This window comes from Malurus melanocephalus, unplaced genomic scaffold (genome assembly GCF_030028575.1).
Source record: "Malurus melanocephalus ecotype Western Australia unplaced genomic scaffold, MMel_1.1 scaffold_277, whole genome shotgun sequence".
In the NCBI taxonomy this organism is placed as follows: Eukaryota; Metazoa; Chordata; class Aves; order Passeriformes; family Maluridae; genus Malurus; species Malurus melanocephalus.
The window spans coordinates 391,923-536,101 of record NW_026623509.1 but is presented as its reverse complement, the minus strand read 5'-3'; the positions used below and the strand labels follow the sequence as shown (position 1 = coordinate 536,101).

The 144,179-nt window shown below is 40.4% G+C and overlaps 3 protein-coding genes and 1 long non-coding RNA gene across 7 annotated transcripts in view; 2 read left to right on the top strand and 2 right to left on the bottom strand.

The window, feature by feature from the left end:
* Nucleotides 1–14,034, top strand: part of ZNF827 (zinc finger protein 827) — a 78,543-nt gene extending 64,509 nt beyond the window's left edge. Inside the window, exons 9-14 of the mRNA XM_057376288.1 lie at nucleotides 366–503; nucleotides 2,006–2,177; nucleotides 3,642–3,808; nucleotides 6,711–6,902; nucleotides 6,996–7,173; nucleotides 9,937–14,034. Of these exons, the coding sequence (XP_057232271.1) occupies nucleotides 366–503; nucleotides 2,006–2,177; nucleotides 3,642–3,808; nucleotides 6,711–6,902; nucleotides 6,996–7,173; nucleotides 9,937–10,744 (1,655 nt within the window). The 3' untranslated portion in view covers nucleotides 10,745–14,034. The remainder of the gene's footprint in view (nucleotides 1–365; nucleotides 504–2,005; nucleotides 2,178–3,641; nucleotides 3,809–6,710; nucleotides 6,903–6,995; nucleotides 7,174–9,936) is intronic.
* A 19,168-nt stretch (nucleotides 14,035–33,202) lies between these two features.
* On the bottom strand, nucleotides 33,203–39,216 carry MMAA (metabolism of cobalamin associated A). Of its 2 annotated transcripts, XM_057376323.1 has the most exons (7): nucleotides 39,189–39,216; nucleotides 38,089–38,563; nucleotides 36,942–37,064; nucleotides 35,684–35,854; nucleotides 35,302–35,387; nucleotides 34,794–34,943; nucleotides 33,203–33,558 (listed from the first exon to the last, which is right to left on the bottom strand). In XM_057376323.1, exons 2-7 carry the CDS (start codon nucleotides 38,507–38,509, stop codon nucleotides 33,271–33,273), a joined length of 1,239 nt encoding a protein of 412 aa, XP_057232306.1. In that variant the 5' UTR covers nucleotides 38,510–38,563; nucleotides 39,189–39,216; the 3' UTR covers nucleotides 33,203–33,270. The 2 variants fall into 2 exon arrangements, with proteins under 2 accessions (XP_057232306.1, XP_057232305.1); XM_057376322.1 differs by lacking the exon at nucleotides 39,189–39,216 and having other exon boundaries at nucleotides 38,089–38,659.
* A 17,720-nt stretch (nucleotides 39,217–56,936) lies between these two features.
* SMAD1 (SMAD family member 1) lies at nucleotides 56,937–100,429 on the bottom strand. 3 transcript variants are annotated; one of them, XM_057376293.1, is made up of 7 exons: nucleotides 100,252–100,429; nucleotides 79,361–79,984; nucleotides 67,592–67,849; nucleotides 64,882–64,998; nucleotides 60,889–61,110; nucleotides 58,625–58,881; nucleotides 56,937–57,273 (listed from the first exon to the last, which is right to left on the bottom strand). In XM_057376293.1, the coding sequence occupies exons 2-7, from the start codon at nucleotides 79,758–79,760 to the stop codon at nucleotides 57,130–57,132; spliced, it is 1,398 nt and encodes a 465-aa protein (XP_057232276.1). In that variant the 5' UTR covers nucleotides 79,761–79,984; nucleotides 100,252–100,429; the 3' UTR covers nucleotides 56,937–57,129. The 3 variants fall into 3 exon arrangements, with proteins under 3 accessions (XP_057232276.1, XP_057232277.1, XP_057232278.1); XM_057376294.1 differs by lacking the exon at nucleotides 100,252–100,429 and adding an exon at nucleotides 99,999–100,100; XM_057376295.1 differs by lacking the exon at nucleotides 100,252–100,429 and adding an exon at nucleotides 100,003–100,100.
* A 78-nt stretch (nucleotides 100,430–100,507) lies between these two features.
* On the top strand, nucleotides 100,508–113,232 carry LOC130579479 (uncharacterized). Its single transcript, XR_008966011.1, has 3 exons — nucleotides 100,508–101,113; nucleotides 103,791–103,911; nucleotides 112,458–113,232. It is a non-coding gene; the product is annotated as an uncharacterized LOC130579479 (long non-coding RNA).
* The last annotated feature ends 30,947 nt before the right edge of the window (nucleotides 113,233–144,179 follow it).

The window sequence follows — 144,179 nt, the reverse complement described above, 5'->3', positions numbered from 1 at the left end:
AAGGTGGTTGATTGAAAAAGCCACAGAAGTGGTTGTTCCACAAAACCATAATTAGAGGTTAATGCTTGCCCTGCTCACTCTCGACTTTCTCTCTGTGCATAACCTGGTTTAACCCTTTGGCTGTGCCTGTGTCCAGAACACTTTGGCTCAGTGTTCTGCTTCAGAGAGTGCATGAAAGATGCTGTATGAAAGATTCATTTCCTTTCCAGCACTGGGAGTTTCCTTTTTAAATGAACTCATGTGCCAGATCACACAGCATGCAGCCMAAGTGCTGCATTTTATATGACGCCTACAGGGCTCTACTGAATGAAATCTGCAAGTCTTCAGAGTTCTTAAGATGTGACTTTATGTGTTTTTTGGCATAGAAACAGAAAAGCTGGGGCTGGAGGTGGGAAATGGATTGCCATCTTGGAAATTTAATGACCAGCTGTTTCCCTGCGATGTGTGTGGAAAAGTGTTTGGTCGCCAGCAGACTCTGTCCCGGCATCTCTCGCTGCACACAGGTAAGGCAGGGCTTGGTGGGTGGTGTTACAGCATTCAGGAATTCCTGGTGTAGTTTGTTTCAGGAAGGAGGAAAAGAGGTCAGGAGAGGAGTGTGTGTGAGCCATCCTGGGCTCACTTGGGGCAGAGTCAAGCGCAGCAACAGGACACAGAGTGACTTTAGGGAGRTAACATTTTATTTCTCTGCAGCCTATGTGTAATTTCTCCTTATAAAACCTGTTTGTCCAGGTCCCAGCACACCAGACTGTAGACACCAACTGGTAACCAAGCTTGGTAATGGAGTTTTGAAGAAAAGGCACAGACTTTTTTTGGATGAATTTGGGGKTTTTTTGGACAAAAACATCATTCACCTGATTAACTTTTAAAATGTCACTGAACAACAAAAGATTTGGCCTTGGTGTTTTAGATCTGTGAAACTGAAAGGATTGAATAACTCATTCATCTTTGCTCTCTGAGAGGAACAGGGGTTTTTCTACAACATACCAACTTTCTTAAAGGAATCAGCTTCAAATCAGCTGAGGCAAAATGAGTTTTTATATGGAAGATGCACTCTGTCAGCCTGCTGAGGTGCACTGCACAAAGTAACACTTGGAAGCAAGAATTTCCCATGTAGTGCTGAGAAATCAAGTTGGTACAATGCCAGTGTGTGTGGAGCCATCCTGAAAAGGTTCAGATGCTCCATGGTCTAGTGGGGTTYCCTTAGTCCTAAACTGCTTTATGGAATGCCTTTCCCCTAACACTTGTAGCATTATATTTCAAATTTAGAGCAGCAGGTCCTCAAAGGAAAAGGTTGTAAAAGCTGATGTAATGTTTGGTTATTTTAATCAACCCTTTGCAAAATGCAGCCTGGCGTGCGCACAAAAGCTGTGCTGCCAGGATCTAGGAATGTTTTAATTYAAAATAAAAAAGAGGAATACTTAAAATTGTAAGGCATCAGAAACTCATGATGAATTTGTTTAATTTTTTTCAACTGTTCTTTGACTGAGCTTTTTCATTAGTTTATGTTTGGAACTGGACTAATGATATACAGTGTACCCTTTCCTCATATCCTGAGATTTTAATACAAAATCATCAAGTATCAKCTCTTGGCCAGTGATCACACTGGCAACCTCAACAATAACTAAGCCCAAAAATCAACAGAAGATGCTGGGTAAAGGAAGTAGTTGCAGACTATTGACSTCTCTCTCCACTGGTTTTGCTGCAGCTCCCAGAACAGCAGTTGCCCCAGTTTTTCAGTTTATAAAGTTTTATATTACCTGACTATAAATGGTAGAGTAAATTAAAAAAAGGTTACCCTAAACTACCTTCAAATTAGTTGGATTTTTTGTTCTGAGTAATTGCTGTGAACTCCCATAAACTTCTAAAATGTCGAGTTTCCAAAGTGCCTTATCCTGCAAGCTGCTTGGAGAAACCCAAAGGAACGCACACTTGGTTACTGGCAGCTTTCAAGGCAGCTGGCTTCAGACTGAGGGAYACACTCCCATCTTTCTGCTCCTTTTTTCAGAAGAGAGAAAATACAAATGCCACTTGTGCCCCTATGCTGCTAAGTGCCGTGCTAACCTGAACCAGCACCTGACTGTGCACTCAGTGAAGCTGGTGAGCACCGACACCGAGGACATCGTCAGCGCCGTCACGGCCGAGGGCAGCGATGGAAAGAAACACCCTTATTATTACAGGTGAGCACCCAGACCAGGGCTGTGCACCACACACCACCTCGTGTGCCTGCTGAGGACATGTGACAGGGCCACCCTTCTGGTGCTGTGGGATTGGAACCATGATTAAAGTGTTTGTCTTGTCCGTATCTGGCTTAGGCTGAGCAGCAAACCCCACTTGGCTGCCTTTTTGACTTGGCTGCCCATTGGAAGGACTCTGGGGTTTGCTGTGGGGCTGGTTTTTTAAAATTACTTTGTGAGGCAGCTGTGCTGTTAGAAGTCTCTCTAACATTTTAAGCAGTGTTCCTTTAAGTTTTGTGTTTGGAAACATCCCATCTTGTACACAAATTCATGGCGAATCTAAAGCCCTGTGCTTCCAGTTGCCTCTGACAGCTCCCTTGTCTTCAGCCAAATAATCAATGAAATCAAATAGCTTAAACGTGTATCAAGAATTGCTATATCAATCTACACATTTCTTCTGTTTGCTAGAGGTATATACTGTCTGTAACCAACATGGTCAAAGAAAGAAAACTTTCAGGAGAATTTGCCTGAAAAATTGAAAGGAATTGCTGAGATAAGATGCAAATTTAGACATTCTTCTTGCTGTGTGCACGGTTGTGCACTCTGCACACTGTGATGTGCACTCTAGTGGCCAAGCAGATTACCAAATCACTCTTACTTTCAGTCAAAGTGCCAAGAGCAGATTTAATTACAAAATCATAGAAGTAAGAAATAAATGAGACCTGCTGGATTAGATTATCTAGTCCTTCCCTTGGGAAAACAAAATAGTGCCCTGGAGTATATGCCTCTTCCAATCCTTCTGGCTTGTTTTAAATGTTAATAGCCTAATCAAAGCAAGAGGAAGACTCTGCAAAGAAAGTTAAATTAAAGGGTCCTTTCCACTGCCTCTCAGTATCACTCTGTTTTATGTGCTGGCTGCGAAATCTGTATTCCTGCTAATTATTTGCATAGCTGAAGACTGCTGTTTTCCAGTCAAGCATAAGAAATGTTTGAACCCATTTTTACTTGCTTACACTGAATCTGCCAGGCAGTTTTGCAAAAGATCCCAGTTTGGCATGGGAACCATTCCAGGGCTCGAAAATCACTCCTGGAGTGTGCAGCAAGCTCTCTGTTTGTCAGTGTATCAGCTGTACTAAACATCTTGGCAAAGCTGCAGKGCCTCTTATTGCCCAAAGGAATCGGTTAGGTGATGCACAGCATCTGGAATCTGTAGTTTTTAATTAACTTTATGATTATTTAGCATCATTATAGCATGTACAGGATTGTTGCATTGTGCCTGCCCTTAATCACATTGGCATGGCCATCAGTTCAAAGGCAGTTCAGCAGACAAAAGAATGTTGCAGTGAACACTGAGCAGGGAGGAARAGCAGAAATCTGTGCTGTGAGTTTTCTCTTGCAAATGTGGGGAAAGGTAATAGGCTCTGTTTGTGGTTTGTTTTTAAATGTTTCTTACTCTTGAATTCTCAGCTGCCACGTGTGTGGGTTTGAGACAGAGATGAATGTCCAGTTTGTCAGTCATATGTCCCTCCACGTGGATAAGGAGCAGTGGATGTTCTCCATTTGCTGCACAGCCTGCGATTTTGTCACTATGGAAGAGGCAGATATGAAGGCTCATGTCAACAACAAGCACACAGGTGATGATCCCTGTCTCCCAGCTGCAGTGATCTTTCTTTTCCTTGCTTTTCAGGTGCAATCTTCACACTTCCCATTAGCACTCTGCTTTCACTGAAATGCTTGCTAATTAAGGCCTGATCTCTCAAAGTTGAAGTGAATTTGGACTCTAGCCAGGCAAATAATCTGGTAGTACAGATCAATTTTCAAGCGTAGTGAAATAAATGAAGGACTACTTAGCCCTTCTTCTTCCTATTCCACTCATCCCCCAAGTCCCCTCCCCTGTTGCAGTCAGCATATTTCATTTGTTTTTCTGACTGGTTTACAATTTCATCRAAATCCGGCTTTGACTTCAGTGACGATAAGGTGACTTTGAGGGCTAATTGTGCATACCTGGCTGCAAGTCTGAAATAAACATTATGTTGAGCTTTGCTCTTGGCCGTGTTTGCCCCCACAGTGCATCAGTTTGGAATTTCACGCTGATGTTTAGTTGACACTGTGATTCGGCAATACCATAAACGTAACTTTATATTAAATAACAGAACGAGTAGTGCTCGCTCCGTGAACCTGCTCACTTAACAGCCAAGGATAAGAGCAATAGCAGTTTCCAAACAAGCTCCATATGCTTAGTCCAGCTAATGAAGTCTGGCATTATTTAAGGAGAAGAAAATTGGAATCCTTTTAATTAATTTCTCTTATAAGACCAGGCAGAAKCGTTTTGCTGCCACAAACTATTCACAGTTGAGTTTACAATAAGGAACCTGAATTGCATCCGGCACAATTTTKCCATTGCTAAATTGCTTTTCCTGTCCTACCAGGAATAAAATGGGGGAAACAAGAAGGATGAGGAAGAAGGGAGAGAAGAATACAATTGGTTGTGTTCACAAATACATACATTAAATGTAACTACAGAAATATCAACTACTGGAAAGCTCTGAAGGGATTTTATACCAGCATAGCTCTCAGCACTACTTCATATAGAGGAGTTCGAGGCAAATGAGAAACACCACCCATAGTTATGTGAAAAGCCTCAGAGCTCAAAACTGAGCTGTGCTCTGCTGTATTTTCCTATTGTGGCTAAAAGATTGAAACTGCCACTTGTCTTTCAGAGATAGGCAAAACTCCCTTTGTTCTTCCTTCACCCTGCCCAACTGAGCCATTCAGCTGGTGATTCAGCCAAATGCTCACACATAYGGCAAATACAGAGTAAAAAATAGAATGGGTTTTCTGGGTCACTTGACTCCACTTCCTTATCCTGTGATGTTACCAGGTCATAAAGGGACTRTTTGTGAGGACATGGCATATGCCTTCAAAGAAGTATCATCGTTTTAAACAAACTATTTCTAGAGACAGGCAGCTGAAAACTTTCTTGCATTAAGATTAGGGACCTTTTTAAAATTTCCAGTGTGTGTCTTAGTGATAATCAGAATACACATACATTGTTCTTGTGCCAGAACTGCCCTTTATCTGAAATAGCAGTCCACTTTTTTCCTCCTTCCACCTCCTTCCAGAGTATTTATTCCCTTAGATTTCTGGAGAACAACACTCTCCCCTCTAAATGTGCACTGATCCTTTTCCTATTTGGAACATAGTTTTCCTGCTGTACCAATGCCTCACTGCATATGTTCTTGTTGGAACCYCTGCTCTGGACATGCAATCACAGCTGTACATGGGGAAACGAAATAAGCAGTGGTGGCAGTGCAAACCAGCAGCAGCTACTGGGAACAGCTCACACAATAACATTCTGTGATCACATTTACCTTCCTTGAAGGCTCCCCAACACTGATTGCTGATATTCATCCCATGTTCTGCTCAAATTCTACTTTTGTTTTCCTTGATTGTTTCCAACTTAAGCACTTCTCGTTTGTAGCAAAAATTCTTGTTACTGGCCCTTGAGGTCATAACCTTGTACTCGGTGCTATTAAATTTCATTCCATTTCTATTACTCTGRTCCCCAAGGTCAGTGAATCTTTCTGTATGATATCCAGTCATCCTCCCAACTGGCAGCTCGGGTCATCAGATTTCATTAGTGCATTCCTACATTTTTATCTTAAAGTGCCACTCATCAGTTTAAAGTACACAGGTGCTGGTGTACACAGGTGCTGGTGTTTGCAGAGGCCTTGATCAGGGGTCTGTATCACAGAGAAGTTGAAGTTTTRGTGAAATCTCTTTTTAACACAGCTCTGATTGAGCCACGACATAGGTGGGAGGGAATAATTTGCCCATACTTGCCTCTTTGGCTGATGGCAGTTCCCATTTGGGAACTCTCACTCTTGTTCACTTCTAGTGTGTAATGGGGTTTGGGATTTCAACTTCATACATTATTGCACACGTAAGGGAGCTCTGATGGGCTTTATCTCTAGGTCAAGTTAAATAACATGCTTTTCAATTATCTTTAGAAGGAGATTCTAATAAAAACCTACAAATCTTGAGACCATGCTGTTATCTCTGCAAACTGAGCATGCTCTTCAGTACAACGACTGAGATTATTCTCCTTTACCCTTCATCCCAGATTTACCCACTGGACCCACATAAATGGAAAGTTGGAGGCAATTTAGCTTGGTTACTTTGGGTTTCTGCGCCCCAAACTTACAGAAATTCTGTTTTCTTTCAAAGTGACATGTTTTCATTGTTTTTGAACTCGTAGAAGTCAAAGTGCTCTCTTGGGATTTTTTTCAGCCCAGTAATGAGGCAGAATTGCACGATCTTTTTCCACTACTATTACATACACTCAATGRCAGGATAAACTGGGAGATATACTGTAGTTAAACACTAATAAAAAGGAGGTCYAACAACATTTTTTTAATCAGCTCACTTAATTTCAGACTTGTTTTGAATTAACTTTAAATAGAAGTACTTTCCAAAATTTAGAACATGGAGACTCCATCTAATCTTCTGAATTAGTTATTGCTCTTTGTTTTTCAGCTGAAGAGAGRAAGACACCCAGTGAATCAAACAGTCCGTCTTCATCTTCACTGTCAGCACTGAGTGACTCTGCCAACAGCAAGGAAGATGCAGATATAACCCCAAAAARCAAGGGGTCAAACAACCTGCTGGTCATTTCTGTAGTGCCTGGTAGTCAGACCTCAGTGAACACTGAAGARAAGTCAGAGAAAGGTAAAGCACTGTTTAACAAATACAAAGGATCCCCATCTATGCGGTCAATATGGCCACAATGTAAGGACTAAGTTTTCCTGTTCTGTTTTTCAGGCTTTGAATGTGTTTTCTGTAACTTTGTCTGCAAAACAAAAAATATGTTTGAGCGTCACCTGCAAATCCACCTGATCACACGGATGTTTGAGTGTGATGTGTGCCACAAGTTCATGAAGACACCCGAGCAATTACTGGAGCACAAGAAATGCCACACTGTCCCCACCGGTGGGCTCAAGTAAGGAAAGCAAGTACCCAAACTTTTACTGTGTTAAGCACCTTAATACTGTGGGGATAGGACAAAGGGAAGTSAGTCAGAAGGGTTGGTTAACTAATAATCTGGATTTGGGGCTTCCCTGTATTTAGAGGGCCCAAAGCCTGTCCTTTAAGCTTGCACCATTACAGCAAATTGGTAGCCTCTCAGCAGAGGAGGTGTGACAAACTATGGTCCTWTCCCTTTTCAAGTCAAAGAGGAGATAGTATGTGATGGGTCCTACAGAGAATGAGGCAAAGAACTTTTGGCAGAATAAGTGGGTTTTTTTCCAAGGCATCAGAGCAAAGACAAGCAGCCAGCACAAGCTCTGTTTTGCACCTGGCTCAAAGAAACTATATCCTGTGCAGTCTCTGCAACTAGATATGAAGTTACAACCTTAAAGGTTATATATAGCCTTTGTACACTCAAATGCAAAGTCACTTCTCTCCAAGAATGAATAACTTGGGTGCTTTCTGCTTTGTTTGCATGCCTCACAATTATCACTATTATATAAATTAACATGTAATGAGTAATAGTCTTTCAAGATCAAAAAGCCCTTTGGTTTTGGCTGCAGCGGTGTCCTTTAAAGTCTTTTGGTGCAGAGCAGTGTTTCTAGAGAATGAGTGTGCCCTCATGTCAAAGTCAGACCCCTGARGGAAGGAGGGACTGCTGGGGCCATATGCTTGCTCTCTGGGCAGGCAGTGTGATGTTATGAAAGAGGCACGTCCCTGGTCTCTTTTTGTTCCAGCTGCTGCAGGAAAAAAGGCTGGAACCACTCAGAGCCCTACTAGGTTTCAGCACAAGGCTCCCAGCTCCTGTTGCTCTTGCTGAACAGACTGATGTTCTCAGTGCACTGTGGCTGCGACATGAGGAGCACGCCACGTTCAATGTCACCGCGTGCAACTCCCTCAGTTGGTGCTGCAGCTTTTGAGAACTGGTCCTGTGTGCCAGGCAGCCTCTGGTCTCCAGCTCAGTAGYTCCACAGACTGGGAACTGTGGTCACTTGAGATGAAATGACTGAATCTGGGAAGAAGACCAGATTGAGAAACAAGTAGTGTGCCAGAAGGACGGGATGTCTGTCTTGGACATACAAACCAGTTATCTAACGCACATTTGGTTTAAGCTGTGTAAAATCTGTTCTATTTACCAAGGAAAAACCATGACCTATGACTCAAGTCTTCCTGACAGAATGGGTTTCTCAGTCTATATTCCTGCCCAACTCAAGTAATAATTAGGTACCTTGAAAGCCGCATCTAAGAAAAAGCTCTTATTTTTTTTTAAGGCATCCAGAAGAGCCTGAAGAGATCTAAGTAAATTGTATTTTTCTGTCTCCTGTTTGCTGTGGGGGAAGAGAAAAAAAACATGATTCTTCCAGCTCCAGGTCAAAATCTGAGATTCTGATCCAGAGAGCACCCAGCCCAGGAGAGGTATGTGTGCGTTGACAGCCAAGTCTTCTGTTGCAAGAAATAATCACATTAGAAGCCTCAGTGACAGGCTCCCTCTCTGGATCAGAGTACTTGATGKGCATCAGGAACAGTGTCCAGGTGTTTTAGTATGTCTTTTTCTTCCTATTACTCACTTTGCTCAAAAATCTCTTGATTAGCTTGCAGATTACTATTTATGTGTAAGCAGTTGTAGCAAGGAAAGCACACATGGAGATGGAGAATCTCAGTTTAGAAATTATCCAAAAYGCCAGAACACAATTAGCAGACCTGCTAGATGGTGAATGCAGATGTGTGACAGTAACCAGGTGCCTTAGTTGTGTGTTTCTATCCAGCCCTGCTCTCTGAGCTCACCAGTTCCATGTGGAAGGCTGCGTGCTTGGGTCAGTACAGCAGAGATCCCTGGCAGGGAGCTGTCCCCATCAAATCCCTCTCAGCTGCACCAAGCAAAAGCAGGCATGTTTTGGGTTTGGTGGTGTCCAGGCTTGTTCAGCATGCAGCTCAGGCTTCTTTCCAAGCTTCCATGACTCCCTCCTCTAACCTTCTCGGCCCTTCCTGSCTCAGGAATTGGGATGAGGCCCTTTGCCATGTCCACCCCAGGCCAGATGCTTGCTGTTGTGAGTAAGCAGAACCCACATCCTGTTCCTTCACAGGAGCAATTCCTGCCATGGCAGAGGAGGCTGTGGGCAAACGCTGCCAAACACACGCCCCTTTGAGCATGGCTAGTTTATCTCCCATAGATGGGAATCCCTACAAATCATCCCAACAGCCTGGCTTTCAGCTGCTCCTAGCAGGATACCCAGCAAGCTTATTGTTCGAGGTCACATAAAAGGGATTTCCTAAGCTTTTGCTGTACATGTGGTATTACAAGTTTATTCCATCTTTACTTAAACAGCTGCTTTCATACTCATCTGTAAACACTCACTTTAAACTACTTCTTAATGGAAAAAATGGCCAAAGTGACTCCGTGCAAACACTAGGAATCGTTACAGTCACCCATTCTGCACTACCCGGCCTGCTCTGGGGGAAGACCCCATCAAGGTAAGCCAGAAGGTTAAAGGGATGCTCCTTCAGAGTGAATCAATGTTTTCTTAGGAATGCCATTAAATGGGCTAACCTACTCTAAGCAGAGATGTGTCAAGGTGAACMAAATATTGGAAAGAGGCTTCACAAGGAGAACTAAGTGCCTTTTTCTCTTTAGTAGGTCAGAAAGGGGCTGAGTGACAGGGTTAAAGCAGGAACACAGGTCTGCAAGCTGAGTGACTCCCGTTTTCTTTGTCCCTGCCCTTCCTTGCTGTGTTGCCAGGTGCCCATTCTGCATCTACTCCACGAACCGCCCCGCAGCCATGGAGTGCCACCTGAAGACTCACTACAAGATGGAGTACAAGTGTCGGATCTGCCAGACAGTGAAAGCCAACCAGCTGGAGCTGGAGATGCACATCCGAGAGCACCGCCTTGGCAACCATTACAAGTGTGACCAGTGTGGCTACCTGTCCAAGACGGCCAACAAGCTGATCGAGCACGTGCGTGTCCACACCGGCGAGCGCCCTTTTCACTGTGACCAGTGCAGCTACAGCTGCAAACGCAAAGACAATCTCAACTTGCACAAGAAACTGAAGCACGCTCCACGCCAGACCTTCAGCTGCGACGAGTGCCTGTTCAAGACTACACACCCTTTTGTCTTCAGCCGCCACGTGAAGAAGCACCAGAATGGGGACTGCTCYGAAGAGGAGAAGAAGGGCCAGTACTCGACCTCCAAGGAAGCCAGTCCACTCCTACCAGTGAACAGCTCCAGGAACCTTCTGTCACCCCTCTCAGTTATGTCTGCCTCCCAGGCTCTGCAAACAGTAGCTCTGTCAGCTGCACACGGCAGCGGGGCAGAGCCAAACTTGGCAGTGAAAGCCTTGGCCATCAACGGCACTTCCCTGTGCTTTGATAAATACTGGAACTCAGAGTTTGCCCACCTTATTCCTTTAACAATGTTTTTCCCCAAAAACCACTATGATCTCACATTCCATCCACCCAGACCTCAGACTGCACCRGGAGGTGCCTCTTCACCTAAACACTCCTTCCTTGCCTACCTTGGACTAACAGAAAGGGCAGAAACTGTCTGAGGGCAGTTGCATTCTGTACCAAAAATCCCCCAACAAACAAACCCAGCAGGTTATACATTGCTGCAAAACGTAGCCCCAAGAGGTAACGAACACTTGTACTATATCATTAGTAAGGTTTAGCAAATGGCTCTGTGTGTATACTTATTGCATTGACATGAAAGCTGCTTTATTAAATCTCCAAGAGGTGACCTACTGCATACTTCTACCTTCAGAGGCATGTTCCCAGTACTCTTATCTAAGAAACTATTTTGTCTTGCTAAGCTGAAAAAAAAAGAGTGTCCTTATTGGCAATCAGCACTTGTAAGATGACATATTGATGCATTTTATTTTTTTGGCTTTGTGTGTGTGTGGGTGCGTGAAAGAGAGTCTGCCTGCAGCGTGCCATGACATTGCTTTTGCACATCCCTTGGATTGACTTATTTAATTATTTTTCTTTTTCCCTTTTCACACACTCGTTCCCTGCCTTCCCCCTGTCTCTCCCTGAGCTTTGGACTTGTGGAAGGAGTATTGTTTGGGGCGGGGCAGGGGGAGAACTGGTGTATTATTTCAGTGCTGTTTGCAGCTTCCTTTAGTTGTTTGATGCCTTGTACTCACTTGTCAAGGTTTGATGATTTGGGGTAGAACTAACAAGGAAAAAAAGTTGCTTTCAGYACTGCAGGATGAGAGCACGACAATGAAAAGTATGTGTATGTCCACACACGTGCAGTGTGTGCTGCCTACACACCCACACAGCAGGCCCAATTCTTGGCTGTTACACAGGTGTGACAAACACCTGCCTCTGGGCCATAGCATACATCTTTTGTTTTAAAAGGGCATATAAATATTATATATATACTGTATTATGCAGTGGTTACCTTTTAGTTTGCAGGAACAACTTGTATAACTAGAATTCTATGGTGGAAAAAAAATCCAACAAGGGGATTTAAAAAAGGGTATGGATAAATTCTGGGTATAAATACTCAGACTAAAAAAAAAAGGCAGTTTTGCACAGTGCTTTAGTCTTGCACTAGTTCGTTTCTCATTTGCAAAAAAAGAAAAAAAAAGAAAAAAACCAATTGTGGGCTGAAGTTAATAAGACTGTTTATTTGAAAAGGTACCAGTAACTTCTTTGAAATATAAAGCTATAAAAAGATGCTTTTGGAACCATACAGTYCTCTTTTATACCCTCAGTATTTCAATTGTACTTGCAAATTTGACAGTCCTCTCACTCCCCTCCATGTCACCCGTAATAATTTTGTTCCTTTTTGTTGATGGCAGATAGAGTGTGTCCTGCTAGGAAGCTAACTTTGTACTTATTTAATGCTCCTACTCGTGGTCATTAAAATGACACATTATATGTAGCACTTTATTGCAGGAAGAAGCAAATGCAGATTGGTTGTGTAACCTTTGGTAATCTCAATATGCCAAGAATGRTCTTAATTTAAGAGAAGCTAACCGACTGTTAATTGATTTCTGTTCCTTAGACAACTTAATATGCCAGAAGAAAGATCCAGATTAAAAACACTCTGTTACAATTGGAAGTATAAAATGTGAAGCATTTCAAAATGATCTTGTGATGTGCAGGAATGCCTTCATACTGAATTACTGTTTTCCATGATGTCTCTTGGATTTGGCTCTGGCTGTCTTTTACCAGGTATTAGAAGTGTCTGACCTAGCTTTTGCCACAGACCCCTCACTGTCCCTTGGCCAAGCCACCATAGGAAGTGCCCTGAGTCACATCTATCATGCCATCTACCCACCCTCGTGCTGTCCTGAAGGAACTTCCTCTGCAGGTTGTTGTGGGATGGGGGAAAACAACCCMTTGTTCGTGACAGCAAGAAAGCAAAGACCCACTTCAGGAAGGCATTTCTTGTCCACAAGGGCTCTGAGCCATATGGACAACCAGAAATGTAACTCAGTCTTCATTAGTTCTTAAATGAAGCTTGCGCAGAAAGACTTTTTGGATGCAAAACTTGCATCACTTTAACCTACTTRCAAGATTCCTACATTTGTTTTGTACTGAGATGGCCAAATATTCTCCACTGTCATGACCAAATTCTTCCTGTTTAGGGAGGACATCCTAATCTGTGCACTCCTATTAACATACTGGAAGCTAGTTACAAGGGGGAAATATCCAAAATCATMGCAGGTTATCATTTGGAATTATTAATTACAGGACAGAGAAGTCTCACCCTTTGTTTACATTCCAGCAGTTTTGGTTCTAATGAGCATGTGGTGGCTCTGTCTATGCAGTAAAAACAACCCACCTGCTCCAAACTATGTGTAAACCTTTATAAACAACTTACCTAACTCAGGGCCCTGTTCACCACRCTTTACTCCATCAGAACTCCTCGTAACACCTCCCTGGGAGTACAGACAAAATAGAAAATACTGCGTTGGTAAGTACTSAGAGCATAAAATAGTAACTATCTCGACAGCATGAAATCTGCAATCTGTATCCAGCAGCTCTACCAGTTCTGTAAAACACACTCCACACATGCATCTTYGATCACACCACACAAAACCAAACACTCCCAAATCAAAAAGCTTAGTTTTCACACTGACTAGAGGTGAAGTACAGCYGTCCAGGAGGAAGAAGAAGTAGGAATATTAGTTAGGCAACCTTATCTAAACCAAATGGCAGTTTAAATAGGGCTGGAACTTCCAAGAATGAACTGTCAGCATGCGACCACCATGTGTTTGACCATGTTCCACTGCACCAGTATCTGACCTGGCAATGTTTAGTGTACCTGGGAAATTTGTTTAGCACTTTGGAAAGAAAAAATTCATTCTTTCTGGCAAGTTATAGAAGTTTTCTCTGTAAGGAAAAGTGTGTTAGGAGGTTTTTATTTTTTTAAGAAAAAAAATACACTATTTATCAGAGCTCTTGCATATTAAAATAATTWGCTTGCAGTTCAAGACTAAAGAAAGGAATGTTCTCCAGAGGTTCCCCCTASTGATTAATGACCAACAGTTCTGATAAATTCCCCCCACCATAAAGGTAATTTCATACTGGTTTTCACTATGCATTCTYTAATGAGAGCTAGCGTGTTTTTCCATTGAGTAATTCAGTTAAAGTTCTCAGCACTTTTTTCTTTCTTCTTTTTTTTTTACTTGTTGTATTATGTTCAAATATCATTCTGTCAAGGTTTGTGTACATTAATAAAAATTTGTATTGTATAAAGCTTTTTGCATTATAAGGCTGTACAGGGTCATTTTGACAGTAACTGGTATATTTCTTTGCATCTTATGTTGCATTGCCAATTTCTAGTGTATCCAGTTTGGAAGTACAATATACTCTAATTAAAAAGGTTGGCTATATTCTGGTTTCATTTTGGTTTTCCTTCCTCTTGTTTTTTTYACTTTAAGTATATTTAGAATTGATTTGGAGGGAGGGCAAAGGATTCTCYTACAAGACAAGAAGATAAGAAGGAAACAGGGAAAATGTTTTCAGTAATTGAAATTGAAAAGGAAAGCTCTGGCTCTCACTACTGATGAAGAAATACAGCAAATAGTTCTAGGACAGCTCCAAGACTTCACTCTGTGGGCTCTGTGCTTAAGATAAACTGGGAGGGGCCTGAATTATCTTACTGAATGACCCTGACTGGCTAAGTGTTCAGCTAGCAGTTATGTGCAARTCTTGCAGTAGCTGCAGCCCTTGAGTCATATAAGCTATTGTTTAAAAGGCCCAATCTCAAACAAATCATAGACTGTGTGCCTCCAATCAGCCTCTGTAGCTTTAGTCTGACTAGGTGCCCCCGTGTGTACCCAAACAGGGGTGTCAGTGTCACATGTTGAGATGTGATAAGGAACTCGTCCTTTGCAGCAGGTGACTATAACATTCTTGTGGATCTGCATGGTTTTAGTCAATTAACTTTAGTCAATTAACTCAGCCTTCCCTAGTCTGTATTTTCTGATAATATTCCAATATCCACCTTGTGATTATAGAAAACAACTCCAGCTGTATACTGACCCTTTCAGGAAAACAAGAAGTGCCCTGTTTTCATTCTGAATCCACGTCCATTTTTAACATATGTTTAAAAATATAATTAACTTAAAATTGGCATTTTTTCAAGTACTTATTTCTTACAATCGGAYACATGCCACAGTCATCATGAGCCCAGCAAAACAAGGCTTTAAGGGAGAATTTTGTGGGGGGAAAAAGCCAAATGAAACCAAAACAACAAACATACAATTTTCTGTAACTCCACTGTAGAGTGGACTTCTCTACAGTGGAGGGGATGGCATCATTTATGCAGAACTGTGTTTTAAGATCCATGTTGTGTTAAAAAAAAACATCAGTAATGCTTCTAACAGACAGACATCTGCATTATATCATCCACCATCTTATCTGCTGCTAATTGGCCTCCTTGTTGACAAGGCTCAGCAGCAAGGTTAAGTGCTGGCTGTAAAAGCAGCGTAGCCTCTTGCCCGATGGGTCAGAGCTCAGGCAGACCGTGCTGGAGCCTGCACGGCCTCTTTCCCTGCGATATATTTTCTGGGAGCTCATAAAACACCGGGGCAATCACTCCTGCCCGGCAGTCTGCCAGCCACCACGGTGTCTGTGGAGCTGCAGCAAACGGTACCTCAATCTTCCCTGCACAGAGCACTCAAGGAATCTGCAAAAGAAAAAGGCATCTGCTCTTGCACCAAAGTTTCAGGCACTACCAGAGAAGCAATTGCAAAATCCGTGACAGCTAACCTTGAACATTGGGCAGCCAGTGCCTGAGCATCCAGTCCTTGGAAAAGAGATGGGGGCACACCTTGTCTGAGTTCACAGCTTCCATCTGAACCAAAGACCAGGCTTTGACTTGGCTGCTGGGCTCCTTGCAGAGCTCTTGGGAACATATCCTAGGAAGCCTGTGGTTGCTGGATACCAGGCAATCCATTGGAAATGCAGCTTGTTGGGCTTCCACATGTGCACAACACCCATCTTTGACCAACCTGGCAGTGGCTTGATTTACATATCGGACTGATAAAGAAAAGAAAAAGAAAAAAGGAGAAAAGGAGAAAATAAAAACAGAAAAAGTAACTTAGAGCTGAAGCTGAGCACTAGCAGGAAACACACTGATTGGAGATGTTTCAATAAGTTAAAAAAGAAAATAAAGCAACCCCCCAAAAAACCCAGCAACTGTACAGGAGCAGAGCAGAGCACCAAGTGATAGAATGGCACTTTTTTTGGAGCCTGTGGCAGCCTATTTCCCTATTTAAAATGAGGAAGGGCTTTCCATGCTCAGAGGTGGTTTTGCTTCATTTTGTTCTGTTTTTTTTTTTTAATTGTTTCATTTCCCTCCCCCTTAATCATGATTAAAATGCAACATATGGCACAACTCTGAAAAGAAATAGTCTAAACCCCTCATTTTTTTTCCAATTTAAGCTATAGTTAATTAAAAAAGACTTCAAGTTCCTGTAGTAGAAGTTCCTCTTCTGTTTGCATTTAGTTCTGCTCTACTTTACTTTTCAGACCKCTACTTTCTATCACATACCTTTCTTTTTCCAGCACTTCTCAGACAGCATTTCACTGGAAKTGTAAACGTTGGATTGTTACTCTTCTGGGAATGTGCCTGTTTAAATAAAGAAGAGAAAAATGTTCTCTCGCTGAGCCCCTAGACCTTCATGCCAATGTTTGCAGCACAGCCTGAAGTGACCAAAATCAAAAATAGGCCTTGCTTTCTGGCTGGTCAACAAAGCATCAAATACTTGCTTGATTCTTTCCCTGCTATTTAAGTCTGGAATGTTCATTCACACGCCAGGCCGAAGAATTTGTTTTTTAAGAGATTTACCAGGAAGCCAGATGGGAGGGTCAAAGCTGTAACTAAGGTGCTCACACATGGGCGAGTAGGATGTTGGAGCCACAGATGCAAGACTGCATCAATGAGTAGGAGTTTGTTTCTCCCAGTTTGCTCTCACTGCCCCCTTAAGTTGCCACAAATTACCACATGAGCCYGGGCTAGGCCCTCATGGGCTAGAACCAGTGAAATAAATTAAGACAAACTATACATGTCTGGTATTCTTCGACTGCAAGGATTAACAGTTCCCTGGTATCTAGACTTCCAGTACATAGTGTACAATTGCATTCCATTTTAGCAATAATAATCACAGGATCTTCCTTTCCTGAAACTGAGAGAAAAATATAAAATACAATGGGACTGTTAAGTAAAGATAAATAATTGCAGGAAAGCTCCTTCCAGCAGTAGAATTTTGAAATAATATGAATACATTGGTGGCTGCCACTCACACCAGTGACAGTTTTAAAACATACCAGAATAGCTCTATGCACAGGTGTTACCAGAGAAATGCCCACTTGCACTCTGAATATTTAGCAAGCACGCATTAAGACTTCATGTTTTTATACTTAGCTACCTATTTTTAATGGGACAGCATACCCAGAACTTAATGAAAATATYTAAATATAATGCTGATGTGATTTAAAAATATGCACTGCATCTTTTAAGTTGACATTTCAATTAAAAATAAATAAGATCCATTTATATGGTGATACTGTGATAAGATTGCATCAGTYAAGCTTTATTCCTACTCAGAGTGACAGATTTGTCTAAGATAGAGCCAGGAAGTTCAGTCCTCCAGCCACTCAAACCAGAAAAATATAACTATGGGTGAACCTAAGTGCTTCACAAAAATTGGGGTATCATGTTTCAAGGATGTATTTCACAGAATCATAGAATCCTTAAGGCTGGAAAAGAYTTCCAAGGGCTTCCTTCTGTTATTAATGAATTTATAAAGACACTTTTTATTGCCTTTCACAGAGGTGGCCAGATGGAGCYGTWGCTGAGCTTTCACCTTTCTAATGTTCTCTCTACATGACCTAATGSCATCCTTGTACTTCTCCTGAGTTGCYRGCCCCTTCTTCCAAAGACCAGACATTCTTTTTCTTCCCTGAGTTCAGCAAAAACTTACTATTCAGCCAGTCAAGTCTTCTTCCCCATCTTCACTTGGTTACTTTCCTGTGGCTAGTCTATTAATAACTGCACATTAAATATTCATTTAATTTTAACAGGAAAATAATGCCACTGCAAAAGGTTCTTGTGCACATCTACATGATGTGCTCCCATCTAAAGCTCTCACAGGCACCRGCTCTAAGCAGCTGAGCAGCTCTGCTTTACAACAGCAAACCCACCACTTCATACTTGTGAGTATCAATGTTACCCTCCTCTAAGCCCTCTCCACTTCCATCAAAAGCTCATTCTGCCCACAATTCACTTCCATGRGTGGTGAAAGGGTTGACCCTGCTAGACCAGTCCTTCCATTTCTTAATTCCAGCCACTATCCCACTCTCAGGGTAAATGCTACCGACTAAACTTCAGAAGAAAGCAGAATTAAAAAATAAAAGTCCATAAACTGGCATTGCTCAGAGGTTTCTTCCAGCAGAAAGTTTTGCTGTCAGACAAGTTTTAAAAGATATAAGAATTTACTCTGAAGCAGATTTTGTGKTTCCTAACAAACTGACTACTGGCCATAATCTAACCAACTGTCTTTAGATCTGATTCCCAATATCCAGAGTTTTTTCCTGAAAATTCTTCAGAAACTGGGCATTTTCCATCAAGATTTTTGATCCTGTCATTGTAATAGCCAGTTCCTCAACTTTTGTATTTGTCACTGGCAATTCAAGTCACATGAGTGTGGTCATTAGTTTTTTTCTGTCATCTTATCAGCTTGCCAAACTCCAGGCTCTTATTTGGTGGTAGACTTCAAGAATCCTCCACATTGTGAGAGCCAAAAGAAAATGGATGGGGCATGCCTTTGTAGTATTCAGAAAATCTGTTTCCCATTAAACTTTTTTTAGTTTCCTGGGCTAGTCTAAGAGAGGAACCAAGRCAACTAAATAGTAGTGACCAGATATAAATAAAAAAGATCACCCAAAACTGTCACTGGCAGCCAAGAAGCCAGGACTCTGAAATGTCTAGTGGGAATGTTTCCTAACCTGCCAGAAGCTTGCATGGTTCAAAGCTTGCTCTTGGCACTACCAAATGACCAGGGACTACCTCCTCCCAAGTCATCTGCCAAAACATGACAGGCCAAAATCTCAGAAGAAATCCCTTAGCTCTGCAGCTCTTTCTAGAAACCTCAAAAAGTAAGGCTATTTAACTCTGACTCCTCTGAGACCTGCTGTCTGTACGTATGTTGACATTGAATTTACTGTGCAAATGCTGAAAGCCAGAGAACTTCCACCCCAACAGAAGTGCACATACCCAGCCTCCTCTTGCTCTACTCTTGCAGAGGGTGCACCTCTTGTCGTAACAAGTTCCAATGTCATAACAAATTCAGATCAATTATCTTCTTCCAGTGTGAGACTGCCACCCCTCACATCATCTCATCTCAAGCTTTCTGAAAGGAACCTTCTGAAGACTCCTTTCCTGTAAAGAAAAAAGGAAAAAGCACTTTTACACCACCCAAGAACACAATATTGTCAGTCAAACCAAGTAAAATCTGACATCGTACACTATCCCAAGGATGCATTCAACTTGAAATCTAATGGCATCCTTGTTTACCCTTTCCTTCCTGGCTACAAATAGGACAGCCAATGAAGGAAGCTACCATCAAAGATTCCCTCCCACCTCTTTCAAAGGTGGATCTGGGAAATTAGGACAGTTTCTCTTGCTAATGCACAATGAAGCAYGTGCCAAAGCCAATCCAGTCTTCAGCTCATTACAGGGAGGACCGGACATTAGCAATAAAACTCTCCAGGAATGGAGAGGCAGGAGTTTGAGACTCTAATCAAAGACCTGTAGCAGAATTCTGAAACCAACACTTTCTCACCAGCAAGCTCAATATGGCTGTGCCCTGACAGAGCCTGCAGGTTATTTTGGACATGAGAGRTGTCAGAAAATAGATTAATGCAGCTTAACTGGGAAATGGGTAATGCAACCTCCACATCTCATAGGCTGGCCCTGAAGAATAGAAACTGTTTTTTTCTTAATTTATAAGRCATGGAAGTTAACCTCAAGGTACTTCTGTTTCAAACGTAGTTCTTCTTTCCTGATACCGATCAAACAACACTGTAATTGAAACCCACATCCTGAAAAGGTGAACAGCAGCCAGCCATACCAACTGCTCAGGGCATCTGCAGCCAATGATCTATCCTTTCCCTTGCACAAATAATATCAGAAGATGAACAGCTYCTTTAAAGTTATTATCCTTCCTCATCCCCTGCCTGCACATCTTGGTTTGTCTGTGCTCATATCATACACCCCCTCAACTACACARGATCTCTTTAACTCAAAATATGAATTAACATAATTACACTAAATATCACAGTGCAGCAATTTTTTAACACATCAAAAACATTATTTTCATTTTTTGCTGCAGGAAGAAACTGCAGACAACTCATGTCAGCAACCAGATTAAAACAAACCAGTCTTTCTGAACAAAAGCTGCTCTTTTGAGAGACTTGGGCTCATTCATTACCGCCAGATTTAATGGACTGCAGATTCCTCAGCTTTTGGGAAATACAATTTGACAGTTTGTAGAGGAAGATTGATTTCTATTTATACATATCCATAAATAAAAACTCCTTACTGGGGCATCAGCCAGTCAGATGCATGCTGTAAGTTCAGCATCTTTTGAAGAGAAACAGCCAGGATTTTGGAGAAGGGACTATAGTGTGGATCATTTCAAAGACCTTTGAAAGAGGTGGGAGAGAATCTTTATCAGCCTTTGCCAAGTCAGAAGACAGAGATGCAAACTTACAGTGTAAAGAAATGAAAGAGAAGTGCTTTGCAAAAGTAGGACTTCACCCTTAGTAATTAAAAGCATGGATTTCACCCCAGCTCTAGCAGCTCTCCATCTATAGAGAGAAATAAGGGAAAGGAGAACAATACACAACACAATTCACTCTGTAAATTATACAATACACCTTCATAAGAATCTGAAATATGAGCAGAAGGAAGCCTTGAGGGATGGATAGTTTCAGCAAAGACATATCACATAAACAAAGGATACCAAGGCAAAAAAAAAAAAAAAAAAAAAAAAAAGGAAAAAAAGAAAAAAAAAAAAAAAAAAAAGGTGTGTGTGGGATGATCCAAATGGATTTTAATCTGTATGGGCTACAGAAAACAGGTTTCCTGGCTAAAAGCAGTGCTTTGAACCACTTAACCACAAACAGGCCTCTTCAAAAAAGTTATGCCCTTAAAGCTATTTACACAACAGCTGGGACTCCTTATTTTGCCAGCCCTGCTTCTTCTCCAGCTACAAAACATTTTATATCCTCAGTAGTTCTTGCCCATTGCAAAGCAGTGGAAGAATCCTTGCCAAAAGAGTCAGAAATGCAGAACAACCCTGAAAGAAATGAGACCTGAGACAATTGATTTAGGACTCTGCTCACCATTCTGTTTAGCACGTTTTCTCTGGTTCTGAGGAGCCTGATATGCTTCTGAAGGACCACGGAGCAGTTTGACACATTGAGAAGGGGGAAAAAAGATGGTAACAAGTGGTTGTTCTTTTTACCTCAGCTGTAAATCTGAGCACAACACCCAGGGCACAGCATCAATTCCAAACAAGTGCAGGCAGATATACAATGTGCTGCTTGCCCTGATCAAGCCACAGAGCAGCACAAAAAAAATAAGGCTCTCTAGAAGACATAAAAATACTCAAATCAGTTGTAAGCAGGAGTTCAGTTTTAAGGAGGTCTAAACTCTCCTAACTCCAGAGAAACAACCCCGAGTAAGCCTACCCACAGATACCAAACAGAACCCATAGAGAAGATGCAGATTTCAGCTGGTAACRTGAGCATTTTTAAGGAGCATTTTGGTGCAGGAAGGCTAAAGATGAGGAAAAAAAACATATTCAAACCAGATAAAACTGATCCTTTGATAGGGGCAACATGATACTTATATCCTAGTGAGATTTTAGGAAGAAATAAAGAGGTTCTGAAGAAGCAAGACTATCCCCATGTGAACCATCCAGGAATTTTATAGTATGCAGTCTAATCACCAGTGCCACGATTGCTTTGCTCTAAGTCCAGCAGATCCAGTGATARACCACAAAATCCATGGGGTGTTTCATGCCATGCTTGGTATTTTAATCCTGTATGTTTTGACAGKTTTGTATGAGGGAAGTTGAGAACTGACAGCAACCCCCCAAGGTCCTGGAAAGGATTCATACCACAAAGAAGCACAAAGCCATCTGATGCCAGGAAACACAAACCACATAGACCTTGAAACCTCCCATTCTGCCACAAGAACTCAAGCTTCWCACTGTTCAAATGACAAGACCAGGAGCATGAACTGAGACACTCTTTAGAGAGATCATTTGTCTTTTTTTTATAGGATGTTTCACTCAGGTCTCTCTTGAGTTCCCTAGTAGGGAAGGCAGATGTAGTCAATGCTACTAATGTATCCATTAGTATTTACCTTGAATCATTTGGCATCAATCACAAGAAGGGTTTTTTTCGTCTCTCCTTGAAAGTGTACTCTTTTTCCTATGTGGGGCTGTTTTACTGTATCTGGCTGACTTGGTTATCAGGAAGAATRAAAGCAGGATGCCCAATCAAATACCAAACATCACTCAAAACCACYAACATTTACAATTCAATCTGATCAACCAGTTTCAGTTATGAAAACTAAACTGTGCTTGAAAAAAACCAAACCAAAACACACACAMAGGGGRAAARAAAGGCAACCAAACTTTAAAAAGTCCGCATCCACTGCAGGATAGTTAAAGAGATGAATYAGTAAAACAAAAACAAACTACTAGAAAAAAAATACCACAATTCACTATGGACAACAAGCTAGATAAAAGCAGGGAAYATTTACATTGCTTTTTCAAAGCAGTAGCTATTCTGACTGCTACCTCTGAGAATGAAACAGAGCAAGCTCTCCAGTGTTTTGACCTCCAGAAGGTCATGTTCACAAGTCAGTGACCGTAAGAGCCAAGCTGGCATTCCCAGTGCCCACAACAATAGATCCAATTACTTCAGCCAACAAGCATTAAAAAGCAAATGCAGCATATAAAGCTTACATTGCTTTGTTAATTGAAATACATATATCCACAGAAATGAAGATGAAAGGACAGCACCCATGCCATCTCTGTATACTGTACATGCTATGATTCTTAACTTTCCTCACACGTTTTGGCTTCCACATTTCTTCCACTTGTGTTCCCTGTTTGGAGATTCTTCACTCAAAGTCAAAACAAAATGAGACTGAATAAATTGATTCAATACCTATTTGCTTTATGAATGTGATTCTTCCCACTGTTATTCACTGCAATTCTTCAGAATTTGCTAAGACAAAATACCATTTTGTTCTTCTTTCAATTGCACATGCATAGATCTRGGTGCTTGGTGAAAAAATGAACTTGTTTCATACTTACTACTTTTGAATTTGCTGAATAACCCAGCAGGTCAAGTAATTCATTTTGCGAAGAAACTAAATCCTTCAGTAAGTACACTSCTGAAGTAAAAAAGTTCAAAGGGGATCAGCAGCATTTTATAAAAGGCAGATTAAAATAAAAATCTACGAGACCAAACAATAGCTACCAAATACCCCATCCCCAAGGTCACTTGAGAAACAGCTGGGACCAAATCTCAATGAAAACCCCTTCACAAGTATCAGCATCCTCTACCCTGTCCCACTGGGTGGGGATGGGKTTTGCCTTCTTCCCTGGGAGGCRTAGGGTCCTYACCAAACCTGACAGCACTGTGGGCTTCCATCCTTGCAGCTCAGCTCCAGCACTGCCAGGTATGATTGCCACCAAAATTCTGTCACCTCTACATTTTCCTCAGGCGGACAGAGCTCTGCTCAGTGGCATCCAAGCGGCAGAGGAGCTGTGCTGACCTGAAAGGTAAACTGGATATTGCAGTTTAATGTGGCTGCTAGTGAGGAGGCTTTTCATACCTACTTAGTAAATGTCCCTATTTACTTCAAATAAAGCTGAGTTAGAGAAGCCACAACAAAAATACCTATCCAGAGTATAGAAGACAAAACCAAGTGTGAAAGTGATACTGCTGCAGAAAAATATTATGTAGCCCATTTTGCAAGGTTGCTAAATTATGTATTGCTAAGGGCAGTACGCAGTGACCTATTAATACATCTAGAGCCCTTTGTTGCCCTATTATCAATAACAAACCTTCTGCTCTATTTTGGGAAATGACCTTTCTCCACAGTGTGGTGTAGCACAAGCCAGGAACCTCCTGAGCTGTAATTCCAGCTCCACCATTGACTTGCTGCATAGTGAGGGAAAGTTGCTTTAACCTCCCCGGTGCTGTTTCTTTTTCTGTGAAGTCATAGTGACACTCGCCTCCCTCTCAGCTCAGTGGAGTGCCTTACTAAATCCAAATATTTGAGCAGAGCTTTGAGGATGCAAAATGCCAGATCAGTGTGACACACTGCTGCAGCTGCTTAAGGATTTTAACAAAGCAAAAATTCAYCTGCAGCTGGAAGAACATATTGTCCAGAACTACAAGACTCTTTTCACAGGTGAGAATTTATAGCCACCAGCTTTAGGCTACAAATCACCACCCAGTAATATTTAACTTGTCAGTATTCTCAAGCTAGAGTTTCTTTCTCWGCTCGCAAGAAAGAAAATCTCAGAACCTGGTCCCACCTACATGGCAGCAGAATTCAGGGTAATGTTAACAACCCACAYAATGGTAAAGGATACACCTAAAATAACAGYGTGCAGGGAGCACAGGRTGAGAATTACTGGGACGAGAGGAAYGCACRGTGGATACTGAGTTTATGCAACCTGGGACATTTCAAATGTCAAAAAAAAAAAGTTGGGTTATAGGAAGTTTCAGAGATTAAAAAAATAGAGCAGAGAGAGCAGAGACTGTAACAACATGAGCTCTCTCTCTCTCTAAATAAATAAAAGTCAYGACTAAATGAAGTCATTCTGAAAACATGAACTATTTCATTTGCTTTGGCAGAATATTCCCAGGCTTAACCCCCTCAAGTTGCAGGAACAGGTGGAAAACACAAATTACAGGAACATACKAAGCACACAGTAAAACTACAGGAAGGCTACATTCCCAACTTAGAAAAAAAACAATCACATAACTCTTTTCCAAAGGGCAGAGATCAATTTGCTTTCAACTGCTCACTTCTCTCCTGTGTTGTTACAAAAGAAAAGATACCATCAATATTTGAGRGTTCTCTAATAACTCTTTTTAATAATTTACCCAACAGTTTCCAAATAAAATTTACTTTGTGGCTTGAAACCCATCCTCCTAGAGGAAATTCCATTTCAATTAAATTGTAATTGACAGCACAACTCAAATTCCTACATCTGCATCCCTAATTCTTCAGAAATGAGGTGTGTTTCACAGCACAGAAGATTTAACCTGAAAGCCACACCACCACACCTATATTTATGTGAGAAAGTACTCAGGGTGAGCACTATTCTTCCATCAGGATGATCCTCAAATGCCCTCAAAAACTCCTTAACTATTATTTAAAAGCACTTTGTTTTACAGACAGAGAGCAATACATTTGGCATGGATATTTAAGCTTGACATGATTCAAGTTTATAAGAATTAAATTACAGCAGCTATTGAAATCCATGTTTGAATTTAATATTTAATATGCCTCTACTGACAGATTTCATTTACTCATCCTGATTAACAGTGCCCAGAGACTGCTTTTTCACATTTTTTAGACYGAACTATGGCCAAATTTTAGCCCTGAGGTGGGGCACAGGCATCCTTAAGGCAGCAGAGCTGCCGAAGGGCCGAGWGCTGCCATACAGCACCATCTAAGGGCTCTCCATAAGTACTGCTGAAGGGATGTATGGAATGAGACCTATGGACTGGATTGTGGATGCTCCCAGCCAGCTGACAGCTCACAGGCACACTCACTGCCCTTACACCAGGTCACCACAGCAAAACTCTCTGAGCAACTTTTTCCTCTGTGAGTCTCTGTTACTGATTCATCAGGAATCATCTGGAAAACGAAGTTACCAAGGAGCTGCYGGAGGAATAATTTTCAGAATAATAAGATTTACCTCTGTCATCGGCAGCAATTTGTTTCTCTCTRTGGCAATCCCTTAGCATGCAGACAAGGTGGTTTATCACTGTAGATTAAGCACAGGAGGAGAAAATGTTATGGCTTCTAGATTTAGAAACTGAAAAACAAGAGGAGCTTTAATTCTATACATCTTGTGCAATATTTAAATCTCTATTTCAGCTTTTCCAGACAAAATTTTTTTCACACAAGTCTTGCTCATGGAAATATCTTCTTCTGGAGTGGTTTTGTGATGCAACCTACATGAGGAAATACCATACTAACCTGAGGATCCACTTAGCCCAGTCTTAATCTCAAGGAACAAGCAATAAAGAAAAAAAAATATTTTAAACCAAAAGTATTCAAACTGTTCCACAGAAATGTACTTGCATGTTAGATGTTCACTAAGGTTCAATGTTCAAAAATTTAGATGAGAGAAATTCAGACTAGACTAATTTACACGCTCTGTGTCTGTCTCCACAGCAATGTTTTCTGAGATGAAAGAATTGGCAAAGAGCCAAATAAGATTATTTTAATTATCCCAGTTTCCTTCTGAAATCTCCTGTCTCATTGCATATGAAGTCTACCACCCCAAAAATGGAAAACTGTCCCATCTAGCAGGAAAAACCTCAGGCAGCCTATATTCTAGGACTTTATTCCATCATGTGTAGGCATATGCTCCAGTGCTGACCTCTCCTGACCTCAGGGTTTGGAGAATCAGCAACATTTCTAATATGGAGGAACTGTGTGTGGTGAGAATGAGTGTCTGGAGCAGCATCTCCAGCTAAACTGAAAGCCACATGCACCATGCAAGACATGAAACTGGGACTTCCAACACATCATTGTTCAAAATTAACTGTTTAATATCAGTACAGAAATAAAGGAGTTAGTGGCTTTTAGTGGCACTGGTGCTGACAGTGGCTGTGGTCTRCTCCACTGTTGCAGGTGTGGAAATGACAGTACTAAAGAATCCCACATAAAAGACTTTCTTGTTTATAAGAATGCCACATTCTAATGCAGAGTGAAAAGTGAAGGATAACAATATTTGAAGTCTAAAACATTAATTTTCAAATCTAATCAGTTTTTATTGCCACTGCACACAAAGAACCAGTCTGGTTATAAGYGCTGCCTTGTAGCACTCATAAACAACAAAATATTTTTTTACTTTTACTGAAACTGTATTTAAAAGCTTATTGATCTTGACCAGAGTTCCCTACTTCTCCTGTAAATCAGAAGTTAAGAACATGGCTTCAGCCACTTGCTTTGAGTCATGCAGATATCAAATACTAGCAGCTGTTGTGCAGTGAAGACAGACAAATCATACACACAGCTCAAAATAAAGAAATYCTGTTTGGGTGAACACAATTTACTCTGTTTAGCAAGCAAGAGCATGAGAAGTCATTCCCCTCAGTCTCAGACAGCCGTCAATTTCCAGGTATATCATTTTGTTAAGATTCATGCAATATAAAAAAAMCAACAATATTTGCAACATGATTCACATTCCCATTTGCTGATTATTTTATTTGGTTGAGCTGTGCCAGATACCACACACTTGTCATACTTTTGACATGGCACGTAGGGCAGAAGTGAATGCCTGCAGAAGTTTCTTGTGCAGCTGCTTGTTCTGGAATGAATATCTGATTTATCTGATCTTGATTATGCAATTACAGCAATATTAGTCCTCTCCATGCATTTTACAAGATTGGGATAGCTGAACAACAGAGTTGCTCCTTAAACTTCAAAAGAGGAGGGAYACCAGAGCACGACAGGCTTGTGAAACACATGCTGACCTTTTAATACATTGACCTGTAATGCTCTGAAAAGCTACCAATTAACAGAGGGGAGAAGTCAGTAGAGGAGGTGAGAGGGGAGAAAGGAGAAAAGCAGCACACTGACAAGGCATCATTTACCACCTAATGTTCACAAATGTACAGGTGGCTCAGGATAACTTTCTGGCAGAAAAAGTATACAAATACTCAGCTGTTTTTTCACTCAGATATAGGAGTAAAAGACCAGCATCTGAGCAACAGTGAAAGCTCCATCTAAGCTTCCGATGTTGTAAGGCACATTAATTSTTGCAGCTTCTGGTGTCACTAAAGAGCCTTTGTCCAGTCAACTAACAATTTACAGTTTAAAGTTAAGGTGAAATGAACAACTTATTCCTTGCACTTATTTTACAGGCTTTGCCAGATTTGATCAGATAAAGGCACATATTCAGTGCAGATCCTTAAACATATTCAAACACATTCAATGTCTCTTCTAATTTAGTTTGTGAAATCCCTTGTAAAAGATGTAAACCAAGAAATTCTTAGCACCCTAATTTCCCTTTCCTCTATGGATTAATTTGCCTACTTCAACATACTAGGAAGGCTTGTTTAAACAAGACCTTATTGTGATGGCTGAAGTTTGTTTCTCCTTCCCTGAGAAGAGGGTCTGACATCACAGTCTGGGAACCAGCTCAGCTCTTTTTCCTGAAAAGAGGCAGGATACCTCTTAGCATAGTTGACTTCTCTGTATTTCCCATCCTCCACGTCTTCCTTTTTCTAAGATTTGAYGAGAGAGACAAAGAGGAGTAAAGGGCAAAGGTAACCAAGAGGTCAAGAAGAGACGTTTTCCCTCAGACACTGCTAACAAGGCACAGCACAGGAGTTTCACACGACTTCAGAAACCCTTGTTCTCCRCTGGTGAGCTCCGTCCAAGCCCGGGTTCACCGAGGTTACAGGAAAAGAAAAGGTTGTACTTTTGTTGATCAACGCTGCTAAGCAACAAGTCATAAAAACCAACATCACTCTTGTCTTCTGCTGGTTGCAATTAGAGAACTACAAACAGGATCACAGATCCAGGGCTGGGAGAAAACCTTTAGCAGTGTGTGTGTGTGTGCACTGCTCCGAGCCACACAAGCCTGTGCAGTATCTTCTCATTAGACATACATTCCGCATCCCCAGCCATTGCAGCCTGCACAGGGCAGGTCAGCCCAGGCCTCTGAAGTCGTAATAGCCTTTGGGTTCTCACAGGTTGTAATCTTTAGGTTGTAGYAGTCACTTTCAATTGAAGAAACAAAGCAAAAGTCTTGTCAGTCCCTGATTAACTTCATGAATATTTGAGTCATGTTAAAAGGCGGATAACTAAAGCTTTTACAGGCTGCTCTACCAGTGGAAAAGATGTAAGAGGAAATGAAGACATAAGCAACASAAATACTACTTTGCCTTAGTATTTYAAGGAAAAATACAGGAATCTTATCATGCATTCTGAAAGGTGAAGCTTTTAACTTGTTACAAGTAAACAATCATTTACTCAAACTACAACAGCTTCTAACTATTCCCTATTTAGAGCATAATTTCAAGCAAACACACCTGGTTATGAAGGACAAGAGTCAGATCAATCCTACACGACATACAAATCCAAAAGTCAGGAAAGGGAGCTGAATTTGTCATTTTTGTAAGCTTCACACAGCAAACACTGTGGGACACATGAGTTTCTGTGGCTTCGCAGTGAATTATCCAAGAAAATTCTTATGCTCCCTTGGGAGGAAAGAATAGAGAAAAAAAGGCATTCTTCTTGCTGCTTTATAATGTACCTTCTCTATAAACGGTCATGAATGTCAGCTCCTCTTTTCCTTCCTTGCTCATCAGCTGAACCACACCTTATGGTATATGACAGGAGGGAACAGAGTCYGTCTGTCCTTCCTGTATATCCTTCCATTCTAAGTATGTACTCTAMTTGCTTAGAAGTTTTTAATTTTGAAATTTTTATCTCAGTTTACAAATGTTGATAATGTTCCATTATGGGGTAGGTGGGTTACTTTTAAATAACKTTTAAATAAACCATAAGGAAAATGACTGGTTTTCAGAAGAGGAATACTACTGCTAGTCAGTTTGTGCACTGATGATTGTCCAAATTTTAAGTTTCAGGGAACRTGCTAACTTTTCCTTAAATACGTTCTTTATCAACTTTTGTTCAATCAATCATCAAATTATAAATGTTTTAGAATAATCCAGCAGGAATAGTCACAGAAGCATTAAGTTYKGTGAAAATGTTTTTCTYATTTTAACTCATGGATAATGTTATYTATTCACTGTGYATCTATGCAGGAGGAACAGAGMACTCTGAATAARAAAAGGGAAAATAAGTATGTTTGCACCAGTACAGAGCAGGTCAGTAATTGAATCTTACCACATTAAGAAAACTTTAGGAAGGGGACWTCATACCATTAAGAAAATTTTTCTTTGTATTCATTAGCTTTACTCAATTCCCATTTCCCAAAATCTCAAATGGCCAACACAYTGCAGATTTCAAAAATAAGACATATTTGTGAAGATAAAGGATGAAGAAGAATGCACAACAGGAAGTAATGCATTCACAGAAGGCGAGGGCAGATTAGATATCACAGGAAAGTTTTTTATTACTTAAAGCACGACATTACAACAGAACAGTAGTCAAGAAGGGGTCACTGGGTCCTGTCACTGAAAACAGAGAGATTAGATATGAAAGGAATAAGTCACACCAAGAGCATGAACTTGTTAAGAGCATTTTTTCAACCTTAAGTAACATGGCTGTAAATATACGTGGGGCTCAGAGTAAAGACTATTGAACTGTAACCCTTACACTYACTGACCTGTTTCAGAGTCCTGGGTAAATCACTTGATCTCATCACACTTGTTTTTTCCAGCTGTGAAACACCAGCAACATCTATTACACAGGGACTTGGGGAGAAGTTTCACACTTACAGACGACTGCAAAACTTCACAGGAAACAAGTTTGTGTATTTGAAGAGTTTATTCCTTACCTCCCACACTCATTTGTCTAACAGTTTATCATACCTCCAGCTACAAATTTCATCTTGCTGTTGKCTTCTCGTGAAGTAACATTATTTTCCTATAGTATTCTGCAATAGCTGTGGGTTTAAGTGTTAAACATGAGAGCAGCTTGACAACTCTAGAAACTAAGAATATGTCAACATCCTACTCAACAGATTTGTTTACTATCTTTTTTTCAGAAGCTGTTTACTTGAATAACAATATTTTAATGCATTTTAGCCAACTTAATCCCACAGAGCTAGAAATGATGAGCTGGAAATGTTCTTCCCTATCTTGGGACATACTGGATTGTTTACTGAGATGTAGCCTACCAGCTGAAGCTCTGCAGTCCTTCTGAAGACAATGCATTTATCCAGCCCATGAGAACACAAACAAAACTGCACAACTGATTGAACAGCAGTTGGCTCCAAAACACATCACAGCAACATTTTACAGGCTATAAAACAAACTATTCAATCCTCACATGGAAGGCTCAGTTCACAGTTTGCACACTATAGCTTTTCAGTTTGGTAGGGGTATCACTGAAAAAAAAAGCAGGGACCCTCATTTACCATTTCATTTTCAAAGACCCTTTTCAACAAGGGTATTTCTGCTTAAGCATGAGGCACAACTGAACACATGAAGAAGACAAACCTGGTTTTCATTTATGGCTCTGCTTTAAGATGAAAATGCAGTTCGAAGAACTAGCTTAGGCCATTGCACTTCTGCTAGGAGTTCATTAGCAAATTAACAATACTTTAAAAGAAGCAACAAAATGAGAAAATAATGATAGCCCATGGCTTGAATAGATCAGCAGATTTGCATCCAGAAAACAAATACTGAACAAGTTGTAAAACATATTCTGCTTGCAAAGTTTAAACAAAGCTGCAGGTTCTATTTTATTTGCTTGGCAGCTCATGTCTAACAGACAAGGAAAACAGCAGTCCCTGACAGAAGAAGTAACAGCCATAATAAGGGCTTGATCTAACAGATAAACACAAATGAGGTCACCTCAAAAACTGCCACCTGAAACAAATGGACTAACAAAAAGTTGAGAACTCACCAGTYAAAATGCTGCTGCTCTCATTAATTCACTTTCCACCTGACTGTCATTTCTTCTACACAGTACCATAAGATAGTCAATATTTAAAGCTGAAAGGACACAAAGGACACAAGACATTGCTTTTGGTTTGGGGCAGTCTCTGTCATCTTCAATAGAGGCTGTTTAAATAAAAAAGAAACTGTAAGCACTAGATTTCTCTCACAATTCAGCACGGTTATAACAAAGTCACTGCGCTTCTGCCTCAACATACATTGCTTCTGCTGCTTCTTTGTAACTGATTGAAGCAATCCCAAAGCACTGATTAAGAAACAGGAATAAGCAGTCAGACCTTGGAAGTTCTGACAATTTGTTGTGGTGAAAACCACTAATACCAGCTACACCATCACAAAATTTCTTATCAAATAAATGCCTCCACTGTATGACCCCTAAAACACAATGCCCTTTCTTATTTCTCTGCAAACAGTGCTTAGCAGGAAAAAGTTGAGAACATGATAAAAAACATACTGGGGGGGGGATGGCAAATGAAGAAAAACAAACACTATGAAGATAAAAAAGGATTTAAGTAACCCAATTCACTACTATACTGGAATTGGGTTGCCAGAAGCCACACAGGTGAAACTGAGGTAAAGTCACCATACCTTTTATACACATGTCCAGAGAATCAAAACTGTGAAGATAATAATTTCCAATATATTTATTAAAAATTAATTAATCTAATCACAAATTCTCCTATTTTACTGGTTTTATGATGAGGTCTCAAAAAATCAGCACTTTTCCACTTTATCCTTCACATTTAGAGGTACCAGATGAGCTCGGCTTTCTAGATCACGGCTCAGGAAAATGTTTCCTCCAGATTTTGTTGAAGGGAAAATAAAAAATAAAAGTGCTTTTGGTTGGAAGCAGTCATGTCTTCTGCAAGAGAAAGAGACAAAATACCAAACACAACTGGCTGTTCTGTTTGAATCCAAAAAACATAAGTCACACAGAAAACCACAAAACCCTTTTAGAGATAAATTACTGTATTATAAAGGCATTTTCTATTAAAACAKCATGGGTAACATTTGTTCCATCTGATGTCTGCATTTAAAAAAATATTAAATAAATTTTGCCTTTTATTAAAACATCTATTTTGAAACTGGGATAGTTAAAATTCCCTTCTCCYACTGCACAGTGTATAATAACTAACTACAGCTTCCAAAGAGGGACCAAACACCACTATGTTCTATTTATATATATACAATTTATTTAAAACTAAGACTGTGGTCAGATGCTGTCAGGCAGTCCAATGTTCTTGCTGTCACTCAAGGTGAGGAAAGAAAATGCAATCTGTTCTGGCAACAGCTGATGCTATATTAGAATGGAAAGCTGCAGTGTCAACTGCTCTGAGATGACCCCATAGCCAAACCCTGCACCACCACAAACTTTACTCTCTGCCCTCCCAAAACCAGTCACATTTTCACACGGCCATACAGTTTATATCAACGGATCTATGACATGGACAAATACAAGATCTGGAAATGTACCTTCTTCCAGTATAGTGTGTAGTGATCTCTGAATGAGTGTTTGGATTTGAGATAATCACTGCATATACAGAATTCTTTTGCAGAGTACTGGATAGGTATTCTAGTAATGTCTGCTGTAGTAAAACATTTGAATCCACACATAGAAAAAGTGTATTTAATGTTCATTTTAACATAAAGCACTTATCAAGAACAGAGTAGAAAACAATGCTTAGAGACCATCTTTGAATGCTTTCAGTAGCAGGTCGGCTGCCAGTCCAGGAGACAGGACTCCACTAAGAACTTTTTCTTCCARAAGTGGGATCTTATCCTTGACAGCCAAGTGACTCCGGAAATGCTCCAACATGTTTTCTTGGATGAGGTTCCACATCCACACTTTCTGCTGTTTCCTCCGTTTGGCAATCAGCTCGCCACTTGTGAGCATGAGGTCACGGAACTCGGTCATTTTATCCCACATATCTGAGATCCCTTCTCCAGTTTTGGCAGAGATGCGCATTACCTGTTGGATTCAGAGGAATTTTTAAAAGCCAATTTAGCTACTGGCCTTGAGGCCTCAATTACTGGATCAGGTAGATTGCATAGAAATTAAGAAATGTGTGAGGGAAGGCTCCTTCATGAGGCTCTAAGCATTTCTGTGCCTCTTCTTCCCACCCCCGTCTCCCCTCAAAAAAATTTGGATTCTACAGACCTTGAGATCCACAGTACTTGGCCTAAATAAGCCTTGTCCAGCTGTTTTTATAATAATTTTTAACAAGTCCTTTAGCTAAAAGGACTGTTCTTTTATTTAAATGTAGAGTTAAGTGCATACTGCAGTAGCTATTCTTTTGCACTTAAAATAWGCCAGAAATTAGGTATTTTGACTATTTTTTCGCCTTTGCTTTCCAGATTAGGAATTMATTTTGCTAACAATACTTCAGACATCCAGCACAGTCCTTCAAACTGAACAGTCTGTCTGTAAAATGCTTCTCTCTCTTCCAACACCTACAGAAGAAAGGTTAAGCCTCAGGCAACCCAGCTGATTTAAACTCAACTTAATGGGTCAATTTCAATACCAGGATAGAGCAAACCTCCATCACAGACAGATTTGTATAAATAAAGGAAGTGAGTGTGCATGCATGTGCTTATTCTACATACACGTATTAAAAATTAGTACTGAATCTTTTCCTTAAAAATCCACATAACCCTTCAGTAGATAAAATACAKCTGAAGACCCACAGGATGAGAATTCCAATTATTTAGACATCTTCATTATGTGATAAATGAAAAAAAATTAAACCAATAAAGAAAACACATKAACTAGTGAAACAACAAAAATAATCACAGGCTTCTGAGTCATAAGAGGGAGAGAAGTAGGTTAAGGGACATTTTAAGTTAGGCAAAAGCAAGTGAAGTTTTTACCATTCCTGTGGACAGTAAAAGGTCTACCAGTGGTGAGACTGTAGCTCAGGGCAGAAGTCCTGGGGAGSAGGACAGTGTTTCATGGGGCACACCTTAAGATCAGAGGTGAAGCATAAACAGCAGCAATCACATCTCAAGCACAGAGTGAGACTAAAGAACCAAATGCAATTTTTATAAAAGGGCCCAGGGAGACTAGGACAGCTAGATCAGATGGTATCAATCCTAACTCATCCAGCACTTTTTCTGAGGGTAAAAAATACAAAAAAACCCCAAACACACCACCAAAACCTAGGCCAGACCCAAAGAGCCCCACAAAACWCATTGAAGTGCACAAACCTTTGGCCTCCAAACCTTCGAGCGCTTGCGAAGCAGCTTCATAGCACTGATGTACTCAGCCTGGATTCTCCTGGCAGGCACAACTAAATCACCATCAGCCTTATTGATGGCAACRAGATCTGCCATCTCAATGATGCCCCGTTTGATGCCCTAAATGCAACAGGAAGAGAAATCAGGAGCACCCAGAAGAGCTGTGACATGCTGATTCATCACAGAAAGCAGATCAAAATGCTTCCTTAGTTTCTMGTTTTCTCCACAAAAATATCTATAACTAGTAAACATGTCAAAGTTAAGCCACAGAGTATTAAAAGTTTACATCCTAGTAATCTTCTGAATCAGGGCAGTTTACTCTGCAATAATAAATTAATTACATTGAACGGACTTAGTTAACAGCAGTATAACAGACAAAACATTTTGATATGGACTTTCTGCTCAGATCCTATATACTGAATTTAAGTTCCTCTTTCTAGTCCCCAGATAGTAATCAGCAAGAGAAACAGAAAAATACCTGTAATTCATCTCCACCTGCAGGTGGTAGCAGTAATATAAACATATCAACCATATCAGCCACAGCAAATTCTGACTGTCCAACACCTAAAAAATTAAATTCAGAGTTTACCATTTACTACAAAGTTTCAGTCACATTAATGACAGTAATTATGACCGATCCCAATAGTGTCCCATGAACAAATCCCACTAATAAAACAAAGACAACAGAAGTGCAATAGTTTTGTAAAAGACATACAGGACTAGCAAAAACAAGCATTCATATTCAACCAGTGACCATGTACAAAAACATAGGCAAAATAAAGGAAGAAAGTGTGCAATTATTAGCACACCTTACTTTCATACCACACCAGGACAATTARAAGAAAACCCTAAGCACATACCTACTGTTTCCACAAGAACAACATCGTAGCCTCCTCCTTCACACAGCAGAATGGCCTCATTTGTGGTCCTTGTGACACCTCCCAGTGTCCCACTGGTTGGAGATGGCCTGATGTATGCATTCATGTCTCTTGACAACTCAGTCATCCGTGTTTTATCACCCAGAAGAGAACCTTAAATGTTYAATGTTAAATTATTTCAAAAGTGCAACACAGCCAAACTTCCCCTTCTCCCCATCCCTCACTAATAAATGAGTGATCAAAAACAGATGTCTTGGGCACAATCAGTCAAATCAGAATATCCCAGTCATAGTTGATCCAGACTTTGCTGCAGAGTAGGACGCTACTGCCTGGTTATTCCACCTGTCAGAAGCTGGAAAGGCTTGATAAGCAGACCTTAGTGCTACCAAACATGACAAATTTGTGCTAGGTCAGAATGAATTCAGCAACTCCTGAACAGGTTTTTGAGGTCTGTACACATTAGGCCACACAGCTAAATCCTGTCTGCTCCTGTCCAAAGGGAAAAATCTCTGCATTATCATTCTGATACGCCTTGATGGTGTATTTTTCGATTTAAGAGAGTTGATATGTGTCTCTGCTTTCCTTCTATTCAAACAAACCGTAAATCAGATTCAGCGAGATCTACACACACAATGCAYTCCAAAAGATGAGAGATGCTCAATTCTTCCAACTGGTGCAGTCTTGTCACATTTTGCTATTCTGTTGTTGCATCCTGAAGGCATGCATTCAACACAGTCTGTCTTAGCTCCACATCATTGCAATGGTGTAGTTATTTTCTTCATAAATAGTTACATATTTCTAACAGCACAGAAACTGGAAAAATTAATGATGCTGCCTGGCAGCTGCGCATTATGAAAAGATCAAAATCATGATTGTGTTAATTGTATCAGACACACCACAAATCAGGCATGGTCAGCCTATAATTTCCCCACAGTTTTTTATTGGAGAGTTACAGATTACTGTAATCAGTAATCCTGCACAACTCTGAAGAAATTCAAATTTAGGAAAAAAAAAATGTAAGGCAACATTTGCACACTGGAAAAGAGGAAATCTGAAAGAATTACAACATTTATACCTCTTTCCCTATTTTAATCACACAGGAAATAAATGAAAACTTGATTTGGTTTTTTTTTATATTTCATTGTTATAGGCCCCAGATTTTGTTCCRCTTGGCCCAACGAGATACTTCTGTAGTTGACAAGGTATTAGAAACCTRACTCAAACTTTAATTCACACTCACCACCACTTGTACTAGAGGAAGGGTCTACAGCCAACACAGASACTTTGTGTTTTCTTTCTGTAAGCATCTTCCCAAAGCATTCTATGAAGGTYGATTTTCCAGCACCAGGAGGACCAGACAACCCTAGATAATCATATTAGGAAGAAAAAAACATTTTGTTAGTCGAATAAATAATATACCTCACAAAGACCATCAACAATAAGTTGGTAACAATTCATACTTTAATGTATCACAACGAAGGCAAACAAAAGCTACACCAAAACTACAAAGCAGTACTTTGGCTCAGCCAACACAGCAGCACTCACTTCACCACTCTCATTCTACCCACACCAACATAATATTGGGTTTATCCACATCTATTTCCTCCTCTCCAAAAAAAATTACTTACAGTGTATGAATTACACTTCAGAACTTTCAAAATGTTATATACTAGAATTGGTTTTTTCAGATTCACTGTAAAAAACACTCCAAAAGCAAAAACAAGGCCTTACCTTGAAGAGCTGTTCTTTCCAAGAAATGAGGCCATTTATTTGCAAGTCAAACAAACTCAGATTAGCATCATTCCCATGCCCCAGCTGTTTTTTTAACTACCTTTATACAGACATGAGAGATGACAGCTGGGCATGACACAYTAGTAGTCCATCTCTTTGTAAAGAAAAAGTATTTTAGAGCTTACAAGAGAAGCAGGTTCAAGTCCCCTTCAGCTGAAAAGTGGGCTGCTTTAAAGAAAGGCCAGAAACCGGGAAAAAACCAGGTGATTTTCCTTCAACAGACTAAAAAGCAGATTCAGGAAGTATTCAAGAAAACACCTTCGGGAAAAGACCACGTCTGCTTGACTACATCTTTCCCTGTCTAAGTGTAGATAACATCTGCATCAATCTGCAAACTACCTAATGTTTCAGCTTATAACRTTTACAAAAAGCACCCCAAATAACACAACCCCAAAATGCAACAATAGTTCTAAAGTATTTTCAAAAGCGTTTTTCATCTTGAGCCATAATTCCACTGGACAACAGTGGTAATCTAGATTGGTTATAACCACAAAAAAAACAGCAATCCAAGACAGATCACAAACAACAGCGATAATAAAAGGTGAAGACTGCAATTATATGTAAGCAACTACTAAACAAGACATAAAAGGACTAACCCACTCTAAAGGCAAGTGGCTTTCCTTGATTTAACTTTTCTTGTTCCCTGTGGTAGGATAATACCTTCTGAAGGAGCACCTGGGCTACTTTCTTCTTCCGACTCTGAGTTGATTCTATAAGGGTAATGGCTTCAGCTAAGCAGGCTCTATGACCCTGGATTAGTCCATTGTAAAGTCTGTCTATGAGTCTGTGCTCTCTGTCAGAAAGTTCCTCTGCTTGCTGGTCAGGGGCTGTTTGCTGGCACAGCTCTCTCCTCAAACCATTTGATGAACAAATCCATTTTGTATGACAGCGGTGCGCTGGCCCAAGAGATTCAACGCCCAGGAAATCTGCTCTGGAAGCAAAGTGAAAGTTYGTGAAGTAAGTTCTTCTGGAAAAATAACAACGAGGGAACCTCAGCAGCAAAGAGGGSATCTTCATCTTGTTTGGAATTAAGAAGTACCAGAGTTGTCAGTTCACTTGYTTGCAGACACCCTAAAAAGAAGGAAAAACATTTTTACTTTCTGCAAAGCACTTGTGAGGCCTCAAGTGAAATTTATGCACACTGGTGATCATCAGCTTTCATCTACACCTGCTGCCTTGAATAAAAAAAAATGGTAGTTCCCTTTCCCTGTTAAACAGACACACTAAAAACAAGCTATAGAATCGATAGCAGAGCATTTCTTTATTATTATACTACATAAATAAAAATGTCATTTTGACAAATAAGCAGATGAAAGTACTTTTAAGTAAGCTTCTGCGAGCACACGCAGCACACTGCAAATCTAGGCACAATCAATCCCTATGCTTACGGAAATGACAGTATATTCTAGTTTGACGGCTGCGGGGCTATTCTGAACACTTATTCGGGATTAAGAGGTTTTTACACTTATTTACAGAAAAAAAATTTGTTTAAGAAGGGGAGGWGGAGCAGAGTTCAGACTCAACACTYAGCAATAAACTGAAGGAGCCGCAGCCTCCCCGAGGCGCCCGGGCGGCCCCAGCCCCGCTCCCGCTCCGCCGCCTCAGAGCGGGGCGGCCGCCGAGAGGGGATGAGGGCACGGGAAAAGCCACCTCTCCCCGCCATTCCCRGCCGCTCCCCGCCATTCCCGGCACCTACCGGAGCCGCCCCGCTCCGCCCCGGGAAGTGACGCCCTCAGGCTGAGCCGGAACGCGGTGCCCGGCAGGGAAAGGGGCGCAGGGGAGGTGTGGGGTGTCTCGGGCGAGGCGCTCTCCTGCCATCCTGCAGCCCTCTGAGCGGGGTCTCACGGCTCAGGTCTGCCCCTTCCATGAGCACGGAGATTTCCATGGCCACAGGGTCAGGCTCCCTGCCGCGGCCGTRCAAGGAAAGATGTTACAGATCACCATTTCTTCCCTGAAGTCTTGGCAGCGTCCACTCTGAATTCGTGCATGGCCATTCACTAGTCCCACCACTTCGTTTTATAGACCAAGAAGGAAAAAGAAATGTTTAAATCCCCACCTGCGTTTATTAAATCACGTTTATTTTCAGCCTTTATTTTGCCAAGTTAAACCATATTGAAAGTTCCCTGTCATGAAATGTTGGTTTATTGTGGGGTGGGGRTTGTTTCACTTCCTTTCTTATTTTTAAAATTATTTCTCCATCTTGCCCTCCCCTTTGTACACCTCTTCTTGCTAAAGTACTTATTCTTGTTAAAGTGCTTATAAATTTACATTACATAAATGTAAATGTACAGAATCCACCGGCTGAGCTGTTCCCAGTGCCTGGCACTGTCCTACAAAGATTTTTACAATGCCATCACACGGGCAGTGAAAATGATGGACTGTGCAAAATAGTGAAGGTTTTGTTCTGAACTGCTGGATGCATGATTTAACCTCACTGCTGTCCAGAAGGTTATTATACAGAGAGACCTGAACACTCTTCAGAACTAAGAGAACATGCAATTTTGTGTCCCTGGGATACAGCAGAAAGAGAGAAGTACCTTTCAAAATAGCATTGTGAGGTCTTTCTGTTTAACCAGATCTTCTATTCACCAGAGTTAGCRTGAATCACCAAAATCTCTTCATTAACGAGCTTTCTAAAGCTCTCTGTTTCACTTGCACCTATGTAGTACATCCCCACTATTATTTTAATAACAGCAGAAACAAACAAACAAACAAAAACAAACAAACAAAAAAAAAGCCTTTCTACTACTGCTTAGTTGATCCTTCAGTTTATGCCACTTTGTGTTCTCCCAGCTTGAATACTTTTGTTGGTGACCTCGATGAACAGGCGTGCAAAATTGCACATTTCATCAATGGTGAAGAGGAGAGGGGATTGTTCAGTCCTCTGTCTATGATAACTTTGTGGACTGGAATAATAGGAATGAGATTAAAGCGTGCACTCAGCAGYTCAGAACAAAACTGCTGCTCTTTTATACAGCCCATCAGTTGTAGTGCCAATCTGATATGGCCACAAACAGGCATGTATGTGCTTTAAAGTAGTCTTTCTGCAAGAACTGTTTTCAAGACTTTGCACACTGGTGAGGTCTGGAAATCCACATTGCTCAAGTCACCTCTTTTTAGTTCTCCTTTCCCCCAAGCTCTGTTACTCAACAAKTTTGCTTTTCTTCAGTCAGAGACTATAGTCTCCAAATGCCAGATATGAGAGGAAGACTCCCTATTGTTTTGTCAATCAGATAAAACCCTTCTTTCAACATTCTGGAAAAGAGATTACACAGGTCTTCTAGAACTATGTGCTCTTCTACCACCTCTGATTTTCTGTTACTCTAACCTCATCCATAATATACAAAAACTGGAAACTCAGAAACTGGACCATATCTAGAGTCTCCTTAATCTGCATCCTGCCATACTATGCAGTATTCTTGTGTTTCTCCTATTTTAGCATGTGCAATTACAGACGGTTTTTTTTGGTCGTTACTACACACAGCCCAATGAATTTTGGTCAGAAACACTGCTTTCTGATCTCCACCATTCTCTTGGGTCCTGTATTCTTTACCCATTCATCATTAATTTACTTAACATTATTGATGAGCTATTCAGGAGGATAATTCCGTAGCTTTCTGTATCAAGCTCTGTTTCTCCTTTTTTTRAAAAAAATTATCTTTTAAATTTGTGGTGTGGGGAGTGTGCTTCTGGAACTGGTGGGTCTTTATTTCAAATTTAATTCATCTTTTTTTTGTGTTCTCTTTGCTTCTTTTCTCCAAGAGTGTCAGAAGAATAAAAATGTGCACCCCRCGGGTGTTCCATCACAGTCTGTAAAGTTGTCTAAGATTTAAAAAAATTATCTGTTTTAACCTCCTTGCTGCAAATTTACCCCAGTGTTAAAGAAAAGGGTACTGCAGCTAACTCATTAAATGGCAGAATGGCAGTCTTCCTTCTGAGCCAATACTAAATAAACATCCTGTAAAGAGTTATCAATATTGTGCCATGAGCTAGAGGTGTAGGGAGGCATAGATATTCAGGCAAAATGTGCAACTGAATTCAAATTATTACAAAATAATAGAAAAAGACCCTTCTGTAACTTCTCACAGCAGGAACAGTATTAACATTAGAATTTTTGCCAAATTCAACCATGTAAATTCACATTCTGTCTAACTGGCTTCCCCCCTTGCAGTTTTAGTTGAATTAGTTCCTTTTTTTTTTTTTTTCGTCTGGCAGCACTGATTTTCTTGCTCTGTTCTCCTCCTCTTTATGAAACCCCAAAGTAATCTCTGTGCACATAATCAATACAATGATATTTAATACAGACATTTCTTTACACCTATGTGCTGTAAAAGCAAATACAAAACYTTAGTCCCTGCCACAGTACAAACTGAAACTGCAGTGGAGACCAAAGAACCACTTGCCTTTATTTCAGAAGGCACCTCAATTAATTTCAGTTTTCACAGAAGTTTGATCCAACCTTCTCTTTGCAGCAAAACACCAAGCAAGGTAACTGATGATTACAGTCTTCCTTTCAAGAAGAATGGCTAAGCCTYTCAAAGACAGTCTTAGCACTCCAAACAAAATATACCTTCTGCCTCACCTTAAAAGATAATTGAACACCTGAAAAAAGTCACTAGGAACCATATTTGCAGCTGAAAGTTTGCCTGTTGAGATCCCTGAAAGTTTGCCTGTTGAGATCCAATCTGAGCTTAGGCGTCAGATCTGCATTGTGACTCAGGTAAGGAAACAGCACAAAAGAAGTCCCATCTCCCAAAGGCTCAGCAACAGCTGCACAAACAGGTGTTTGCTGACTGTGAGCATCCCAAGGTTCTACTACAAGGGCCAGAACAGAGCAGCAAGTCAGGAGAAAACAGCCTTACCACAGCTTCCCARGTTCAGCCACCTACACAGAGGGGACAACTCCAACATCTGAGCCAATTCTCTGTACTTGTGCTGTTGAGGAGCCATCAGGTTGTCAGAACTGGTAGAGCTGCTTCAGAGCCTGGAAAAAAAAAGAATCTGCTCTTTGAGCTTTGGCTGAGACCTACAAGAGAATACCTGAAAAAAGAAGAGGAAAAAAATGTTAAGTAACTATGGTTTATATTCGTGTAATCTTTTTATAACTAGGGAGCTGAAGTTTCTTTACAAAACCTTAGAGCAGTGACTTCAACGTTTTCTTATTGGTATGAACTGAGCTGTGATTGCACATTAGTGAGAAATTACATCAACCATTACAGGGAAGTTTTCTACTGCTTATGCACAAGCTTTTTAATTGTAAATKATGAACTGCATGATGTAAAATGACTTTCAAAGGGGACAGATAAAACCATCTTTTCTTATAAAAGCAACTATCCTTTCTATAAAAAAAGGAAAAGGAAAAAAAAGAAATTTATCATATAGACATAACCCTCAAACATTATTCATACACTACTACTGGTTATAAAAGCAAGTTAAATTATGTTYTCCAAGACTGATTCATTGTTAAAATTATAAACCTGGAAGAGCAAGTGACTTGCCAGTAAAATATTTTGTTTTCTTTCAATTAAAAAAGTATTTAAAAGCTTGGCTTAAAGAGTATGTTTTTCTCCATGGCCACCAATGACTCACGATATCAAAATATTTCTCATGTAGTTCATTACTGCACAGCTGAAAAGGAAATCATTAATTGCCTCCTCCTGTTCTTTTTCAATACAGCAATGAAACCATAGCAAGCATATTAGTAAACATAAAAAGTATAATACAATCTGTCACTTGACTTTGCCAAGACACCCTCAATTCCCAGCTACTTTTTGCTTAAGGAAAGACTTGACTGGCTACAATTTTTAAGTTCTGCAGCTGCCAAAGACCCAGTGCTGAGCAGAGGACTGAGACTTTCAAGWGACTAAATGCAATCCTCCTTCTCTCCAGCCCAGGGTGCTAAAAGCTTATTAGGTCAGTTTGAAATTAGCATGATTTTATATACCAAAAAGTGAATACTGTAGTTCACAAGGTGAATCATACACTGGGGCAGGAATCAATGATGAATGCATTGCTGAGTTTACCTTTGAAGACAATCTGAACATTGAGAGTAAAAGCAGGGATCTTTCATACATTCAGATATTTTTCCATGCATCCCCAACAGCACTGGTTCTCAGAGTTCTTTGTCCCACACTGGGTATCTCACTAGCATGTGAAAACCACAATTGGTGGAAGTGAGGTAGTGGGTAGAATTATCCATAGGAACATAACATTGCAGCAAAACATATCAAGACATTTTCTGTTCCAAGATGACACAGCCAAGATGAAGACCAAGCCCATGGYAAATCTGATAGTCAGGATTCAAGACTGAGATGCAGGAAAACCTAAGTGTTTCCAGCTGGGACTAAAGCCATGGTGTGAACAGGGAAGCCTGTTTCTGGCAGGCCACCCCAGCGCCTTAAACATGASRCTACTGTTTATCATGYTGGAAGTCTCTGTTTCYATKCTGTGCATCTGTGTGCATATATGTTGTGTTTGCTTGCTTACTCTCCAACATGCCCACAAAAGCAAGGMTTTGGTCTTATAATCCAAAATTTTGTGCAAGCTAAATGTCTCATTTTTTTCAAGTAGCTGAAGCAGATGGGTGTGAAAATGACAAAAAGGGAAGATTCTGCTAAGATTCAATATTGCATGATCAACCCATCTGGAAATACAGCAAAACAGTATTTTTAAAAGGTTGACTAACTCAGAAAGGATTTGTCAAAAAGCCTGTTGGATCATATTGTGTGTCATTGCTTTCTACCACAAAGCAAACAAACACCTTTATGTAAGTACACCCTATATTTACAAAGCTTAGCCTAATGATACAAAATACTGTACCACAGAATTAAGATGAAAGAAGAWTCCTTAAATAAGACAAAAAGGGAAGCAAAAAAACCCAAAGTCCAAATAACAACAAACCACATTACAATMATAAGTAATGCAGTTGCATGGAGAAAATTAGCATAGAGCACAAAGAAAGAAGTAGAGTATTTGTTTCTAGGACCAGCTAATAGAGGTCCAGAAGGGGAATTTGGAGTATTTTTGTTCAGAATTGGTATTTTCATCTAATTGCTTTCCAGATTAGGTCCATGTTTAGAAATGAATTCTACATTGAAAGAGCAGCCCTATCTCAATTATACATATTATGTTGGAAGAATCAGAGATATTCCACCTGCACTTCCCCTCCAAAGGCAGTTAGCCATTGATTTGTTATCTGTAAACTTGTGTTCTTCTTTAGTACACAGAAATAAAATTGAGAAATAATTCCTGTGACTCTCGCCTTGAGGCTCCCTTACTTCTTCTGGCCAGAAGGGGAAGCTAGAGCTATGTGGTTGAATCACGCAGCCTGGATGGATTCCGAACACACGGGAATTCAGTTCACCATCACCATCATAAATCTACCCTGTCTGGCCACGGCAGAATTTAACTACCTGAGAAACTTAAACACACTGAACATTTACTGAGAGTGCATTCAGCAGGCTTTAGAATGTAAAATAYAAAAGCGCCTCTGCAAGCATGGGCTCCATCTCAGTTTTGTTTGGAGAATTACTCACAGAAGACCAAGAGCAAGTGGCTGTAACCCTGTTTAGGAGTCCCTTACAGCTAGTTTCTGACTTCCCAAAAGAATTTTGGTTTTTCCTTCTCTCTGCTCACTGCAGAAAGTCAGGGATCTCTGTGTAATATGAGGCTTACATAGGAATGTCATCTTATTCCCACCTAAACCAGAAATAAAATACAAAGCATAAATTTTAAACAGTAATTCTGCTGCTGTAAGACACCTACTCAGAGTATCAGTGTGGGAAAAATTCCTATTCATTTCCTATGAAAATTTCATAGGAAAAATAAAAAGAGTTGCCTTCTTGCATTAATCGATATTAAAGAATTTGGTTTTATTGTTGAGAACGAAGACAAGAAATCTGCAGTAGTCGCAGCTCAGATGGCTTGTGGTCACAGCATCCTTCATCCTTTTTAGACCAGTTTCAACTGCATTTATTTGACGTTTTAAAATTACAGAAGAGAAAGAGATGAACTGAATGACTGAGGGGGTGTTCTTCTGATCAGCTATTCGATTTCAGTTTCTCAGCCTTAAAAAAATCAGCCGTTTGTTTGACTTTAGCTAATCTATCAGACATTCTAGATGGCCGTTCCCACAGTGATGTGGAAAGAAACAGCAGCAGTGAGATGCCAAAAGCTGTATCYAGGCCTGTCCAAAATTTCTAGTGTTGTATCTATCCATGTATCTCTAGTCTGGCCTAGCTCAAACCCTCTGCCATTTCTGGAAGGAAACTCCCAGGAATGCTTCCCTTCCAGGAACTTCCAGGAACGCTCTCTCGGCTCAGCCAAAGGCTGACTATTCAAATTGTCAGTGGATTAAATATTAAAAAATGAACATAAGAACTCCTGAATCCAAGACTGTATTACACACACACAGACACACACACACCATCCCTTATCCCTGTTTGCTCCTTGTGGTATGAGAATATATCCCTGATGCTATTTTTCCTCATGAAACAAGGTGTACTGGAACACAGTGAACAGATGATGAGTATGACAAGGGTGCAGACACCAATAGTGGACATGTGATGGAAGGCCTTATATACCTATTAGTTCGTAAAAATAACTCAAAAGGATAGAATAATTAAAAGATTGGTAGTGTTGCATTAAAAGGATTCTAGGAAGTGTCCTGTGTTAGTGTCTCTTCCCCATCTCCATCCTTTTCTGCAGCTGACTTCTTGCATCAACTTACTTTAAGAAAGAAAGAGTGGAGACTTAAAGGGTTAAAGCAGCAGGTACTTGCAGAATTAGATGTTTCTTGAAGGGGAGGGACACTGATTTGTTTTTATAAAAGCTTCTAATATTTTATACCAAACACTGAGCTACATTTTTTTTGCTAATACCAAATCAAAAAACCCCAAGGAAATTAGAGTTCAAGTCAAAGCTCTCAGCTCTGATGCTACATTTCAGAATCACATCAATGACATTTCACCTCTCGATTGCTCCTGTTCCACTGAAGGAAAAGTTAGCAGTCATTCAAATCCACACTCCSTTTAGCTGGCATTCTGGAAAAAACAACATTTCATGTGTTGCAACCTCATGATCTGTCCATCTAATTGTGGAAAGCATAAAAATTCTGATGTCATCTCCTTAGAGTGAATCCATTCTTGTAACTAAGCCTATGAAAAGAGTAAAGGTGGCATCAACAATCTGTTTTAATGACACTGTTTGTATCATTTCCAATTACACAAGTAACATTTCTCCAAAGTCATTAGTGCCCTTCCATTATAGCTGTCACTGCTTCCTCAGTCTTGCTGCTCCCAGAGCAAAGAATCTGTTAGGAATATTGATAAGCTTCAGGAAAAGCTCTTTTCCAGATGGTCTTGTATGAGGCATTCATGCTCCAGCATTCCCAATGATGGTTAAATGCTCATAGCAGAACACACTCAGCAGAAAGTGAGGTTTGTTACCAGGATAGGTGTGAAAATCAATATATTTTTTAGCTGCAACTCATCTTTAACTACACATATGGAATGAGGAGAAGAGGGGGAAAATAGCCTGCTTTGCCTGCTTTATATTAAATCACTGCATCTCAGTAGGTATGAAAATATATTCRGGTGACAAAAGGATCCTCAATATCTCAGAATTCAGCTCTTTGAAGTTCAGACTAAGTCCTAAACAACTCACAGCAGGAAAGCATCCAAGAAAGCATCAAGAACACYTTTGCTATTCCCAATAGGCATTTTTCTAATCTGTTATTGACAGTCTTCAATKACCAATTCTCCAAAATCTATCCAGGTAACTTGTTAGTATTTTACTATCTTTACTGACATAGATTTCTTCCCCTGCCCCCAGAATTTGACTCAATTTTATTCTCTGTAGTTTAAGCCTGCTATTTTTTGTCCTATTCCTCAGAGAGCAGAGAAAAGTGACTGAACTCCTCTTTCTCAGAGTAGCTTTCTATGTCTCTAAACCTTCAGGTTTGATCTTTTCAGTCAATTTTAAATCATATTTATTTACCATCATATTGTAGAACAAAGCTTAGTGAGCAGGCAGTTTCCTCACTTGATCCTGCCACGAACACTCCTGCATTACTTACTGGTGACTGCAGAGTCTCAGAGGCTCTGACAACCAGGGCAGCATGTAATTCAGCAAAGGTTACTTCGGAAAACCCTTTGGTCAGCTTTTTTGGAGGAAGACTACAAATACAGACCGAATGCTAGCTATCTAACCACATACTTTCTTAATTAATGCATTCTAAATAACAAAGACCACATTTTAAAGTCTGACCTGTAAAAGACAGATCTTTTTGTTCCTTGTGAGCCAAGAAAAAGATGACAGCACATGCATTTTTTGCCATTGAAATAAGACAAATGGAAAAAAAACCCTCACCCAGCTTTTGCCTCCTCACTTTAATGCAATTTTTAAAAACAGTAACTCTCAGATGCTTCTTGGATAAATATTTCAACTCTTATTTTAAAAAGAACAGTGAATACTTAACAAACAAACAGCATTTTTATGAGTTTTAGTGTTAAAAGGTATCAGAGAATCAGTCAAAAAAAAAGGCAAAAAAAAAACCACCCAGTTTAATTCAAGGGGAGAATCTTTTTCAATCTTAACTAATCTTTCCTGAAGACTAATCTGGACATTCCACATGGTCAGTTTCCAGGGGATAYAACATATAAGATTTTTAACTATGTAAGAGTCCTGTGATTAGGCCAACTTTTTCGTAGAATCATCATTCATTCTCACAAAAGCCTAATGAAAGCATCATGAAATGATGAATGCCTCAGGATTCCCAGGAAAATATGATCAAAATCCACGATCTTTCTAGAGGAGTGACAATCACTGAAGGCAAGTGCAAAAGGCAATATAAAATACATAGACGTATTTAACTTCAAAGTAAACCCATTTTGTAGAAAGGCAAATTTAAAATAAAAAATAGAAGAAACATTCTCACTACAAGAGTGGTTAATAACAGGGTAATAATAGGGAAACTGCAAGGTACTTTCTAAATTTTACTTACTGCCTACACAAAGCCCTTCTGACCATCCCATACACCACTGAAAGGATGCATGATGCAGCCAGCCCATCACCTGACTGGGATTTACTGCACTTCTGCATATGCGTTACATGTACAAGGCTCAAATGTGCTTCAGATGCAGCAYTCCTAAAAGAATTTCTCTCAAATCTTTATGCATCCAAAGTACTGGTTTAGTTTTTCAAAGTTATTCTCCATTCCCTCATAGCCCTACGGCTTTTAGACTGATCTTTTCAGAAGCTGAAATTCATAATTCATCTGAAGAACACAGCATCTGTTCCATTGTGAGATCTCCCCCTGTTGCTGGGTCAGCTTTAGCCAGAGGGAAACCACATGGAGCAAGTCCCTTCAGAGTTTTCCTTTTCCTCCCATAAAACTACAGAAGAATAATTCATTTGGGGGGAGGTGGTAAGGAAGAAAGTGAAGCAGATSCCTGTACTCCCCCTCTCCAGGTATGAGAACTTAAACATCTCATCTGTTTTCCATCCAGCTTTCCAGGAAAAACAAAACACAAAAAACCAACCAAGAGTATTCCTTAAAAGTAGCAATAGTATTACAGAAATTGCCTTCTCCTAAGAAAGGAAATTTAAAATTATTTCCAGTCRTATAATTTGTACCTTAGTAACAAACCAGCACTACCAGGTTAATCATATCACTCTTGGAGTCAGGAAGCTACACTTCCAACAACCCAGAAAAAATAAACAGGATAATGAAAAAATGCCCAACAAAAAAACCAGAAATTAAAAGTATCACACACACAACTGTTTGTTTTTCCAGGTATATGCTAAGTATYTTCTCATAGTATCACATGAACTCGWACTCTACTTTTTTCAGTAACCAGCCCTRTWACYRTGCTCTCAAGATTTGTGTAAGCACYGAGGAAGAARGGTTGGGGAAAGAGGGASCAGGCTGCAAGTACTGAGAGGTAGGAACTTCACAAGGAGTATTCTGRTTCTGCATTTGAAAAACTAAAACCAGATACAGGATATAATCCTTAGACCATATATTTGAAAGTTTGGAAATTAAGAGTGCCTCATTATTATATATACCTAAAGAGGATATCATCAGGCTGTTGTTACATCCCATGGTGTACTTTTTGAGGAAATGAGGTAGCTTTTACATACTAGCCAGCCCTTAAAAGTACACTGCATTTCACCTCTGACAATTACATATTCAATTTGCTACCTCTCTGGTTTTTACTGCTTACTGTCATCAGGAACTTCATAGGACCAGAGAAACATCGACCCTGCTTCCAGTGGTGCAGGTCCAGCCCTGTTCCTGTGYAAACACTAAAATCTTCACACGTGCAGGCTTTTCACCCACAACTGCTGCACATAGGTTTGTRTCTTGGATTGAATTTAGAGAAAAAGAGTTAACTGTGTAATGCAACATCTGGTATCCACCATCCATCCAGCATGTGGAAGCCAGTCACAACCACGTTTTCCAAACTTGCGTGGCACTGAAAGGTTCCCATATGGAGATGACTAACAGTGTTATTTGGATTAGGTTTTCAGCTACACTTGGTCCCCTACAAGGGCTGTTTCCTGTTTATGTGACAGGCCATGTCACATTTTTCAGGCATGTCAGATACAGATACAAAGAGAATGAATTTTGACTGGGTTTCTCATATACCCCAGCTGTGTAAGGCCACGGTAATTCCCAACACAAGGAGACACAGTAATGTTTTACAAAACACAAGGGATTACCAGAGCATGGAGAAAAACAGAGGAAAGGCCATATACACCACATCCTTTCATCTACTTTATTACTGAAGGAACAACAATGGAATGGCACCCARACAACTCTGAAACAACAGTGAAAATAAACTCCAAACACAACAAGTTTACTCATAGTGTGGTCAAGTGATTGTTTCCACCCCATTTTATCCAACACAATGCTCACATGAAACACAGCTTCCATCCATGCTCATGTGTGAAGTTCCAGGTCTGACCACGCTTGGGATTGTTCCATGTAATRGCACTGCCTTACTCCAGTCACCCACCCACTGCTGCTGGCATAAAAAGGGGCATTCCCTGTAYTTTCTCAGGTGATGGCAAGGAAACCTGGCTGTGAACCTTCCCTTGCCACTGTATGTGCATGGATCTTTTTGCTTTGCTCCTGCTGATTACTTACAATATGGATTAACCTTGTATGGTACCAACAGATCCTGTGAGACAGAATGGATGGTCCCTTACTCAAAAATATGTGCTGCTGAATCAGGGTACCCAAACTCGAGGTTCCCACCTTGAGATGACAGCTCTAATGCCACACGTACCCATGGCAACATTTAGACACCCCAGTGCTTTTCCGGGAACCATTTTGAAGATCAGTTTCTAGAGTTTGCTGGTTTACTATTTTGATTTTAAGAATGCAAATAGCTGCTTTCTATCAATGCAAGCTCATCAAACTTAACTGCGGATTTACTGCTGTATCTGCTCAAACTTCCTCCTGTGACTTGGGGAAATCACAGGGRCTCTTGAGGCAGTGACATGATTCCTGAAAGACCAAGTGCAACACTGGATCAGAAAACTGACTGGCCATGGAACCTGTATGTATTCTGAACTAGAGCCCTATCAATCATTAGTTGYAGGGGTACTAAGAAACCCCACACCCCAATTCAAAGCTACCCTATGAAAGACTATTTACAGAACTGCTATCTTGGCACAAGATARAAGCCCAGCTCCTGGACTCTTAAGTCTCCAGAGCATGCAGATCAAGGTAGCTTCTTTCTATGCTGCTTGAGAAAACAGCATGGCCCAAATCCAGCAGACAGAAGGATCAAGCTGCGTTTGAGAGATTTGAAAAGCGTTTGTAGTCAAACCATCAGCTGAATCACGTTCAAAATGAAGCCATGCTTGGATCCRGTTTCTAAATAGTAGTGTTGCCAGCACTATGGCCTATGGTGATTWTGACTTGAGGAGACTGGTCCACAAGCTTGAAGAAATATCTGATGGGACAGCAGCCATCTTTCAGTCTCCACATGTATTTCTGAAAACACTCAGGATTACCAATCACCGAAGTATCAACAGAAGGCAGAAGTGAAGGGCTCAGAGATGAGACAGACCCTGCTCCCTGCCAAGAACCAAATGCTCCAAGAAAATAGTGAAGTGTTACTGCAGCACTACGCACATCAAGTCTCATTCCCCTGCTTGTTCTAAGCTCAGCTCAGTAATCTCAAGGAACAGCAAGAAGTTCAAAGYTATAATAGGAGAAAGGGAAAGTGAAAGTTAGGCATACCATTTTTCTTTGTATAGAAGAATGTTTTTACACATTACAGGAACACCGGGGAAAGCTGCAATAGGGAAAGCAGAAAATATTTTACAAAGGCAAACTGTGCTCTTCCCACCATGTCTAAGCAAGTGTCCACTCCACCTAAACAAAACTCTTTGAGCAAAGAAAGCCTGTAATATAATCATAGCTCATTTCCTATTTACTATAGTACAGAGCTGTAAGTGGCAGGTTTTTATCACTGCTATGAGATATCTTAATTCCTGTATGCAATCTGGAGCAAGTGAAGGTGCTTATTTCTTCAACATTAAACTACAGTAGCCTCCTCTGAGCTTTACAGWTTCAGAGCCTCAGATGAGCTGGCAGGATCACGAAGATACAGATTTTTCAATTCATGCAGCAGGATGAAAAAGGGAAATCACAAACCAATTCCTAAAAAACCCTAGAAATCTGCATCCATTAGAATAAAAAAAAAAATCTTAGTATTCCTGAAAGATGACTCAATTAAATTCCAGACTTTTTGACTGTTTGGAAAATTTAGGGGTTTATTTGACATTACTTTTGATTACAAAAATGAATTAGCAGCATACACTGCAGATCCACATTTTTAACCGCAAAGGATTTATTTATACGCATTTATGCATCAGACCTGCACAAAAAACTATACCCATTTTGTCCATTCCCTGCCATAGATCAGCTCACCTCTGTAATCACATCAAGCCCAGAGGATGCTTACACTGGAAATCTTGCTGGAGTCACTTCTGTGTTGCTAAAGTTTGCGAAAGGCTTTGATCAGGAGGCTGCCTCTCCATCTGCTTCATAAGAAGAGTTCACCTCACACCCCATGGGACACAGCCCTTGCAGCTGAAGGGACCATCGTCTCCTACAGGTGTGGTGAATGAAACGAGAGCCACCTGTAATGACCTCAATTAAACTGAACAAAGTGGGAAACCACTCCTCTGCCTCGGCAATTCACAGCACATGAAAGCACACAGACACATTACCCACAGTGGCACAGGGACAGCACCTCCCGAGGATGACAAAAAGCTTCAAATTCAAGAAAACATGAGAAATCATCCAGAATACAGAAATCAGCAAGGGGAGAATAGAAAACAGAGAAGAGAGAAGATCCCCGAAGGACAACAAGGCAAGGGTGTCTCTCTTCAYTGAGTTAAATCAAGGACAGAAAGGGGCAAAGGAAAATAAGAGCCACTTTCCCTTCCCTCCTGCACAGAATCACAATTATATTTAAGAAAATGAACTGTGAGATGATGKGTGTAAAAAATATACAGCTCCACCATGGCTGGTGATGGGAGAGTTATGCTGTATATTTAGGCAAGCATCCAGAAAAAGGTGACTGCCTGCTCATGGCTATGAATCATGAATCTCAAGAGCAGAGTTAAGAGGCKACACTGTGCTTCACAGAACAAACCATCAGCAATCAATAAAGACAGCACCAAAACATGGGTTACTTCCAAGGTGTTGATCAAAGGTTTAGAGTATGGCAAGACAAAGGAAAAACCAAGCAAGGTCCATATCGATTTCAGACACCTCTACATTGATTTATTGTCTTCAAACAATGATACTCACACATGTGTATTGTTTAGAGGCTAGAACAAACAACTATAGTTSTCTTAAGACAAAAAAGGCAATAGCTACAGTAGCAAGAGGAGTGATTTAGTGAGGAAATGGCTTTAACAAAGGAGATAGCAAAAACAGGTTAGCAAGCATTAAAAGAACAAGCCCATRACTCTGATAGAGGATATGATAAAACATGTATTATTTCTCTCCAAACTATCCTAAACCCATACACATAAGCATGACTACCTCTCATAGCTTTCAACAAATATTTTAAATGCTCACCAGAGGCTTTTAAATGGTTAAAAAGCCATCTCCAGTGAGGGGAAAAAACTTGATTGCCAGCATTTAAAAGCCAAAGCAAAGATTTCAAAACACATTCAGCTCCATGGAATTGTCTCCACATATACAGTTTACTGCTTTTCCTCAATACAGGTCTTTTCAGTTTCTCCTGAACAGGGACTTGCCTTGGCTTTTGAAGTACTGTCTTCTGTGTTTAACTCTTTCATTCAGCTGACTAAATGGATGAAACAGTGGGGAAATAAAACCAAATAAGCAGCAGGAACTCACCTGGTTACAGAGCTGACACCGCAGGCTCTGTCCATGTTTCTAGTTCTCATCATTCTGTTTTGTGAGAAGTCTGCAAGAAACTCTTTTCCTTTCTTTCTTGTCCTTTGCCTTTTCCARCTATCCAAAGGAGGGCAAATCAATAAGAAAAGTTCTTCAAAATGCTCCAAAAAGTTTCACAACAGCCTCAAGCCAGCAATTGTTTCCTCCCAGGTAACTTCTGTCCTACCTCGTGCGTTTCTGGCTGTTAAGTCTGTTGAGGTTTAACCCCAGCTGGTAACTAAACACCACGCAGAGACTATTCACYCCAGGTGAGGTGRAKGAGAGAATTGGAAGGGTAAAAGTAAAAACACTTGTGGGTTGAGATAAAGACAATTTAATAAGTAAAGAAAAACACCACAAGCAAAGCAAAACAAGGAATTCATTCACCACTTCCCATGGRCAGGCAGGTGCTCAGCCATCTCCAGTAAATCTGGGCTCCACCACACTTAACTGTAACTTGGGAAGAMAAACTCYATCACTCCAAATGCCCCCTCCTTCCYTTCCTCKTCCCCAGTTTTACATGCTGAGCATGACTCCATATGTTATAGGATGTATGTTGGGTCAGTTGGGGTTGGCTGTCCCAGCTGTGTCCCCYCCCAGCTCCTTGTGCATCCCCAGCCCTCTCACTGCTGGGATGGGGTAAGAGGCAGGAAAGGCCTTGGATCTATGCAAGCCCTGCTCMGCAACAACAAAAACATCCCTGTGTTATCAACAGTGYCTCCAGCACAAATCCAAAACAGCCCTTACCAGTACTGTGAAAAAAAAATAACCCAGAGAAAACCACCAGAGAGTCTCAGGTGCTACTCCAATCCATTGATCTTATTTAATAAGGTACAGCTGAGATACTCTGTGCCATTATATGAAGGTCCACTTTCTCCTTGCACCTAAGGTCTCTGCAYCACAAAGAGCTGGATAATAGACAAGGAAATATTATGTACCCAGCACTTCAATAGTATTATAGAAAAATTAACAAAAGGAACTTAGAAAAACTGGGATTCTGCAGGTCCTASTTAATTCAGATTACCACTGAAAGTTTTTGAGGCACTGCAGAGCTGTATTTTCTAATTTTAATCCCTGTTTAGGAAAAACAGAGAGGTATTAAAAGCCAGCAACATAAGCATAAAAGACAGCAACATTCAAAGTAGTCGCAACGTGAAACTGTCTTTTCTTACTCCAACGCTTTTTGAAAGTTTATCAAAACTTGTATAGGATCATCCAAATACGAAAACATCCAAGTAGAAACACTCCTTAAAACTTGCATGATGGATGGTTACAGCATTAATTAAAAAGAAGTCACTCACAGCTGCATTCCAACAAAAGGAATGAAACTGTTGGGAACAGCTGGGAGTTTATGCAGCAGGGGCTGAAGATATCAAAAACAAAGACACTGAGCAGCAAACAGCATTCTTTCTCTTTTTGGTCTTCTTTAAATTTTATTTATTTTAATGACATTTGTGCTATGACTGCTTCTTAATGAAAAGGGTATGTCAAACTGCATCTGAAAAAACCCTGAAAACCCATTATTGGAATTTAAAAGTACCAGGTTCTTCTCAACAGGAATTTGAACATTATGGATTTTTTTCCCCCTATGCAGGGGAACAATTGTTAATTTTAAAAATGTATACTGAGCCAAGCAGTGGAATCAACTTCAAAAAAAAAAAAAAAAAAAAAACCAAAAAAGGAGGGGAAAAGACAAAAAAGACTGACTTATCCTCCAAAAAGAGCTATTATTCATTACAGTGAGACAGATGCATTCTGTGTCTGGCTGAGCACAACATTCATCTCTGCTGCTCAGCTTCCTTTCACGCTTCTGAGTTTAACAGGGCTACTAACCTGTACTAATCATTATGTCTAAGCTCAGCATATCTTCATTTCTACTTGGTCCTCCTCCAAGACCACATCTTTATSTGGTTTCTTAAGAGTCTGCTAAGAAGTCAACAAGACAAGGTTTTAATCAAATGTAAGCAATAACAATAGGTTTTATTCAAAATTTCCAGTAAAGAGGACTCACTAGTTTTGGAATAAAAGTACTTAAAAGTACTACAGCTTACATGAATATAAAAGAGCAAAGAGAAGAAAATAAACCAAGCAGTAAAAAAAAGAAATTAAAAATATATAATTTTTTTAAGTTTGAAATAAACCCAAACAGGGATATTGAAGTCRTCCAAACAATTAACAGTTACTAGGTTTGGCAAAATAAGATTCTCTCACAAAATTAAAAGCCTACTTTTGTTACATAAACTGTATAAAACTGCTCAATAGTTAAAGAGCACTCTGTACAAATTTGTCTTGAAATACATAAGAGCTGCAGCCTTCAAACTGCAGTAATTAATCMTTTTGTCCTCTTCGTGGGTAAAATAAGCTGCAAAATTGCTTTGAGCGAAAAGGAAGAGGCAAAAATAGTCAGAACTAACAAGATGAAGCCACTATGAAAACAAAATGCACAACAAAATTCAGACCTCAGTTTAAACTAATACACTATGTTTACAATATATTCTACATTTCAGTTGTCATTTTCCCTTCCCACTCCCACCTCCCCCCATTCAAATATTCCTAATTCCTTTATGGYCTAAATCTAATTACTTTCTAAACTTTCAAATACACCATACATACATTTAGCAAAAAAACATACCTAACATTCTTACAGCAGTATGGTCAGGACACAATTTCAGAGATAGTACAGTTACTGAGATCAAACCTTATGATTTCTTGTATTTTTAATGAGAATAGCAATCATCAATTTAATGTTTTTGAGAAGTACTGAAGAGAGCCTGCAAAAAGCAGACTTGGCCATCATCCACTCTTAGCTCCAGAGGACACGGGGGGAAACCAGTGAGTGCTGAATGTAAGGAAGGAGAACCTTAAGAGCACCCGGCTACAGGAAGATCCTTTGGGAACTCAGTCCAGCATACTGAGCTTGCCTTTGGCTCCGTCATCCCTCTTGTACTAAGCCCTGCAAAYCAACTCCACAACAGTACATTACAATGTAAACTAGGATTCTTTACAGCAACAGTATGTCAAAGGGGTTTATTTATCTTTGTTTTCTGAATCCAACAGTTGGTCACAGAAGTCAAGTGTTTTCATGGCTTTTTTTTCAGCTGTTGCCAGTTGAGGGGGAAAAAAATAAAAATGTGTGTCTGACTCATACATCTTTCAAGTACATGCAAGGCTCAACTGTTTCCAAAATGCAGGAGCTTGGGACCTTTTAAGACACTGAAGAAATAGGATTATGAGGAGAGCCCATCTGAGTAAGTACTTTATCCAGCCACTGAAGGGGACCATGGAGATGTATCTCTATCCAGCATGGAGTGCTCGTTACATCCTGGCGATGATACTCAGCTCCCCAACCCTGGAAACAGAATCATAAATGGGGAAAGAAAAAACAAATCACCTTATTTTATAATAATAAATACACRAGAAGCATATTTCTTTCTTACCGAAACGACTTCCAACAATCATTATCAGCAGGGTAGCTAGCATAGCACCCTTGATCCACCAACTATTATCACATTTCAACAAACAAATCAGAAGCTAAAAAAATCATAAATGTGGAAAAAGTATTGTTTGAAATCTCTTGATCTCTTGGAATGGAAAGTCTTTAAAGACATAACCTGTGGCAGTGCAATATTTCCCCATACATCACTGCCAGCTGCCTGAGGTCCCTAAAAAGCCTCTGAAGAGGGGGATATTCAATTCTTCTCAGATCAATAGACTAAAGGATGAGGTGATACACTGACACAGAAACGGGGTGAGGCATCCATCTGACAAAAACCAAATTCTCAGGATGATGGAGATGATAAACTGAGCAGTAAGTCAGAAACAATTCCTCTTTGGAGCAAGAGGGCATGGTCACTCCCCATCACACTGTTCCTCAAACTAAGACAGGTTTTGTTTCAGCTCATACCTGATTCTGTTACAGTAATTACCAATGACATAAAGAAATAATTTAAAAGCATCCAATATTTTTTTGTAATTGAACCATTTTTGGGGCAGGCTTGGAGACGATACCATGACATCTGCAGGCACAGTGTGCTCTGCTCTGTATTAATCCCTAGTGAAAAGTCTTCCCAGCTCCCAGCATGAGTGGCAGGAGTTCTGAGCATTGTTAAGTGCAACTTCCAATACACAAGAGGTCCTGTTTGAYGGTTTAGGCAACACTGCCATACAACTCTGTAGAATGCAGAGCTGTAAACAACCTATCCCATTKGATGAACCCCTGTCGTAACACATCTGAAAGTTCCCATCCTCCCAACATGAAAAACCCTTCAGAATAATCCTAATACTCATTTGATTACTTTCACATAATGACCAGCCTTTTTGTACCTATGTTGACACTCACACAACAGCCACATCACCAATCTGGAYCTTGCATGCCTTCCTAGAATAGAAAAGCATGCATATTATTCTAAATAATGACTGCAGCTCCTAATTTCAGAGCAGCTGGTCATGATTTAGAGTTCTTCTATAAAGAAACATCTTCCACAAGTCACCTCAAGCTTTCTAAGTATGTGGGTCAGATGGATTTCTATCCAAAAATACTTCATTCATTAAGATCTGTCTTAGACTTAACGAGCATTCCATACTTAAAATTCGACACCCATTAATAGGCTGATGAAGGGAGTTACTGGACCGTTCAAAATTACCACATTAAGAAAAAATAATTCTGCTTACAAAATAATATCAAGCAAATGTTCACATACCTTTACAAAACTCATCCGTAGAGTGCACATCTTAGTAAGCTCATACACTGTCTCAAAGCCATGGTTCACCGACTGAGCCAAYAGCTGAGCAAACTCTTGATTATTGAAAATCTTCAGACTGCAGCCACTGGGGATTTTGCAGACTGTGGTGGGATGGAACCCGTGGTGGTAGTTGCAGTTCCGACTTTGCACAAAGATACTGCTGTCACTCAGACATTCAGCGTACACCTCCCCDCCAACATAGTAGAGATGGACACCTGCGGGGAGAAGGCTGGCATAAGGAGGGTTGACAAATTCACACTGGGTCTGTTTTCATGCTCTGTCTCCACAGAAAGGATTCTACTTWAAGAGATAAGCCTTAAGTGCATATCAGAGCATCATCTCTCTTAAAACTTCATTTTTGTTCTTCTCTTTCATCAGCAGGCAATCTGAAAGGTTATGTATGCATTTATGTATGTATGTATGCATGCATGTATATATGTAAGGGGAATAAACATGTTGTATATTCAACAACACTGAACCAGCAAGCACAGTAGCTTTGATGCTTTCTATTGGAAAACCTGACCACTTGAACTTTTTCTTATTGTATTTAAGTAAAACCATAATTGGAAATGTAAGCAGAGAGAGCAGAAACCTGCTGCATCATTTGTAGATATTAAAGCAGCCCCAAGCTCAATTCTCTGGAAAAGTCCTGAATGCTAAATTGAGTAGCATGAGTTTTGTCATCTAGCTTTAATTCCAGAAAGCTAGATGGGGAAAAAAAAAAGGCCTTTATATTCCGCAGACATATCTGCCAAATGAGGGTACACACTAATTTTACAGTCCTTTTCCCTTCTAGTGCCTGCTCACCCATCCATGGCAGCAAAGCCCCAGAACAGCAACATACAGAGAACCTTTGTGTCAGTAGGAGCCAATTCCAAAGGTTTTGAGAAATCAAGAAAATTTACCTTCTGTGTTTAGAAATGGCTTATTTGCTCTTTAAACCTTTCACCTCTCACAATGTCACAAATCACAGAGGTGAACACATAGAATTAGAGAACTCAACTGCAGTCCAGTAAGAAAGACTTGACTGTGCTCTGTCATGTTAAGATTTCACCACTGACAATGTGGGTACATATATACTCCCACCTGATCTGCAAAAACATTTATGGCTATGTCTTCAAGTTTGGGATTTACTCCTCCTTTCTCAAAGACTAACAGTTCTACAACACCATAACTTGTACACATCCACTTATTGAACAGCATCCTTGTTTCTCCCACGCTCTGCTTTGGTACACACGCAGTTAAGTGCTTCAGCAGAACTCTGCCTGCAGCTGCATTACTCTTAACAGGAAAAATGAATGAGGTGTTAAATAAATATCCTGATACTTGGGAAGATGGATGGGGAGGAAAAGAAGGAAGAAGTATTAGCTCTTGAGTGGCACAACACAGGTGTGGTGCACTGCTGAGAGCTGCACAAGTTCTCAAGAAGAGGAAAGCTCTCCAGACTGGGGGCTCAGACTTAAGGACCCGACAGTTCTCTTCAGCTTCAATTCTTTTCTCCTCTTCATGCATTGGCATGTAAAACACACACCCCACTGCTGGGGCATACTGAACCCTCAACTGTCTCAGAAAATTTACAGTTTASTAATAATGTAAATATCTAAAAAATTTGCCTTGCAGGAATGGCCCTTTCAGTTTTCCCTGCCATTYGCATTACAGGTGAGTTCTCAGAACAGAAGACTCTATTAGTCAGGCATAAAGGTGAAGATTTTCTCTTTTGCAAGACTGTCAGAGACACAAAAAGGAAGCACAAAATTCCTGCTGAAAGAATCACCAGCCCGTGAAAAATGCATTTGGAAGAAACTGTTTTAGCACGTTATCTCCCAAAATACATGTCAGGATAGCTAGTTTAGTTAGAACTAAGGCTACCTAAAAAATGTGGTGCCAAGAACCACAATTTGGATTTCCATATACAGCAATAATTAAGATAAATCAAGACATTTCATTAGACAAACTGCCTTAACCTCTCATTCTAATTTAGMTTTCAATAGCCTTCAGGCAATTAAAAATTGATTAAGGGTAAACACTTCCTGTAATTACACACCAGGTAGGAACAATACTTTGTTTATAAGACTAGGCCAGAAAATTATATGTTTACCAACACAAGTGCTTCTCCCACACACTAGGGAAGAACAGCTTACTCTTGAGGGAAGCGGCCCAGGTTGTCACACCTTGAGAAACATCACTCCATTCCAAAATGGACGGCCAGATCCCAAACTCACCTTTGCCAATRTGCCGCCTCGTGTTCTCAATGGTGGAGTTGCGGTTGACGTTGGAGAGCAGCCCCAGGCAGAATCTGTTCTTGTTGTTTGAGGGATCAGTGAAGCCATCCACCAGGATGCTGGTGGAGGACGCGTGGAACGCCTCTCCGACGCGATTGTTCAGCTCGTAGTAGACAATGGAGCACCAGTGCTTCGGCTCTTCATAAGCAACTGCCTGCATGTCTGGAAAGCAACAATGGAAACCTTACAGCCACCAGCTGGAATAATAGGTGTATTAGAGTCATAACCCTGAAGATTTGGGTCACACAGAGTAGAGTTATTTCAACTCAAGACTCAGAGGAGACAAAGGCTGGCACTAGGTAAGAGCAGAAAATAGCAGGGAGCTCCTGGGCATATCCCAAGCAGCTCCCCTGTATTCCTGCCCCATTTTCTTAAATATACCACAGTGCAGACCCAGACAGCAAAGAAGTGCTGCAACTATACAACACAGCTTTCTTTCCTGTTTAGCAGATGGATTTCCACTTCAGTTCATTTCACTAACAAACTACAAGTCAACTATTTGCTTATAGCAATGTTGTATAGCAACAGGAAGAAACAGCATCACCCAACTGCACACCRGACTATTTCTCCCTTTACAAAGAGGCACAGTAAGGCAGCTTACATACACAGACAGTCATCAGATCAATCTTTCAGCATTCAGAGTGTGACCAAATCTTTCTCCTGGGTTTTTTTGGGAGAATGGTAGGAAACTTCAAAAATCCTGAGAGAGATTGATATTTGTCTGCAGAACATGCATGAAACACATTCCCAATATGAAGACACACTAATGGGAATGGAGGCTGAACAAAGCATTAACCCACAGGATCCCAACAGTTACACCATGCTGGAGAGCAGAGGAACTGGAGGAAGAGAGTATTTAATGAGGACCTTTTATTCATCAACTGCTACCAAATGCAAAATCTCTAACTGTTCACCACAAAAAAAAATACTTGTTCAATAATAACAAAGATTTCTCATAACACAGTTATCCAGATGCTGGTAATGAGAAGTTCCTCCTCAGCAGCTCCAGAAAGCTGACAGGCAATTCCTGGTTCGMTTCTAATCATTCAAGTTCTACAAACACATGGAAGTCTTRAAGTCACACTTGTGACTATGCATGGGAAACAATTTCTCCAGATGATACCAAAGGYCTTAACCCAAATGTTTCCMRKKGGRKKYCMMMMAWTYCMWKSYTYYTYMWWWWMCYATMTCCACCCAGTGYGCCTTCTTTAAGGTGCCAAATAYAGCTACAAATTGCTAAACTGCCTCCAAATAAAAGGAGGCTACCAAGGSGTTGAGGCTGCTTTATCTGGTTTMTTTTAAATGAAGGACACTATTTCACTGCTAAGAATAGAAAAGTGGGATTTGCTGCAAAAATATCAACTTTGCAGATACCAATTACAGGGCAAAGCRTTAAAATGAAAATCAGACTGGTGTTACGGGAAAACTTGTTTTTCTGGCCAGAGGTTTCCTTCTCCCAGCTCCAAGTTTTTAATGATATCAGCCAAATAAGATTAGTATTCTTATTTTCCTCTGTTCACAGATCACACTGCTGTGAGTTTCTGTTACATGGAAAACAAAAAACCAACAGTCTCCCTCAAACCAGCAGTACACATTAGATGTAAAAGGTGGCAAATAATCAAGAGCATGACAACACACCCTACTTCACTCACACAAAACTTCTGAACGTAGTGTTTATTGCTAATAATTTGCTTAAAAACACTGGCAAAATGCTGATCTTTCCTGATACTCTGACACTTTCTATCCCTTCACATCACTGTAAAAAAACAACTAAAACAAAAATAAGAAAAAAAAACAGTCTATAATTATTAGTAAGAGGTTACTACACTTTTAATTCCTATAAAGATGCCAGCAATTATCAAAGCTGCAGCTTTGCCCCAGTTCTCAAAGTCAGGAAGAAATCTTGCCAGCTGGCCATTCTTACAGAATTAATCATATCTCTCTCACACAGATTTCATACTGACTTCCTTACATTTGCTTTAAGTCATGCAGAGCAGGTGCGTTTTGTCTCTCTATTCCCAGCATGGGCCAACAATGGAAATTACCCAACTTCATTGACAGGATGCAGCTTGTTAAATCAAATCTCTTAAGACTAACAAATCACCATGAAGAACAAGCTTCTAAAAAGTTTGCAACAAAAACGGTGCAGTAAGCTCACAGTAAAAACTCTTCTAAAACCTACAGCAGSACTTTTTTTAAGCAGTACAATCACAGCATACATATGTGAATAACAAATATGTGAAGGCACTCAAAAGTCTTTATTTTTAACCAAGAGACAGAGATAAAAATCCATTGTACCAAACTACTAGAAGGGAAAAATATCAATAGACAACATTTTAATTTTTAAATGGCTGAATGGTAMAGAACAAGAAGAAAAATGTAAACCCTTTTCTCTTTATCAACTCTCATGTAATGGAGGAATAGTACATTCACRCATTTTGGGAGAGGAACATACATGCAGAGGTCTGCAGTTAGGCATAAAGAYTGATAAATGTATTTTGGGCCAAAATGTAAACTTCTGGCCCAAAATTCCTGGAAACTATTCATATACACAAARTGTAGTCTGTATGATCAGCAAAAAAGGGAAATGCTACAAATGGGTTTTATCACACACTGAACTCCTTCCAGGCAGAGAGTAAACAGGCCAACACAAAAGCCATCCAAATTGTTCTAAGAGGGCAGATATACTTCCTGAAACCAGACATTTGAGCTTAGCAGCAAAACAAATATCAAAAACCGACCAACCAACCAACCAACCAACCAAACAGAACACAAACCAAAAAACCCCAAAAATCAAAAAAATCCAAACCACAAAAGCTAAATTGTTCATATGCTCATGATCTTGATAATCATTCTGGCAGAGCATCCAGCTTGCTGCTCTTTCTTGGCATGGGCCACAACTGTGTAAACTGAGGTGTTTTCTAAAGGGGCCATTTCTCACAATGTGATGAATGCACCAAATCCTTTACTTAGCAGTCACGGCTGCTGTGAAGGCTTTAACAAGCAATGGTAAAAAGTTGTTTGTGTCACAGTACATAAAGCAATAGGCCTTTCTTTAAAKACAGAGTTTTGAAGTCTGTAGCAATGCCACACCTCAGGCAGAAAACTCTGTATTCTGAACCAAGTGTTATCACAGCGTGATTCAAAGATGAAACAAAAAWGGAACAGAGGGTGGAACTACACAAAATACAAAAAAAAAACCAAAAACTCACACACCCTTGTAACCAGAATGGTAACTTATTAAAAGCAGAACATTTAAGACTWAAATTTAGAATTCAGGACAAAAACGTAACAAAAAAGCACGATTTTGTAAGAGGCACTTCCTCAGAGGAAAAAATACAGATACTCCAGTTGTCAATGTAAAATGTCTCTGGGCATTTACATAACTGACAGTTTAAGACTGGTCAGACTGGTCAAGTCTTTTCTTGGAGAGCAATATTTACTATCTACTATCATCCACAATTCAATAGGTTTTCTAGAGCATTAACTAAATTGCTCCAATAAATGAATGAAAGAGAGAAACATTCCTTTGMTTGCACACCAGTAATTTCAGTATCACATGCAGAAATGTGCAGCCTCATTTCTGTTCAGAGATTAGTGGAAGTTCCCAGTATAAAACATATAATTACTTTGGTCTTTGAGTTGATTGGAGATAAGGAAGTATTAAACCCAATATATTTTCCATTTTTAAAGAGTCATGGGATAGATTCCTGTCTTAAATAAATATTTACATTTCTAAATAATCTCCAGCTTTACTATTTCATCCCTTACAACAACAGAAGAAACATTACACGGCAGTTCTTTTCTTTTCTGCAGATAAAAATTTTCATGAACAATATCCATCCAAAATTAAAATTTAGTTATTACCAGTGAGTTCCAAAGGTTTTTCAGTCCTAAGAAGTGGAGCAAAAAACAAGAAGGAAGTGTTCTTACCTTCTCTATGTACRTCAGGGGGAATTGCAGGTGCCATCATGTTGGTATCCATGGGCTGGGAGGTATCGTGTGTCATTGGATCTTCCGGAGGCAGGTAAGCAGGTGGRGGAGTATCAGCTAAATATAGAAAAGGCAGAGATACATGAGTCCTTTCCTCTCTTTAAAGCATATCCACACATCCACATAAACAGTTTGACCCTGGAAATGCTTCCAGCCTGACTCAGCTATAAACTTCCACCCACCAGAAATCTGAAAAAGCAATCACAGACCTCAAATAAGGAAAGCAAAGAATTACTGAGCATATTAAGCACAATTGCAATCAAAACAAGTCGCTTCACCCCCACACAAAGCCACAACAGAAAACTCAGTTGTGTTTCCAGCCCACRGTTCTGCAGCCGGAAAGTGCCGTACAAACATCAGGGCACAAAGAGGTCTCAGGGCCCAGACAAGTGTAGATATTGAATATGTTAAAAGTGAAYAGAAGTTGGAGCAGAAAACTCAGTTCAAACTTTTCTGTTTCCAACACAATTCCACCAGCAAAGTATGCGAACATCTCACGATATCCAGGGCGTCATCATTGTCAATGCGAAGTATTAGCTCTGTTTCCATAGACTAGGAACAGCAGAAAGTGTTCAGGAAGTCAAATTTGACAGAAGTGGCCATCTGGGTCTGGAATTTATCTGTCAGTGTATCTGTCCTGTCCCATTTAGGGCTGAAACACCAGCAGAGAACAAGCCCGTGCACAGTGACCACACTCACTGACATACRGCTTTCAGCCCTGTTTGAAGTGTCCCAGCCAACACTGCCCTTCACCTGCTATTCCMCTTCTGGGAAAGTTTCCCAAAAGGTTTCWTAGAAGCTGCAGGAAGTTGCCAATGTCACCATTTCCCAATACACCAGAGGACACTCTCCTCCAGATCAATTGCACAGAGGTACATCCAAGAGTGAGAAAGCCTTGCCTGATCCCTGCAAGCTTTTCCTGCAAAAGCTGGGATTCGATTACCACTGCGCTGTCTCTGCTGCTGCTCATCCCACATTTATTTCCATTACTGAGAGTATGGATTGCAAACTACCACAGAAAAATAATCACAGGGGCTCCCAAAACTCTGAAAACCAAACCAGCGTCAAAGGCGGGAGAATGCTTTGTAAGTCTGGGGGGTTTTGTCTGGATTTTTTTTTAAGAAAACACATGTTCATGGAATTTATTAATTACTTATTGTTTAGCAGGTATTTTACTGAGAGCTTTGCATCTAATGCTGGCAGGTGCCTTGCTAATTCTTGAACACCCTCAGCTGGATTAATAAGCAGCAGAGAAAGACAGAGATGGCAACAGGGCTGCATTAAAAGCTTAACAAAATGCACTGGATTTTGAGTCCCATGTTTTGCTAAGCCTTAAATGTTTGTGTGTGCGCAAACATGATGCTGGTCATGCACAAGATTCCAAGRCCACAGGCAACAAATTAATCAGTACCGAGAAAGTTTTCAAAGATAACTGCTTTGCCCCTTTATTTTGTATTTTCCAGAAGTCAGCCTCTTTCCCCATTAGTGCAAGATGGACAATTGTCCAGGGCTAAGCATCAAGGACATCAGTACCCTGACCTCCCCTCTAATTCAATTTCTTCACTGCAGCTGCTGACATTAAGGGCATGTGGACAGAACAGACCTTCAAAGATCAAGTGAACTTCCACAAGCCAGCATYCAGGAAGACCTTGTTAGGTTTTTATCTCTGTTGGAAGAGCCCCAACCACAGCAATCACGTTAAAAAAAGGAAAAAAGAAAAGACAGCTGGTTTTACAGCAATTTGTCACATTTTTAGAAAAGCCAATACAAATTCTCTTTCCTTCCTTCCAGCAAATTCAGTAGTCTTCACTCAAAAGAGAAAAAATTGAAACAATTATCAAGAGCAGAAATCTATGGATATTAATTTCATGTAATAGGAAACAGTTTTTCACAAATCTGCTCCTTTGTTTACACATACCCTCCCCCTCAGCCCCTGAARAAAACAGGCAAACAACACCAGTTAATATTTGTACTGCATCCTTCTCCCAGCATTTAGATCAAGAAATCCACCACAGACTGCTTCTCCAGTATTTTTATCCCTCTGCATTAAAGACCAAAAAAAAGGCAGCTTCATGGAATTTTTTACAGATACCAGTCAACAAAGGAAGGCTCTTACTTCTCTGACTTCAGGTAGTAAAACAGCCTGAAGAGGTATTTTAAGGGCCTGTTTTTCAGTGGAAGTATATTTGCTTCTTGAAATTACACCACTATGCAAAGAAATTGTTATTAAGTAGCAAAAACCTGATCACCTTGAGAAATATTCTTTTCCTGAAGAACTAAAGCCTTGCTCTGAGCTTATGATCATCTCTTTCTTAAGCAAGGATGATCTCTATCATTACACTTCTGGTGCATTAAACACCATGCCTGGTGGGCTAAATTGCTGCTGGTCCCCAGAATATTTTGGATCCCTCCCTACACAAGTTTTAACTGTGTTGTGTTTTAACTGTATTGTTTTAACTGAGTTTGAAAGAGGCACAACATTAAAGCCTTCAATATTACCAAARAGATCCTATACTCATTATTACCCTACATCTCTTAGCTTGCTATTGAACACAAGTGTTRGCTGACAATTTGGTGTTATAAAGCAAAAAACCCATGACAGCAGTGATGTCCAACCACCTTCTCCYTTCTGAAGGGAAGCCAACTGTACCTGGCATCTGGAAAGGACTTCCTGGGTCTGAGCTGGCTGGAGAATGTGGATAGGTGCTACTGCTGCTTCCAGGCGAGTTTGGGTAGCTGCTGTTGGGCGAGTGGGGGAACGGGTGGCTGTTGGGCTGCTGGAAAGAGTCCGGGAAAGTCGCGTTGTGCGGCATGTGGGGCTCGTTTTGTCCCAGGTTGCGGAACTGCGCCAAGAGGCTGTGCTGGGGGTTGTACTCACTGTGCCTTGGAACCAGCACCGGAGGAAGGACTGCAAAGGGAGAAAGAGAGAAAAGCCACAGCATTAGAGACTCACTTCTGAAGGTACACAGGGGAAAAAAACCCACATTCTTCCTCCCCCACATCTGCCTCAAAAACAAAGTAGTTAAACCTAGAAGCACACATCCAAGCAAGAACTCTTTCCTTTACATCCARTTACTGCACAGCTCCAATCTGCAGGTTTGCCACATGGGAGCTGGTTTTCACAGAGGGCCAGTGAAGAAGAGCCAAGAATAAACCACAGTTCTGTGCTTCAGTTTTACTCGCACGAAGACATGSTGGGAAGTAAGAGCCTGACAATGCTGACATGCAGTTCCTCCTGCACTTGTGATCCTACTAATCACCTAATGGCCTGTAACCCAAACCCTTGTTAATAAGAACAGATTTTTTTTTTGAAGACACTACCAATAGGCCTTGAACTCAGTCTAGTCCTAACAGCTGTAATTTTATTTTTAACCTGGACTGTGTTCTTACAAGTTACTATTAAAACAGTTATTAACTCTTCAAGTCAGTTTACAAAATGTGCAATTTAAACAATATGATGCAGTTCAAAAAAACCAACTGAGCAGCAATTGAGCTGCAACTATGTRCTACTATGGGATCAGAGAAACATCAGAAACTAGGAGTCTTACCACACTTCTGAAGCCTTCTCAGCAGAGAAACAAAGGTCTCTTTCAAAGTGGGGATATGAACAGGATACCAGATACACTAAGATAAAAGAATAAACTCTTTTTCCAGTTCCTCAGCTTCTATCTTTGCATGCCTCACAGTAAAGTCCAAGCTAACTGAAGGATTAAAAGCTCTTCTTTTCACAGAGATTTTGGGTGATGGATACAAGAGGAGAGGCAAGGTCTGGGAGWGGGAGGTCCACACACAAAGCAGCGGAAGAGAAATAAAAAAGTTAGTCCTCTTCATGTCTTACCCCTTTGGAACGTCTGTTGTCCAACTCCAAGGCTCAGTAGGGCTGGAAGAACTGCCCCACTCCTCCCCCCAGATAGCCTGCCTTTAAGATAGGGTGCCAAAAATCCAACAAAACCCAGGAAAAACAAGCCAAGGCTACCACCCTTGCTCCTCAAGACTCCCACTGCGGCCCCAAGACCTGAGCACACAGAAGAGGAACAGAGGCATGTGTACACAACAAGCCTATACATACATAACTATCACTCAGATTTAGAAAGGTGTTTTGGAGCTGCTTTATTAAAAGGTTGAAATACAAATTAATTGTAAAAAAAAAAAAAAAAAATCACATTTCATTATTGTTCAAGAGAGTGGTCTTAGAAATTATCAATAAAAAAAAAAAAAAATCAACAAAAACCTAAACATTTCCTTGACATGACAAAAAGGTTCTTCCAGGGCACTGGAGCACCTTTATTCTTCTGTAAAGAATCATCTTTACTTTGCTGTAATAGCAAAGTGTAATAGCACTTTGCTATTACAGAAGCAACACTCAGGTATTTACTTCAGTGTCCTGGGGCCCAAGAGTACCAGGATACCACCTGATATATGGACATGACACCAGGTCTGAGGTCCAGGTTCATGTTTATGAAGGGACAGAAATGAATGCCACACTRAAAACTCACTCTCTATTCCTAAAGTCACAGATTAACTAAAAAGAAAATATGTAGGTCTCCCTTGCTCTTATTTTTTTTGCAGATGCTTAAGGGAGAAATCAAGCCACCATTTTTGCCTGCTRGTGGCATTAATGCATGAGCAGTCTGATYCCAGAAATCTTCATTGAACATACACTGAAAAAAACCCAAACCMTCACTRSTGAAATTAAGGCTGCCCACGTCAGAAACACGTTTTAAGGATTTTATCTGATCTCTCAATTTCTTAGAGCAACTTCACTGARATTCCAACAGATCTCAAGTATTTGMGGTAGATGTCACCTCAAAGTAGATTCRTTTAGGTGTAAAAAACCAACTCYACTTTACAAGGCATAGGCAATGTTCCTAATTACGGTGTTTTCTGAAACAGAACACATCCATCTGTCATTCCATGGAAGTTCCCAATTGCAAAACACCCYAGGAGAGCCTGCATCTCCCTCAGCTGTACAGACTGTTCCTTGCTCCAAGGCAGCCATTCTCACATGTTGTTTGAAAAGGCTCTTAAAAAAACACCATTCAGCAGGACATCACACATCTCATTCACAACATGTCAGAGCCAAACTCTCTGAATGTTAGGGTCTCCTAKAATTAAGCTTGTTCTGTTAAACCCAGCAGTCCTTTTGCAGCTAGGTCAAGTGCTATTTAATTGTCAAAGTCAACTTTTGCTGGGCTAACAAATTACCAGTGMAAAAATTAACAATGAGATCATGTGTTAAAATGTATTTTCCCTTTCCTGTCTTTATGATTCTTCCTTACTTTTCCAAGCATTAAAAACACAGCTTTCCTATCTCTTCCTTTGCTATGGATGAAGGTCAAACCATTAATTTTGTGGAGTTAATTTGTGCAGAAAGTACATCACCTACCTTTCCCACCCCCTACCTCACATTAAACAATGACACACATGACATCAGAGGAAGCCACATGATTTACAGCATTTTAAAATAGCAGGAGAACAGGATATTTTCTGTATGTTTTCTGTAATTAAATTAATGCAGTGCCAGATTTTCCCAAGGTATATATACATGTTTTCTCCTGTTGGGCAGAACCACTGGTGAAGTTCAGAAGGACTTGAGATAAAAACAAGTCTCCTTTTCCCAGGTGTCCTTCATGCAAACCCACACTTCTTGTCCAACCCCGTCAACCTCAAGTGATTAARTGCCAACTTCTTCAAAATACACAAGAAGAGTGGGAAAAAGAATACAACTGGTRTTGATACAGTACAAATAGTCTCAAAAACACCATGGCAGAATTTACTTTGAATGCTGCCCCTAATTCACATCTTCCCTGCATATACACAACCTCCAATGGGGAGGAAAAGCCCTGAAAGGCCACATCAGGTGGGACAGAGCCTTCAGTGCTCCAGCTAGTCCAACTCCAAGTCACCCACTGCCATAACCCGATCTCTCTGCAGCTCCCAGTTTTTTGCAGGGAAGCCACAGAGGAGTTAATYTGAGTGCTGCTCACTCAGGAGTGAAGACATGAGCAGGGACTGGGCCTTTTGGAGCATGGAAGGCTGCTAGGAGTTCAAACCATAAAGGGGGATGCACACCCTTCTTGCTCCTCTCGCTCCTGTGTAAGGCTTCTGGTCAGGTTGCAGACCTCAACCACATGGAATAACAAATTACTGAGGCTCAGTCCAGCAGGGGAGGAGGCTGATCTCTGCTGCAGCTGCCAGCTCCAGGAAGAAGTGTAATTGAAGGGGAAAGAGCACGAGAGAGTTATTCGGTGCTAAGCCAGCACACCTGTTGCTATAAAATAATGAAGCAGYGCACATCTTTGCTGTGCAGATCTCTGCAGGATGTGGCTCTAATCATTTGCAAACACAATTCCTCCCTTCCTCTTCAGCAGAAGGGAACACATACACAATATTTTTTTTTTTAAATTATCATCAGTATCATCAGTGTATAGTTAAAGGAAATATACTATTGAATATACTGTTGTCTTAAAAAGTTACTGCAACAGATTTGCAAACTCAACCTCATTAAAGTTAATGGAGCAGAACCACAAGTCATCCGACAGCTTGATTTCTGTAATTCTTCAAACACGGATTAAAAGTTTTTTATGTGCTACACCGTGGCTAAATTTGCTCCCCAGCTCCTCAGTCAATGCAGACCTAGAGTTGAGAGTTAACTCATGATTACTACCAGCAAGGTTACTAATAAGCAAGAGGAAGAYAAACCCCCTGGAAGCAGGCTGGGTATGTTTATGGAACTGTAGCTGAGATTCCYCGTCTGTCAAGACAGCCTGGGAATTGGGGAGCTTGTTTTTACCATGCAAATAAGACCAAGTACGCCTGCACCAAACAAGAGGAGCTGTATTAAAGAAATCAGAGCTACAGGGCAATTTCACCCACAGGGCTATTTCATCTAGGAGCCAAGAATGCCAAAAATACAGAAGACAGACCAAAGGCAACCTRGCTGTTCAGATAAATGTTCTGACTAACCACACCAAGGAAGAAATGCTTTTATGAAAAAGGAATGGTGGCCTTTGAAGAAACTTACTGATCTCTACTCTTTTAATCTCCAGCATGTCACCCTGTTCTTCTTCAGAAAACTAACAGCTGCGCTATCCTAAAYAAAGATATTCTTGCTTTTCTTTTTTGTTCTATTTTCACGTTCCAAAGATAATGATTTTAGTAAACACAGAAACACTCCAATTTATGAACATAATTTTTTTTTAAGTTTCTCTATGAAAACCCCAAAACGAATCCACTCCAAAGGACCTGCAGTACTTTCAAAGGAGCATATTTTCTATGCAGATGGGTTTTGATTATCTTACACAAGCCCAGATGACAGCTAGCTTCCCTCAAGGGCTCATTTTTTCCACACCCCTTGCATATTATGTGAAAATTTGGGCAGGTATCTCTCTTTCCATGTATGGAAATTGAAAGACCATGTAATGAAATACAAGGGGAAACATATATGCAAGCAGACTTTGATCTACTTTCCTTGCCAAAGTAGATACTACTTCTGCAAAAATTTTATTTATAAAATAAATGAAAAAAGAATAATATAAGCAATTGGTGCTGTACTTTTTGCTCTTAAAAATTATGACTTGGCTGACATATGTCCTGTAGAAGGGTTTGTACCATAACATGGCCCTCTGTGCTAATGAAGACCTGACAAGACTAYCATTAGATAAAGCACTTTGATTTCCAAGCATTATATAGCTGCATTTGCATTTGAATTTATGTAAAGCCACGTATGTTTTGCCAGAAATACAGAACTRCAGGTTGGGAAGGAAGGAAGGAAGGAAATCCTAAAACAAAAGTTCACACTATCTGGAAACAAGAAAATCCTGCAAAAACTAAGTTATATCAAAAAGGAAGAGTTGGGAGAAGAAAAAAAAACCCCAAAATCAACAAAAGAGAGCAGCTGTGTTAAACTAACAAATTTGAACTCTCCTGAAGACTCCAAGCTTCATTTCCTGCCTTTGAGGTCACAGCAGCTGAAGCTGGCTGTGGCATCCTGATGAGCACTCCAGTCCCACGGTGGGAACAGAGCAGGTACCAACACATGCTCAGCTGAACGTGCTTAGTTTGGTTTGCTCTCTGCAGCACGAGAGAGTCACTGAACCATTCTGACTTCAAGGCCTYGCCAAGATCTCACCTATGAACAGTAAAACGCTGTGTAGAGAGAAAACATTTTCTGTCGTTAAGTTTTCTCATGTTGCCTGAGTTCTTCTTAGTCAAAAATATAAAATTAATAAGCATTGTGTCAAAAGCAATCTCTGAGGATTGAACTACTTAAAGCTCTTCTAATAGSCCTTGGTTGTGTTATCAGCTTTGCTTTGCTGGTTTCTCAAAAGCAGAGGTTCCAGAATTCCAGAAGAGCAGAATTCCAGAAGTTCCAAAAGTCTTTTAGACTTTTGCTTCAAACCTCTGTTCTAGAAATTGMAGCTATTCAGCAACCTGTTTTGGGGGACAGAAAGACAAACTCTCCACTCCAGGAGAAGCTGAGAGCTGTCTTGTTTTCTCAACTCTTAATTTTACTTTGCAGTTTTGGGAGACCCCACAGCTTGATTCGTAATTTTTCACAGTTATAAATGAAGACTGTATTAAAAAAAAAAAAGGCAAAACAGTTGTTACTTTACTGATTTTGCTTTTACATCAGACATCTGGTCTAAATGCATTTGACAAGTAATAATATTAGGACATTTCCTGCATTACAATATTCAGCGAACATWAGATTTTATTTGCGGATGCTCTGATAAGCTGACATTCTGATTAAACTGACATTTGTCAAGGTCCATTTCAGAATTTAGTACTAATTGTATGCACATTAGTGTGGGAGCAGATTTGGTGGAGGAGCAGTCCTGATGCAGGAGGAAGTCACAGYGATAGTGTGTATTAACTCAGACATTTACACAGACCAGAGTTCAAATTACCTGTACGAAAACCACAGTYACCATCCTACTGAGTTAGGTTAAAACTTGGAAGCCTGGTCTTTCAAATCAGAAGAAACATCTGCTTCTGGTTAATGTCAAAGAAAGAAAACACACACRAAATAGTACAGAAATGTATCTTTGTTGACAACTTTTATCCCTTATTGCAGTTCCTTTTTCTGACACGTGGCAGGCTAGACAAGGAAAGCCCTGCTGTTAGACCATTCCCTCCTTCAACCTCCTTATTTCAACTCCCCTTCCCCAGATCGGCTCTGGTGGGCAATTTTAGAACTGAATTCTGCAAAGCCAAAATGAAGGAAGTTTYATACTGCTTGCCAAGCAAACTGACAGTTGCTTTTGCTATTTTGAGGAACCATCCTATAATTGTGCCCACCTGTTGTAGCAATGCTATTTTTAAAGTCCCACCCAAGCAGACACACGGCCGTACAGCAAAACTTCTKGGGGGGTGACACTCAGCTCCCTCACTCACAGCCTGCAGAGGTGCAGAAATCCTGCTATGGGAATCAAGGAGGAACAAGGATTTTCTAAGTTGGTTCTACATATTAATTCTGAAGGGATGCAGCAATTTTGCCCTCCCTGGTGCCTTYTCCTCTACCCTCCTCTTCTCTCCCCTTCTCCCAGATGCCTGGCACTGMTGGCATTATCCTCCACCAAGTCTAGCTCTGTGGGAGCCTGCGGTAGGTGTGCTGCCTTACAGAGCCTCACTGAGAGCAATAAGCAGAGGAGATCAAAGACAAATATGAAAATAATCAGGTTAAAGTCATAGGCAGAGAGTCCACACCAAGAACAAAACCAGCATGACACACCTACTGCTCTCCTCAGAGCCTGGGGACCTGGCCTGTTCTTGTGGCAAAAAGCAGCTGTACATACAGGTAAAATGTTCTGGCCAACAACAAGCTTGCTGAAGCAGAAGACACTTTCAATTCATGGTTATAATTGAAAGGACCATCACAATTTCTAGGCAGAATTGAAAATTCAACCATTATGACAGTCTATTTATCTGCGTGACAAAAAAAGTGACCACTGCTGGCCCCCAGTCTGGCTGGAACATTGGCACCATCAGCTTCATAAAGCCTCCCAATGTAAGCAGCCAGCTCTTCAAAGAGAAACTTAACAGAGGAAAACCATCCAGCCTTTTTTATCTACACTTTACTGGTAATTGCAAAAAACTGGGGATAGCCATTTACAGAGACACCGCACCTTCAACCACCTCCACACGTTAAACACGAAAAGAAGTTAAYTTCTCTTTTGCCTCCTTGTAACAAATTATAAAGTCAAAACCTAGCAGGATGATGGGCAAGGACACTGAATAGAGGCAAACACAACTCTGCATCAGAATGGAGGAGAGCTGGTGTTCAACAACACTTTCAGAAAATTAAAAATTCAGTTTCTTCATCTTCCTTCCTTCCCCTTTAGCTAGGCAAAAGAACTGAACCTCCTCCCCCTAAAGGCACATGAGAGGTGTGACTTATTATTTTTAATAGCACTGAAGATTTAAGCACTTCTTCATCTTCCCTGTTCCATATTTCATTCATTTTGTTTTGCTGTTAGAGCAAACAGGATCCAGGCTTTTTTCCCCCCTAAATCCTGCATGGTATCTTTCACCTGGTCCCATTGACATAACTAAGGAGAGAGGCAAGCAGCAGAGGCTGTATCTCCACAGAAACTTAAKGAATAAAAGACAGGAAGGAAGTCTCAGGACAGACTTCACACATTCTCCAGCAAAACCTGGAGGTCATTTGTGGCATTTTCAGAGGAATGAAAAACACCGTGTCTGATTTTTCTTCACAGCCTCTGTGTATGCTGTACACCTAATTATTTCTCAAGTCTTGATCATACTTAAGGATAATCCCAACAAACATCTCTAAACCAAAAAATAAAACTGGASAGAAGAAGTAGATTCAGCCAAGCAAGCACACCAGTTCAGCTAAGTGTGCCAGCTCTTAAGAGGCATCAAATTCAGACCYTGCCCTCCTTAATTAAAAGCTTTGCTTTGCCTTGCCAAGGGAGAAATCTGACAGCCATTAACTACTCTGCTCCAGAAATAATTCTGCACACAACAGAYGAAGGGAACAGCAGCAGTGAACTACTGTAACCCATCTTGGAGATATTTCCTCCTGGCACTCAAGTGCAAGGTTGCATTTCCACTCCCAGCAACAAGAGTCTACTTTCTCCTCTCATGTCCTTCCACCTCCGCACTCCTTCCCAGATGTCCTTCACARGGCCATGTTGGTACAGATGTTCCCGCAGCCAGGATGAAAGCCCCTGTGCTGCCCTGATCAGCCTGAAAGATAACACAGCAGGGGAGGAAAAGAGTGACTGTGATCTGGCTCAGCACAAGGCCACGGGAACAGCTGTGCTGGCACAACACAGCAAGCAGGAGCAGTCCATGCACCTCACCATGGAGCAGAGCTCCATCACTCTATCAGCTCATTGGTTCCAGGCTGAACAAGAGTCCCAGTGACACAGGACAGCCACCCTTCCTCACCTTCACCCTGTGCCCCCATTTGGCTCCACAGTGAGCAAGCTGAGGGCACTGAGCTTGCCAAGTTAACTGTGCCAAAAAGTAGTTTTCTGTGAGTTTAGTTTTCCTGATTGATGCATCACAGAATCAGGCAGGCTTCCATGCCTGTGCAGAGCCTCCAGGTCTGGTTAGGCACAAACCCACATGCCTGCCAGATGCCACATTCCCCTCTGTGTGGAGGGACGCTGGGAGATCCCCTATTTGAGACCGCTGATAGTTTTCTGCCTCCTGTTACTGTATTCAACCTGCTCCTATCTAGCCTGGCTAACAGAAAAATCTCACTTGGATTCAGGTGTAGCTTTGTAGCTGGCAGACACACCAGAGTGCCAGTTCTCACATTTTCCAAGCTTATTTTCACAAGCTACACAGTGAGGATGGAATAAGGTATCAAGGTAGAAAATCCATTCATGCCTCTGGCACTGCGGAAACTGAGATGCATCCACAGCACTGATTTCCCAACAAAGGCCATTACCTGACTTTACATATTTGAGGATTTACCACTAATCCATTCCTCAGACCTTACACAATGCTGAAACAAATCACACAACAATCAGCAGAAGAATGAAAGGAYAGATGCCATCCCATGCATGGATCGTACCCATCAGCTCTCTGAGTAACTGGTTCTGCACGGAACAGTTACAGAGTCAAGCAGAGCAGAACTTTATGATGTACCTTGCACACAAACACACACTCATATACAATCTGAGCTTCCAATTTTGCTTTGTCAAGAGAAAGCACATTTCTAAGCCTTCTGGCTGTGATGACAAACTGGGAAACACAAACCTTGATATCTGCTCAAGTCCATAGAGCGTTGTAAATGGTGATTCATGCATGAATTCCCACTACCCATTAATTTCAAAGTGTAAGCACTTAGGCCACAACAATGGTTTAATGTCCTGACAAAAATGGGAAAAGAAGGTTAGCAGAATTTGGGAGTGACCGTCAGGAAATAAAGACCATGCTTGGAGGACAGCAACAGGGAAGGGACAGGAAAAAAGAAGTCAGAAGTTAAGGAGCACAGCTCTCTAAGCCAAATGAAGTTCAGCTACCACCTGTTTCCAAAAGCCATGCTTTCCCCATCCAGCTCTGTGCAACATCCCTTAAAACAATCTGTGGCTGACCAAATACAAACCCCTCCTACATTACTTACCCAGCCTAAAATGTACATTTTAGTTAGACATCTTTTGCAAGTTTTATTCTATCTTGTGTAACTCATTTAAGTGAACACAGAATAGCCTCAACACTGTGGAGGTTTAGGTTGSATGCTAGGAAGAATTTCTTCAGAGAAAGGGTGACTAGATGTTGGAATGGACTGCCCAGGGAGGTGGAAAAGGAAAGGATACTGGAGCTGTTTAAGGAAAGCTGTTAGATGAGGTGCTTAGAACCATGGTCTGGTTGACATGATGTCTGGTCAAAGGTTGGACCCAATTAYCTCAGAGGTCKTTTCCAACCTAAGTGAACCTCTGTGAAGTGACAGGATATTTGCAAATACCTGGTTTCAAATATGGCATAAATGGTCCATATGAGAAGGTTCTGAAACTCAGTAATTGCTTTTAAAGAAAGAAAAATTAGCTAGAACATGTAATTTGGCATTACAGTAAGAGCCCTACTGTTGCTCGGTCTGACCGAAAAAGAGGCGTTTCAGAAATCATAATTTTCAGTACTTTGGAACACTGAATAAAAGCAACTAACCCAGACACATGCAGACAGCTAGAAATACAAGGACATGACTGTTTTATGATCCCCCTTGTACTTAAAATGAAATTATGARGAACTTTTTTAATTTTGGATTTTTAAAGAACTGTTTTTCTAGTGTTGAGTTCCTTTGTTCAAGCTGCTGCTGCATAAATGCATACATTATGGGTATTGCATCTGCCATTCACATGATTTCCAAGTTAATACCAACACACCAAATGGAAATATTTAAAATCAAGATATGCAGTGTGCATTGCAGATCCAAGACAAATGCAATTTCCATCCACAGCAAAACAATCTTGCAACAACTTCATTTCCATCATGGTTCTGTGTATCCTTGCCACTCTACATACAGCTGCAGAGTTTATGAAATGGCTAACATGATGGATTTCCCACGTTTAAACCAGGGAAGTCCACCCATGCCTGCAGTGTGTTTCTGCAGCTGTCCCTGTACAGCCTCACAAACAGCTGGAGACTAGTGGTGACACATCCAAGCACAGTTCCTCTCAGACCCTGGAAGTATTCCCTGATAATAAAATTGCATGAGTTAAATTAAGCATGGAGTTATCAAAGAGAGGTTTGGCCTTTGAAGAGGAGACAAAGAGAATGGGTGGCACCTTAAAAAAGAAGGCAGTGAGTAACAGGTAAGCAAACTGTGTTCGCAGAACAGCTGACACTAACATTTCCCATATAATCAAATGGTGCTACCACAGTTTAAATTGAGGGATTATATTCCGCTGTCTAAACTCGAAGTCTTTTCAAAAGGCAACAATTGTAAGAGGTCCTAAAGACAGCATTATTTTCTGTGGGATGAAGAAACTAAAGTGATAAAGTGAAATAACAATTTGGAAATACTACTAGTAGTATTACTACTACTGTGTGTCAGAATGKTTTTCATGCACAGATAATGCAAATAATCCTTTACGTTAGCCTGCAATGTTTCATACAAATTCACTCATCAGCACAGTTGAGTAAACACCAAATTACCTGAGGGATAGTGAGTACCAACCTTCCCAGATGATGCCAGGCCCAGCACCTGAGGCACATACTAAGACTACYTCTGTGTAGTGATAAAACATTTACACAAGTGAAGCATTTGCCACGTGAAAGGGAGAACTGCTAATTAATACCTACATCCAGATAAACTGCAAGGAAGAATCTGACATGTGCAAACAGCCACTTTTGCTTATTTAAGCCGATGAGTCACATGATTAATTGCCACACTTTGCATTGTTCAGATAAGGTCTAAAGGTACAAACACGGAAGAACCTACCAGGACTTTCCACCCGCTTGTAGTGGTAGGGATTGATGCAAACCTCCTTCTGTTTTGAACCAAAGGGGAACTCACAGCATTCCAGAGGTTTCAGTTCGTGATGGCTCTGCAGGTCTGGCCAGCGCCACACTCTGCAGTAAATGACGTGTGGGAGCCCTTTCCGGTGCGACACCTGGAGCCGGCCGTCCAAGGAACGAGGAATTGTGACACAGTTGCTGGGCTGACCAGGACAGCTTAGTGCTTTTTCCAGCTCCTCCATAGCACCTTTTTTCTTCTTCAGTTTTTTCACTAATGCATCAACAGCTTTCTCTGCCCATTTCTCYTCTTCATCCCCTTGCTTCCACCCCAACAGCCTCTTCACTGCCGGGCTGGTGAAGGAGAATAAACTTGTCACATTCATGGTGACCCCACTGTGGTAATACCACAAAACCAAACAGGAACGACTGCCCTGTTCTTCCACCACCACCAGGGTACAGCAGATTGTGCCAGCACTCAAAAGCAGCCTGTATCAAACAATTCTGGTCCTTTCTCCTTTTCAATCCTCCAGTCCCAGGAAGGCAGAGATGACATCCCCCCTTGATGGTCACAACCTTCTCATTATTCTAAATCCTTCTGGTTGACAACCTAAAGGAGAGTATCAGAGAGAGAAAAAAAAAAGGGTTTTGTCTTTTAAGTTAATATACAGCAGTTAAAAATATCCCTCACTTCAAMCCAGAAGAGTGGTATGATCAAAAACAAACAACAACAAAACAACAACAAAGGGCTAACAACCTCCAGGACTGGACTCAGAGCAAATCTGACAAAAACTTAAGCAGCTGCTGCTGAAGGCAGTACACCCCCATATTAGAAATGTAGTTCCCATTAAATCTAGCCTAAAACAGTCCCTCAACTCAAATTTTTTCAGTATTAAGTGTGAGGGCTGCTACACTCTGCCCATCAGCTGCTGCAGCCTGAATGAGCAAAATATCCCAAAGAAACAGTGCARGATGATTAGTGGGGTTTTTATCAATTAGCTTAGAGAGCAGCTGGAAGCAATATTCCTCAACAGCAATGTGCTGCTCTCTCCAAACAGCCAGGCATGAACCTCAAAAATCTCTGCACCAGGCTTGAGCATAACTCAATCTGAATTTAAAAAAATAAAAACTGTTCAGTTTCACCTCTGCCTCACTTTGAGGAACAAAGCAAAAAAAAAAGAAAAAATGAAACTAGGAAGATGTGAGCCCTCACTCACTCACTCACTCACTCACTCACTCACTCACTCACTCACTCACTCACTCACTCACTCACATGAGAAAGAAAACTGCATCTCTCCCCCCCCACCCAAAAGCCCTCAGAGCTCCTAAGCAGCCTGTGAGGGAACGCTATCATGAACTTCACCGATTACACACTGAYCCTTTCTGCTGCAACGTCTGCCTGATATACTCAAGGACACATGAAGGAGTGGGAAGGATGAGGAAGTCCAGATAAGAGGACTTTAGACACCACAGTGGTCCTCAAGCTGGGASAGAAGGAATGGGACTGAAGCGATGGGTCAAGAGGGGACGGAATGCCACATTTGCAGGAGTTCCAGCTGGGAGCAGCAGGTTTTGTACTTGTTCAGGCTGGGAGCAAGCGAAAGGCTCTGGCAWGGGAAACAGAAGAGACCTGGGACTGGCAGGGAGGGGAAAATGAGACAAAGAGCAGCACACCACTGATTTTCAAATAGACAGACAAGACAGGAAACATATCCTGGACTGGATACCAACAGGGTGCAGAGGAARGGGGAAGGGGAAAAGGATATGAATGTTTTTGCTGCCATCAGAACAACACAAAAAACACTCAACCAACCAGCAATCTATACACACAGAGAATAGAAGGTGTCAGCATGCCCACATCAGACAGGATTTCACAGCTATACTAACAAAAGACTGCAGACCTTAAAATTGCAAATGCTATGGCACACTTACTCTCTTGACTGCCATACGCCACAACASTTTCAYAGTACACCACTATAGTTGAAGAAGCTTAAGTTAAAAACCATCCACTTTATTCAAATTAACTTGTCACTGAAATAGTTATCTAATTGCAGAGTTTCAGTTTTATTAGGCTSAATGCATAAACTACATTTATGTGAATATGATTATGGACTAAGACACAGGCAACATCTACCCTCCTGTGTACAGGTGGTACATCCCATTTATTTTATGCTAAGAACTGTATTTGAAATAATAATGCAAGGGAAAATTTTAATGAACCTGAGGCAAATTTAAGAGTTTGTTTTGTTACTTGGGCATGTGCTACACTGTTAAATGAACTGAAACTCCATTACTGTCACTGACTGTACTCCAGGTATACTTTATCCTTATATGCACTGTAAAGTGCTCTATTAAAATGCTGTGCTAATTTAAGMACTGAATCACCAGAACCCCAGTGCATGTGCCTTAAACGTTTACAACTGAGTTACTCTCAACTCATTTATAGTCTGTCTCAAACAATATTCTAAGTGTCTTTTTTCYGCACTTTTCAAACAAAAGAGACAAGTTCCACACACAAAAGTTACAAATTCCAGTAGTAAGGCTTTCTATTTCACATGCATTCAAATTAAACAAGAAAGATTTAAAAGGCTTCAGTTGAAGCTCTCATAAAGGAGAAAGTACAAAGTCTARATTTCAACCCGAGCTTCATTCAACATTGATAATGTTTGCATAYGTGGCTCTGCCTAGGCCTGACCCATTTTTCACCAAGCTACTTGCTGTGAAAAAGGGAACAGTCCTGTCTATTAGGATGGTATGTTTATATCAGTGCCTGAAAATACAACCCTAACATGAGCCAGTACATGAGCTCTGCACAGACTAAGATGACATTCAGATGCAGCTTTAAGTAGTCAGACTAAAAGAACAGATTCTCTGAAGTCTTCTGAAGTTTTTTGATCAAGTCTTGCAGCACACACATATTCCAGTCTCACAATCATGCACTCCAAAACAAATTTCACCCTCACCATCAAAGGTGTGGTGGATCTCTTTGGCAACAGCCATTGTGAACAGGAGGAACATCATCAGGCACAGCRCTTCAAGGTGTGCTTGGAAGTTAACACAGCTCAGCAGGACCCAGCTGGCCACCAGCCTCCAGTCAGGGATTCCTGCTGCAGTCCTGCCTCCAAGCACACTCAGCAAGATAAGGAAAGGGAGAGAAAACTCACAGGCTGCTGTACACTAGTTACTCTAAGCTCCAAAACCATTAGGCTAAAAAAATTTAAACAAASAAACAAACAAAAATAGRRAAACACAGTAACAACAACAAAATCACACAAATAAAACCCAAACCACAGTGTATGTGGAGATTTTAATTTCCAAGAAGCAGACAGCTTGTCCACAGAGCTGAGCCCTTGCCAGTACATTCCATTTCCCTTTCTGCCACTCTTGGTTTCTGCACTGCATCATTTCCTGTATTACTTCTGCACAAAGTGGCCTTATCAGCTGGAAGTGCAAAATAAAGATTAAACCACGAGTCAACAGATGACACAGCCTTTCTTCCCCAAATACACGTGCCCTTCTGGGAAAGAGGGAGTTAGTATTTCCAATAGTTGAGTGACCACTAGCCCTTTCAGGGTCTGTTTACTCACGAGGTAGGGATGAAACAAAAACCTGGGCCAAACAACAGGACACTCTCCAAAAGGCAATCTGGTATCAGTTGAAAGRAAATTGAGTTGTTACCCACTTATCAGGCACTTTTTACATATCCAAACGATGCACTCTTTATTATGTGTTCTGTTCAMTGATGGATGACTTGGAATCAACAAACTTCTTTCAAATCCCAGTGTTGCCTTATTTGTCTTTCTTCACTGCTGTTGCCCGTTTTGTAATCTTTGGACTAACACACAAACATGTATGCAGCCTACAAAAAAATGTGAGCCTTGTATTTTTATATATCTGTTCAGCCATTCTTGTACGTAAACAAACATATTTAGGCAAAATGCCTAAGAATGAAGTTCCATTTTTCTAGCCCTCAACAAAGAGACAGTTACCCCGTCAGCAACATGAAGCAGACAGTAAAATATTCAATGAGACTGTTTACAAATTCCCACAGGAGATCCCATAGGAAACTATCCCACTTTGCATAAGTGACTGTTTTTGATGGGTGGAGAAAGCGTTAGGACAATTAGATGATCCTCTCCCAGAGGGGTGGAGGGGGAGCAAAACAACTTCTATCCCAAGTTTCAGGCAAACAAGAAGTGGCTCTAACTCTTCTACTAATTTCATTATTTGTATTATAGGCTCAGTCATGAAGGCAAAAAGGATCCTATGAAGTATTTTTAATATATGCTTAGCACAGTTAGACATAAAAATGGGCAGGAACCACAGTGAGTTAATAGAGAAAACTGTCTAGTCTATGACTACATTTTAAAAACCCAATTTATCTTAGTCAACATACCTCTTAGTAACACTGTAAAGAAATAACAAGGAGATTTTAATTTGCTTCTTTAAAGACAGTAATTTGCCCGCTCTAAGAGAAAATACTTTCAGCAACTCATGTATTCAGTACAGTATTTAAACACTCTTTTTAAAAWAATCAAAACCAAACAAATTTTGGCATAGAAGCCAGGGAGCGATCACTTTATTCCTGCAGGAACTATTTCCATGTACAATTTCCATGTATTACTAAAAAGCATGAAGTCTAAGCAGCTGCAGTGATAGAATGTGTAATAACATTGTGCACTAACTTCATCCAGCTCYCTATTCTTAGAGCTAGCAGCAAAAAGTTCAGATTTCTTTCTTCAAGTAATGTAATGTGTAAAACAGAAAGCCCAGAGTCTTCTGCTGAACTACCCTGTTTTTAGTCAACAAATTCTTTCTTTGCACCTCCTTATGGCAGAAGATCAGMTCTTGCTCAGCTTGGAAAAATGCACTGAAACCTGGTAGAAACCTCAGTGACATTACAATACACACGCAAAAACAAAAGCAAGTGGTTTATCAGAGCGCTGTAGAACTCATTAGAGAACCTGTACAAAACCTGATTCGGCTTCCCTTGCAGTTTGGAAAACAACAACCAGAAAAAGAAGAAAAATTAACTCTTTTATGTTCTCTATGCATGGTAGAAAGAATTCAAGAAAACACTGAAATATACAGTCCTGTGTTCTGATATACAACATATTGTTCGAAGAAAGAGAAAAACATCAGTGTTGAAAATACCTCATCATATCTAACAGAGTAGGCAGTTTTTTTCCTGACACTGCATTAGACTCCCTTCCTTACTCAGACCCATCAAGGGGGTAGATGGCTATATCCAGCTTGTTCTGTGAAATAACATCTGTTACAGCCCAAAATACCCAGTCTGTCAAAAGTCCTCTTGGGCCATCTCTCACACTATTTGGCTGAGGGATTGCCCTTCTGAGAAAACCTCCCATGTATAATGTACAGCCCAAAGGGAAAATCCTGTCAGATACCTACTAGCACGCTTAAGTTCTGCAGGTGGTGGGAGAGCAAAATGAAACCGCAGAGGCACTGTAAGATTTACCAATGAAGAGGAGGAGGGCAACAGTGACCCAAAACCCAAAAAACCSACTGCCCTGTTGGTCCAGAGTATGAAGGGATAATGTTACACTATCAGTATCTGCCAGTTCCTTCCCAGTGCTCACCACAGTTCAAACCAGGAGCACAGTGTTCGGCCASTTTCTACAATGAACCGCAGCTTTTCTTCCACCCGCCTCCCCACTCGGYTTCTGGCAGACAAGACACTGTTCCCTTCCCTTGAAATCTCAACTATCACAACTGCAAGAGTAAAACAATAGTAAATTCTTACAGGTTTTCTGGATTTGAAATTACCAGATTTGAAAGACTTATGCTAACTTCACTATTGCTTCTACAGAAAAAATACCCGCTTCCCACACACATAAGAAACCGTATCTCATGTYGCAATACAACTAAAATGGCATAAAAATCTTTCTAAGTAAATATGTCATTGTGAGGAAAGAACACAGAAAAGGTTCTTTCCCAATTTTAACAGAGATGCATTAACAATTAAATTTACCCTTGTCCTTGTTAGGAACTTTTCTTCCCAATACCTTTGCAACTGCTTTGACCTACTGAAAACCATACTCCTRAAAACAAATATAAACACCGCATCCTTCATGAGTTTTATCTCCACCTTCATTAAAGCACAGCTCCATCRCGCTTACAAGAAACACTAACACTAYACAGCCTCWTAAGTGATCACCCTCAAACTCTGCCTTTTTTCACCAGAGATGAGAAACACACTACTGAATTTTACTCACTCCTGCATTCAAATGCACGTGAAATTCCACAAAGTTACAAACCACCAGCTCTTCTTCTACCACCTGCTGGTCTCCTCACCATGCTTATTTTATATATATTTTATATTGCCAAGACTACAGGAAAAAACTAAAACCAAGTTTGCCAAGATACGCGGTCAGGAAGCTGTATAAGCCTRGTGCACAGCAGGGCTAGTAAGAGTAGGATAGATCAAAACATCCACACAGGTGCACACAAATCCCTTCTGGTGTCGGCGAGCAGTCGGACTGAATTGGATGTGCTTTCAAGGATTATCTCTAAAACCACAGCCTAGTACTTTAACCAGGAAGGAACTGTAACTTGATGATTCAGTCAAAACTCTGGCACAGATGGGATTGCAAAATATGAATTTCACTAAAATAACSTATAAGATGAATCCAAGGCTGTGAATCACAACACCTAACAGAAGMGTGCTCATAAGGTGGTTCTTTTCTGAAATACTATGAAGGAAAAGACTCTTCATTTTTCATCCTCTCCAAGCTAAAGGCCTCCTAAAGAAATCCTTCACATTTCAAAAGAAAAACATATCCAAAGAAACAGAGGTCAAGAGACAAAATTAATTGCCAGCCATCACAATGGGTATTTCATTGTGCATCTTTGGAGCAGGTTTATCCACATCACTTGTGCTGTGGAGTATTTAAACTCCACACATTGTCCCATCAGGAACTAAGAGCACTCAGTAGTACAGGAGCAGCCTGTATCTCAGTCAGCATAGCTAGATGACACAGACCAAGTCCTGAAAAATGCAGGAGAACCTCTAAGACCARTCTGGAGCACTGGCTATGGCTTTGTGAACACCCACAAAGATACCATGACTAGCCTAGCTATTAAAGTACGTTAGAAGTCCTTTTCTAAAAGGACAAAAAGCTGAGGAAAACAGATTTTTTCCCCCCTTTCATCATAAAACTCCTGTATAACTCCCTTTTTCCACAAAGACCATTCCCTTTCCTGACTTTTTGAACTGTCTTTAGAAAACAGGTGTTGTTTACAACAATAACAAACACACATCTCTGTGGGTGTGTWAATACACACAAAGGCAGGATAACTGAAACCTCTTCCTATATTTAGATCTGTCTGGTCAGCTCTAATTGCATAATTTAATCAAAACCCTYTCCAACGGAAACACATCCATATTCATCACAGGCATCAAAGGAAACATCTTTACAAACTATATCCTTTTACAAACCAACACATGGTCCCACATCACTTGTCCAATTGTTGAATTCCTCCTCTGGGAAGGGCACGGAATTTTATTTCTTTTTATCAGCTGAAAAAAGCATTTCCCTCCAATTCATCAGCACAGGGCGGGAGGAACTTCCTTCACAGGTGAGATGGGGAAAATTTACTGACATGTCACTTTCAGAGATTTTTTTAAGCAGTTAAAACACACATATGCAGCATAAAGGAAAACCTTTAAAACAGAAAAGAAAAAAAAAAGCCCATCACCACTCAGGCATCAAAATTTTTGAGTGAAGCTCATAAAATGCAAGATGTGTTTTGTCTTCAGGGAACAGCAAAGTCTAGCACAGACTGCATGAATTTAAAAAAGGGTTTGTCAGCCTCAGCCAGAGTGGTGCTACAATGGGGTATTTTTTAAGGAGGGGAACCCCATCAAATGCACTCCAGTTATGCTCAGCTGAGGCAARTCACTTCTACAAATGATTCATTTCACCAAAAGCATGCACCAGTACAGTTACATCAGCTGCATTAAACCACTTCTAAAGACTGTGACCCAGACCTCATTTATCAGAGATTAAGTAAAGATGTTAAATTATAGTTCAAGATCCCCAGCTTTAAAGCAGAATCCTTCACCAAAGCAAGAGATGACAAAAACCAAAAAGAAAAATTACTTATTCACTAATAAAAGAGTTAGTGTCAAGCCTCAGCAAAGCCAARCCAACTTCTGAAAATTAAACCAAAAAAAGTAATGCTGTTAAATTACAAAAATATTTCCACAAATTAGTCCCCACCCACCATTTATACACCTGAAATAAGAATAGTCAGTTTGCCAACACTGAAGACATTTCAGGGCATTTCACGAGATGCATACTTCAGTTTTTTTTTAAAGGACTCCTCCAGCTTTTGTTGTTTTAAAAGGTAACTCCAACTTTCCTGCTTTTRCCTTGTCTGCAAAAACTAAGGAGCTATTTTTCAGTCTTTAAACAACCTTTAAAACACTGTRTCTTCTTCACATCTTTAAAATATCCATGTTAAATTGTGTAMAGTGTCCTGCAATTCACAACTACCATTCTGGACAGAGAAAGTGTTTGAAGATGACAGTKTTCCAAGCCAAGTTTATACAGCTCAGACACAAACACCAATATTTGCCAGACTTCCACTGTCCAATGAAACATTATTTAAATACAGCATGCCATGAGAGGCCTTCTGAAAACCGGGACTGGACTTCAGATGACATGAAGCCCAGTATGCTCCAGGTCCTCAGGACAGTGAGCAGCAGSTGCACAATGCAATCAAAGCAGATATTCCCTAGCAGTAACTTGGTATTTATCAAGCCATCCTAAGTCAGAGACCCTTTACAAATGGAAGATCACAGTCTTTACAGATGCCCCTTCACCTTCCACACAAGACAATTAAACTCTTTACACATTATGATTTATAAGCACGTACAAATTGTTAGGGAGCCTTCTGAGATGAGGTCAAGGATACTTTGGGTTAAAGTTTTAAAATACACCCACAGACACATATGTATGGCTGATCTAGGCCCTTACCAGCACGTGAGGTACAACTCTGAGCCTACAGTAAGAACAGACCCAGGAGTCACAGACCTTTCCACTTCCAAAGGRGAAAACAAGGGGGCACACACACACGAGACAGAGAGATCCACAAATCTGTGGGATGAGGCAAAAGCAGCTGTCACAGCCCTCTGCCAGAACATCTGCAGAATCTCACGTCAAACTGTTTTCTCATATTCCTGAGATCAAGGCTTTGGAGTGCTCTGTACAAAGGCTTCAACCCACAGATAGGAACTGATAGCTAGTACAGCAGTTGGGAACAGCATAGYTTGAAAGGAAGTGGGAGATATCCTCCTACATTGCTTACTGGGAATACGGAAGTTTTACAACAGGAGAAAAGGGCTGTAATCTATCTGTCTGGTCCCTTGGTTATCTGTAAGCTTTTCATGATTTTTGGAAGAGGAACCAAGCCACATAAAAAATTATGCAGTACCCTTTCCTTATCTGCAAGGTTTCCTTATTAACTGAGAGTCTGCATGACTCTGCATATGGCAATAAGGCAACCTATTACTCACCCCACCATCAATTTCCGAGACCAGTTTGAAGCGTATTTCAAAATTCTGGTTTTACGAAGTTGCAAATCTCTTCCAGCCAAGACACCAAAACACAGCATTTTCCTAACACCCCATTCTTTGCAAGGTCAGCAGCAGGCTAGCTAAAGCAGCCAAAATGATTCCAAATTTTCCAYTGCTGCCTGCTACTGAACAGTCACAGCTGGCATGGTCCTGAGGATGGACAGAAGAACTCCAAGTTCCAAAGGCACAAAGTGAGATTGTACAGGTGAACTTCCAGCATTTGTAGCTTTCCAAGACACTTATTTCTAGGCTAAAAGTTAGTGCACAGAAAGAACACATGAAGATTTCAGACTTCTTTCAGTCTTCAACGTGTTAACATGAGATGCCCTCARTTCTGGAGCTGAAACCAGTACTTCCCAGCTCCTGAGATAAGAAGCCTTAAGGCTCAAACAACCCTGACTGCTGGCTGGCCTGGAAGATTGAGAGTCCTCACACCCCAAGTCAGTGAAAGCAAGAAGCTAGGCAAAGGTGTGATGGAAAAAAACAGGAATATGAGACTTAAACCAAAGCAGCCTGCCACCAGCACTCCCAGCTCCCAGTTTGCAAACCACAGGAGATGTGTCGACTCTGACAATGAGCAAGAGTCATTCCTGATAAACTGACGGGGAGAAGGGCAAAGGGAAGAGTTATCCAGTCAACTACAGTAAGTAGCCCCAGAGCATTTATGCCAGCTATGGTGATGCCTTCTGCAAAGAAGCCTCTAGCCAAGCCAGAGATAAAAATGAAAAAGATGGTACAGACAGATTTCCACGCTGTAGAGTTACCCAGCATGCCTAGAAAGGAATTCAGTGAGAATGCTGCTTCAGCACTGCCACTAGAGAAATACCTACAGCTTGTATTTTAAATCTGTATGCAGTCTAATTCTTTAAAGTTAAGAAATATATTACAAAGCTGCAAGTAACAAGAAAGTGTAAGGGTTTTTAAACACATTTACCATATAGCACCAAAACAAATGCTTTTTAAATCTCTTCTGAGGAAAGTGGATTTAAAGCCAAAAATGTGAAAGTGATTTATGCAGAACCCAGGAAGGCTACAAACAGTGCACTGGCACACAGCATGGATCAGCTTCAGGTGTCCTAACTGTCTTCACCAGCAGTGATTTCTGGTAACAAGAGTCCGCTTTCACAGAAGAATTTTTAGTGGATTTAATATTTACGTTTTTTCTGATTTCTTGATAATGCTGCTAACTGTATCCAGTCTGCCAATTGTTTCAAGTTATTTCATCGTCTAAAGAGGAAAATAAAGTTTCTTCTATCAAGAAGTTAAACTTGGTGGACATTCCTGTTGAGGCAAAACACTTGTTTTGTCTCACACAGGACATGCACAGGACATGTTCTGCTCATATGGTTGCATTAAACTAGAAAAACATCTCTAAGACAGCCTGTAGTTTATACCAGCAAAACAACACTTGACCARAAAAGCTTGTTTAAGTGTTGCTCTCCATCCATCCTCCCTCACCCCCCATAAAAGATACTGCACCATTAATCACTGTCGTTTTGCTGCCAATAGAGCTACACTGGGGCTTTGTGGCTGACGTAACTGTTGGCAGCTGAGTCTCTCTCTGCTAATCACCAGCATAAGTATCTGGGGAAAAAACCCTGTAAATTAGACCTTTCCTTGGCAAGCATATTAAGGAAGTCTTCATCTGGGAGTGCTACAGCACTCCCCTGTAACYGGCTACCTCCAGCAGCTGCCTCAGGCCAGCAAGGTCACAGGGCCACAAGCCAAGGAGCAGCCCCAAGGGCTCATTCCCACCCAAAGAGAAAAGGTTTCCCTTTACTCCCTTCTGACAGCCTTGGTACTGCTGTCTACCCCTCTACCTGTCAGTCAGCTCACCTTCCTAACCTGGCAAAACAAACATAAACCAAAAAACACGTTCTGCGGGATCAGCTCAGAGCAGGATGAGTGCYGAAGCCACCCAGCCAGCCTACGCAAAGAAATCCATGGCTGGGGCTGAGAAAAACACAACCCTTAAGAGTTCTCTCCATCTCAGGGACTGCCAGCCCCGAATTTTAAATGATATCCAGGTCAAAGATTAGCTCACACTCAGACACGAGTACTTCAGCTGATTTGCAAAACCTGCTCTCATCCCCAGAGCGAGGAGCCCTGCCCTGGCTGGTTCTGAATRATCAAACACTCCAGCAAGCAACACAACCCCCCTCTATTGCTAATACCTTCTGCTCTACTAACTAGACAGCAAACTTGGGGGAAAAAAAGAGTGATTTCATATCCATCTATCAAAAAATACTACACACTGCAGAGTTTTAAGCCGAGAGCATTTATAAAGTATTTTCCACATGAAATATAATACAACACATTACAGAAGCAATAATTACGTTATCTTAAGTTTTTAAGCTAATAAAGACAAAGACTTTTCCTCTGGCTACTACATCCAAGAGAAAGCACTTAACACTGACACTAGCTAGCATGGATAATAAAGAGACTGTGATTAAATATGCCGAACTGTAAAGCCAGCAGCGGGCAAAAATGCAAAMCAGGAAACTGTAATAGTCAAGATGGCAACCTATATGTAAGCCAGGTTTTCTGAGACATGAAGCAAGGCCAGAATTCACGTTTTCCAAATTAGTACAATTCATCACTGCATTCACCAGGTAATTAGCAGAACTAAGATGAAGACATAACCGAAGTATGTTTTATCTATCTATCTATCTATCTATCTATCTATCTATCTATCTATCTATCTATCTATCTATCTATCTATCTATCTATCTATCTATCTATCTATTTCTCTATCCATCCATCTCTAGTGATAAAAAGGCAGAACCGTCTGACAAGAGCAAAGACCAAGAGACTGCATGAAGGGAGATTACATACTCCTCCTGAATGTTGGAGATTCGTGGTAAGACCTCAGTAAAGCCACTCAAGGTGGGTCTCTGTCCCTCCCATCTCCCTCCTCCCCCTCAGTATAGGGAAGTGCATGCTTTAGATGTATTTGGGATTCCTGAAATACAACTACACACTTGAAATTAAACCAATCTAATGGCATTAAGCATGTAACAATTCTTGAAGCCATCATGTACAAGTTGTCAGGTCTTTGAGGTTCAAATAAATTTCAAATCTACTTTATTCACTGCTGGGACAGAACAACAGAGCAGTTGTCATGTAACTGGAAAAACAGAAGTCACCTGGGCATGGTCATGGGCAACCTATGTGGCCATGATTGAGCAGGGGGCTGGACCAGATGACCTCCAGAGGTCCCTTTCAACCTCAACCATACTGTGATTCTGTGAAATTCTCTAAACAACGACCTGCCAATTAATTTGGTCACACATCAGAAGAGAAACTGGTTCAAGAAAACTGGAGAGAACTCTGCTTGCCTTGGCACAACTRCAAAATCACATCCAGTGCTACTACAGGGGTAGGTTCTGAGCGCTATTTGCTGTACATAGGCAGAGGCAYACGAAAGCTGCTTTTCTCCTGATTTTGACCATTTCAGACCATCCAGAAGCTGTCTGAGTTGCCTCACGCTTCCTTCCTTCATACTTGCACCCTTGAAGATTGGCTTTATTTATGGMTCTGTTCCATTAAAACACAAGCCCTCATCACTGTCACCTTGCTTCACATACAGCCCTGGTAGGAAGTCACTTTCCCACCTTCTTTTCCMCTCCTTATGAGCTACTGAAGATTCTGATCTACAGAGATTCCCACCCCATGCTCATCACTATAGCACCAGATACCTTCAATAACCATGACTAAGCCTTGTCATGTTCACGTTCTGTTTGTCTTCCAGCCTATCTGCAAAGGCAGGATGGATTATTTTATCACACATGGAGCAAGGTCAACAGAAAAAGTAAAATCAGACAATTTGTACTAACCTCAATAAAGCACGTCTTATGTTAAAATAAATCCAAACTTACCCTCCCCGAAGTGTATTTCAGCCAAGAAACCGTGAYAGTGGTAAAAACATGTCAGATTTCACATCAGAGGATTTAGATATCRAGAGAAAGTACCCTTCATCAAATAGGATTGTGTTTTATTGATTGAGGCAGTTTTAGTACTTTTCAGGACCKGTGAGCAGAATCTACACTCCTAAGCAGGTGCTAGAGGCCTAACTTGAAAGTAAATGTCTTACTTCATGTTAGACAGCTCAGAAACCCTTGGCAAAAAGACAGCGGGCCAACAGTGAGCAAGGTTCTTCTGCCAACTATTTTATCCTACCAAAACACTAGTAGAGTTGCTTTACAACATCTTGGGAGGGCTAGAAAGAAAAGGACAAGGAGTTAAAAACCAACAAAGAACAACAAACTCAATCTGCACATTTTTTGCTATTCTCAGCTGGATGTTACAGCGACCCCCCACAGAATTAAACTGCCAACTGAATGAGCAGAAGAGGAGAGTTCTACCCCACCTTCCACCCTCTCTCTTACACACAATACCACATTTATCTTGACAAAATTTTGGGGACCCCTCTCTCCCCTGCCACAGAAAATAAGTCCAGTTACAAGCTACTTGTTTGGCTCTCAACAGCTCATTTGAATTAAACTCCTTACTAGTAAGATGCATGTGAGACAACAGGAGCGTTTGATTAATTCCTCCCACATCAATATTTAAATGAAACCTAAAAGATACAAAGGTGAAATACATTGACAGAATGAAGTCAAATACACAGCTCATTAACAACATCTGACCAAAGAGCAGATGTTTCCTCCTCCTATCACCCTTTAGAACACATTTAAGTGGAAGGCACAATTTGTTGCAACATGATTCTCCAGCTATGTACTTCATCTTTAACCAAAACTGATTTTAGGCTTTTAAGCATTGAAACGACGTTAAGGTATTTATATATAAATAAGACCTTGATAAATTTACASGTTCTTCTCAACTATATATAGGTGTAGCCTATTTTTATCAGATCCAAATAATTTARCTTTCAATAGCAGTGACTATTATTTAGGTATTCATATGTGCACATGCACACACAGCATACCTAGCAACTCCAAATGATCCTACATACACACCATTGTAAGAACAAAATATCTTAAAAGAGTTTCATGCCCTGGTTTCAACATGCTACACCAGACAGAATGGTGCTGTATTATTTTCAATGCCTTAAAATGYCTGAAATTAGAAGTCTGAAGTTATTTACAAGAAAAGTATCTCAGTTATTCCATCTTTCATGTAAACACAGAAGACTGAGATACCAGTTTACAGTATTGAACAACATGAGAAAGAAAAGCAAGTATCAACTACAGTCACTGCATGCACCAATCACTCTGAACACACAAGGTTCTCTGAATCCACAGAAAACTTTTCATCTAACAGAAGTGTCAAATGTGTGCACATATGCTTTTCTCGCTTTCATCTAATTAAGATACATCCCTTAAACATGTACATCMGTCTTGCCACCTCTGCAGAAGGAACTCTGTAATGCTGTAAATCCTGAAATCCAAGTTCTACTCACAGATGAAATCTGTATATTGAGAGGACATATTTTCAGCTTCCCCTCAAACAATAGTTCCAAGTACTGAAAGAAGGTCCATAAGTCAAAACTGGAGAGCAGATGTGATTCTTACACCCATTCTGGGGACAGACATGACGAGACAGTGAAAACTGTCATGATTCTGTCTACAATCACTTCAGCACTGTAAAAACTTTTAATGGGTATCTTATTTTCAAGTAACCCAATATTGGATTGATAGTCCATAGATCACTTTGATGTGGATTGGCATTTTAGTAGTTTTAATGACAAAAACATGCCAGTGATATACTTCTGAATACCATTAAGTACTATAATTCAGACTGTCTACACTGACTTAGACAGTCTCATCTGCTGCCATCTTGGGAAGAGTGTTCCCTTTATGAGTACAGAAATAYGAAATAATGCTTCAGAAATCACTGGTGAACCACATTAATGATTTGCTTACATGCCAAGTCAACATAATAGTTGGGTTTGGATGATACTGCTTTGAAGAGTGCCTAAATATAATGACTTATATAAAGACATGTTTAAAAATAATTTGTTTTCCTCCTTGTACTCTAGATTTCRCCTCTGCACGCTGGAAAAAGGGTGGGGGAAGAACAAAATGGGAAAAATTGGTGACATCTCATCTAATATCACTTTCCCCAAGTGGATAACACACATTGGAGTAAAAGTGACATAGTCCAGAACAATCACAGAGCTACGTTAKAATGACCAAATTGTCCAAGTGACCAGAACAACCCTACTGGTAAGGTTTGCTGCACTGGCAAGACTAGCGGGGAAGAAAAAAGCTTCAACTCTTGATCTAAACTCAGCTTCTTACAGTCTCCCAAGACAGCAGTTGCCAGAAGAGTACAACTGAGCAAAGCAATCTGTGCTTGCAGAAAACCCTTTGGAATCTAACAATGGCTCAGCCTAGATGCTGTGTGGCACTGTGATCACACTGCCCCACAACCCTTCCACCAGAGCAATCCCACTGCCACAGTTCCTGACACATCCTTCCTTCTTTCCCCCCACCCCCCCAAAAAAAAAAAATAATAAAAATGGACCCATCTCCACAGCTCAGCAGAGTTCAGTATTTCATGCATGGGATACTTGACCTCACGGTGTAATTAAGAGTAGTGTGCTTGCCCTTTGTTCCTACTAAACCTGGAGGAACTTCCAATGCCAACACATGCAGGCGTCAAATGGATGCAAGGAGAGATGCTCGATGATCTGGGTTCATTCTAGGAAATGTTTTCATTCCTTGAAATTAGCCCATTTTATGAAGTGTTTGCCTTCTCTATCCTTTAAAAAACAAAGGCGTCCCCCACTCAAATACACAGCAACCCCAAAAGCTTCTGTAATGCAAATTAACATTTGTCTGAGCAGGAGGATAGGGATCTTTGTGGCAGCCATTAGCCAGCAAAGGGCATCCTCACCCMTGAATCCACCCTCTGTAAAGCCCTCCACAAAAGGCCCAATCCMACCTCTTCTGTGGTCATTTCAAATCTTGAAGAATAGAAACATTCTAATGGAAATAGTTCCACCCCAGACTGCAGGGATACAACTCTTAACACTTTAAAAATATCACGTTAAAATAACCTCCTTCCCATCCCAAGCAAAAACCCTCCATTCTAATATAAAAATTCTMTATGCTGTTCTACAGCTTGAGAAAACAGCTTGAGAATTGCAAGATGCCTGTGTAGATGAGCCTGTAAGTCAGCAGCATTTCAAACCTCGCTTGCCAAATTGGAGTTTATATTTTAAATTCCAATTTTCCATTCAGTATATTTCAAAGGAAAACTTCTAGGAACTGCATATCATGTTTTAATTATTAAGAATGGTATACATTAAGTTTTTTGCTATACAAAGAAAGACYATTGGGAGAATATCAGGCTTCTGTTACTGCAGGGAAAAGAGGTTTTTTTATGGGCATAACAGACCTTTCCCCACTCAGAAAGCACAACTGTGTGAGTTTGCCATGAAAACCTAAGCCAGAAATTAAAAAAAAATAACCAGAAAGAAAACCAACAAACACCCCACACATCAGCAGAACCACTTCATTAACCATAAAGCAATTTGTGCAATCTGGCTTTCRTTTTCACAGATTTTATGGGTTCCTCTTCAATGTGGTAGTTTCTTCATCTGCACTGATACAGTAGAAGACAGSTTCACATCCACATTTTAAAAGCCACTGCACTCCAGAGTGAGCTTTARTTCTTTTATCTGCCACTCAAAAAGCATCTGAGCTTAAGTACATGCTGCTGAGGTGCAACTGAACCTGGAGACTAATAGATCCCTTACCACTAGTGACCTTTTTTTTTTCTCTACTTCTCTCATTTTCTCTGCATACCTCAAAATTATTTTTTTAACTTACATTTGTTACTAAAAACAAGTATGTTTTTTTCTTGGTTGGGAGAAGTTCGGGAGATTAAAAACCCACTCCAATGCAGGTATAAGGAGTTGGTTTAAACACTAATAAAYGCAAAACTCTCCAATCCCCAAGCASCACACTCACTAGCAGAAAGGAGAAAAAAAGGAGCTTTTGCAGGATTTTTCCCAAAACACTTCATAGTGATTCTACCAGCAGAAACAGCAAGACCTAATATAATGAGTACTTAGTAAACATTTACTACCTGTGGCATGCTATTTTCTAGGAAAGTTAAAGGTAAACACAAAAGTTGTCTTCACTAGGAAAAACAGTGAYCTATGCCAACTCATTCAAAACCACAGTCTCTGTTTTAGAATAAGTTCAGCCATATAGTTCAAGAAATTATTAAAATGCTCTGTCTCATACAAGAACTCAGATTTGCAGGAACATTTCAACAGGCAGTTACAAACTTCAGCAGGACAGAAATACTAGGGGGAAAAAAGCCCAAACAATTGGGTTGTTTGCCTGCTTGTTCCTTTAGTATCTGATAGCAGTCTGTAGGTAAAGTCTAGCTGATCCCTGAGAAGRGATGTATAAATTTCAGAGATTCACTCACAGCCACTTCCCCACGCACACATCTCGAAGCTGCAYGTCTTCATTTATTTCAGCTCCTAATGACTGCCAGGAGGAGGTGAAGAGTCAAMTTAAATTGGTTCAGCTTTTACTCTTCACAGGGCCACAAGCTTTAATTTCAACTACTCTTTGCATAAGTTAAATAATAAACACGGYACTCTCTTTATTTGATTCTTAAACCATCCGTATCTGAAGCACAATGGGACATGTCACAGACACTTGCTTCGCTGCCCTCATAATATGGTTTAATTATGATGACTGAACTAACAGGCTCACATCATAGACTTTTACAGGTTGACCCTGTGTCATCCTGATGTATCATTTTGCACCAGTTCAGTGCTGTAAATCAATTTAAGATCTCCAGCAGGTTGAAAAGGCTGGTAATGATGCTTTCTCTGCAGTCTCTGGGGACTCCACATTATACACAACTTACATTATTTATAAAGCTGAGATGATGCCTCCATTAGGCCTGTAAGACTACTCAAATGAGCTTTTATTTTACGCACAGAGCTTGGGCATCACAGAGCAGAACACTGGCAATATGTAATATCCAGTGCATTCATGCTTTAATTTAAAAAAAAAAAAACCAAACCAAAAAAAAAACAGTCATAAGCCCTTTATGTTTTAAATTTCAATCTTTATACCAAGCAAGGAACCTTGTAGTTTAATCTGAATAATTTCCCGCTACTCAGAAACACAAGTAGCACTTTTATTAACCTTTGTATTGCTTTTCTTCATGTTCAACTCTTTACTTTTGTGTTCAAACTACAGAGAAAAAGCAAACACCAAACTCACCAGATTTCAAATATTTGATKTGATAGTTAATATTTATACCAAAACAGAAACATCTCCATTTGTTGACTCAGTCACTTCTCTCAAAGGTATCAGATCATCACATCTTCAAGGGTACACAAAAAAGCAAGTTGAACAGGACAGAGTAGGAAAAAAATGTATTTGATTACATACCCAATGGTAATGGGGTCAAAACAGATGCGAGGACAAATCCTTACCCTTAGGGTAACCTGATCATGCCTTGAACTGATCCTTTCTGGTAACTGTGGAAGGCTTCTGGATCTCCCAAATGAAGGGAAATTTCTCTCAAGCATCTACTTACAATCTRAAGTAAATTGCAATATTTCATCCCTCACACCACAGCAAGAACTTCCAAAAGGGCCCAGATCTCTCTCATTTTCACACTGATGTTCTTCCAGTCTCAGTAGAGAAGTGAGCATTCAAAACCTGCACTAAAATCCAATGAGAATCTTGAAAAAGCTTCATAGCACTGCTCTCTGGTTGAAGAGGAAAAGTGAGTATTGATCACTTACAACTAAAAAACTCATGTCCCATAATTCAGCCAAGTAATTATAAGCGAAAGACAAAATTACGCCAAACTTAGCTTCCCTCACATGATTTGCTCCTATTGTTTGACAGGACAAGGTGCACATAAGCCAGCCACATGAAGACTGGCAGAATTACAGACACACACCTGAAAGGAAAAGTGTTCCCTGCAAGCTGGGTAAGCTTCAGTTTTTAGTCTTACTCCTGGCTGTTGCTTAAAAGCACACAAAACTATTGGACAAGAAAATATTAAACAAGTTGTCTTTTTCTGACTTTCYCTCAGTGTGCAAAAGATTGAAACTATCACCTATGACAGCTCTTTCCTAAGCATGCTAGTTTTAAGATGTCRTATCTTTGACATCCATTATACACTGACATGTTTTCAGGCAATGATCTTTTTCCATTTGCCTGTATCTGAAATACACATCTACTTTTACTCCTCCCCATCTGGCTCTAACAMTACTGTTTTTATTAACTTCTGTTTATAATACTTCCCCAAATAAAACTGTTACCTTTTAGACATGCAGTGAGCATCATTYTAAAATATACTGAAATAACAATTAATTTTCAGAATAAGCTGTTATTATCCAGATACTGTAAAAGCAAACTGTAAGGTCGGACCACATACCTTCTTCAGATTGATCCACTAACAAAAGAGCAATCACAGCAACCCTGCCCCCGTCAGAACTCCCTCTGAYTTCAGTTTATAATAAAAAAAAAGTCAGTATTTGGCCCAGATCCTTTTGAACGCATGACTGAATATTTCCACGCCAGTAATTTTAATAAGCTTTAAAGATCTATATTCAGGATAAGATTATTTGGCTGTACGAGTATATGAAGCAACTATATTGAGGAGGGGAAAATCTCAAGCATCCAAACCCTCTAACAGGGAGAAGGAAAAAAAAAAATTAAGTGAACTTTCCTTGACCTCTAAGCACAGATTTGTCATTAAAAAAGAAAGAAGGGGAGGGGGGAAAAGAAACAACCAAGAGGGAAAGAGGCTGCGGAAAGAAAGGCAAGAAAGGAAGGGGGAAAAAAAGAATAAAGAAGATAAATTAGAGGGAGAGGGACGCGGCTGGGCCGAGGCGGGAGCGAAGGGCTGTTCCCGCACACACAAAGGCGGCCCCTGCCCCGGCCGGCCGGGGCTCCGCCGCGTCCCCGCGGGCCACGATGGGGCCGGGGCCGGGGAGGAGGCGGAGGACGGCGGCTTCCCGGCGGGGAAGGGCTCTGCCTCCCGCCGGGCCCGGCGCGGCACCTACCCACCAAGTTGGAGCCGGGAGCGGTCCCCGCCGGGCCGCCGCAGGGACGCCATCATGCCGGGGAGGGGAGCGGGAGCGCAGCGCTGCACAGAGCCGCTCCCGCCGCGCCGCCCGGCCCCCGGCACCCCGGGCAACACCGCGGCACCCCGGGCACGGACCGGGGAGCAGACAGAGCGGGAGGATGCGCGGGCACAGCCGCCCGGCCCCAGGGGCGGCGAGCGGGGAGAGGCGCGGGGGGACGCGAAGTTGTTACCGGTGACGGGCGGCCGGCGGGCAGCTCCTCCGCGCCGGGATCGGGATCGCAATCGGGAKCGGGATGGATGTGGCCCGGCTGGCGTCAGGCGGCCGGAGCCGCCCCGCGCCGCTCACCGGCACACGCACACTCACACACACACACACATACACACACACACACTCTCTCTCTCACACACACGCACCGGCCCGRCCAGGGATCCTCCCCAAATTCCCGCCCCCGCCGCCGCGCCGCCGGGTCCCGCTGGGAGCGCTGCGCCCGCCGCCGGAGAGCAGCCCCGGCACGGCCCGGCCCGGCCCGGGCGCTGGGTGCCCTCACACACAGCCCGGCCCTGGGGCGGCAGCGCCCTCCGACACTCTCACAGAGCTTTAAAAGGCGATTCTGCATCGCYGCAGCGGCTGGGAGCTCCGGCAGCGGGGCTGCAGGGACAGGGGCAGATGCTGTCAGACTTGGAGTTAAAGTTCATTYCTGATCGAACAGGATTACGTCCTGCCGCTTGCCACAGGCGATTCAGCCTTGACTTGGTCTAGTCTTAATACTGAGGTAATTGCTGTAATACTTGCCAATGACAGAGCACTCTCTGTCCCCAGGTGYTGTACACGTGGGCATCCCGTTGCCCATAGGTATTGCTGCCCTTACTCCTCCTTCATGCGAGTAAACCTATTACCGTGCGTGAGGCTTCTTGTGCAGTCAGACCTACAGTAACGAAGCCTCATGCCGCTGTCTCTCTGAAATGAACTTGAACTCCTTTTGGATCTGCAAGTGTCAGCTCCTAAGTGGACCTGGCTGAAAGTTGGGAGCCCACGTGGAACAGTGAGCCTCTCCTGCCTGCTGTGTTTACAGGGATCTTAACAGTAGTCACGTAAGTGTTGCGCAAGATTGAACTGAAACTGATTCTTTAACAAATACTTTGGCTTTTACCCAGTCATCATTCCTGGAAGGWGATATGAAGCAACAAGTGTAAGATGTTTCCTTCTACGTGGCAAAATATTCTGATAAGCCTATACTGGCATAATTGCATCTCTATACTTAGATCAGTAAAATTTCACATGTATATGCAGTTGTGGATATGGCTTTAGTCTCATTTTAAAATCCAGCAACCCTGAGGCGCAGAGGACTTAAGGCCCTAGGAGTTTTATCAGATGAACCATGGTCCTGGACTGTTCAGGTGCACTGAAAATCTGGGGATGCAACTGGAATGGCTTGCCCAAGGTGACAGAAGGAGCATGACAGCCTCAGTAAAAAATACYCCGGTTTATACCTATGAGGGTATTGGCACTTCTTTCTAATTTCATAATCTAAAATTCATCCATTTCTTTGTCACGTAAATACCACATAAATTGCAAACAGCTGAATTGTGCTGTGTTTTAGGTATTATCCTACAAGCATAATATATATACAAGCGTAGTGAGGAACACCTGTGCAGGATGATGCCATAATATTGATGGGGGAAGCCTGGAATAAAATTACTATTTTAGTGCTTAAGTTTCAAACCTTAAATGATTCAAGATGAGTGAACTCCGGTAATCAGCTTTAACATTTTGTGCTCGCACTGTATGCAACTGCAGTTAGCAAGTAAACTTTTTATGTGCAATCACAGATTCAGTGCGGCACTGGGCTGCAGATACAGATGGTAAAGTTTATGTCACGACAGATTGAGAGGTCTTTAAATTTTGTCAATGTAATGAAGACATTTGCAAGCAAGGTACAGAGAAMCATGAGACTGCTACTGGGTTTTGTACTATGGTAGTGCTTAATCTGGGGCCAAGTGTCCTGGATCAAGAGTGGTGGATGCAGCAGTAGTATCTGCCCCAAGAGCTTGGAAATCTCAGYGATCCACTGAGAAATGCATGGAAAAGGCTTTACATGTGCCTCAGCTCTGCTCTGCTTTGCTCTGCACGCTGTCTTGCTGGGCACAGGCTCCATCCACTGGATCCTGGTTGCTCAAGTATCAATTCATGATTCACACTAAACAGATATGACAAGGAGATAATTAGAGAAGCACTGCAGTTTGTCAGGTGTCTCGTTAGAACCACGTTTTTACTGCTTTTGTTGTTGTTAGGGTTGACTGGTTGGTTGGCTTTGGCATGGGAGAATTAAATTATTTTCTACTTACRTTGAGGCTTGGGGAAGATCACATTAATATGCTCCTTTCCCTAAAAAGGGCTATAAAACAGCCTAGGATAGCCTTTCACTGATGTTTAATAACGAGAGTGGTTGTTCTGGACAKGGCTGGGTAGAGCTGCCTTTGCACAGACCAGTGGTGTGAGAAGGCCAGAGAATAAGCAGAAACAGTGCACCCTGGCCAGATCTGCCTTGAGGCTTCCCTGSCTGGGCTGTTCTGGCACATAGCTGAGGCAAAACTTCAAGTCTGCCCCTCGCTTTAGGATGTCCAACTCAGAGCTGACTGTCCRAACCCATTATTCTGTGGGTAAGCARTATCAGCAGTGTTACTGTGCACTCACCGTTTCTAACTCACTGGCTACTTTTAATACCCTGAATCGTTACTGTCTTCCTGTTTTATTCTGAATGACATTAGAAAACTGAGAAAAGGAGATCAGAGGGATATGCACAAATCTGGGTATCAACCTTGATACTCCTCTTCACTGGGCTGAATAACTGTGCTATCTCAAAAGGCAGCAGAGAAWTTTTTTTCTCTTTTTATTCTGCAACTACACAAACATTCAGACTGGTGCAAGGAAAACAGGCCGTGAGGCTGGGGCAATGAAGAATTAGAAGMATCATTCCTTCTGTAAACAGCCTGGCTTTTCATCAGATTAGTTGCACAATCTGATGACACCATCCCTCATAAGGTCTGTGAACCTGAATTTTAATGGAGTTGGGGCACTTASGCAGATAAACTTCTAATAAGAATCTTAAAGGAAACTTTAATCTCATAGACACTTTCTAACATCTCACCAAGCATCTGCCCAATCACCTTTAAAATCTGTGTCTTGGAAACAGATTATCAGAAGGCTGAGTGCTAAAAGACATTTACTAAGCTGCATATTTCATACTATTATATTATGTAACAAGTATTTAAAAATACTACTACTAATASTGCTGCTACAACTGCTGTTAGCATTTGATCTTTCTCTAACATCCGAGTTTGTATGTATATTATGATTTGGTATTTCTTGTTAACTACAGCCAGGATTCATCTGGCTTAATCAACAGGTTCCAAGGATGGAGAGTGTCTTCGGGAGACAGTTTAGCTCCAAAGTCAGTAACTTTACCTTCATGTACAGGTTTCTGTCAGAAATTAAGAGTTTCATGAATAATTAAATAATTAAATTATATCAAACACACAACCTAGCATTTACATTAAAATCACTAAAGTGATTTTCTTTTCAGCCATTACAGTGTTGCCCTAGTGTGGGAAAATACCAACCRTATTTTCAGAGAGAAGAGGCAGTTCTGTCAAGAAGAATAATAGCTTTCTAAGGACACTGGATTTCATTATTTCCCTCTTTCTTGGGCTGGCTGGTGAAATTTATCAACTCTCTCCTTCATGGCTTGTCTGTTTTGTCTTTGAATAGGTGAGGTATTAAACAAGTCTCCCACCTCAGCATTATTAAAATAGGATGAACAGATTGCTCAACAACTGCACAAAACTGTTTGGGAAAAGTGCCTCAGGCAGAAGACAGCATGTGGGAGAAGGTAAGGAGCATTTTTAGGAGGTCATCCTAACTGTGCAGCACTGCATATGGTTTTCCAAGCCCATCTGGATAAAAGGTCCTGTCTAGCCACAGTACAAGCACAGGAAAAAARGGAACTAAGTTGGGAAAGGCCTTGAAGAGAGCAACTGTGACATGAGGGCTYTCTGTACTCCTGCTTTGGGGTGTCTGGTCATTTTCTAGAATGAGCATTTCATGAGTTTGTCTCTGTAGGGTCCTCCAGTATCTACAAGGGACCTGCCCTAGTGTTCAGACTCACTGCCACAGGCAAAAGAACAAAGAATCCATGTCACTCTTAGAAGGTCTACCTAAACTGGCCAACCATGAGTAAGTGGGATTCACACAGGATAAACGTGGAACTTGATAATTTTGCAAGGTTATTAYATGTATTTCCCTCTGTTACATTAAATAAGGCTTCTGCAATAAATCTATCTGCAGATACCAGAAAGGTCTTTGATCAGATTGAGTAGTCATTCATCTTTTCCACCGTTGAGAGATGGGAGTCAGACTAAAATTCATTACTTTCTTAAGATTAATGTACCCAGCTAAAGCTGCCAAGATCCTTATTAAAAGTTACTATTCCAAAAGGTTTGGGCTGAAACAAAGTATTAAGCAGGGCACTCCCTTATTTCCTTTATTGGTTGTTTTCTGGGTAGCCTGATGCAAGGACTTTGGCTCCAGCAATGTTACATTTCTGGTAAAGAAGGGAGGCAGCRCTGTTCTGACAGCTCATCAGGTGCTTCCAGGAAGCACAGTAATCCTGCCCATTGTACTGCACCAGCAYTGTACTTTGTAGAGGATGAAATTCTCCCTTTGGATCTTACCTCCATCCATGTAAAAGCTTTTGAAGGTAGTTTCTCCTGGCTATCACCTCAGCGAATGATAATGGACTCGGTGTAACCAAACATTATTGGTTCCTTGAAAATTAAATTTCTCTTCAGTTATTCAGCTTAAAAAGATTTACATAACTGGAATAACCTCGCTCTATTTATGGTTTCTTGGAAGACACTGCTAAGATTAATCTTATCTTCCATTTTAATTACTGTTTTCAAGTTCTTACAGTCCTTGTCCCAGTTACATCTTGTTGCGAAAACCACCAGAGAATGATATATTAAAATTTATTCAGACAGGTGGCAAAGACRAAATTAAAGCTAATAACTCAATGAGAAAAGAAATCAAAGGTGGTTTGGCAATCCTGAGGTGTTATTTCTTGGTCCCTTGGTTGCAGTGGCTGCACAACCAGTGCCCAAAGGCGTGGGGTGTGCGGGTGGCTGTGTGCCAGAGCTTGCTGCTTGGGACTCGGGACTGCCATGGTYACACAGCTGCACTAGAATCCATGGGATGAGGACCCTTGGAGCAGGACTGGTTGTGGCAATGTGTGAAGGCTGGAAAAACCATGGTAACCATGTCTCACCAGAGGGTTCTATCTCAGTTATACCCAAAGAGGAGACAACTGTATTACACTATTGGAAGACAAACAAAACATCCCTTTATTTCCGCGTTTTGTTAATATTTTGTGACAAAATACTCAGCCCCTTTTACATAATGATTAAAAACATTGCACAGAAAGACTCCAAAGTTAGGTTGTCCGAGCTCAGTGTCACTCTTGGCTGCATAAGTSAGTAGTGAAACAGTCCCACCCTCCCTCCTCCACAAGGGCTCCTCAGCCYTAACCCCGTGTCACCCACCCGCTCTGTGCTGGCACAGTTGTTGTGCAGCTGTGAGCTGAACAGGCTTAGGGAACTCAGATGGCCAGGGAAAGCAAATGTTTCAGGGGCCAAGCTCGTTTTAATTTGGATCASTTTCCTGATCTGGCTCATGTGGTTGTCCAAATCCTTGTACTGATCTTGTGCAGGGGCAGGACTGAGATAGGAGGAAGGGTGAAACTTATCTTTTTGATTGTGTTGTTGACTTCAGCCAGGTTAAGGTGGTTATGAAACCGTGATAAACTATGTGAGGTTTTTTTTTTAACCAGGGAAAAATACTTTAACTATAAGCATAACTGCAAAGATTATTTTAGACCTGGATTAACCATATGAACAGGACTCACTGGTAAATAACAAGACAAAGAGAACATATGACTGGACTGAGAAATTCAGTGAGCTGATGTGATCACTACATATTAGAAAAGGCAGCCGTTGGACATTGCACTACATGGTARAAAGAAAAATGTTGTTCCTCTGCTGTTTATGAACCAACCAGAGGCCAAAGAATTGCAAGGATCCCACCAAAAGTTATTAATTGACTCTTCAAAAGACAGAATTATTCTCAGCTGGCTAAAAAGAAGCCAATAGCKCAGCACTGGGTATGCCCACATTCCCATGGTTTTTTCCTTTCCTGTATTCTCCAGAGTTTTCCTTTGCTCTTTGCTTAAGGCGTGGAAGAAACTGAACTTTGGAGAGTGAGTAAATCAGTGTTTAATTAGTCATCACAAGGCAATGGGCTCTTAGTGASTTCTCAATAACAGACAGCCCTGACAATGAATATATGTGTGTTACTTTAGTTTCCGTTTGCACTTTGAGGAGGAAATTACCTTTTATGTTTCAGACAACCTGGCAGTCCCACGAAGTGTTGGAAAAGGTTGCCCACATGACAAAAGCTTTTAGACCAATTTTACATGCCACTCTTTTCTTGCTTGACCCAAAATAGTCAGATTTTTGACAAACAGGCTTGAGCTGCTTTTAAATAAAAGCCCTCAACGTTTCATACAACGTTACACAAATCACATGTGAAAATCCTCTCTATAAGTAAAATTTTTTTTAGAAAGTTAGCCATCTGAAAGTTGCAATCAATCAAAATTAGTGTTGCTAGTACTGTCTTAGTTAAACATTCAGTTTGAGTGTATCCTGATACCTGTCTTTAAGTGAGTGCTCATATACATTCCTCCCGAAAGACCCCTGTCTTATTCTTATTTGAACAGAACAAACAGTGATCAAATAATGGAGAGTTATTTTGTTTTCTCCCYAGGTTCATGCTGGAGCCATTATGAACACTGGTTTTGCAATATTTAGTTGCAAAACTAAGACTAGCTTGCAACTCACAGCTCATCTTTTGACGCAAAACTCATCATTCYTTTTCCTGCCAAAATGCAGGTCTCTTCTTGAGTGAACAGGAGCACTAGAACTTCTCAAAAATTATTCTCTAGTATTTTTAGCTGTGACAAAGAAATGCATTATTTCTTATCCTGTGTTCAGATATCCTTAAGCTGATTCTACTGGCATTTTCTACATATACTCTGCCCAAAGCATACATTAAGGACAATTAACATTTGATGATGTTCTAAACATATAAAATCATTATAGTCTCAATGGGGGAAGTACTGGGCTACCTGAATGACAAGCAATGATGTCAGTCCACTAATAATACAGTTTGAAGGACCAAAGAACACTATGCACATCCAGAAATCCTGCTGTTGTTGGAGGTGTCAGAGAGAAGGGAAAGGACTACATGGCTTTAAATACCAYAGTCAGTGGCTTTTTAGAAACAGWGAGAAAATGAARAAAAAAAAAAGGCACAGATTTGCCTCTTCAGACAACTAGTAGCTTTCATTGTAAAGCATTTTATCTGGACATCTAAAAGTATCATATTTCTAGACAAGGATCAAACGTTCGGTGTGGGCATCACCACAGAAGGTCCCAGAAGAAAGCTGCATGTAGCAAGAGACAGCAATGCTGCCTTACTCTGTCTGGAACCTGCAACCAAAGAGGCCTCACAGGCAGTGCACAGCTGGTCCAGCTGCTACAATGTCCAGTTGCAAACAACATGAACCCTACATCTTGGGGGACCCTGCAGCTCCACCCTGCTCATGTGCCCAAGCCTTCAACACCTGGGAGAGAGCCCTGATGGACAATAATCACTGGTCAGAGAGCRGCCAGATGGAGCATTGCGATTTATGGCCTGCAGTTAGACGGGCTTGCACTGTGATCTAATCAAATCTTGCACAAAATAGGTCAAGGTTGGTCAGTGTTCACATGAGATACACTCTAGGGAATACTGTATTCTAGGGGATACTGTAAGAAACAATTTAGGATTCGGATTTAGGATTTATCTGACAGAACTCCTAAGGCTCGATCCCGATTTCAGGCTAGATTCCCAGACATCTGAGGCACCCAAACAGGTCCCTGATCTGTTATGTAGAAGGAACACTGCACTGCTGGAACCACATTTCTCGTTTTTCAGACAAGAAATAAAATTACAGTCTTGTCTTGTGATTAATTAAATAAATCATTCTTGTCTTTGCTTGTGGACATGACATTTTTGGAGGCTGCATAAATGGAGAAAAGGAGCTTGTTTGGTTTTTATGATCCTAGTACAACCTGCTAGCCTTCTGTCTGCAAAATCCCATTTTAAAGCTTTTCAATACTGGGACACCAAACCCAAGAAATTTTAATATCTGTAAGACTGCAAACACCATGAGAACTTTTGAGCAAGACACATGCAAAATAAAGCAAATTATATGATCTGTTGCTTTACAGATAMATTCATTTCCCTTTACATTCACATTTGCCATCCATTCACACTCCCACCTAACAATCCTTACCTCAACTCATTTCYCCAGACACTGGTCTACTGCGGTTTCATTTATGTGACGCTTTTAAGCTTCTTGGCTTCAATTCTGTGTATTTTTCCTTGTCTGAAAAATACAGTATGATATTAGAATTTTATGGGTAACTATTATACGCAAAAAAAAACATGCAAAGTTTTATCTTGAAATAATCAAAGAAAATTACAAGTATGTTTCTTGGGAAATTAAGTAGTCAGAATGTCACTAGTCAAACTGAAATTTAGCCAGGACACAAAAATTACATGATGGGCTAAACAGAAATGTGATCCTCATGGATTTTGGTAATTTCAAGTGGTCAGGACTCACTCTAGTCTCCAATTTCCCTTTCAGCAGAACACCTCCTGCATGCTGTGTGGTGCAGGATACTGCAGAGTGAATGCTAAGACCAAAATTAATTTATAAAGCTTGCATTCTCTYTATGATTGCATTGCTCAAATGTATCAGTTTATCAGTCTTACGAAAGAATTAATTTCCAGATTTTTTTTTAGGCTGAAAAGCATTCCACATATTATGTGCTTTGTTTTGACTTTTGTTTTTCTTTGCCTTGTGGTCATTCATCTTTGCTGAAAGTGAATCAGAGGAGCAATGCCTGCCTTATCGTTGGTTTGTGGTGTATAATCATGTTAAGGACAGATCACTGGTCTCCTCCTTTCTCCAGTGCCATTTATAACAGACAATTACCCCTGCATGGTGCAGTTGTCAGGATCTCGGGATTGTAAATGCTCATTATCAGTACGGAGACAGCTGAATGCAGTGTGTTTCTCTTTACAAAGCTGATTGGATTTTCCAGAGCTGTGTCATTCTGGAAGGTTTTCTTAGCCGCAGATCAGTTTTCTGTCTACAGCCAAGTAAGGTCTTTTTGATGTGAAACATGCAGGGCAGAATCTGGGTACTGCTCCCACCTATTCCAGGGAAGGAGTACAGTCCAGAGGAAAGAATAAAAGTGCCTCTACACTGGGAAATCTCCAGCCATTGTGGTGTGTTTAAAAGAGCCCTACCAATGGCAGTGACCATGTTCAAATGCCAAAATAAAGGGTGAGAGGGTGCTGAAAGCAGTGGCATTGCCTACAAAAAGGAAACACACACCAAAGCACTCTAGTTGGTTTTAAAATTAGGTGGAGAAGATGCAAGGAGTTCTAAGTCTTAATGACCTCGGTTCTGCAATTTGCCACTAATTAGTTCTACAATGAGTAACTGGGAACAAAACAAGAAGTGACAGACTAGATCAGTGAGTGGTTTGCCAGCCCCTTGTCTTGTGTTTCCTACTGGAGCTTTTATGTGATGATTATGTATACACTATCTTTTAATAGYAATCAGGAGTGAAATTGCATGTGTTATACACTACACAAACACGCACTGAAACACTGCACTTGCTCTTTGATCCTGGGGAGCATGGCTGATATTTGTACAGCTCTTTCAGGTAGGCATGCACATGGCTTCATTTTTTCCCTGCCAACCATCTCCCTGACCCCTGCTGTCTTAACCCAGTAAGGCTCACATTTGTCTCTTCTATGTCTCTTTCTGCAGCTTGCATTGTGTTTATGCTCTGGAATTATTTTTCTCCTCTGTGTATTTACATCCCTGATCTCACCCCTAACATTTTGTTCTTTCTCGTCCTCCTTCCCACACAACAAGGACCTCACTAATTCTGTCAAAAGAGTATCTTATTTTCTACATTTACATTTTTTCTGCAAGTTAGCTATTTCTTCTCAGAGCGATGCACATATATACAGYGTGCTGAAGAAAGATTTCTGGAAGCCTTGAATATTCCATCACTCCCAAATGTCTCATTCCTCCTTAAAATTCATCAGACTTCCTCAGACCACATAGGATCTGTACTTTGAGGATTCCTGGATGTGTTACTCATTTCTGTATCCAGAGCAATTGCACATACCCCAATTCAGCTTAACATATGTCATAAGCAGTCAGTCAACACTGAGAAACTGAAACACTATTGGTTTGCTGAGAAAGCTGTGGTGCATAGCTCCCACATCATCTGGAATTGGTTTGTATTCTGCTTGCAAGGATTTGCCATGTGAATTTATCTTGGAGGGAGGTGCCTTTGTGTGCCTTTTTTTGCCTTTTAAAACTCATCAGCTTGGTGGCTACCAAGAACACAAATGCTGTAAAAAGGATATTAGGAGCACTGTATGTTATTACATCACTGGGGATCTGGCAGATGCTACATCAGCGTCCTTACATTAATAGGCTGGATAGAGAAACATCCTGAATTTAGACCACTCCACCACCATGTATTATTAAGGTGTACAAGCTATCAAGAAGACAGTACCCTGCAGGTATGCAGGTGTTGCTTATGCAGGGGTGGGGCACAGCTCAGCCACAGCGTTTAGAAAAGGAGGCCAAGGCTTTTAAAGGGACCGTGCTCCRCTCATCAGTGAAACAGCAAAACCTAACATTAGTTAGTCAGTCTTTTTTTTTTTCAATTAAAGGGATTTCTATAGGTGAGAATGCTGCAGTTCTCTTCACACCATTAGTCTTTATGTCATTTGTGATAAGAGCTTTAATCAGCAGGTACCTATTTACAAGGAGGTCCAGGAGGACTTCAGCCCTTTCATCCWGCAAGGCCAGTGGAACGGGCATTCCATAGCTCTCCTTCCATCCCTGTGTGGATTGGTCCTGTGTGCCCCACCACCACACACACATTTTAATAAGGTTACTAAAAATCCCAGCTTAATTGTCACTTAATGGCCATGTCTACAGAAGCACACACCCTGCTGACAGAACTTTCTTCCCTTTTTAGTAAGGAAAGAAGTGTTAGCCTTCTAGCATCAGCCTGTAGGAAAGTAGACTTGGTTACACACTCTAACCAGCAGATCTTGTGAACTCAGAGCCTTGCTTTCAGCAAGACAGGCATGATAAAATCTTACCTCTTTCTTCAATAACATGACTAATAAATGTAGAAATTCCTTTCTCCTCTCTCCCTTTGCCAATATCTGTCTTATCTCCAGTTCTTCCTTAGACATAATTTCAAACATGAAAGACATGTCTATACTATGAACAAGCAACCTTGATTCTGGCATGAGATCCATGGCCCGCTGCAGCTTAGTGTTGGAGAGCTGCAGCTTAAGATCTGGCATCTGCAAAACCTGGGAACTGGAATTTCTGCTGCCGGCTTGCTGCTTGCCTGGGGTTAGCCTGCTCTGTCTTGCAAAGGCAGCACCAGGCTCCACTGCAAATTTCTTTCCAAAGCAGGTGCACAGCTTGAACAAACATGACAAGCATTTATGAAATGAGCTYGCCATTAAACACTCTATCCAGCAAGTAAAGAGAACTATCATGAAGCCTTCCTGGAATTTTGGCAGCATTTGCAAGAGATCATCTGCAAATTGCTTGAGATGGGTATTACATGTGTGCTGTAGGCAATAAATAAGAGTGATTTTAAGGGGCAGTGTATATTGACAAAGTAACACCTCTCAGAATAGAGCCCAACCATTGGCATAAGTAGTGGAGACGCACTAACARAATCAGGATCTAGGGAGTGTCTTAAACATGTATCTGATAGCACAAACACCAGATAAACAGCAAAGTCCAAAGAATTCAAAAGGTTGCAACCACACTAAATCCTCTCAGTTAACATGGGAGTTTATTGTTATTAAAGATCACGGTAAACTACACCTAAAGCACCAGAATGCTGCCAAACCCCTGGATGTGCAACCCAGCTACGTTACAGCCTTATCTCAGAGTGAGACAAATGCATTCATCAGGTCCCCACTTTGCCTTTCACTACAGGGGGAGAAACACAGGCACASTAGCTGAGGGGGAAACCATGGCATGCTTTGGCCAGATCCCTARTCATTGAATTACAAACAATAACAGTCTACTCATATTTTGCCCCCAGATCTGAATTTTGCAAAAATGAGATGGTTTTGGTTTTTGGTTTTTTGGGTTTTTTTTTTCCTTGAGACCATACATTTTTTTCTCTGACTTTGTCTTTTTGTTTCCAGTGCAAGTGGCTACAAGGAAGAAAAAAAATCTTCTGGCACTGCCTTAAATGCAAACACTGAACCTTTGTTGCATGTGGAGGAAAACCTGCAGGCAAAATTGGTAAGCAGCAGAAACAAAATAGCTGTTTCCAAAGCCAGGCATGAACACCCCAGTACTGTGTGTTTTGACAYGTCACAGAATCACAGAATCACAGAATGGATTGGATTGGAAGGAGTCTTTGAAGGTCATCTACTCCAACCCCCCAGCAGCGAGCAGGGACAGCTTCAACCAGATCAGGTTGTRCACTGCCCTGTCCAACCTGACATTGAATGTTTCCAGGGTAGCATCCACCACCTCTCTGGGCAATCCTTTCCAGTGTTCTACAACCCTCATAAAAATGTCTTCCTTGAATTTAGTCTGACCTATCCTCTTTTAGTTTAAGACCTTTATCCCTTGTCCTATTGCTACAGGTCCTATTAAAAGTCTGTTCCCAGCCATGATCATGTGCCAGCACTGATATTTTCCAGTGAGGAACGTGGTGTTTATGTGCCATRTGAGGAATGATTTAGGGCATATGTTACACAGACAGGTATTTGTCTCAAGACATAATTACTTTCTGTGTAATAATACCAAGGAGGCCTGTAGTGCTGGTACCATTCTTAGCCTGCTTCAGTAGGTTGTGACATTTCTTTTAGCACTCTTTTCCAAACCTGAATCAATTCCTTTCCAAATGAATTATTGTTGTCTACTCCCAGAGTCAATAGGTTACTTGCTGGGATGCTGGCCKGATCCAATAAAGCCATTCAACATTAGACAATGTGTGTGTGGGGTGATCTTTTGTRGGTGCAGCTAAACAACCTGTTTTGTGCAGATAAAAATTGCTCCTGCTCCATCTCCAAGCTGAGCTGAAGCTCTTCAGCTTCATTAWTGTGGTGCTGAGCTGGAACCAGCAAGAACTACTAAAGGTGCCAAGTTAGGGGAGCTCTATAACTTTGTTGGCTGGTGGACAGCAAAAAGGCAGATGCCTGCAATGTTCCATGTTGTCTTTGAAGCCTTCCCGTTGGAGRTGGGCTGCTTGTTCTTTTTCAACACCCAGTGATATTTGACAAAGGTGGGAAGACTCCTATTACCCTCAGAAGGATGCCAGAAAGAGCTTTAAGACTTTCTAATGACCTTTACTGACATAGAATCTTTTAAAGTATACTTTAAAAAATTGAAACTAACTTTTTCTTTTACGGGAAGGGCAGTTGTCCAAACTAAACAAGTTGAGTTTATAGTTTAAAAATAGCTTTTAAAACTGCATGATTACCAAGCCCACCCCAAATTTTAAAGCATTATGCAACCATGTTACCCTACTGCGAATTACCACTAGCTGATGCCAATTAACTTCGAAGAAGCTCTTTTATTTTGCACTATCTGTTTATATTAAACAGAGTGCAACTTGTGGTTCTGCCAAACCTTGGGTCATAGCAGAATGGGAATTTGGTAAGAATTTTAGACAGATGAAAGGGAAGAGAAAAAGAGACATGAGAGTTCAGAATTTGGCCATTGACAAAAGAACTTATTTTCAGTTGATTGTTTTGCCCTTCTGAACAGAAATAATAAGATGAAGGAAGAAAGGAAACTGGTTTTGYAAACTCTCATAGATATAAAAGATCATAAAGCCTTGAAATTCTGCTGTCTCAAAAATTTTTTAACCCAGTCTTTCTTTTGTCTGTGAATTAAGACTATTCCCCTTGCCCAGGAAAACCAACTTTATGCTAGAAGAGGCCACAGATGGGGAAACAGTTTGGTCAGTGTGGGAGGGATCAGTCCTAAATAACAGTAAGATATATTATACCATCAAAAAATGGCATGTCTGGAAGGAAAGTTTTGAGCACAAATTAATATTGACCTTAGCCAGAACAACTTGCTCTCTTCAACATCTGCAGCTGCGTGGTTACTAGGGAGTTATCTGGCATCGTATGCTTTTTCACATCTGTCTACTAAATCAGAGATAGAAACACAAAAATCTAGCACAAAGGGACATTATATGGATTTGTGACACTCCCAGAGGGACTTAGAGTCTTTAAACTAACCAAGATATTACAATGGGACACAGGTATAATATTGGACTAACATTCTGTCTGCTCCATTGTGCAATGGAAAAACTATATCTATTTTCTTCTGATGAGCTTTCTGAAACTTCCAAACATGGATAAACAGAACTACAGTATATATGAGACAATAAGTTTGGCATACATACATGAAACTTCATACTTCTGGGATGAGCAAAATGAATAATCTCGATTTATATTAATTGCCTTACAACACCATGTGTTGTGTGAGGGAAAGTAACAGTAGGAACAGATTGAGAGAGGACGGAGAGATTCACAGTTTAGTTCATATGGTATTTTCATCATTCTTCATMATTTTCAACTTCACTAGCAACTTCCAAGGACTAAGCTGGGAATTCTTAGTAGAAATGGTTATGACAGCGTTATTCACATGGAGTAACAACATTTTTCAGCATGTTGCATGTGAGGTAGTGAAATGAGTGGTATGTKGTATTTTCCCTGCCTGCATCATCTCAGGTTATGTTATGGTCYAGTCTAAATGACAAGGTGATGAAATTGCATAGGTGTAACATGCCTTTATTTCAGCAGCATGCATGACACAAAGTACTAAAATCCCTGAAGTATAACAGTGTTGAATAATATGGTTCTAAATTTTCAGGTGTCAGTGGGGTATTTGCATGTTATTGCCCCATGCTTCTAAAATATGAGAGTTGTTCTTAAATTATGTTCTGAGTSTGTATAAAAAAGCTCAACCAAATAAGAATGCAGTAACACTTGCCCTCATTTTGAATAGTGAGGGTATATATATATTGAGTGTATTATTTATAGTCATTAGGCAAGGTGAAGAAATGCCAYGTGATTTCCAATGGAGAGCCACCAATATAACTTTAACCTTACAGAAATGGAATAATAGAATCTTAGAAATCTCAGAATCATAGACAGGCTTTGGYTGGAAGGGGCTTAAAGATCATCTCATTCCAATGTCYCGGCCAYGGGCAGGGAATCTGTTTTCCCTTGTCCAAATAACATTTTCATATAACAAGAAGAATAGAGAAGGGGACTGTAGACATAAGGTAAGCAAAAGCAGTGGTGACAGATGTTAGGAGTAATAGAGGTGCTCTTTATGTGACAGAAAAGTATTGAATTTACTTTCTGCTGGATTAGCATAAGGGGGCRGTCAGACTGATGTCAGCACTTGTGCAAAAGAAGGGCTGCAGCAGCAAGAGTGGTTTAGATGACTGAAAAAAGAGCTGCTGCTTTGAAGCAGATGCTTTTTAAATTGTTCTAATATCATGAAGTATGATGTTCATCACTATCATGGGCAACGTGGTTATGTGGGACTATCTCTTGATATTTCTTTCCATAGTAAAAAGTTCTTCTCTTGCTTCTTACAAGAGAGTGGACTTAGCCCAAAGACAGTCTGTTCCTAAAAGCATTTTATAGCATGCTAAAAACCTGTGTACATGGCCAACCTGGCTCAAGATGACATTAAATGGAATGCTCATGGAATGAATATTTTGGATTTGCATTTATTTGCCCCAAGTTTTGACTGACTTAAAATAATATCTTGCATTTGGTGATATCTATAGCTCCAACTCTCATAAAATGCATCTTTAAAATACCTTGATATCATCTAATCTGTGGTTTTAAGGGTTAATTTGAAAACATGCACATCCAGTTAATGAAGCAGATTACTTAGAGCAAAGGAACTCAGAAGCGTAATTACAGCAGAAAAAAAAAAATTACATGTCTAAAGTGAATTCATATTTTAAAATTAATTTTATTCATCCTTTCTCTTGATCCTTCTTTTTCCCCATGAACACTGAAACTGCTTTTGTATACATATATACAGAAAGCAAATTTYAGTGTCCTGTGGAAATTGCAGCAGAAGCTCAATTTATTCTCACAGATAGATAGAAAGAAAATAGATGAAAGAAAATAGATAAAAGAAAATTCCTGCACATTTAGCTGGCTAATAACAGCCAGCTAAACAATGGCATAAACCAAATAATAAAGAGCTTTTTAAGTGTGCAAGAAACACAGTAAAGATGCTGTAATGTGGAAAAGTGAGGGTTTTTTCCCAATCATAGATAAAAAAGTCGCTGCCCTAAATACATCTAAAGAAGACCACAGCTGGTGTGGTTTCCCCGAAGGCGGGGTTTGGTGGCAGCCCCAGCGTAGCCCTCGTACCCTCCACATCACCACTGAGTCTCTCTTGCTCCAGCCCACCAGGACATCCCCACAGGTTACATCCATACAGATGTGTCTTTCAGGGGCCCAGCTGTTGCCTCATTTCTCCTCCAACCCCAGTCACATCATGAGCATTCTGTGGGACAGCTTATCTCGAGGGAAAGTGTGATTGTGCATTCAGCCCTGCAGCCAGTGTGTGGGCTACACCCACATCACCAGTCCAGCTTTTCCATTTTTGGYTCTATGCTCCTTAGACTTGTGTAATCTAAAATTCAAGCTTTTAGGCTTCAACCATTACAGGCAACACTAAAACGCATCCAACATCCTCTTAATATCTATGAAGTTCTTTCAAGTAAATCCAACATTTCTTGAGAAGTTAAATCTGGTTGCTTTGTGACAATTTGGAACTGAAAACAGACAACCTGGTTAACTGGAACTTAAAAATGCAAAATCGACAGTGAATACAGTTTAGCTTTTGGCATCATATTRTGTTTGTCTCAGGAGTAATAACAGTTCTTATGTTTTAAAACAAATATTTAGCAAACAAACAGGTCAGATGTTGTTCAAAAAGCAAAAGGCAATTTCCACTATTTTTTTCCACTTGTTTGACAAGGTGATTCATTTACACACTCCTTACTAAGTCACAGGAGGAGAAATTTAGGGTTGCCTGAGATGGATAAGTGGGTCAAGTTACCCTTTGGAAGACATCAGTGAAAAAAATGTGAAACAGAGGAATCCACTGCCTCTRCCCTCTGAGCTTCATGCAAATCTGCTCTGGAAATTCGGTTATGTCTCATTTTCTAGGGCTTAACCACAGCAGCAGGCCTGCAGGGATGTACTTTCACCAACACCTTAAGCAGCCTTTGCTGCTGAAATAAAACCCCGGAGCATTTTCCCTCCACTCCCATACCCCACTCCTCCTGCCCCCTTGTCATTCCTCTGTGAAGCTGTTTTTGGTTAGAGCTGAGCAATGGTTTGGCTGGTTTGGCACAGTTCATCAGCTGGCTTTGCAAAAGGTGGTGCTGACACAAGGAGGGAGGTGGGGAGAAGGAAAAACCAAGAGCTGTGTGGGACTGCAGCAGGGTTAGCTCTGCTTGCAGCCAAAAGATGCAGCCAAGACAATTTACTGGCTGGCTGCTGCCAAAAACATCAGTCCCACACCCTCCTTCCCTCTCTCCTCTACACCTGTCTGCAGCTGTGGAGCCAGGCTCTTCTTGCTTGGGCATCCCTTGCAATGACCAGTTCAGCTTATTAAACTATGGGATAACTGTTTTTATGTTTTAACTGCATAGGAGCTGGAATGGCTCACTGAAGGATCAGAGGAATATGGAGCAATGGGAAGAGAAGTGGAAGAAGTGCATGGCCAGCAGCAGGAAGACAAGTKGAGGAGGAGGACAGAAGAAGCACCCCTTTCATCAGCAATGACCTGTTAGTTTGGCTTAACTGGATTTTCTAACTTCACTTTTGCACTGTTTTGGGCAGCAGTGTAGGCTTGTGTCAGCTAAAAGTGTTGTGAAACAGCATCSTATGTCTCATTTCAGCCATGCAGGTAAACAAGACTTCACATACTACAGTTAAGAATATGCTGATGCACCTTTTGCATTAAAGCCCTATATCAGGAGCCACATATATTTTCAGAGGAAGCCCAACAAATGGCCTTCAGAGAGGTTTGCTGATCTGCATTTCAAAACTGTGGACCATTATGCCAGGAGTAGTTCTCTCCTGAATGATAGCTTTAAGCACTTGTTATTGATTTAAATTTTCAACCAGTTTGTTTTGATTCAAAACATCATTACACCTACAACTTCATTTGTGCTGAGTTACTGTCCAAGCCTTCACATAAAYTACTTCATCAGCTTGCCAGAAGTCCCAAGGCTGTGGTTCGCTGTGCAGACACTGAGGCAACAGGAACTCCCAGCATCCCCCTTCTGTTTGTCCTGACCTCAAGCTGCTGTCTCCTGCTCCTTCAGCTTTGCCACTTTGTGAAGCTATGCTGCAAAGTGGATATCCAAACTCAGCCACAATAAAAATATCCCAGCTGCCCCATTTTATTTTTKGGGGAGGTAGTGCCTCAGGCTGTAGTTTCAGCAGTACTATTGGCTTATTGTATATCTGGACACCATCATTTCCCCCTGCATACACACAGAGTTTATATCCATCCACATTGCACTTAACAGCACCCATTCCCTGTGCCAGTGTGCACAGCTGTGCTGGGAATGGGAATAATGGACCTAATCAAGCTGTAAGAAAGAAAAAGAACTAAAGGCACTTAATTCCCTTCTCTGATTCACAGCAAAGGTACACAGTGTGATATGCTGATCTGACTGACGCCATAGTTAAACAGATATTTGCAGACATTTTCCTTACAGAGATCTCCACGGTTCTTCTCACTTCCCCCCAGCATATTCATATCTTTGAGCATCTTCCTGCATTGTGTGAGAACACAGGCAATTTGATTTCTGTGTTGAAGTCTGTAATAGCAGACAGCTCTAAGATGCAGAAATTCTTCATCCACTTTGTTATTAATGTAAACCATTTGTATTTCTAAACCAGCCAAGGTTTAAAAAAGTACCAGAACTCGCCCAAACAGTCACAAATTAATCAATGGCATCCAAATCTGTAGCAATCTTCTTAAGATCATCCCTCATGGAATAGAAAAGCTACTGAGCAAGAGCAAAGCRCCCTTTCCACTACCAACAGGCACAACAGGCTGTCCTGGGTGCCCCAGGCATTATTGGCTTTGGCAGRGCAGACCATGCCAGATCCAAACCAGTTAAACTGGCTCCAGAAGCACCGAAGGAGCCCAAAGGCAGGTAGTTGTTCACCTGACTGGGACGAATGCAGAAGTAAAATAGTGTCAGAGGTTCTTTCCTATTGCTGTTGTCATTTTTGATTAGCAGGGTCACTGGGCTGAGAAATACAATGGRAAAATGTGTGAGCTGTGGAGATGGTAATTCTGCCACGTCCAAATATTCCGACCCTGGTGAAATCTGCACCRTGGTAGGCAGGTTGTGCCTAGCACTGGTCTGTCCACTGTGACAGCCATGTACCCTGCTGGCCAGCGGTGGTTGGCAGTGCATGTGAGGTGAAGGGATTGCAGTTATCTGAGGAACGCTGCTGGCTATGTTGTGTCTGTGGCAGTTTTGCTGCTGATGAAATAGGGTTCCTGGTCTGATAAGGAAGAGGTGGGGCATATAATTAAGCAACCAAGTAGCTGGGAGCRAGTCTTGGGGTATTTGTGTAATGGTTCCTTGGGTGGACTGTACCTGTTTGGGRGAAACAATTTCTGCTCTTTATTAAATGAACAGTAAAGATAATTTACATGTCAACACCGTTAACTATTTCAGCAGTAGGGAGGAGATAAAGTCACAGACCTGCCCAATTAACTGTGAGCAATGTCTCATTTTGATGCCACAGTTAAATAATATCTGGAATTACCTTGATTTCTGTGCCTCTCAAGAAAGGAGTTCAAAGGAATTCAAAACATATTGAAGCCCAGGCAAGCAAAATAGCAACACAACCTACTGCCTTTTCATGACCAATGTGAATAGAGTTCAGTATAGGAGTAGGTTGTAAAATAGAGTGGTTAACTCATCTCTGGRTTTCACTGCTGTCAGAACAACTTTGCCTTGTCAAACCTTCCAAAAACGTTCAGTTTGTGCAAGTGAAGTTCACAGCTCACCACTGCTGCTCTCCTGGTCTCTCCACTCTTCTCACAGCAGCATGATCACTCTGTTTATCTGCTGCTCTACTCAGAGCTTGTCAGACCCCCTTCCTAAGCCAGTTCAAATCACCAATAGAGGAGAAAAGGGATCCAGGTAACAAAAGATGTCTAGTCTTACTGGGCAGGTAGTCTGAACAGAGTGTTACAACATGCAACATATATCAGAAGTGATTCAAAAGTGGGGGCACAACACACATTTGAGAGCGATGGAAGTGGGGAGCTCATTTTCAATAATTATCTTTCTACTGTGCAGAGCCCATTGAGATGTAGGATTACCCATTTTCCTTTTATCACCTGCTCCAAACTAGTCAAGTTTTGCCTTTAGTGCAATAAGACTGGTTATTTTTTTCCTTGTGGTGAGTGAACTCTAACATGGCCTAAATTTCTGATACTGACTAGGCAAATTTCATTAGTATGTGAAAGGCATTAGATAATTAGGCGGAAGCTGGCAAATGTGTTCTCAAAAATTAATATTTTATCCAAGTCCAGATAAGCACATCTAAAGAGTGAGGGATTCCACAGGTTCATATGCTGATTTTACCAATAAACAGGTGATAGTCCACTGAGTCATGCTTTTGCATCCTCAGGMGCAGTCAGTGAGAAAGATGGTATTAGAAAGTGATCAGTGAAGGTGAGAAAAGCAATTTGCAAATTCAAAAGAAGCTGATGTCAGCAAGAAGGAAGAATTTTGAGGAACTTGCAAATATTATATTTGGGATCCTAAGTGTAGTTTCTAACCATTTCACAAAATGAAAACCATGCAATCAAAACAAAGCCATCACTACCACTGGACTGCAGGTCACATTGCTTACATGAAAAGTTTTWTGCCAAAGTACTTAAAGATGACCAGATATGATTTCTGGGAAAACAAAGACACAGGAAATTCTTCCATCCCTAGCCAACCAGAGAGATGTTGCATTTTTCAGTTGAGGTAACTACAGACCAGTGGTTTCTTTACCTCCAGCCTCGCTTCCCAAAAAAGTCTTCACAAGCTGCTAAAACAAGAGAAAAAAAGTTCAAGGCTGATATAACCTTTAAATAACAACCGGTTCAGCTCTGGAAAGTTTTCCAACTCCTATTTGTTTTTTTTAAAGTATTGTTCACCTTTTCAATGCTTTTGTCATCCTTCTTTGTTCCATTCCTGTTTATTCCTACCTCCCCTATCTTGTCTGTCCCAACCCAGGTGCCCCAGTTCTTCAAGTGAAACAGTGCCCACCTTCTGTTCTGCCTGCCCCAAGTCTTTGAATAACAAAATATATAGCAGTGTATGTGCAGGCTTCATCCAGGCAATCCTGCTGCCCATGTTTCAGCAGGAGCCCCCAGCACCTCTAGCTGGTTCTCTGTACTCTTCAGAGMCTCATCAAAGCACTGCCTCCAGGCCCTTCCCTTCATTTCCCTAATACCCGCATCTTCTGCTTGCTAAGGCACCTCCTGAGACAACCACCTCTTGCCCTACAGCCTTGCCCTTCAGAGCTGCCTTCCACAGCTGCTGTGCCCAAACTGGTGAGCCCGGGCTCCAGCAGGAAAGGAAGAACCATCTGGCTGCTGTGGCAGCAGCATGGCTCACCCTGGGCAGGAGAGGGAAGAGCACAGAGGRGGAGAAGGAGGCAGTGTTTTGGATGTTGTTGAAGGCAAAGGCTTTTTCTGCTTTTCTTATTACCCAGTTTCAACTTCCTATGCTATCTAGCACCATATGCTCTCCAGTGRGATGCCTTCCCCCCTTCTCTCTTCCCACTTCTCCTTTCTACTCTCCAAGGACATGCATATTATTTTCTCTCCCTCTCTAAAGCTTCTTCAAATATTAGGCAGACATCCCTGGAGAGGTGATACCTTGGCCCAACAGAAGTGCAAGACTGAAATACACATAAAATCAGAGTCCTGCTGGGAATATGCATTGTTGCCCTTAGCCAGACAGTGGCCTGGCACTTATGTCTATGAGATTTGTATCACTTTGTCATAATAATTTCCCTTTCCTTAGCAAGAGAATATCCTTTTAAAAAGGCCCCAGTCAGAATCTAAAAAAAGAAATGGGAATATTGCTTTCAGTTACTGCAGAGTTTTCACTAAGCCAGCAAAATAATAATTCTGTGTTGTGTAAGTGAAATGGAAATCACCCTTGTGGAAAAGGCAATCGCTTCTGAAAATTCAAGAGAAACACTGCTTTTAACAAAAAATGCTATTTACTGAGAATGTCTTTGTTACAAACTCACTAGATTTACACGAGCCAGACCCTTGCGTTTCTTYATGGTTTGGAGGAGAGATGCTACCACAAGATTTGAGACCATAAAGGTGAATGCCAGGAAATGGATCAGTAATTAATCTTCCTTGCTTTTCTCCCACATTACAATCTGCCCTAGCTCTTCTGTGTCAGCTATCTTTGTGATGCTCACAACAAACTTCTCCCGTGGTTATGTTTCTATGTTCCTGTAGAACATTAACAAAATGTCACGCTTTTCCTGAGAATACTGCTAGCAGTTAATTGCTCATGGTAATTGCTAACCGGGTGAAGTGTTTGCTTTACTAGGCTCTACAAAGATACATTTTAAATGCCTCATGATAAGCTAGTTGAAAAGATAAGTTTGTTGTTTGTTAGGGGACTTTTTTAAAAACAATTCTTTAGTTTGGATGCTCTGGTATGCAATTAGGCAGAGAGGTTTAGCCTGGCGAACATGGAAAACCTGAGCAGACTGCTCCCATTTCCCCTATTTTTAAAGCTATTTTTTAAAGCAAAGAGCTATGGAATATTATTTTTTGTTAGAAATAATGGATATTAACTTAAAAAAAAAATCTTTGTATAAAAATGAATAGTAAACGCCACTATTTTTCCACCCTGTGGCTACCATTAGCATTGCTAGAAATTACAGAATTCTTTTGTATCCTGCAGAGAGTTACCTTATAGGGCAGCTCTTCACAACTTTTATTCTGCARATCACCATCCTACAAGACATCAGTCATATTGATATCAAAAGTGTGAGTAAGACAAGATTGGTTCTCCTACTAAAGACAAACCCACAGCAAAATTGGCAGCTTACTGTTCTAGCTCAGAATGTATTCCCAAGTCTCAGTCCACTGACACTCAAAAATATTCACAGTCTATAATGATMTTGCCTGTAATATTTATGAGATAAWTTTWAACCATTTTTTAATGTAAGGAGCATTCTTATATTAAACAAAACTCACACACAATCTCATCAGATGTTATTCCTGAGGTGAGAAGTTATAAACACAGCAACTGAAGTAGAGAGACCAAACAATTTGCTCACAATTATTCATTAAATCAGTTGCAGAGCTGGTGCTGGAAAATAAGACCTTCCCGGGTCCCAAAAATATGGTCTAATTGCAAGTCATGATKACCTGCCCATGTTCATCATGTATGAATGATATAAGATATAAGAAGTGATTTTAATCTGKCTGCAAAAGGAATGGAAGCCGAACTTTCTCTGCAGAGTTTTCAAATCACAGAAGTTTCCTGGGAAAACTATTAATTCCTTCTATTAAAAAAAAAAAAAATGCTGTAGTGTATCAAGGTAAAATTAACACAAACTGCATTTTCAATGCAACAGAAATACAGAAATACAGAAATACAGAAATTAACACAAACCTTAATCTGGTCACCAGGCTATAAACTGGTGCAATGAAACAGATTTTTTTTTTTCTGCTTTTTTTTTTTGCTTTTATAAAAATTTTTAATATGTCTGACAGTTATTTGGTTCCCTCTCTAAAAAAGTTCTAATCTTTTCGGACTCTCATCATTCAAAAATCTCCATAACAACCTCTTGAATTCCATCTATTTCTGCTATGCTTTGCAACATTATAAAGCAAGGTTTGCGAGAAGAGGTAATGTCTTTTATTAGAACAAGTGTTAGGGATGGGAAAATCATCCAAGCTTTCACATRTAAAAGACGGGACGCCTTTTTCATGTAGACAGTATTAAAATTGGGCAAAGGTTCCCAGGTGAGTATCAATGAGTTAAAGAAGGAATTAAAATGTGTTTGTTTATTGAGAAGCCTTGAATTATGTTTTATTTTAGAAAGTTTGTGTTTAAGCAAGCCTTCACAAAAGCATTAAGCAGTGTGAACTTTACCAACACTTTTTGTTAAACGCTTAATCCACACCCACATCAAAACAAAGACAGACGGCTGAGCTCTTTACATATGAGAAGGTGACTTTTCACACATAGCCTTAACAGTAARCCTTTTGCCTTTTTTTCACGGAAATACAAAGCTCCAAGATAATAAAGTTTCCTTAATTTGCATTTCTTCCAAGAAGTGGAAATTACAAAACTACAGACAACAAACATTGGCTAATCAGTCTAGGGAAAGAGGTCCAAAGGGAAAACTCAGAAATGGGTTTGTTTCAAATCTACAACAGGCAGAAAGAACCTTGAGCTATGAATGCTTTTGTTTTGCTAATCTACCTAATGTTCTATTGAAAGAAATAAATCCTTGAATGAATCTGACTTTATTCTAGTGTGAATTAAAYAGCTACTTCTTAGAAAAAAATCCAGTACTTAGTTTGTATTCAAACAATTCTTCCTGAAGACCTTTTCTCAAACAAGTCTTTATATGGGAAAAACAAGTGTTGATTTTGTAGTCATCATGTGAGTAACTTCAATTCAAAGTCAGCAGGGCCTTGCCCACTGTGAGATTTTTTTTGAACCTGTAACCCTTAATCAGGACAGCAGTCAGCTGTAGAGCCTGAGGAAGCTGTCATAAAGACAATATTCAAATGGAGCTGTGTTTTTCCCACAGCGCTGTTGGAAGGAAGCTCTATTTTGTAAGCAAAGCCAGAGAGACGTCAGGATCCTGAACTGGAAACAGAGTGAAGAGGGGTCTCCCAGCCCAATAAAYATTTTCCATGTGCAATGTGTCCCCAGAGCTGGAGCTGCACACCACCAACGATTTTTAAATATCTTTCCCAAATATAGGTTAGAAGTGTTCAGAATTTGTGGGAAAGTTTTCCTTCGGAGCAGACCACGGCCTAATGTTTATTCATATGCTGTAGTAAGCAAATGAGAAACTAAGCACTTTGTAAATGCTGCATCATTTTGACTGCTTGATCCACTCCACCGATGGAACAGTTTGGCATAATAGCTGGCATACATAATATTTTCAAATGACAATTCTCCAAACAAGTCAGGGCCTGACCTAACAGCAGTGAAAGGTGAGGAGATGCTGCCTACATAGYGAGCTGAATTCTAGACTATTAAATGCCACAGACAATTAAGATTTATAGTTGATGTTGTCTGCAACACAAATGCATTCCTCTACCTTCAGTACTTTGAGTTCCCCAGCAGGTACTGGTATCTGTCTTCAGCCAAGTTTTAGATGTGAAAGCTAATTTCTCTGCTCTACCCTTCACCTGCCATTTGACCACAATTGTTTTGAAACAGGCCCCAAACACCAACATTGCTGCCTCTACCTGCAGTTTTGATTTAACATTGGTAGTACCACTCATGATGTTGTTTCTGAGTCATGCCAGGAGTGGAGCAGCTTCAGGTCCATGCTGGTGTGTATCTTCTCTTATAAATCAGGCAGGATTACACACAAGATTGCCTTACTAATGAGAAAAACACTTCATCAAGAGTGACTGGCAGAAAACAATGAAAAAAATCAGAAATTTAAAGATATTTAAGATACAAGTATGGTCAATTGTAAGGTCTAGGGCTTTCAGCAGCCTTGCAGTACTACACTGATGCTAGGACACAGCACTACACTGATGTTCTGGGATTACAATGAAGACCTTGCATTTTCAAACATAGCCTATTTTGTTTTGCCATCTCAGTATTTGGATATAAAATTCTCAACAATTAGCTGCCACCACATTTAAGAGCATCTTTTGTTGAAGCATTCAGACAAGCAAAGATACAGTGACAGCAACAACACTGATGGCAAGAGGTGAATCATGGTCGATTCACCTGTAGTGCTTGTAAATACTCTGGCTCAGAGAAAGAAACTACAGCAGAGTGTCAGCTATGAGCAGCCTGTAGTTGCATGAGCAGCAATGTGGAGCTCATCAGAGTCCCTGCAGGGATGAATTGTACAGACAAAGGAGAAAGATAAATGTAAAAAGGAGCCTGCACAGCACAGAAGATGAGCTGTTCTTAATSTGTCTGCTTATACCTGGTTTCTGAATAAAAACTTGGTACTGAAAGTATTTTCCCTATCGCCGGAGGGAAGCACTTCTCATTTTTTGTCCTGAATCTTCCAAAGGCACCTACAAATCTTCCAAATTTTTGCCTACAGAATTTGCCAACACATAAAACAAGTTCTGAAACATTAACTTTTTCTATAGTAGAAGAAGATCCAGCTTTCCTATCCTCTGATGCTGTTTGGAACACGAAAACCTTGTAATCTGTGATACCATAACACCATAATGCAACACATAATGCACTTTTAGGTCCTTTGAATATTTGACCTATATTTCATAGGCCAGGTAGTTACTATCAATTCTCTCTGCTCCACTGGGGCAAACTGCATCTTGTGTTATACTGAGATGATCTTTCCTGGTACCTATTAGGGAGTTTGCCACAGCCTCTTGCTCTTGTTGGCAGCATCACAGAGTGCCTTCCCAGCAAATCCTGTGGCATACAGCTACGTTTTTTTCTCTCCAAATCTAACTTTCTAACAGAGAACCAAAAATAACCTATTAACTCTCAGAAAAATCTGTGAGCAGTATTCCACCTGAGTGACTTTTTTTTTTCAATCATGCCATATTTTCAAGGCACTCTTCATAAGGAYAAAGACCAGAAATACTTTAAAATTTCCTTTATCTTCCAGGTCCCACAAACTGGAGAGGATAAGCAGCCACAGGCTTTGGGAATCTACAAAATGYTAGTCTTTTCTTCCAGCTGATACTTTATCTTCATACTTTGACTACTAGCAAAGGTAAAAGCAGTGATGCTGGTCGTAATGATTTTCCTGTCAGATGAAAAAAGCTTCCACAGCAGCACATCCAGTTTGAAGACCAATATTATCTAATCAATAATACATGAAAAAGATACCTATATGGCTAAAAAAAGACTAGGATTGACAGCTTTTTAGAGATGTCTTCCAGACCGTATTTTTTCTTCCCCAAAYTACAGTTTAAGATCATGCCACACAGCAATTTCTCTTAAATAGTCACTGATGGTGATACCTTGAAAGGCACTACCATCACCCCTGCATAGAATTCCATTCCTAACATGCACACACCCTCTTTGTTAACTGCACACCCACTGTGACTCTTAGGATTTAAGTACAACAGAGGAATCACTTGGATGCACACGGAGCGAGCATACTCCAGATGAGCAGCTGCTTGCTGAAATTCTGATACCTCCCACTTCAGCAATAATACATCTCTTCCCTCCCTGTGGTTACTAAGCTAAAGRCACAGTCTGAGAGTGGGAGCTTTTTGTTTTACCACAGTGATGGAATTCTGGTTTCAGGCTGAGCCACTCTCTTCATGTAAGCTGCGATTATTTTGTGACAAGGCCCATTATGGAGAAGGCAAAGGACAGGCCTATTGCATTAATATGTATGAGATTTTCCTTCAATCATTAAGAGTTTTGGAAAGCTGAAGGGTTACTGAGCTTCTTAAGAATAACTAATAAAAATTGTCTTTTTTTTGGGCCTAATGGAAACAAAATAATTATGATCACAATGTCTCTCTGCATATCTTTCTCTCAAACTGAATACCTTTTGTATCCATGCAGCTGAATTTGATAAAGCATTGAGGTCTCAAGGCAATTAGATTCCTACAAAGTTTTATGCAGAAAGGGAATGCACAAAGGACAAAGTCTCTGAAAATATTTCTCTATGTATGCCTATCAGCTATGTGCCAGGGAAAGGCAGAAGCATAAAACTATTAAACATCTTGGAATCCTCAGGGTCTTCCTTCRTGGATATTGTCCTGAGACTATGAGAAAAACAAAGCTCAGTTGGACACTGTCAAACAATGAGATGCAAACCCACAGGAAAACTGAATACATCCCCAGCCCAACCCATCTCATTCCAGCACTTGGCCTAAATAATAGAGCCCTTGTTTTTCTGGGTTTTGACCTTGAACAGTCAGGTTTATCTTACTGGGTTCCGTTTGGCCTTGGCACACCAGCTGTCTGAAAGAATTTCCAAATCCAGTGTGCCATGGCTCTGTTTGTACTGGCACATCATACCCTGACCTAACACMTGAATGGGGCAACACAGGTGAACTGTTTGGAATGCTCACTACTGCAAGGGTCCGTGAATTTCCAGCTCTTTTTGAATATAATGGCACRCTGGCTCAGAGAATTCACAAGCAGATAGTACTGTCTGTTGGCCTATTATCTTTATCCTGAGCATTTCTGACGGGCCACTGCTGATCCAAAATGAAAGTTAGGCTACACTAACTTCCTGTCTTTAGGATTGGCTTGTCTTAATGTGAGCAGTTCTTATGTCCAGGTATTCTAATTACATTCTAAATTACTTCCTAGCTCTTCATCAACCTCTAGTTTGAGCAACACTGTCCAGAGCTTGTGTCATAAGCTGTGTCCAGCTCTGGGGCCCCCAACATCAGGACATGGACCTCTTGGGGTGATACAAGGGGAAGGTGATGAAGATGATCAAAGGGCTGGAGCACCTCTCCTATGAAGAYAGGCTGAGAGAGCTGGGGCTGTTCAGCCTGGAGAAGGCCCCAGGGTGACCTCACTGCAGATTTCCAGTATCTACAAAGGGGCTTATAAAACAGATGGAGGGCAACTTTTTACATGAGCAAATAGTGATAGGAAAAGGGGAAATGGTTTTAAACYAAAAGAGCATAGATTTAKCTTGGATGTAGGAAGAAATTCTTTACTCAGAGGGTGGTAAATCACTGGAGCAGGCTGCCYAGAGAAGTTGTGGATGCTCCATCCCTGGAAGTGTTCAGGTTTGGAATGGGGGCCCTGAGAAATCCAGTGGGTSGCATCCCTGTCCATGGCAAKGGWRGATGGAACTGGAAAATCTTTAAGGTCCTTTCTCCCCAAACCATTCAATAATTGATAAATGCTTGCAAAAAAATAGTGTCACTCCATGTGATGGTGAAGGTTAGGAGAGAAGCACCTTYCCAGAATGTCACTGTTTTTAAATTACCTAGGCTTTCAGCTAATATTTGTTGCTAGCATAAAATGATTGGGAGATTCCATTAACATCTCTCTTCCTTTTAAAATCTACTTTACACAACCAAGTAGAAGCTTTTAATCAGGCAAGGCAATAAAACATGGGCAAAGCTTGGACAACACTGCAGGACTGCATAGGAAAAGTGAATAGTGCAGCTATTCTGGAATGGTGGTGTCAGCCTGGAATGACTCCCTACTGTGACATTTTTATTYCACAAAATCATTGATTTATTTTGGATGACAGTACACATATGCACAATTATTCTGAAGAGCTATTCTGGCCAACAACAGGCAAGCATGAAGCTTGATTTTCAGAGCCATAGGCAGTTTTGTTGCTGTCCGGGTCACTTCAAAATTTGTGGGAACRTCATGATTCCAACCTCTCAAATCCCAACACAAGCTAGAGCAGTATGAAGTACTTTCATTTATGYTAGCAGAATTTTATTTCAACTTTTKAAAAAACATAAAAGCTCTTCTTMAAACYCATTAGTTTTAAATGCAGATTAAAACCAAGAGAATATAATCCTAAAACATTATTAGAATTTCCTCTTCATATTTTCACCAYAAAAATATTAATAGAACTTCGATAAACTTCAGTTAACATTTCATACTGAAAATAAAAGTGATTGTGTCTGTGCATGTGTGAAACAGCACAGACTTTTAAGATAACTTAATCTTKCTGACAATTTTTTAAGCAGGTCTGTGAATAGGCCTAGAACCTTGAACAATGTTCAGCTGCTGAGCCACAGAAATGCAGGAACTTGTGGAATTCAAGATGYCTCTGGGTGGCTTCCAGAGGGTCACAGAGAGATAAGGAATTAAAACCAGCAAATGGAAGTTTGCTGGGTAGATAGCTGCACAGCCATAAGGAATGTTTTGTAAATCTGTAAATAGGGAGGCTGATCCAGTCTGTTATCAACAATTAAAGAGGAACCATCTGTGCCTGTACAAGGTCCATGYAGAGAAATATCTGGAGAAGTTTGCAAAGTCACTGCTTTGTGTTGGCCTTGAATCCYATCAGTATCGATTAAAATATCAATATTGTTAAAGAGCTCATAACTACTACAGGTATCAGTTTTAGTTGGGACATAACAAAATTTTTTACTGCTTATTCAGGAAAATTAACATGTTGCACTTTAACCTACAGGGTTTATTCTAAGTTCTAACACCATGTAGAAATTGAGTTTTAAAAGCTACATGAGTAAGTTAAGTATTGAAGATATAAAACAAACAGAAAAATGCATGTCATAAAAAATGTGTGTCATGTTCATGTTGTTCTAATATATATATTCTTCTCAGAGGCTGCAGATGTATTTATACCAGAATTTCTGTRACTAACAAACAAGTTTCATCTCCTTCATAAATACTTGTCTTCACGGGTTTTGAAATAAATGAAATAAACAGAAAAAGTAGCAGTAGATGCACATGACACAGCTAGGTTAAAATCCCTCTGTACTTGGGTACATATTAAAGTACTAAGCTTTAACTTTAAAACACCAGAATGGCCGTATTTTTTMCATTATCTGTGGCACATAACCAAACCTCAGCAGTAAGGTTAAACCTGTGATAGCCAAGCAGATATTCCAATATTTTAGATATTACAAATGATTAAAAATAACTTCAAGAAGCTCTTACAAATGAGCAAAAAATAAGAGCTATCAGGCATGTGAATGTGGATTTTGCACAGGATTAACTGCTTAGAAAGGCTCAGAGTGAAAAGCATATTAATCCTAATGTAGCTAAGAAGTCTGTCTCACATTGAGCAAATAATTTAAAAATCCTGCCCAAGATTTACTGGAGCTAATGACAATAGATTTAAAATGCTTAACTTTATACTCAGATACACATTGTTTTCTGAATTGGCATCATTCATAGCAAGGGAATTTGTTTAAAACGGAGAGAAACAAACTTTACAATCTTCATGGATGCAAATCCTGTCTGCAGCTTACCTTTCTCTGAATTGCAATGTCTCTGAACTGAATAAACTGCAGAATACTCCAAACCTCATTTGTGCAATTACTGAAAGTGAGCAGTGCTATTAGAAGCACACGTCTTGAGACAGAAATAGCTGTCAAGTAATTCAGCTGAGTCATGCAGAAATTACATATCTATATATCTATATAAATATATATATACATATATAAAAATAAATATAAAAATATATAAATGTATCTTTATATAAAATAGCAATAGCTATTTTCATACATTCTTTGAAACTGCTTGTCTGCAGGATAAGAGGAGACCTTGGACCTTCTGATTCCAAACAATTAAAAAAGCCACTAGACTTTCTTTCCAGTTTCATTCAGCCACAGGAATAGCAATTGATAATAAYCTAATAATACTAAAATGTCTCTTGTAGCCACTTTATTTAAATACTCTACAGAGCTTAGATACCATTTTAAGAAAATTCTTAGCTAGTCTTGTTATAAAGGAAATAATCACATTGTGAAAGAAAGCCTTTTCTCTTGGTGGTTTCCAGACTTGTCAATGTAGTTCTATCCTCAGTGTAGCTCTTCTAGGAATAAACACTTTATTTTATGGCAAGTGTATTGATATTATTAAGCAATTATGAAAAAATTAAGATTAGTAAAGGATACTAATAACTGGGAAACATACCTAAGGAGCTGTGTACTACTGTTTCAAGATACCCTAGGCTCAGTATTGGCTCTAAATTTCAAAAYGACACTACCAGTGTTAGTATTTTTACAAGATTTGTTATCCATAGATTATCTGGATAGAGCTGGAAGCCACTAAGGGAAGAGCTAATAAGAAATGTTATTGCATCTTATGTAACTCATCAACCTCCACTTATCCAGGTATCTCTTGACATGCAGAGCASTGGAAAAGCAGTCCCTTTAAACAAAACTGAGAACTTATGTACGTGGCATGTATAGAGCAGACAGGGTGAAGAATGATATACTACTCTATTCAGAAGAGGAAAAATCCCAAAACATCGTAGTACCTAGACAAAATAAGTTTTAAAACCACAGGTAACATACACCCAGAGCTATGATACACCTAAAAATTTGTTGCAGGTGCAACAAGCATCATGTTTGCAAGAAGCTTCATGGAAAATTAAGTTTCTAAGTGATGTAGACTAAGTACAAAAAAAAAATAAAAGAGATAGAAAAAGTGTGGTTGTATGGCAAAGAAGGTATTGTTAGSCAAAATGTTTGTGTTCTTTCTAAGACTTGACACAGCAACAGGRGTGTTAAGCAAAGGGCTGAGCAAGTGCCCCCCATCACATACAGGTTGCACTCATCCTGTCACCAAAGTGACCTGATTAGAGCTCTGGTTTCCAGTGATACCACCCAGGGCTCAGTAACTAACACAGGCATCCTGATATGATAACCACCTGCTCTCTAGGTGTTTTAAATGCTGAACTAGGCCTTCATGTCTRAGTAGACATCCTTTAGTACACAACAGACTGTTTGACATCAATTAAAGAAAGGAAGTGYACAGATGCACCTTTTCTGAGTGACTCGTATATATGACAGCAAATTCTGGCTTAACACAGGTGCTCGCTATGAATTTGAGTTGTCTCATTCACTAAAGTAAGCTCTTGATTTCTTCCTGTTAGTCAAGACTGACTTGCAAGATAGTTCCTTTTATCATGGAATTCCTTAAAGTTATATTTTTACAGTCTTTTGTCAGAGTAGCAAAATCCAATAAGGAATCAGAGAATGCCAGARTCAATGAGGTTGGAAAAGACCTCTGAGATTATCAAGTCCAACCTTTGAACACCACTGTGTCAACCAGACCATGGCACTTTCCTTAAACACCTCCAGAGATGGTTATTGCACCACCTCCCTGGGCAGTCCATTCCAATGTTTAATCACTCTTTCTGTGTGAAGAAATTCCTCCTAATGTCCAACCTGAATTTCCCCTGGTGTATCTTGAGACTATATCCACTTGTCCTGAATGAAGTAACCCATTCTGGCATATTTAATTTGCAGGTGTGCTACAAGCAACAATGACATACTTGCCAGTTCRATCAAATATTGTCATTTTCTCAAAGGATAATCTGCTCCAAGCACATAAATAAACTTCATTTCTAGCCATATTCACATCTCAGCAATTATCACACAAGAAGTGAAAGCAAGGAAATTGTCTGTTTTGTTAAGAACATCTGGAAGGTCTGTCATAAATACAGTAGCAAAAAGCAAATTTTGAAGAAAAATATTTGATTGACATCCTTGACAGTGGCACACTTTGTAAGTAGCACTGCCACGATCTCCTTTCTCCTAACCAATTGCAAAGATGAAAGCACTTAACAGTCTCCCAGACTCCAATTACATCTCTTCTAACAYAGAAATATATTATTCGGATGCCAGAAAAAAATTACCTTGTGCTCRTGTGTAAACGGCTCAACTTCTTTAAAATTTAAGCTTCAATAGACACTCTGTAAAGATAAGAGATTGTTTCAGAGATACTTACTGGGCTTCCCTCACAGCAGCAGCTCAGTYGTTCACCCACAACTATAAAAAGTGCTGAGACTGGTGTCCTGATGAGTCCTCTGAAAGTRAGGCCAATAAATAGCCGCTAGTATTGGGTTCCTGATGAGGTAAACTGCTGACACACAGCAGCCCGCCTCTCCTCACACTTCTGGGACACACACAGACGGTGAGGCAAAGTGCTTTCAAATAGCAGCTTTACGCTCACGGACTCCCTGTTTTCCAGAATCTCTTTTCCCTCAAGAATAGGTGTTTTTTAAGCACTTGCAGCTCTTCTGCTTTAAGAGCATCAAAAAGCCTGTCAGCAATTTTCTGTGAGGACAGAGGGGAAGGGAATTTGATTTTTCATAGCAGATCATCACCAGCTATCACACACTTTATGTGCTGGCAGGTATCAGTCTGGAAAAAAAATTTGTTCCTTTATCACAGACCTCAAACTCAGTTGTTTAACAATATAGCCACACTGATRTAGCTACAGACTATGATTTGGTCCGTGCTTATTAGTTTTCTATATACAAGCAATTCAGGACAATAGGAGCAAAAACCTACTTTCTGTACAGCTACTTKGTATTAGCATCTATGCTTACAGAAGAGAAAGCTGGCAGAGCAGTAAAAGCATATCTGTGTACATTATTCATGCACATTTATCTGTCAGCAGATACAAGTCAAAATCCTCTCAATAGCTGCTTTCGATATTGATTAAAATAGTGTGCATGTTTTACCATAACTGGACACAATATTTTATGCATTTGATAAGCAAGACTTGATAACTCACTAGTGAATTAGTCAAGTTTATTTAAAAGACGGCACAAAATTTTGGCTTCCTTGAAGTTCCTTTATGAGCATCATAGGAATTTTACTTCTAAACTGTGACTGCCAAGGGGCTGAAAATCTATATTGACAAGCATCCTAATTCAAATTCACTAGACTGTGTGTATTTAGTGTGCTAAAAGAGACTAATGGTTAAAGTACTAATGTCTCTTTGTGGCTGAGGGAAAGCATCAGAGCTCTATACTTCACAGATTTCTGGGAAGTTAATAAGATGTGTGGCTGAGGCTGTAAGCTAAGAAGTGAGCAAATGGCAGCAGAAAATCACTTCAAGCCACTTCAGGATCTTTGCTGAGTCATATCAGTTTCAGTGTCTGTGTGAGTAGGTCTGTGTGGATTCCACATCATACTCAAAACTACCAGAAGGGAGTTTTCGCCTGCCTTTAATATTTTCACAGCTAATTTACAACATCTGCCTGRAAAAACACCACAACAAATTGAAAATTGCAGACTCAGTGTGTCTGAACATCTCATACAGCCATGATTTGACAGATCCAAATCCAATTGCCTTGCACCATTACTGAAAAGCAGTGTTCTCCTAAAAGTCTGTCTGGCAGACGGTGAAATTATCATCAATACAGACAGAACCACTGTAGTATAAAATTGYGACTAATTCCTTTTCATTTTCTGATGTAGCAGCTGATGAGTCTGTTATTCTCATCTATGCCTCATCTCTTTTAGGGCCAGTAAGTGGCTCAAGGCACTTCCCTTTTACAAGGTGGGTGGGCAGAGCACAAACTGATTTATTTATCAGATGAAGCACTGAGAGGCACTTTCATACACAGAAATGAGTTCTGGATACCGTTTTTCCTCCTGCTCTCTTCATTGTTCCATGAAAGGAAAGGAGACCATGCCTACCAAGCAGCAAATTATAATAACCATGCTCAGCTCAACAGTGTTTTATCACAGATTTGCTTGATAGATTTGGTCAAAAGGTCAAACTATTCCCATGGAGAACAAAAATGGCAGYTCTGTATGATCGGTACAGAAACAGACACAACTCTCATCTTAGCTTTGCCTGCTTCCCATGGGCCAGCACTGGCCCAGACTTATCTCCAGGTAGCTCTCACCTGTACTCATCTTAACCAGACAAACTTTTCCATGGTGTGAAATGGAGAGGGATAAGCCTTCTTTTCACTGGCACTTCAAAGCAGACCTGCAACCCACCTTTTTTGCAGTAACCCTTGCAACAAATTCATTTATGGACAAAACCAGCGCTGTCATTATTATGATAGAGCTGTTATGTGGTCATTTACAATTTCAGTYCTGTAGGACCTTTTATTTTACTGTGAGTCTGTCTTTTTAAAAACAGTATATTGAAAATTTATGCTTGGAATATAAACGACTTTATGGGATCATAATTTTAAAAGACCTCTGAAATAAAGTTTTGCTGATGGAAAAGAGCAAGTCTGTCAGGGAGAAATAAGCATATTCTTATGTTCGCTGCTAACATTTGTATTGTCAGGGATGTTTCTTTATCCCTAGATCATAAAGATTTAGAACAATATAGCCTAGGAGTTAGGGGTAAAAAGATTTACTGTGTCATCCTACTTACTACAACAGTGTGCTTTGTTCCATCTAGAGGCTTCTTCCATTTCACTCAGAATATCATGTGAACTAAAATAACTCAGAGTCAAGGAAAAATACTAGACTGTATGCTGYAGTTTATCCCATCTGTTTCTAATTTAATCATACTAATTAGCTGAGCTATCATAAATACATTCTCCTTCTGTCATCACCGTTCACATTCTCGTATTTATCTGCAGATGCCAGGAGCACTTATTTGTTCCTGCTACACGGTAAATATTGTTGTGTCAGGAACCCTGCTGTGATATAACTTCCCTAACAAACAGCCACCCTCAGGGAAAAAACCAGCGCCCAGCTCGGTAACAAGTGGTAACAGGCTATCAGGTGGTGACAAACACTCCAAGATTTTACATCTAACAGTTTGTCACACTTCAGCAGTTCAAAGCGAAGATTTTCAGGAGCCCGGGAGTAATCTTAACTACTTTTTAAAACCTTCGTTAGCATATTAACCACGAAATTTAACTCTGGGTTATCTATTATGTGTGGGGAAATAGCAAATGTAAGAGGGAATATGGTGCAATTTTGCAGCCAGGTAGAGAGGACGAGTGCCCTTAACCTCTTGGGATCGCAGACAGGAGCTGTAGCCAGTCAAAAAAAAAAATAAATAAATAAAGGAAGAACAAGAGGACTCTTTAAATTTTGACAGCTTTAAAAAATATTTGGGAGTTTGTTTAAAATCACAATTTGGCACCATTGCTTCTACACAACAACACCTTAAATGTATTATTTGTTTGGATATAGCAGTCACACAATTTAGCTTGAGAAACTTYGCAGGAAAACATTTAATTTCTATTTCCTGTTTCTCTGTTGATAWTTCATGAACTATAATCAGATTGTGCTTTTCAAGAATGCCTACTATTATAATCAGAAAAATAAATAATTTAAATTAAATGTTCAATGTTAGATTTTTAGGTTTTATGAAATCCAACCATAATCCAGGTCACGGATTTAGAAAATACACTTTTCTTATAAAGAAGTAGATTCTGCATAATTCAGAAGAGTTTTGCACAGAACTGTATTCTCATATGGATAAAGATGTGTAAATTCCTCAAAATCAAAGGGAACTGATACCCAGGAGGGCAAAGCAGACAAAACAGCCCATCAGCAACTCAACCACATGAAAGACCACAAAGAAACTCCAAAGCCACCCACGCAGCTGCCTGAGGAGTCTGTCAAGGAATGAGAGGCTCTTGTTCAGCTCATGTTGCTGCTGGAAATGTGTTTGAAGAGCTTGGCAATACATCTGGATTTTACAAGTGGCACACAAAGATGAGAAAAATGAAATCAGACTGAATTATGTGTTGCAGTATACTGGTGGTGTCACATCTCAGCTAACTAAAATGTAATTTAATTTACAAGATACTGGAATGACCTCCTGTATTTGTTACTTCCAGAGGGACAGCTGACAAACATCCACAAACTTAAATAGACAATCACCTAAAAGGTAAAGAAGATAGGATCCTTTTTCTAGTATCTTGAACTGTGATTATTTTTCAACAGCATATATTCTAGAAAGCCTCTATTTCTGAAAAATGAGTATCAGGTCTTGAACATTAGAGATCTGTAAAACCAGGATAGGAATGGTGAAGAATCAATGCCTTTGTTTCTGTGTCCTTCAGAAACTACCAATACTTACTGGCAGAGTAACAGAATAACACAACTATTGTATCACTTCTTATGCTTTTTACCTCTTTGGTTTATATAAAGCTGACAGAGATGCCCCATCTTACTATCTTTCCAGGTACAATCTCAAGTTATCTCTTCTTACAATTCTGCTTTCCTCAGTAAGGAAGAAAGAAAGATGATGAGACTTAAATTTTCAAAATGTKTGCCAATCAGCATTCAAAACAACATATCTTAAATTTTGTTCTCTATTACACCAACATAGCTAGCTGCATGAAATATGAAGAGAGTTTTTGATGAGAAAACACTTATTTTAAACAATTTATTTTATATGCCTTCAATTTGCTGCAGGCARTAGAAGGGAGAATGAGGCAAAATCTGGAACACTGAAGGCGTTTGTCTTCAAGACTTGTTGAATGCTCCCTTGTTTTGTTCATGTTGTCAATCTGTAGTAAAATGAACAGGATCTTAAATACACATGGTGAAGACTGCAAACTCCTTATTCAGTCTCTGTTTAATCTTCCACAACACTTTTTGTTTAAATTTGTGAGTGACTCATAGCAGYGGCTTCAGCCAAGCTTAGCACAGACAGACTTTGTGCATGCCCACACAAATACTGATGARTCTATTCCCACTGCTGGCTTATAGGATTCTCACTATCACTATCTTGAGCTTTTTTGAGGAGAGATTATTCTTTGCATAGGCTTCTGCCAAAATGTCTCATATTCTGGTGCTGGGAGTAGTTAGAGACAAAAGTCTCTATGTGTTCATTCTAATTTATGAGCTAATATTGCAGATTACTTTTTACATTAACTCAAATGAAATATTTGTCCTGTGAATTACGCTTTTATAGTCCTCTGCATAATATTCTTTTTTTTTACAGTGCCTTTCAAAACCAATTTATGCTGCAAGATTCTTAAAGTAAGAATCTATTCACATGCAGTTGCTCATTGTTCCACACAGTTTAGGAGACTTCTGTGACTTCCCTCCTCATCAGACTTGTGCTCCAGACCCTTTGTTCCACTGCCCTTCTATGGACTCTCTCCAGCACCTCAAGGTCTTTCTTTAGTGAGAGATCAGAGCTCAACAGATCACTTAGAGTTGTGGCCTCACTAGCACCCGGTACAGAGGGACAATCCCTGCCCTGCTCCTGCTGGCCACACCATTGCTGACACAGGCCAGGATGCCATTGGYCCTCTTGGCCACTGGGCACAGCTGGCTCATGTCCAGCTGCTGTTGAACAGGTCCTTTCCCACCAGGAAGCTTTCCCGCCTGTAGTTTACTAAGCCCAAGTGATCATATGAGAATATGATCCAAGAAAGGGCTCTACTCCACCTCACTTTTCTGAGATGGATTCTTTTCTTTCCAGAGACACAGTTTTATGCCACATCAATTCTGTCATCTGGCCTGTTTCCTGGCTGCTCAAATGCCARTGTTAAGCCTGAGGGAGGCTGTGGAAATGCACACATTGGGGCAGAGTAGGATCTTTCCTTCTGGCACCACCCCTGAGTTTAGGTTAGTGCAAGTGATCCTGGCMCCACACTTGACGATTCTGGTGGCCTATTATTAAGTGCAGCAGCAGTGGTGAAGTGTAGCAGGGTTCGGTTGTGCTTGAAGTTTCACAGCAGCTCAACAGAGTACTCTGAAACACTCTTGTGTATTCAAAGGTCTAGGAGCCAACCAGTTCTTAATCCTGACTTCTTAGTCTTTAAATATTCAAGCCTGTGTCATACACAATATACACTTCAGTGAGGCACCATGGGAAAGCATATACAGTTTAGGATTAGGATAGGGTTGAATTAATGAAATTTGACATCCAAATTGAGATTGGGAGTTGGCTGTATTGGAATATCATCGTAATAGCTTTCACGTTAGTTTTGATGCAAACCCTGTGAATCTCTTACTGGCTTTCTATTGCATTGGAAAATACCTGAACTATATCTGATAACAGGATACTTCTGTCTCCAGTGAAAAGCACACATGTTGAGCTTGTATTCAGGGAATGAATTGAAGTCAGGTGTTTACCTGAAGAAGTCAGGTGGTGACAGCTCTGACTTCAAGATACACATTTCAGGACTTTTTCTTGGCATTTATGYAGGTGGACTAGGCTTTCTTTGTAAGCAAACTACTATTACCTATGGGTCCTATAATGGACTTGGAGATTCTGAAGATTTTCCTGTGTTTAGATGTAATATGTAAAGTAGATAAATTCTGAACTGGTAAACCCTAATTTCTGGTCCTCACTTCACCTTTTTTTTATACAAGGCATTTGTTTCTCAGACTTCACATGGGACTACTATAATTTTCTCAGTATTTACAAAGTCTCATTTTTAAAATCCAAGTCATTCTAGTTAATCTTTAGTTACAATTCTTACTTAAAAATCCTGCCCTTTGATTTCGTAACCAAATTAGGCTGATCTAATCCTTTCGTGTGCACTGCTGGAAGATTTCACATGTACCAAGAGATGCATTTTGCAATTAACCAGCTAATTAAGATCTTTGAGTGTACAGTGTCATTAGGTCAGCYTAGACCTTAGGGCAGCAAATATGACTCATTTCTCTTCTGATTATGTCATACTTCCCCTATTTTCAGATCTATTTCTGCAGCAATCTCATCGAAAAATTGATTAAAATTTGGGAGAACTTGGCATTACATAAGTTGAAATACTACATAATTTAGAAGAAGTGACAGTAAGAGAAGTATCTAGAAAATCTGCTCCATTCCTCCCATTTATTGTAATCTGCATACAGTACCGACTTGTGAAATGAGAGCTGGAAGATACTGCTGCCCAAAGATGGAAATATTTCTTCTCACATTCTGCTATAATCCATCAAACACCATCAAACTCAATTTAGATGTCTTTAACAGCCAGCTACTTTTAATGATGATAACCAGAGTGGTTAATATTTATTCAGCTCCTTTCCTAGATGTTTGTGAAACAACTTATCCTACAGGTACTTAAATCTATCAATTTATCTAAACTTCCAATGAAATTTGATAGCTTTTACATTGAAGCATCTTTCAGGCTTCTGAGAAGGCAGGAAGAAATTCACAAAACTGTTTGCTGCTAATACTGTAACATGAAATAAGTTCTGGGTTTCACATCAGCCATGAAGTCTCATCACAACAATGGGGCCTAGTGAAAGAAGAAAGAAGTCGTTTCTAATAATATTTGGGTTCACATGATCTGAATGGCTACCAGATGGGGCTYTGGGCAGCCTGGAGATCAGCCTGGGGGTGGTAGTGGCCCGTGCACYGTGCAGAAGGATGAATGGGCTCTCTGTGTCCCCACTGCCCCGCGTGGGAAATCCAGCTGATCACATCTGGTCAGAGCTGTGAGGTGGGCCACTGGCGTAGACATCAATAGGGAACCCATGGGCAGAGGGGCTGACAGCGCTTCCTAAGCTGTCAAGTTGTTCCTTAACTGTCCCTCTTACATGATTTATTAATTCTCTGGCAAGAGGCAGTAAGCTTTGCAGCTAGAGAGGGGAGAACATTGTCAGCAGCAGCAYAGATTTTAGCACTGTTGGCTTCAAAAATCCTTTCTCAGTCAGAAGTAAAGAGTTACAACAAAGGGAACATGAAATGGAAAACATTACAGAAATGTATACATTTAAGTTTCCAATTATCAGAATATATCATATAACTGGAAAAAATTGCCAGATTACTTATCTGTAATACAGGGAAATTTAATGGTAGTTACAATATTTTTATTTTTGGTGTATTAGGTTTAGCTGTGTATCATACAGCTAAAATCACAGCTAATTTTCTGATACTTGAAACATATGTTCTCAAAGATGGCAAATGGATGTGTACCTGTCGTGAATTTAAGAATCAAACACAAAATTTACATTAGGCTAAATAAAATCTATTAAACTACCCTCTACCATTCATACATTAGCTATCTATCAGAGACAGTGAATTTCAAAGCACTTGAAAGAGTAGAACTCAAAGCTAATATTCACTCACAGCTTTTGTGTGTGAAACCAGCTGTTCTAATAAGCTACTTCCTTTGGAAATAAATCTACTCCTGTATTATTGCACAATTTAAGAAATATTTTGAAATTAAAAATGTGATTAYTTTTAGCTTGTAGAACGGTATGCAGTGGGTTGTTTTGTTGTCGTGAAATATCTCATTAGGTGTTCACTATTTTTCTTCTTAGAATGTATCTTCTTGCCTATTCATATTAGTGGCATCAGTTCAAGAAGTCCATATTGTACAGAAAAAAACATGATGGGATGATTTGTAACAATTTTTAGGTGCCTGAGATGGTTGAGAAAATTGTGTTTCTGTCTCTGATGAGGTTTACTTTCCTTATGGTGAATACTATTGCATGATTGAGCTGGACACTGTACTCCTTGTGTCCTAGCCCAGTGGATTCCATGTATGCAAGCAGGATACAATTGGTTCCACACCAGGAAAGGAAGCACTTGCAGCACTCTGTAATTGAAATGGGAGATGACCAGGGAAAGATCTGACCTGGGCAACTGTATTCCATTGAGCTGAACCTCACTTCTGTAGTGGCTGCCCCACAGTTTTGCTCTGCACTGTTAACCAGTAACCATAATTAAGCCCAGAGGTAGTTGCCTTTTGACATTAACTGTGAAGACACTTCACGTGTAGGTACAGATTTATCCTGAGTACTGTGTGCACTGAAACAGGAGCATAAACGTGTCTGACTCTTGTGGTATGTCAAACACAAATGAAACAAGAAAGCACTGAAGTCATGCAAGATATTGAGGTTTACAATCTGATTTTCAAATGAAACAGTTTAGATTTACTTCAGTAACTAATTTAATCTGGATCCTAACTGAAAAAAAAAGAAAAAAAAAGCTGAACTCATAATCTTTGTGCTTGAAAGAACTCCTCTTTTTGTAGCAAAAACCAGAATTCCAATGATTTATCTTTTTCTTTGGAGACTGGCTTTTATTATAAAGGATAAGAGGCAGTAAGCAATCTTCTAAACAGACTAATTACTCCAGGCTGCATTGTTGGATATTTTAATGTCAGATACTCCTGAAGAGGCACATTGWCATCATGTGATTCTTGTAAGGTATTCATCAGTTTATTAAGCATTGACTCTAAATTAATTTCAGATCAAGGAGGAGAAAAAATCCTTTTCAAGGATTGCTGTAGACAATTCAGCATTGAGGGAGGAAACGAGGCATGGTAGTAAATGCTGAAGCAGGAGTGAAGAGTACAAAATCAGCCTGACTATCTCTGAAGACTCCACTTCTACCCTCTAATGTTTTCTTTGTAGAAAACAGTTTTATTTCTATTTTTCATTCAATTTGCTGGTTTTGGGCCTGATCTTTTTCAGCAAAACTAAGAAAATGTATGAACAAATGCTTTTTGTAAAATATGTGGAAACATCGTCCCTTTTCAACAARGAGGTTTTATGTGTTTTCCTTACCTGCTGCGCTATGGGAAAACAAACTTCCATTCACTTTGTGCAAACTGTAATCATCTGTACTCTTGTTTTACTGTGCCCATTGCTGCAATTATAGAAATTTCACATTCCCTGAAGAAATGTGTTGTAGTTAAAAAAYACAAATATATACATATATACTTCTGAATATTTTGCAGTCTGAGAGAGAGAGGAAAATTACTCACTGGCTTGTCAGTTTRGGGGCTGATGTTTGCACTTGGTGTTGCACAGAATAAAACTGACCTGTTCTAGAATTTATAGAAATATGTCTATGCAGGCAAAGACTAGACACAAACACTGAGAAAAAAAAAAAAAACACTTGGACAGCTAAAGTTAATAGGAGGAACCAAATATATTTTCCTCCATTCTATCTCATACTATGGAATGGAAATGTTTATTTTGTTGGCTGATGTTTATCCACTAAAAATAGCAACAGACAGAAATTTTACAAGATGTGATATATTTGTATGAAGGTTGAGAGTGAGMTGAATAAATCAATGACTAAAATAGTGATGGGAGACATAATGGCTTATTTCTACCCATATTTGACATCATGCATTAATTTTGTAGAATTATTCAGGTCTTGAAACAGGGCAGAGGAACAATCTTGATGCCTCTCAAAGGAAATGGTGAGGAGACAGCTAGGAGAAAGAGAGCTAATAGAAACAGAACATAAAAAATGTTTATGAAATGTGTCAAGGCAAGCATTGTAGGCTCCAATCAGTAAATCTAGAAGAACC